This window comes from Harpia harpyja, chromosome Z (assembly GCF_026419915.1).
Source record: "Harpia harpyja isolate bHarHar1 chromosome Z, bHarHar1 primary haplotype, whole genome shotgun sequence".
NCBI lineage: Eukaryota > Metazoa > Chordata > Aves > Accipitriformes > Accipitridae > Harpia > Harpia harpyja.
Window position 1 is genome coordinate 98,260,579 of NC_068969.1, and position 144,179 is coordinate 98,404,757.

Sequence of the window (144,179 nt, forward strand, 5' to 3'; positions counted from 1 at the left end):
AAGCTAAAGTCTTGATCCACTGGCAACAGGCAGTTTGATGATGTAACTGAGTTGTTAATATTAATTTCATCCAAACCTACAAATTTAGTTGTGTTCTTACTCTAAGATAAGTTATAGTATGTTTAGCTGCATGATTAAGGGAATATGCTTTCAATGAAAGCTTACACTTTTTATAATAAACACTTCTTTCTTCAGTCTTTAAATAAGGAACAGAATAGTAAAGCTATCAAAGAAATATCTTAACACATTGCCTTTCCTAAACAATTTGGGCTTAGCAAATCAGCATTTGTTTCAACAGTTGCAATCCTGATATACATTGACCACTGTCACATTGCAGTTCACAATCTTGATGAATAACTTCCCTTTCTCCTTCATCTATCTTATTTGTGACTGCACACAAATAATCACCAGGTTAGCAAGCTGTGTTGCAAATGGAAGGTAAATACTAGTAGTGCAATCACCACCATGGGCACTGTCATGCTAGTAAGAAAACATCTCCCATTTGTTATTTGTTGACTATATTCAGCTGACTTTTATCTTGTTGTTTTAAAGTTTATAAGACAAAGTTTGCAGAGAGAGGTGATAACATTTTTAGGCCAACTGACGACACAATTTTCTCGAAAAAAACTACCAAATCAGCAAAGAAAGTGAAAATGGAGATCTATCCTCAGTACCTTTAATGCTCTAAATATCTCTCTGTTTTAAGATAAATATCTTATTTTCGTATTTAGTCTAATCTAGGTCCATGGAAATGTCTCCATATTGAAATAAAATTTCTGAAACCAAAGTATTTCAGTGCCATCAGAAGGCAGTTAAAAACTACTGGCTTAATCAATTCCATGTTTGATTGCAACTTGTTAATGAGTTAGAAGTTATATCCTTGAAAACAACAACAAAAATCAGAACAGTAATTTCTTTTTCCCAGTGCTTATCTGAAAATTTTCAGTGTCTCCATTCAATAGATTGACTAGACTGGTATTCCAGACTCCTTAAAACCCAAGTTCAGAATCTGATTTGTAAGTCATTGCCAACTTTCAGACATTTTTACTTCTGAGAAAATTCTTAGGCTGTGACGTTTCATAAATTATCAAATGCTGGTTTGGGTTAACTGCACTTTGTGGCAGAAACACATTTCTTCCTTTTCCAGAGCATCATCAGCTCTAATGACAACAAGCCAACTTCTATTCCCCTTCTGAATGTTTTGGCTTTGCATTGGGCATGATTTATGGATGAAAGGAAACTGGCTGAATAGAAACCTTCAGGTAAGCCTTCCCTTTTGTCTTCATGCTGAAGCGTACTTTGAGTATAGGAAGAGGCTCATTCTTTATGTATGGCCCTGCAAAACAAAAAAGTGTTTTATAGATACATTTATCTTCTAACATTGCCTGGAGATAAAGCTATACAGAAAACTCTCGTCAAAAGAAAAAAGTGCCGGTAGCTAAAATTGTGTATGCTCAACTTGGCGGTGCTTGTCTTGCTGTCTAGTAGACTAGCTGGTCTTAATAATATTGAAGAAAACTATCCTCTGCTATGAGATTATTAGTGTTCTGAAAGTGAACGGCATCCAAAGCCCTTACCACTTATTTTACAAAAAGAATAATTTAACACAGCAATGGTTGCTAAAATGATTTGGGAAATGGAAAACCATTGGTATGAGAAGACATTAAAGAACGAGTTTGATGTGTTTAGTTTAGTAATCAAAGGCTAAAAAGGAATTTGATTAGGTATTCTAATTCAGAAAGCACTTACCAGAGAGGGAATATTGGTTAAATAAGTGGAAAGGTGTATGAACTGGTTATAAATAAAACTAGTATGGAAATTAGGAAAAAACAGTATTTCAGAGATGAGCCATTCTGGACTGGTCTCTGAAATGCAGGAAGGACCACAAGGAATAGAGTGTTTCACGCTAGCAACTCACAACTGGGTAACTGGGATTTGATGACAGGATAGAAGTGATCCTGCTGTTGAAAATTAAAACTTGTGATTTGTATCTTTGGGTGGTTAACTTCTTGTATCTGTAACAGAGGCTTGAAAGGAGACTGCATTTCCATATATCTTTTTTGCACCATATTTTAAATACTTTAATCCTGCCAGCTGTTTACCTGCAGGGGCCAGAGAAATTTACATTTGCCCTCAGTGCATAATTTGGCTTTTGGGGAATGAAGGTAGGCAGGGTTACTTTCTTTTGAAGCATCAGACAATGGCCACAGAAAGTGATGGGATACTGGGGCAGAATTTACTGGTATTTTCTTGATACTTAAAATCTTTCCTGCCTCTGCTTAGTTGTTTAGGAAGACCCTGATTGTCAGGCTGGAGTCATGTGGATTCCTCTCCCCAAAATTCAGTGTGTTGACAGAGTCTGTTAACAGTCTTTTCTGTTTTCTGCCTTTCTATGTGGTGTTAGGCAGTGCTTACTTTCTAGGATCCCCTAGGCATTTTCTCTTCACAAATGCCCTGCTATCGCTAAGGCCACAGTTGGGACATAGGTGAAATGTTTAATTTTTCCTATTTTGTTCTTGTGTATTATCTTCCATGATGATTTCTGTCTTTATACTGAATGTTTTGGGCTAGTTATAGACTGACAGAAACTTTTATACAAGGTTTTGAGGTTTCATGGTTGCATACTTAGGGCAGTCAGAGCAGAAATTTTTGTAGACAGCTGTGGAGTATCTTTTCATGGTTGGCTGTGATCCCTCCAAAGACCTATGTTTCTTAGTATTTAAGTTCACCAAACAGTTGTTGAATCTCTGTGACTGTGACTAGTTGGAGTATGTTTGATGCCCTGAAGAACATTAAACATATGGAGAAGTTCCCTATGTCCTTTATCTGAACATACTGAGAATATGCAGTTTGCAGTGGAGACATAATTTTTTTTTTTTTTTTTTAAATGTAGGTACTACTATGGTCTTTTAGTAAAACCTCCTAGGCTCTGCTTCACCAGGTCATCACCTAAAAGAGTAAGTTCTAGCTTCTGGGGATGCAGGAATATAAGAGTCACTTCATCTAGGTTTCCATTCTAACTCCATCATGTAGACAGGCTGGTAACATAGCAGGATTTGGTCTTTGGATAGTGATGCTGAAGATATGATGTTAGAGTCATAGCCTTCTATGCCAGATGGCATAAATAACATCTCTGCAACTCAACTATCATTATTTTTTGGTACCATTCCAAAAGCAGTGTAAAAGATTGGACAACCTACAGTAGGGACCTCGCTCAGCTTTGTAAGATGTCATTTGCCACCTCCTATCCTCAGTCTTGACACTTGAAGACTATAGGCCACTTTGTTTATTGCTTCCAGATGTAAAAAGTCAAACTCTAGTTCTGTAAGTAGATTTATGATGAGTAAGCTATTTTTTGGAGGAAGAACAGTAACTTCTACTAACCCAGCTCATTCTATGTGTTCATCTGCACCTTGATGGTGCTGCCATGCACATGGCAACAGGAAATCCTGTTCTTCCTCGAACATAAGAAATTCCGGATAGGGCTAAGAGTGCTTTTCCAATGTATTATGAATTCTGTTAAACATACTGACTGACCAGAACAGACCTGTTATTCAAGAAAGGATCAGTCTTTGAAAATCACCATGAACCACCCTGCTGGAGCTAATATGATATCCATTCACTGAGCAGAATTGTGAAGATCCCTTAGAGAAAAAGCATCTATGTATTCTTATTTGTTATTGAGCAAGTAGCATCTATTTGGAATTACAGCTCAGCTGTGGATAAAATGGGATGGGATGTGGAGAGAATACCCAATGCTGATTAACAGTATGCAGACATCAAACCAGTTGGATACCCTTAGGGAAACATTTGAACATAAGCTTATTTGGTTAGGCAGCATTTAAATCTTTTTTTTAAGCCGGATGGTAAGCATCTCTTCCTATCACTGGATTAGCATTTGTGAGGTACCAGAGAAATACATAAACACTTAGTCAAAGGAGATCAAACTGTTGCTTCTCCTATGGTTGCTGTTTTATAAAATCTATTTGTGCAATAAATCTTCACCTGTTGTACACGTACTATACATGCACAACCAGAATACTTAATCCTGAGCCATTAGATGGTCTTTAGTGGAGTCCCAGATACTCCCTTGACTTATAAATCTGTTAAAAGCTTTATAGTAGCAGAGTACTGAATACATGTATACGCTACAATGAACAGTTAATTTGTGGAAATAATTCAAAGGAGACAGAAAAGGTATCATGTATTTTACTCTTGGACGTGACTTCAGTGGCAGGAGGTAATTGCTTAGTGTCTGAAGATTAAAGTACCACTTTATCAAAATAAGCCTACAACCCAGATTTGTCCCACAGGGAGCAGTGTTTCATAAATGCATAAACAGGTGTCAGAGTGCATACTCCAAAGATGGGAATATTTCCAAAAGATGTTGCAGAAGCCTTTATGGAGTAAATCTTTATCTGATTTGGGAGAAGGCTCTCATTTAGCTATCTGTTAATGTAGAGTATTTGAGTGAGCAATCCATATGGATTCATTTTGGGATAAAATCTGCAGCACTGCTTGCAAAATGGTTTGTTCTTTTTACTCTTTCAACAAAGCCAGTCACCTTGGTCAGGTTGTGAATGTTTTGGTAAGACGCAAGTCATCAAAAAGTGTTCTAACATACACAGTATATGAAGACTTTTTTTCTAGTAATTAAGTGACTGACATGGAAAGCTATAGCAATTTTAGGGAGATATTTTGCTTGGGGATTAAGGTAAGGTGGACTTCTATTGGTTCTCAAGAAGCAGAATTAAAATGCTCATCAAAGGTCCCATATTCACACAAAGATAATTTAAGAAACAATGAGTCAAAAACCAGTCCCCGTTCATTTCACCTATGATGCTAGAAAGGAAGGGCTCAATAACTGCAGAGTGCACACACAACAATTTTTTTTGAAACTGTAACAAGCTGGATGGATTGCTGCTAAGTTAAGTACAAAGAAAGCTTGATACTTGATCAGACTCCCCAGGTCTCAGGGAAACAGGAGGAGAGCTTATTTGGATGAAGGTAAGATCACAAATTTTTTTTATCAGTGACACTGCAGGTGAAGGTTGTGAGAACAGCCTTATATATACTGTAACAGGATCCTTCCACCAGACATGCTAGAATGTTTTAGTCTCTGAACCAGGGTGACAGGCCAGAAATTCTTGCATATAACAGTGTCAAGATCCAGCTTCAAGAGAAATGGATGTGCCCAATGGCACATGACTAAGTATTCCCAGATTCAGGCTTATTACTGCCCAGGGATTTCTCTAAAACTGAAATGAGCTTTACTGATTCCTGTTGATGCTCTGAAATCCAAAGTTTGCAAATTCTATTCTGCAAGATGGCATTAGAAATTTTATTTCTTTTTCATTCTAAGCCAAAATTCAGCAGAGATTTGAGAGGCAGCATATTTGTCTGTGATCTGGCAAGGATGATACTCTAAATTAACTAGAAATGGGCAGGGAAATATTATCCCTGAGGACCTGGAGCTTTTGAAGTTCCTTGAAAAAAAAAAAAAAACCAAAACCAAAACCAAAACCAAAACCCACAAAACCAGAAAAGAGCAACAGAGAAATAAACCAGAACAAATAACAGTCACAGCAGCTACGTAGGAGACACAAGATCCTGACTGAAGTTCTGGCTCCAAATCAGTCAGACATTAGGGCCTGGGTCATTCGCATACAAGACAAGTACCCTAACAGTGTCTAGAGTCCTTCCTTCAGTCACTTCTTTGCAGCAGTCCTATTTTGTGCATATAACTGGGTATTAGTTGGGTCAGCAAAAAGGAGAGGAACTCCTTAGCCCAACAGTTAGGGAATTCACCTGGGATGTAGCAGCAGCAGGTGCCAGTCCCTCAAACTGTGCCTTCCCAGACACTGTACTTTCCTGCTATTGGCTACTCTCATGAAAGTTCAGTGGTTTTGATCTGAAGTTATGCCTGGCTGCAAAATATTTCAAAACTAATGTTTACTTAAGACAGAATTTTCCCACAAATCACAATGATTTCAACAACTCAACATTTCCCAATATTACTTAATTTTTTACAGAATATTTCCAAGCTGCCAAGATTCAGAAAACTTCTTGTGTTGCTGACAATTCAAACAGCAGAACTCTAATAGGTTAAAAAAATTCAAAATGAAGCCTAAAAATAAAACATTTTTGATCTAGCCTAGTACTAGATTAATGATATGCCACAGACAAAAAGAGTTAAGCACCTAGACATAACTAGCAATTCTAATCACAGATGACACAGCTGGCTACACTCTGCCATTTTATGCCCTCAGGAGATGGTGAAGGTCATTTAAGTGCACAGATGATGGGATGCTGAGCCTACTGGCCCCAAAAGAAATTCCAAACTCCAGAAAATGTAGCACCAGCATGGAGAATACATAACCACATCACTCAAAGACTGACTGTGAATCTTTAAGGCAATGCCTATGGAAAAGAATAAAAGGCCCAACAGGCACCAGTAAGAACTGGATTTTTGTTTCTGTGACACCATTTGTTTTCTATTACGGATACTTGCGTCTTAGGTTAACATTCCTCTAAGATAAGACCTCATACCTGGTAACATTCATCCCCAGGCCAGGCCACAGATCTATGTCCCTGGCACTATACAACTATTTCTGTCTGGAATCCAAAATACTCCCAAGAACCACATCACTTTGTGTTTAAGTTGGTTTTTTGTATAGAGACCTGGTCAGAAAAATTGTCTGGGAAAAGAAAAATGAATCGTGATCCTGGAAAGAGACCCTAAGCACGTATGAAAGAGCATATGGTAATGATCAAAGTTGAGGAAAAACAAAAAGCTGCCTTCCACCTGCAAAACAGAATTGTCTGAAGATAGTGAAATGGGAATGCTTTGAAGATAAGCCATCATGTAGTGTGGGAAAAGGAGGCAAGAAGCAAAACCTGGTATTGAGACAATTTCCTAAGGTGCACTCTGTGATTGGTGGGTGGGGGAGCCAGGTGCTGATTATTTTCTACCCTGTTCTAACATGTAAAAATCAGCAGAAGTGCTAATTGTATTTGTTACCTGCTTTTCCTCATACCCTGCCTTCCAGTGGATAGAAAGCAGGCAGGGGAAGAACTGAAAATGATCTCAGCTCTTTCTTTCAAAATATTTCAGGTAGTAAGTCATCTGCCCTTCCTGAAATGGGATTCCTCTATTGTCTTCCATGGTCTTCTCCTGGCTCTCTTCAGGAAGATAAAGGCTTAAGTTCAAACACAGGCTCTGCAATTTCTCTCTCCTGTGCTTCTTAATCAGTCTGAAATCCGAAGGTAGGCACTGATGGGAAGTGAGGATGCTATTTTTGAGGTCACATCAAGAGAAGTGAGTATACGTAACTCTCTCCACTCCCCTATTGCACTCACTGGTAGCATCTATGTGTCCTTCAGAAAGCAAATGGAATCTTAAGACGTAGGCAGGACTCCGATATTGAACCAAACCACTGGTCTGGAGGCAAAAAAAAGTTAAAAATGCATTTCCTAGCCATCCTTTGTAGCAGAGGTGGGTGCTTCAGCCATCATTTTTAAAGGCGGCAGAAAAAAACCCGACCTGAAGGAACGTGAGATAATATGACAAAATAAAAATACATAATTCAAGCTTAAGCTGTGCAAAGCAACAACATTCAGGTATAGAGATACAAATTCAACAGTTTCAATATCCCTCAGTTAGATGATACTTTACTGATCAGAAATTAATCCCCTCTCAGACATGAAGAGTGGTATTGATGATTGAACTTGATGTGTTTACAGTGGAGACAGCAGAGGCTTAATTAGTCTCTGTTTACAGTCATGTAAGTGGTTCTAAGAACATGAAGGTGGTTACAGTGGCTTCATCTAGCCCAGGTCCTGTTTCTGATAAGGGGAGAATGTAGACAGCCATCTAACTCTGTAGGGATGCCTGCCAAGTTGCATAGCTTTGAGTATTCTCACAGCCTCCAGCCATTTGTGCTTTAGGAACTTCTATGCTGGAGGTGGCTTCTATGTCTTTAATAACCCTTACTGATATTTTTTTCCCCAATAACTTGTTTAGTCTCTCTTTTGAGACATGAACATTTAGCATTCACATCACACCCGTGGCAAGAGACAAAAAGGTACTTCTAAAGCTCAGTGCATCTCACGTCTTCAGGTTTCTACAGTAGCTAAATGAATCAAAATCCACCAGCTATTAAAGGAATCTAGTTTAAGTGTGGATATCCACATTGTGGACAAGTGAGTAGTTCTCACATCACCTCACTTAAAACCAGATATTGTAAGATGCTGGCATTTGCAGTTTTATACCAAGTTACAGTGATTGGCTGCAGCAAAGTTGTTTCCAATTTCGTTATTTTTAAAATTTGGATTATATTCACAGTGGCATTTTTGCTTTTTTATAGCCTACTTAAAGTAATCTTGTTTAAATCATTTTACTTACATAGTTATTACACCTGTGCAAGTGCAGCTTGTGGAATCTAGCTACTGCACATTCTCAGTGCTGTGGTTCAGTAGCCCCTGTTAAGGCAAATGTACCTTTTGCTCCCAGGTTCTCTTTTATGTATAGCTGCAAAGAGCAGTTGCAAAGTAAGGATTGTGAAAGTGAAAATTAAAGAAAACTTATTTAGTTGAAGTGGTAAAATATTTAGTAGTTTCTTTTACAGTGTCTCAGTGAGGCTTCTTTGTTTGTTATAAATTACATTTTATGTCTGTTCTAGTTATTGGGTATTTTATATGTTTGAAGGCTGCACTTTAGGATGTCGACTGGTAAAGGAACATTGCTAGCAGTACCTCAATAATAAACTGGAAATCTCTCTTGCTAGAGAGAGATAAAAAAAAGCACCATCAGAAAGCTAAAACTTGAATGACCCATGCAATAGATTAATGAATAAGACAAGTCTGCAATGTGAAGGGCACTGTAACTGTAGCATCTCCCCAGCCACGCACATCACTCAAAAATATTTTCTCAAGCACTGTGCAGACATCCCAAGTGAAGCAATAAAAGTGGTCAGGTGCAGGAAAGGGGAAGAAAGCAAAAATATATTTCATTTCTGAGCAGCTTTGTAATTTTGACAAAACACCCATTTGGCAACACCACCAGATCATATGTAAACCAAAATCCAAATACTGATCAGAAAAGGTGCTGTAATAAGCAGAGAATTTATTGCTTGTAATAAGCAGTATCTTCTGGTCTTAAATCTATGGTATTTCTCAGTTTGATGTTTTACTTTCCTTAGCTGGTTAAGGCAGAAGACAGCAATGACAAGCTTGCATTCGATTATAAAAATCATCTCAGTAGACTGACTATAACTTTGCATACATATTCCTCCAAGAGACAACCAAGGCATGCTAAAAGACAACGGCTTTACTTGATAGACATGCTAAGAATTTTCTCATCTTCTCCACCTAATAGAAATTAAAATATCTTTCAGTATTTATAGGCACAATACCAGAATAAACAAGTTTTCTTCGCTGCTTCTGACTTAGAGATATGTTTTTAAGAATAATTGTACTTATCAAGTCAAGCCATTGTTTTACCGGGATGTTTTAGGAGGATGAACTGTACATATAATACAAAAATACTTAATCTTCACTTAAGTATTTCTGCAATCTTAGGTAATAATTTTGAATCTGTGGAATTTAGCCACACATAGGTGTCTGAGTATGATAACCTGTTTTAAAAAAATCTGATGATCACTGAAGATCATGATGGTCAGTAGTGTATCTCCATCAGCTTCAAAGTGGAAATTGTTTGCGGTAATTTCTTCATTCAAAAGGTGGTCTTTAATTAATCACAAAACATTGACAAACACAACAGCATTAAATGTTTGAATGCCATACTGGCAAATAGTACTAAGAACAGCCATTCTGTGCCAGGTCAGGGTACCCACCTGAACAAACCTAGCTTTGGCAGTGGCTAATACTGACTGCCAAAGAAAGAACATAAAAACAGGGCTACTCCAAGGATACTCTTCCCCAGCTGTCAGCAGCCTTTAGCTCAGGGATTTTTCTGAACAGGATTGTATTTTAGGTTTAATGCAAACTTTTATTGCATGCATTTCTTGTGTTGAATTTGAGCTAGCGTATAGTTTTGGTAGTCAAAAAGCTGCCAATGGATTTCAAAACCTGCTATGTGAAAATGCACTCATTTATTTTTAAGCTGCATCCTCATGAATTTGTTGATCTGCCTCTGTATGAAAAACAGCGAATAATTATACACTATCCTCTGTACCACTTGTGATTTTAGAGGCCACTACCACACTTGCCATCAGTTCTCTCTCCTGTAGACTAAAGAGCTAACTCCACCCTATAGATTTGCTCCTCAAACAGAAGATACTTAAGTATGCTGTTGCCTCTCTCTGTAACTTGATAAGGGACCTTTTTGAAAGCCCTCTGTAAATCCAAATGGACTACTTGAATCACCTTGTCCCCATATTCACCAACTCCTCTGAAGAACACAAAAGTGAATTACATCTAAAATTGCCAAATTGATGCATCGTTTTTATATCAGATCTGTTTACAGCACTATTTATAGGGACTTTTGGGGGGGGGGAGAAAAAAAAAAACAAACCAAACCCAATAAACCCAAACCCAAACCTGTCAGCTGTTATTCAGAGGGAATTTTAAGCAAAATATTTAAGCCACAGGTAACAGTTACAGTTTCAAATTTGAATTCCTTCAGGACTCTCACGAGATTACTGTCCGACCTTTGTATTTATTCTAATCAACTTGTCCAAAAAGGTTTTCATTCACGTTTTCTGTGCAGAAAGGGTTCAAGACAGGGACCTTTCTACCTTCCCTCATGATAAATGTGGATGTGAAAAACCAGTATTTTAGATCCAACTGAAATCCACATTTTAACACCATTTCAAAATAATTTGCCTTTTTTTGTTCTATTCAGGTTGCTTTAGGCACATTCATTTCAGCAGTCTTGTGATGTTTGTGGTATACTCCAGCATTAATCAAGTACCTATTAAAAACAAATCCCTCAGAATGTAAGAATAAGAACAAGGACTTATCAAAGCAAGCTGCCTTACCAGACATACCATAACTTACTATACAACTGTCTAAAAAATATATATATTTTTTTAAAGTTATTTCAGGTTTATTTGCACTTTTCTTCTTTTTGGAATAACAAAATTATGTTGGCATGCCCAGTAACCAAACATAAGGTCAGATAACTGTATCACTGGCAAAACCAAACTACACAAGTTCCTGGTGTGAAATTACAGGCAAAAGCTAAAATTAGCCCAAATGAGCTTCTCCTTTTCTACCACATGACAAAACTTTGCAGATAAGGGTAATTAAATTTTCCATTTCATAGTATCACTTAATAGTCTGATTTGTTTTAAATTATCCATCAAACTGCACAGTTAAGGAATACACTTCTAGAAATCTGAAGCTGTGCTTTTAGTTTCCTGACAGTCTCTAGGTTCCATTACAACATCATGATTTAGAGAGTTGTAGGGCATTTCTTGTAACAAAAAAATTGTCTGTTGGAATTATGAATGCTGCCAATCTTCAAAATAACTTAGTATCCTACAAATGTCATTTTATCACAACAGAAGTATGCAAAATATATCGAAGTATTTGCAGGTATGCCACCCACATTTTGTAGGGAGTCCTATACTGCAAAGTAGATATTGTTATCTGTAGTCAGCAATAGAACGGGAAGCATTTACTTCCACCATTTCAATTTGGCTTAGGTAAAAGAAATGCCATAAAATGTAAAGATTAGGACCATTCTGAGCATTCAGAAGACAGCTAAACAGGGTTGGCTTGGGTTTTGTTTTTCTGTGGCTCATCACTGAATTGATGTAAACAGGCATATATTTAACAGCATGGAATTCATTGCAAAGAACTTGGAGAAAGTGGCAGGAAGGGGGAAATGCCAGTGTGGGGTAAAATAAAAAAAAAGGGGGGTTACTAGTAAAGGTAAAATTTCACCAAAGCATTCCTGGTTTTAAACAGAAATTATAGGACTGGAGTGACCAACCTTTCACAACTCACATATGAAAATTTTCACGTGGTCAAGAGATATTTAAAAAAAAAAAAAAAAGTGCCACATACCATACAGCTGATGGGAGTAAAAGTAGTAGCATACGGGAGGAAAAAGATTATGATGTTGCTTGCTTCTTAAAAGAAGGAACTTTCACCCAGACTTGACAGGAATAATCCAAATCTAGTTGTGACATTTAGCTGGCTGACAGCAATGACAAATAGTAAGTCTTTTACAAAAAACAGGTGATACTATGGACCAATCTGTTAGAACTAGGAAAGGACTTCATCCAGTAGCAGAGTTCTGCCTCCAGAACTTCACACAATAATATATCTACACAAGTCCAAATGTAAACTACTTCAGACCAGCCTGTTAATTTTTTGTGTGACTTTCCACAATAATGGAAGCTACAAAACTGTAAAGAAAACCTCTCATATCTACACAGCTCAATAAAAGAATGTAAACATAACATCTATGTAAGGCTCCTCTGCAATGCTGACATGCAATTGTCTTGTAATTTTTTAATACTCTTTTGATTGTTATTGCCGTGTAAGGTGGTACAATACCTCAGATGCATGCAAATCCCACTGGGTAAAGAACATGTTCTATTTGTTTGGGAGCTTTAAACTTCTTTCCCCATTAATGATTTTGATACTTGCAGAGGTTTGAAATATTACTGCCATGAAAAGCTTTGATTAGTTGGATGCAGCACAGCTACACCTACCACCAAGATGAATCTCTAATCTCATTCTGCATTTGTATCAGCTTTGAGTCCTCAAAATCTCTTCAGATTTCCATTTTCAGATCAATGGTTGAGGATACTAGTAGATTTTTGGATCTCTAAAATATATTCCTGTTGGCACTGGTCCTCTGCAAGCTCTTGCAGTCAATTTCACTTCTAGTGTTTGAAGACTTCAGCGACGATAATCAACTCTCTTCCATTGTCAGCATGGTCATTCTTAAAAGCCATCCAACACGAAAAAAAAAATCCAAGTCCTAGGAAAGTGATCAGACGAAAAGAAGGTCTGGCCTCAAACACAACTTAAAGACTTCAAGGTGGGGTGCACAGTATAGAATCATAATGAACATACGCATTTAAAAAAAAAAAGAAAAAGCTTTCTTTCTCTGGAAGGGAAGGGGACTTAACAAATTCTCCTTTGAATATTTCCATTCTCTTAGCAGGAGAAACAAAAAAAAATCCCCTGTGCCCTATGTGAAACTGATTGTAGTTACAAGAAGCATAGATTAACATACAGCAATTTCATGTATCAGATGTCCAAAGATAATGTTAGGTATCTAACATTTATCAGTCGTTTCCCTGGACTACATAATTTCAAAAACCAAGGTGTGCATCTACTGCATTAGGTATCTAGGCACTTTTCCATTTTAATGTTGACAATCTTATAAAGCTTGAAGACTATTAAATTAAGATCTTGCTGCTCTTCACTTGTAAAAGACAGGAAAAAAACAACGAATGGCTTTTCTTATTACTGTCTCCTTAGTAAGATCAGCATATTAAGCTTTGCCAGAAAACAAAGAGATGCAGTAGATTCTGGACTGTTAAGATTCCAGTTTGGTACACTTTGGCGTTCCTGGAGGACTTCAGGCTCCACTGCACAATGCAGCATTCAAAATTCAATAGGAAAATGAACTGGAGTTACAGTTCCTGTCTGTGATAGGAAAATAGCGATATCAGCCAACTGGTTGATTACACTGAAACTGGGTCAAAAACAATGCTTTAAACAAATGTTAGCCAGCATATAGGGCAGCTGGTTAAAGCTGAAACATGAATATAATCAAATGTGGACAACACAAGCTAGTTTTATGCCTTCTTTTACCTAGAATTCAGTGCATAGCACTTACACCATTCTTTAGATCTATGTGGACAGAGCTGTCTCAACTGTTCTTTTGTGACAGTTGGGATAAAACTCTCAGATGCATATGAAAAAGGTACAGCTTTTCCCAATTTGTAATAGATTTCACTGATCACGTGTCGATATCTCAATTTGTTAAGTAAAAGTTAAAGTGAATAAATCAAAAGCCATAGATATGTAACCAAGGATTCCAAACATAATATTGTGCGTTATTAAAATTAATGATTTAATGTCACGTAAGACAAACTGAGTTTAGGCTATATATTCAATGTTAAGGCTGAGATGCTATCACCACATCTCTTGTCAGGCAACAGGAAACCTCAGTGCAGATAAACATGTAACTAGCAATAAAAAAATAGAACCATAATTATATAATTAGTATATGCTAATGCTGTGTGAGGCACCCGACACTCTTCTGACTTAATTTGTGAATATATAACTGGCTTAGTTTCACTGTTGAAGAACATCACAGAGAAACAATTGCAATCTCAATCTTTTGGACTAAACCTCCCCCATATCCAACACAAAAAACAGTGCTTTCTATTCCAGTCATGAATGCTACTGGAATAATGACAACATTAATTTGGGCAGAAAGGAGGTTATATAATATACACTTATATACAATAGTCTAAGTTATACTCAAATGTTAAGTTTTACATATCATACTTCGCTCTTCAGTTGAAAAACTTCTCTTGTATAGAAGAAAACCCCAGCTTCTATTGAGAGAATTTGTATATGCAAGGCTGATAAGTTTGAACAAGATAGTCAATATAAAATTACCATGAAAGATAAACCATAATCTTTAAAGTTGCAGCTGATTTCAAACATTCCTTTTGATAGATTCCTAGTACAGCAATTTTTTAGAAGTATGAACACTCCAAATCTCATCTATTTATAGGCAAGTTTGTAACAGGTTCAATTGGAGACATCAAAAACATTTTAAATAGACATAACACAATGCATCTGTAGTTTAAAGGTCAAATTTATTAGGAGATTAAGAGATGTATTATACATGGACTATAAATATAGCACAGCTGACTTTATTCAGTCAGACAGCCAATGCCAACCTATTTTGTAGACACCCTCGTTCTTTTGTTCCAAGAAAAGTTTGCACCATAAGACTTGGATTTAGGTTTTGGAATCTTCTTCTCTTCAACGTCATAGCTCCAGCCTGGAGGTTACAGGGGAGATGGTGGGGGGGAGAGAAGAAACAAAGAGAATTCTAAATTTTCTTAGCATATAGAGCAAATGCAACTTAAACCTTTTAACTTTAACATCTTTTTCTCCACGTAGGCATCCACTAGTTTATTCCTTTGTAGTTGGCAGGAGAGAATACTGAAATGCCATAGAAGTGACATATGCCCATTCTCTCAGTTGATAAGACTTCACCATATTATGCACCTGAATTTTCTTTACTCCTGCAAAAAACTTGACATTCATCAGTGAAAAGCTCAACAGGGAACACTGACTGTCCTGCAAGTTCATGGCTCCACAGCTCCATAGCATCACAGAAGCACTAAGGCTCTGTGTATGCTGGGACAGGAAATGAAAATAAAGATAAGGAAACGTGGGAAAAAAAAGCATACAGAATATCAAACCCAAAGGTTGGGAGAGAATGGAGACCTTGGAAAGCTAGACGAAAAAGAAGGGTGGGAGCACCAAAGAAAGGAATAGCAAAGAAAAAACTTCAGCATTAGAAAGGAGTTTAATACTTAACATTTTTATAAGAATATAAAAGATTAGGAGTAAAAGGGAATGAAGTGATAGAAGACAAGTAAATTATGTGATAGTTAAGCAAGAGAAATGCTAAAAAATGTCAGAAAAGAGGAGGTGGAGACATTAGTGTTTATGTAAATCAAAATGCAAATTGGTTGCAGCCTCCAGGTGCCTGGAAAGTTGCCAGGGCAGCACTCAGTATTCCAAAGTTTGGTCTCTTTAGCTGCAACATTTCACTCAAAGTTGAGATACTTGAGTTGAAGCTAGCAGTAGTTAAGTACGCAGTTTTAATTGATACTAGTAAGATGATACTCTTCTTCCTTAGTTTTAAAACAAAAAACTTGGTAAGTCCTAAAATGTTTAACATATATCTGAATTTCTACATTTAAGGTGTTCACAGAAAACACTCAAGATACATCTATAAAGCAAAACACATTTCGTAAGATACACAAGTTATCATGTCACTATGCCTCAATTCTGTGTATCACAAATGTCACACAAACATTTTGTTCATGTTTATTAGGCTGAACCAATGTTAATTTCCAAGTTAACTATTCTCCATAAAAAAATACTGGAATAGAGGATTTAAAAACACATTATTTCCATCTGTGAGAACACTAGCTTTTGCCTCCTGTTCTGATTAAAAGTATAAGCTTGAATAAACATCCAGAAGTAGATCCAGAGACAGACTTTGGTATTGCACCATTCAGCATTAGAACACCTAACTGTGAGGCACTTGGCTGCTAGAATGGAATTCACAGTCCCAAGTTACTGCTTCATCTCTTTATATACCAGAGAGGAGCCGAGAGCCTCCAAAAGAGATTCGCAACTGCCAGCACAATGACTTGAGCTGTCATAGCCATCCAAGATCCACAAAGTTAGTTACATCTAACTTTGGATTGCAAGAGGCCACCATATGTGATAAGGCTCCACACTTTGGAACAGTCTGCTTAAGTTAGGCACCTTCAGTTCATGACAGAGAGCAGAGGCCACTTTTATAAAAATACCACAATGGTGAGGGAGGTTAATCTTGCCCAGAACCCTGCCATACAAGCCAAGCAGATAGACAGCAGATTTCATCGTCTCTGGAAGAACACTCTCATCACCTGACTAAAGGTTATTGGGGAGTAGAAAAACTCTCCATCCTTGTTACTAAAGCTGTATGTTTTTAAGCAACGACCTCGGTGATGTCCGACAGGACAAAAAAAGAATTTAGGTCAACAGACTAAACTTTTAATTTCATCCAGTTACAAGTGTTTCCTCCTTGCTTTGACTTCAGACCGTCATCAGCTGTTGTATTTTGGACAGAAATTTCTTCCGTTACTGTATTCAGTGCTGTTATTCCTACATTAGAAAACACATCAGATAGGGCAGGCAGAAAGATAGCTTGCCTAAGGTTCCTGAAATTCTTAGGTGAGAGAGAACTCTTAGGTTTCCCAATCATATAAAAACACCTGCAATATCTAGGATTTGCAGAAATTAAACTTGAGGTTCTTCAGGAATTTTGTAATGGGAAACTTGGGTGGTTCATACAGGAAGGACAAAGAGGTAAATACTTGTGTTCCTAGACTTAGATATACTTCAGTAACAACCCAGGTTAGAAGTTCCATTGTAAAGGTGTGCCTAAGTTTCTCATTTCTCTCTAAAAGCAAAACTAAATATTGTAAAATTTATATTTCCAGCTATACCTGATACTGAAGCTATTACTACAGAAAATACTATGCACATATCATATGCATAAAACTAAGCCACCTTAAATAAAAATGGAGTAACAATTTAGGTAAGCCAGTATCCACAGAAAAGTCTGGTACATCTCAATTATGGTAAAATTAAGGGTGCAAGACAAGCGAGTATTGAACTAATAATATTAATACTAAGTCACAGCCTTAGTTTAGTTGGTAGAATGTCTTTGTAGTTTTCCCATACAATGGAGATTCATTACCAATTCAGTGAAGGCGTAAACTTTCTACACTGAACAAATCAAGTATTTTACGTGAATCTGCATTTTGAAAGGGCAAAATATAACAAGTCCAAAGAGATGACATAAGTAGCTCATTAAAATAGTGATATATAGGCCAGGATTCATTTTTTTTCTCAAATAGACTGAACTTTCCAAGAAATAGAAGGAGCATGAACAATACAGAAGCATAAGTAAGGCAGCACCAGATTCTCCCAAATTTCATATTTGTTCATAGAACATTACAAAATACTATTAAAATTGCACAGTAATTGCTATATCCAATGCAAATATGATGACCCTCTTAATTTCTTTGTCTATACGATTTACTTTTTTAGTAAAATTAAGACTATTAAGTTAAAAAAAAAAAAGATCCATTCAAAGAGGAATAGAGGAATTAAATACTAGCCTTTACCATTAAAAAGTTCAAATAAATTGCACATTAAATGGTTTAGCTTCTTAGTTGTATATGTTAATGGACTTACCCTGGGTTTTGGGTGTACAACATAAGCCATCTAACAAATTTGCATAATTTGGTCTGACCAAGAAACTTCACTATCTGTTTACCCCAGACTAAATACAGTTGAAAGCTGTAGACCACAGGGAAGACTTCTGAAGCAGGTTACACTCCATGTGCATTATTCCTGGCTTTAACTCAGTGCAGTTAATCTTCCTCACATCCATGAGCACTAAGCATTAAGCCTAGCTCTTCAAGGAAAATGAAATTCATTTTTAAAAAAAAGGCAGCAAAAAATTCATACCAACACATAAAACGACTGCTGAATATTCAAAAGGCTGAGATTATGGATACTCCTTGCGGTACCATAATTCTTTGAGAAAAATACAAGCCTAAATAACCAAGTAAGTTTACAGACACACTCCTTCTGATACATCATTAGCATTAAAAATATTAAGTAACGATATTGGTTTTTCTACTATCTTTTTCTCAAATATGAACAATCATCAAGTATAAGAGTTTAGACTTTAGTACTCTCCTTGGGAAGAGTTAGCTATAACTTCCTCAATCTACAGCTTCCTCACAGGGGGCAGTGGAGGGGGAGGTGCTGATCATCTCTCTGGTGACCAGCAACAGGACACAGGAAATGGAATGAAGCTGCATCAGGGGCAGTTCAGGTTGGGCATTAGGAACAGGTTCTTCACTGAGAGGGTGGTTGGTCCCTGGAACAGGCTCCCCAGGGAAGTGGTCACGGCGCCAAGCCTGTCAGAGTTCAAGGAGCATTTGGACGATGCTCTTAGTCATATGGTTTAGTTTTAGGTAGTCCTGCGAGGAGCAGGGAGTTGGACTCGATGACCCTTATGGGTCCCTTCCAACTTCAGATGTTTTATGATTCTACGATAAATCCATTCTGCAACATGGCCAAAACTGAAGTCCAACATCCTTACTTGGTAGTTACTTAATTTAGTTTTTCTGATTATCAACATTCACAAGGGTTCTGACAGTCTTTCCTTAACTACAATTCAGATGCCCACATCAAGCCTTCAGGGCAAAAATCCCACTGCCATGTAGCTGGGACCCTCAGCCTTGGATACTCTTAAAGATAAACTATTAATATTAATTTTCCTCCAAGACCTGAGCAAGACTCAGTTCTCATTCAAGACACAGACACACGCAAAAGCATTGTAATAGTAATGCTAAGAGGCCGGGACATTTTTCCAGAAAGTGGAAGGCCTAGATTCAATGCCTTCAGCACCCTCAGAAGTATTCCCCCGTCTTCCTCCTCCTCAAGTAGAGAACTAATGGTCTACCAATCTTGTGGAATAGAGGGAAGATACTTTACCCTGTACTTTTTCTGTTGTTAATACTTTGAGATCAAGATTGCCTATAGAAAGCTGAATCCCTCATACCCAGTACGTATAATACATACCATTTTTTTCAGCAAAGGCAATGGCATCTTCTTTAGTAGAGAAAGTAAGAACCATGTTGGATAAAGGATCAGCTCTGTAAGAAATCAGATGACAAATTTTAAGCACATTTGAAATATAAAATAATTATATCTGTATCTCAAAAGCTAGTCAAATGCTGTACTACGTAACTTTTTGTAGTACACAACCTCACAAGCCATTCAAAGTCCCCTTTTCTTGAATTATTTCCAGGATTCACTCTTACTTTCTGCAGAGTATTGTTTCACTCTTTCAGTCTGTTAAACTTCCCTCCCAACTCCTTGCAGAAATTAATGTTTTAAGTTTTTTATTAGACAAACATGTCTAATGACCTCCTGAGGTTATAAGAAGTGCTCTACAACAATCTTTTTAATTTTAAAGCTGTGTAGTCCCTCTCTGTTTGGAAGATCAGGAGGCTTAAGGTAATTTTGAACATTTCAAGGAGACCAGGACCCTGCAGTGCAGCTAGTTGGAAGAATAATCTTATACAGAAAAGAGCAGAATATGAAAGTGAGCAGAACAGGAATTAATCAGAGACTGAAAAGTACATAAAAAACCTCAAGAGTTCAGCTTTGGCTGAGATGTCACATGACCTCCACAAATTATTCCAGGACAGCAAGCAGATCACAGGCCACCACTGAAAACGAAGCCCAGAAACACAAACTGTTAGCTAACTACATACACAGTGGTTAGTTTTAGATTATCAGCTATTCCTCAACTGCATTTCTGAAAGGAATCAAACAGCAAAAAGCTTTTTGAAACAAATTAAAATCTCAGTTAAAAAACCAAACTGCCTTATTTGTTGCTATAAAAGCTCAACTTAAGACCAATGACAAAGGATGAAAAAAAAAAGCGTTCTAAAAATTAATCTACAAAACCTTCAGGGAAATAAACATACTGGTTGTAGCAGCATAATGACTAGATAATGCTTCCCTGAGACGACACTGCACATGAGCCTGGGAGACAACCGGGAAGACAAGACCAAATTGCAACAAACTATTGAAGAAGCTGCCTCTCAACTGTTCTCTCTTTGAAGCTAGAAGGGTAAATGAAGAGAAAAAGCAACCAAAGATACACTGAACTCTCTACAATAAAGACAAAGCCTATGACTGGCAGAGGGGGAGGGTAAGAGGGGGAATCTAGCTTCCAGCAAAGACAACAATGTAATTTTATCTGATGTACCCATGGAAAATGGAGTTCACTACATATCCAATATATTCCCCAATAAAAAAAAAAAAAAAAGACAAGAATAAAGGCAGAAATTACACTTTCACAAGGCACTAAGATAGGACCTCTTAAAGACATTTAAAGATTTCTCTTATAAAGGTGGTAAGGAGAATTAGGAACTAAGAATTGGTCCATGACATGATCAGTGGAGAATCAAGTGATCCAAATGTATCGTAGCATTGTGAAAACTTTTGCTTATGGTTCTTCTTTTCCACTATTGGGGTTGGAAAAATCTTCTGAACACGACTACGTGGGAACAAAGAAGTTTAAGTTTGAAGTGCAGTGAAACATTGTTCAGTACAGCAAGTTTGGTGAAAACCTTCCAGGACAGAGGGAGTTTGGAAATGAGGATTATGCAGAAATTATTTGTTCTGTTTTCATGTGGGATCACCTTTCATCCAATCTAAACACAGTTTTTTTATTTCTTCCCATAAATGAGCTAATTGTGTGTTTAAATTTGTGATAATCTGTGAGCAAACTGCAGTTCAGGATGGCCAGCATGATGTCCAGATAATGTCAGCAATAGCAGTGCTGCAGGATTTCCTATGCCTGCCTAAACTGTTTTATCAGTCACTACTAACTGGGATTCCACATTTTCTTCTCTTCTGAGATCTTGTACAATGGAAACCACACATTTCTCATGTTTCTTTGTTTACAACTTTATATTAAAAGATGTACTCAAGAACTATCCATAAGCATTCCTGTAATGAAAACTCCTAATTAAAAAAAAAACGCCATGGGTCCATTTTATTTAGATCTACAACTGGATAATTTTCACTGAAAAAAACTATATCAAGGAAAACAACAAATGCAACCAAAAAAAAGCAAACAAGACTATAAAATGACAGAAATACAGCAAAGACCTACAGGTAAATAAGTATATTGAGTTCAGAGGAAAAGGGCGCTAATCCCTAGACCCTAAAGGGCTCTAATCCACTAATCCCGTTACATTATTCAAAAGTAAATGGGAAAATTTCTAAGAACTGTTCTCTGCAGAAATTAAATCTGAAGAGAAGAAACTCTTCTTAGGCATTTTTGGGTGTTGAATGGTAATCTGAAATAACCAGAATGTTCACTAATAGCTTTTGTGAGAATTTCTTAAAAAAAAAGAACAGATACAAACTAGTTTACAGAGCCCTTAACCTAGCAGTGTAAATTCTCAACACAGCACTTGCTTTTGGCTTACGTGGAGCTTGCTCACACAGGCAATATTCCTTTCCCTACCCCAAAATAAAAACGCATGCAAATTCCCACAATAAACTCACTCCAGGACAATTTAACATACAGGTAAGCCCTTAATACCATGGCTCATTTTTCTAGGTGGTTTATTTAGCACAAATGGTTATAACTGTTAGAAAGGTTAAAAGCCATTGTTTTGGCTGAAATCATGCAAAAACCCACCCAGAAAATAATTTGTCTGGGGAGGTTAAAGTCAGCTGAAAAGCACAGGGGGATTAGAAGAAAAGTTCAATTCAACCTGAACTAAAGCAGGTGTTGCTGGCACCTGCTACAGTGTCATAATCTGTGCGGTGGTATAAATAGACCATACTTCATGGCTAGACACTTGCGGAGCACACAAGAAAGGAGGGAAAGGTGTACTGCTGGTCAACAGTGTATCACTTAATTAATTTAGGCCCCATGAGACAACCTGGTCATAACTTGCTAAATGTAGTAGCTACTTGCAGTAGTCAAGTCATCCAAGGCATACCTGTATTAAATCACTGAAATCCTATCCTCTTAAACAGCAATTTAAATATGCTTAAGATGAAATGGTAAAAAACCCCAGGACATGCTTAAGAGGCGGTCATTGTTATACACAGGCTTAAAGTTTTAAAACGGGTATTTTAACAGACTATTTTAATACAATTAATATTTTAATTCATATTCAGTATTTTTTCTCATCTAATGATAGTTGAGCTTTGCTTCCCTAATGCTTTGCAATACCAAAACAACACAGACGTTACAGGTTTTGAGCCTCCTCAATTTTTTATGGGAAACCAACATAACAGGAAGACTTGACTTCAGAGTTATTTTGAACTAATATTTCTGGATACATTTATTTTATAAATAAGACAAACAAACAAACAAAATCATTCTGTGACCGGATTTAGAATGTTAATAAACCTAAAAAAATGCATCCTCAAAATATTTAATACTTAAAGTGTTAATTTTTTTTCCACAGAATTTTGTGTTCTTTGATTGTAAGTGCTAATATGATTGCAGCCAGACATTTTCAATACACATTGTATCCTTTGTGAAGTTTGAAAAATAATCTCTAGTGGTTGACTTTTTTTTATGTAGAATCATTAACTTTTCTGAATATGCCTCAAACAAGACAGCTTTAAATCAAAATTACAATATTGTCAGGAGAATTGCTGGCATAGTCCTCACAGTTCACATGAATCCTAACCACACTGTAAAATGTAGGTAGTATATTTATATAGGGAAAAAGAATGAAAAACTAGTTGCATCCGAGTTATACTTACATGTCAAAATTATAGCAAGTTTAGCTAAGATGAGTAGTTTTCTGGATCTTGGCGTATTTAACAGTTTTTACTACCAATATTAGCAACATTGAAACAAGCAGTGTAATATTTTAAATAGGTTTATGGTTTTTTTTAAATTAGTTATGGGTCCTCATTTCAGATCTTCAGGATATTTATAAAACTTTGTAAAAAAAAAAAAAAGAAATCCAGAAGCTAAGCATTGTTATTTTAAGTTTAACTGAATTTAAAAGATGCAACTGAGAGCTGATAAGGATTTACTGCTTCAGGTAACCAATAACCTTCTTTCCCTGATGCTGCCATACAGTAACATCACCACAAACGTAGTTGTTGAAATTTCTGGTTGTTAACACTATTTTCAAACTCTTCCAGATGATGTTGTGAGCTAAAATCTGCTTTTAAACATAACAGATCATTAATTATATGACTAACAAACCCAACCACTTACTAGAAGTACTGTTAAAAACACAAGCAGATTTACAGGTAGAAAGGACATTTCAAACTTAAAATTTACATGACTCATAAGAGCCAAATACAGAGGAAAAGTATTTCCAAATTCAGTGACTACTCACGTAGATGCCCAGCCCATTAAAGGGTTCTCCCAGCGCTCCCTGTTATCAAACTCCATCTTCCATTTCTTTGTATTGTTAACTCCTGCCTGCATTGCATTACGTGCTGGAACAAAAATGTGAACTTTTCTGGGTTTGATGTGCTCATCTGGAACACCAGTTAAAGCAGTGATATCCTATGAAAAACACAATGGAACTTGTTAAAAAAGGGTTCACATAAAAGGCTTGTAAAATAATACTACTTGTGCTTTTTACATTATTTCATGCTTTATTTTTTAAGTTACAAAAAAAGAAAAACAACGCAGAAAAGTATGTTATGAGTCCAGCTGTATAAATTGAAGTTGATACACGTTGGAACTGCTATCATCCTTCTTCCCCTGGCTGAATTAGATTTTGCATGGATCAGCTAGCTACCTGAACCTGCTCATCTCCCAGCTACACAACTGCTAGTGCCAGAGGAGGGACAGGACATTCCCTCCCATCCTCTGACCACAGCTGCAAAGTCAGGACTGCTCCAATATGCACCACCTAAAGCAAATGTGGAAATATATAAACTCTTCTTTCTCCCTTAAAGAAAACATTGAAGCACAGACTGAAACATCGACAAATCCCGAAATTTTACACTGCCATTAGGAGTTTAAACTTCCTATGAACAGGACTATTCACCAAAATCCTAGCCAGCCAACTATGTGCTGCAGTGTAAGTGCTTTCACTTGGGCTTAAGTCTGTATATAATTAAGAGGCACCAACATCCACACTGACTCAAGAAGCTATGCTTAGCATGAAGCAAGAGACAGGAGGTTATCTTTCACACAATAATCTATTGATTGTTTGAGACTGCAGAGCAGGTAGTAGAATTCAGCTCTCTTATTTCTCTAACCACTAGTTATTACATAAAACTGACCGCCTCATCATGTTTCAAGCTATGAACATCAGCTTCTGAGAGTCAATTCTTCTGTTGATGTTCAAGATTAAGATAGGACTGGCAACATTGTTCAGTATTTCTGTGAGGACAAAAGGATTCAGGATATTCCAACCTTCGAAGAAAAAAAGGCTTGTAACATTGTATATAGTCAGTAGTAGGATGCCCTCCTCTAGGAAGGGCAACAACTAAATAAACAAATAAACCTAACAAAGATAAAAATTGGAAGATCACAAAAGCAACCTAAAAATATTAACTGACTTTAACAAAGAGTAAGATAGGGAAAAACCTCACAAGAATTGCTGTGAAAAATTACCCTCAGCAGCATCCGATATAATCAAAGTGAACCTTCTCGCTAAAAACTAAACAGTAATTACATAAAATTAACCTGTCAGTTCACCCTAGTAAAGAGTGAAATCAAACATCAAATCCATCTCCAAGGATGCTAAACTACTCCTGTTCCTTACATACTTAAAAGGCCAGTGGGAGCTCCTTGGTCTCCCCCCCTGCCCTTCCCTCTCCTCCCCTCCCCTCCCTTCCCTTCCCTTCCTCTCTGCAGGAACAAATAATAAACCAGTACAAAAGTGCAGCAAAACTTTGGGCATATTGAACTCATCTTGCCAGTACTGCCATGATTTGAATTAAAAGGCAAACAAGTTTAAATAAAACACTGTGGCTTTACATGTCTGTAGCTACTAACTTTGTGGGATTTTGTTTTGTGGCAAACTTAAAAGCTCTTGGTGCTGTCACCAGATCATCCTTTGAAGTGAGGCAAGTCTCATTTTTCATTTTACTTCAGAAAACAAATTTGGGGAGATCAGCCCCTCAAAACTACACAAGGGAGCAAGCTTAAAGCATCTGACTTGCATTTCCAATTAGAACAGCAGGGGAAACAAACAAGCATGTACACTAATTTTCCAACTTCTGACATTTCTACACAGACTACCAAAAGAAATCATCAAAATAACTTAACAATTCCATTACAGATGCTTTCATTAGGACCAAGTAATGTTTATTTTTAATATGAATCTAGCACTGATATGAAAAAGAAACACTACCAGTCACTGGAATGTTGCAACACATATGTGAAACACCTCCTGACAGCCTGGCATTTCTGACTGCTGAAGCTTAAACCACAGTTTTAGAAGGAAATACCTTTCAGTTTTCTTATTTGAATTGGCAAAGTGCTTTGTTTAACAAAAAGGGTTTTTTTACCTGCAGTAAAGTCTGGTGGGGCTTCAACATTTACCTTGCCTGTTTATAGGAACAGGCTACTGTATTAGCCTTTATTTCTGTATTTAACAGACATGCCTATTGAGAAAATGTAAGAATATTCACAAAAAAATTTCTCTTTTCCCTCTGAAATAATCTGCTGCGTGCAAAAATTCTGGATTTGTTATCATCAAATACCTCCAAATATGCAACCTTCAAAATAGCTCGAAATTATGACTTTTTTTCCTATTATTATTCTCCACAACTCATATGTGCATTATGATTTTTATGCTTCATATTTAGAGGGTTTTGAATTGTGCCAGAATTATCTGGAATTATTAAAATAAGACAGTATGTTAAATAACATTATGGGCATATACAATTTCCTCTTTTGAAGCCTCCACACCAGAGAACCATAAACATACTACATATTGGTGCATACAGAACACAATCTAAAAAGAGTATAAAAACCAGCAAATGCTATATTTATGAGGTAACCGTAGTATAGAAATGCCTAGACTTGTTCATCTGGATGAAAATAAAACCAAAACCCCAGACAAACCGCAAGTCCCTTCAAGCCACGTTTTTTCGGGCACTCATTTGACTCCAAATCAAAGTTATTTCACTAATAATACAGGATTCATCCCATAAAAATCTTTTCAAGGTGAAAACTAAAACCTGCCTACTTTCCAAAACTCAAATACCTACATGGTGTTGCTAGATCTTCATACTTTGATTCATTATAGCTAAAGTTTCCATGCCTTCTGGGAATCTAGCAATTGTTTATTGATATCTTCCCCATTTTAAAGCTGGCAATTGAACAGACAGTTGTTAGGACAACGAGTTTCTGGTTTCTGAAGCCCAAGTTGTCCTGACATAGAATCACTGTTTTTGCTTCCTGTAGACATGTAAGGTACTGTAGCATAGCTGAGCTGTTGCCAAAGATATGGAATAAAAAGGCTTGGCATCTATCACATACTTGACACCTAAAGAGCACAGAAGCTCTAAAATTCCTATTCCCTGTAGGCGCACTCTTAGTCTAGACAAACTGATTTCTCACACTTTTAAAATGCATTACAACACTCTATTGTGATCATTTCATCCACACAGCTCCAGCTAGTGACAGAAGAACCTGTCCTTTAAGCGACATTTCAATGGGCTAAAGCTCCCGCTCCAAGATGCCATTAAAACAATATAATACTTGAAAAGAACTATGCTGCACTGGGTTGAACTCTTTACTGTGTCTTCAGTGCTTTGTTCTGAGTTCAAGTTCTCACTGAAACTACCTGTGAACCAACTTTCCAAAACAAAGATGTTTTTGACAGCTGGTTTCACATTACTATCTTTTTTTTTTTTTTTAAGTGTTCCTTACTGATTTTTGCTATATTAGCATATTAAAATATTAGTGAGGTGTTCGACATTCAAATTCTAAATAATAAGGTGACAATATAAAAGACGAGATTTGAACTGTATAGGTTTGCTTTACTAAAAATTGACAACACTGCTTCACATTTTTAACACAGGCTATCATCTGAAAGGTACATTCTGACATTCTGTTTTTCTTAATATATATAGGGGAGGTTTTTTTTAATAGCAACCTCTGAGTTTTTTTTTAATTAAAAAAAATACTCAATTTTGAGTCATTTTGGCTCTTGGAATAAGCTGAGAGGGACAAAACACTCATTTTTTTTAAACAGCATATATCACATCAAATTGCTTACAAATTAAGAGGAGGTTTTGTCTTTATTATAACTTACACTATTTAAGAACACTTTTCATGGTGGAAAGTCTGGTAAAGCTGTTCTCAAAGAGTAATAAGAAACGATAAATGTGCTATACAGCAGGGAGAAAAACTGGTTCACAGAGGCAGTGTCAGTGAAAGCAGTATTCAGCATGAAGATGACTTTAAAGGAAATGAGAATTTTCTTCTTTTAAATACTCCACTAATGGCACAAATTCCAAAGGGGACAAGAAATGGAACTCTGTAATTCAAGGTAAGAGACAAAATTCAAGGTAAGAGACAAAATGATTGAAAGTATCTCTGAAAACAAGTGGTTTTGAATAGATGGGTCAGGTGTACATAAAGGTGTCATGTTTCTCTTATGACATTTCTTTCCATGCATAGACAAAAACTGTACATAACCACTATTAACTATCTACTGTTTAGCACCCCCCCTTCTTTTTTCTTTAATAAAGGAAACAGGGAACAAGCAATGGGAAGTTGATGTCAAAACACAGAAAAACCTCCCAGCAAGCTTCCAGCAACCACCCAGGATTTAGAGTCTTGCTAGCTGCTCTCTTTTCAATACCAGAATTTCACACATTTCAATGACCATTATGACTTCAAAGAATCAAATTTTCATCATTGTCTGTCATCTGCCGGTTGATTTGTATAAAGGAGTTCTTCTGCATGCACTCCAGACAAAGGCCTCCTTACTTTCGTGGCTATATATCAAGTTTAAAAGTTCTGTTTGTGACAGTTGTGTCTGTGGTAAATCAGGGTAACACTGAAGGAGTGCAGCTGCTCTGCAGGAACCTCCTTTTTGGCATCATTTCACTTAAATAAAAACTGAATAATTAGCTTCTGCCTTTATTAAACCACAAAAATGCCACTGGCCTTAGTAATTACTTCCGGTTGCCCCACCTACTTAACCTCAATAGTTTACACTTGTTAGAAAGGAGGGAAAGTAGAAGTTTTCTGTACTTCACAGGAGTTTACAACAGCTTGCTCTCTTCCCCACCCCCAACTTGTTTTACCAGACTAAGTGCATAAAGTTTTGCTATACATTCATGTTGCAATACACTTTCTGCACAGAACATCTTGCATAATACTCACAAAATAGCTGCTGTGAAAGGAGCTTTTTATTTAGTGTGCTCAGCTGCTTAGGCTGTAAGTCAGGATGAGAACATTTACGTTTTTATGCTTCAATACGGACGGTATTTTTGAAACAAATGTAAGAGAACAGAATCTATTATGCAAATTGTAAGTGGAAAAATGGAGCAGAATGAACTAAATGTGGTCAGACAACACTTACCTAACAGCTACAGACATAACAAAGGGAAAAAAGCATATTTGCCCTTAGGAAACTCTGTATCACACAGAATACAGTTTTCTCTCAGGCTTCACAATCCTTTTGCATTATCACAGTAATCTGTGTACAACATGGTGTTACTGGTAACATGTTCTCCCATCTAACCATCCTGCAGAACGATTAATAAAGAAGTTGAGAAAAGAAGTGAAAGAACCATATTTTAAAAAAGAAAACCGAACGTTGTAAAGAGGAAACAGTATTCAGTAACAATAATGATTGCATGAAAGCTTCTACTTGAAGAAAATCTCTTTCCATAGGCAGTTTTGCAGAAAATGCTAAAGAGAAACTGGGTGTGGAGAAAAGGATATGCTGAGAAGTGAGTCTAACAGAAGCAGAAATTGTCACATTACTGGAATCAACGTAAGTCTATTACAATACTTTTTAGACTATTGACTGCCATTATGCAAAGGAGGTGTCAGCATCCAAAACAGTCCAACATTTGCAAGCGCTGTTAGCTTCAGCAAACCCTATTCATCAGTTTATATTTCACAGCCGAGGAGATGGCTAAGCATTCATTGTTTTTGCAAAACCTCCTTGAGAACTTCCATCATCCCACTGCACAAAGGCTCACTCCACTTTCCCAATATTCTGCATGCTCAATATTATTCTATGCTGCTTGCATGAGATACTACCAACATAATGGCATAACACATCCTACACACGATTAAACCAACATCACTTGGATTTGTTCAGAGAGAACAGGATGAAAGAGTAAACAGGAATACTTGACTGGATTTCTAAAAATCCCAGGTGCTTTCTACAAACTGGAACACGACTTCACACTAGTAAGTAGAAAACTTGCCCCACGCCAACCCTTCTTTCACATCTTAAAACACTTCACTTAGTCTGCATTGCATTCCCAAATTTTGTATTCACTTTTGTCTCCTGCAGAAGTCATAAAAAGATTCTATTTATAAAAGTGATCAATGGTAAAAGTTACGGCAAAAGCTGCTGACTTGTGCTTTTGTTAGTTTGAAGCATAATACTAAAAATAAAAACAAAAATCCCAGATTTTGCACCTCTCAGTGCCCTGACAAGCCTCAAAACAGAGGCATTTTTCTTGACAAACATGCAAAAAATACCTATCATTCAGCCTGCATTCTTGATGGACAGGTAAACAACATTTTAGAAATTTAAAAATGAAACATTCGAAACACGTAAGTCCCACTTCCAGCACAGACGGATATTTCATGCGTAGTATAGTTTTTCTGCCAAGAAAGAATGAAAGAGAAAGACAAAATGATTATTTAATTATTCACAATGTATTTTTTTTCCTGTAACAGTATGTCTTAGTTTTGTAAATGTTGTCTGGGTAAGTATCATGAAATTAAATAGAAGGGGGATCAAAAATGTGGGTTTACACTTTGCAGTTTCTCCATATGAATGAAATTAAGAAAATCATTATTAAATGGAGGAAAGTAGGGGAGGTCAGGGGAGAATATAGTTCATAAAAATAGATTGATGTTGCTACTAGTAGTCATCAGAGACTTCAGTGTGGTCATGACATTCTTCAAATTGAGGAAATGATAAACAGCATGCTTATCTCAAACAAGGTGGGAAAAAAGCCTCAATTACTTCCAGCAGATCTTGTAAACTACTTTTTCTTGTAACACAGCAAGATTTAGAGAGAACATACTTTCTAGAACTCATTCAAAGCGTATGTAAGCAAATCTTTTGCTTCCACACACACAAGTGGCTGGTGGTTTTTTATTACCTGCAAGGCATTTAAAAATACAGAGTTTTCTACAGTGCACAACTTTCAAGCATTCTACAAGAACTTCACAATCCTCAGATTAAAAAACATGCAAAAAAAATCAATTAGTTAAGAATAAGACTGCAATAAAGTTTTTAGACTGTGACCTTTCAAATAAAAGGAGAGGCAGTCTTAGTTTACTTGTATTTAGAAAAAGGATAATTGAACAACTGAAATTATCTAATTCCCCTCAAGACTAATTTACAGTTACAGCAACACTCTATTGCTTTAATACCATAACCAACTGTTCTTCCAGATACCGTTCCTCAGTTGGAAAACAAAAAAAAAAAAACAGGCAGGAAGGAGCTCTAAAGGAAAGAAGACAGAAGTATTAGTAGCTAGGGCCCACCTAGAACAGACAGCTTTGTATTAATACCCCTGATTAGTTCAATTTTGTATATAATATTGAATATATACTATATTGTAGTTCACTTGTAGTTCAGTGATGGTATATTCTTTCAAATAAAATTTATTCAATTTGCAGTTCTGATTATTAGCATAATAAGTCTTAGCATAAGTCACAATAAGCAGACTGGCTTGCAAAGCTAAATATAATATTTCAAGAATATCTTGGTGAGTTATTCACTAAAGATGACACATGAGCTTACAGTCTATAAAATGTAGTTTTTATCATGGACATCCAAAGCCCCAACCAGCAGCTCAGGGTGGGGTCTTCCACATTTTAAGTGAGAGTCAAAATTCAGGCTACTCTTGCACATTAGGAATAATTTCTGTATTTTTTGTGTGTTTCTGATTCCATTTTAGTGAAGTCTTTATTTTTAACATCCATTAAAAGTTACCTGTATTTACAAAATAAATAACAAGCATATGACTTAAGTGAATTTTATAAAGTTATTGTTTTTCAGGAATTCTGTCAGGAACAAGAAAATGAGCAGTTCTGATCTGCTCTATGCCCATTTCAAAACCTTACAAAGCTTTCTTTAAAGTACTCATTAAGAAATTTTCCACTTGTTTCATCATCTTCAGCCTTTGGAGGGGAAGGGGTCTAATCTGTGTTAAACGTGTGGCTGGGCTTCCTTTTCTCCCTTTTGTGGAAAGCTCCCTTACCAGTTCAGGCTGCAAGACCCAAGGGAGCATGATGTTCAGAGCCTAGCAGTGAACTGGGACACTACTTACACATTAAGCAGTGCAATTGCTCCTGTGAAGCAGGAACACCTTGGCCAATTCATACTCTAATCTGGACAGCAAATATCCTAAGGTCTGAGCTGTTGAGTTCAAATTTCATTGTACAGCAAAGTCTTAAGACTTGATAACTCTAGGACGATTTCCTATGATGAAGTCGCAGGAAAGATTATCACTACAGTATATGAAACATCCATTGTGGATTCAGTTTCAACTAGCTAACAATCTCCCTGGGCTGGCAGCTAGAGCAAATAATAATTTTTTTTTTTTTATTTCATTATCATACATTCTGGTGTTCTTTTAATTCCCTATTTAATGGTAGCTGTGGAACACCATTTAACTTTAAGGGTTAAAATTTAACAAACTATTTAAGCTTTTGTTTATTAAAAAAAGACATTTACTGAAGGTGGGGGTGAAAAAAAAGCAAAAAGCAGTGTTTTAAAGTTTAACTTGACAATACTGTCACACTAGTGCATGGTCTGCTACTAAGAACAATCTTGAGAAATCTTGAGTTCATGTAAACCAATGCCTGCCTTCATTGTGATGCACATTCTCTATCCTTTACATCTTGTTTATAAAGAAAGTGATTTCTGTAACAGATCTTTGCACATAGTAACAAGTGGTGTGAGACATAAGGAAGAAAACCAGAAGCAAATCCCCAATCAAGAAATGCAAATTAAGAGCAAAATCCCTGTTGGTGCATGCTTTTTAGAAGAAAAGTTGCATTTAAGAAATTACAAGGAAGCCAGACCTGTTAAAAGCTGTCCCTTACCCTAATGCAAGATGTAATGCTTCTATGTAATATGCATGGACTTTAAAAGTTGAAAGCAAGTACTAAATAGTGTACATAATTTCCATACACAGCAGGTAGTGAAGCAAGAAAAGAACTGACACAGTTACCCTAGTTAAAGAGATGCACAATAGAGAACTGTTACGCAGTGTTAGCATACTGAAGGTCTATGCATCAGGGATGTTGCGGCTATTAACAGCTTAAATGTTCACTGCATTTTGTTAATTAGTGCATACAGCTTTTAAGCCTTAAATGTGTTTTAGAAGGTTCTTTTCTAACAGTAACACAGTCATTATTCCCTGGCAGGGATGGGAAGGGTTGATGGGGCTTCAACTGTTTCAACATCATCAATAAAATACACAGCTTAATACCACTGGACAAAACCGGTTTCTTTAAATTTATCTATATGGTTAGTTAGAATGGAAGCTTTCTACAGTCTCTCTCTAAACAGCTGAATCATAACTAGAATGTATTAGTGTTACTTCACAAACTGTTTTTAGCTTGCTCTATCTAGAAGTCTGTACCTGTAATTTGTGCTTTCATATGCTTGGCCTTTAAGGTTATTTATAGGACAGAAATCATGCTCTTATACTTCCTGATAAAATAGAGAGAAACCCGTCACCAATTAAATTCAGTAATTCAATTTGATACACTACATCTTTCCATTCAGTTTTCTATTACTGTGGGGAAAACCAGCAAAGAAGTGTACAATGTACAATTGTGCTTACTAAACAGTGATAAAAAAGTAAGAATTTGTATTGGAAACAGACATTACAGAAGAAGATATTCAACTTCTGCCTTATCAGAGAAACAGAATTAGTTGACCCAACAATGCTTTGAAATGGAGTGGACACGGCAACAAAAATGTGGTCCTAAGAAAATGTACCTAAGACAAAAATACAAAACAGAAGAACGAAGAATAAAATTTTAGTGCAAACTACAATTTTAATCTTAAAAAAGCTTCTGCCTGGTTAACATGCTACTCAGTGAAAACTTTAAAATATATGATTTATGATGATGATGTTCGCCTATATAGAAAAACACTGTTATTTATTTTTATACATGAATATATGTTCACATCTACAAAATGAATCTGAAAGGAAAAACTATCCACTTCTTCAGATGTTTGTAATCACAATTACTCATGATAGTCTTAGTTTTTTAAAAACTTTTGCAATGTAATTATAACATTTTTAAAAAATACTGTATTTGGTATGTCTTACTGACATTTTGTAGAAATTCTTTATAGCTCAGCTTCTTTCCACTTGTTAACCCAGTTTTCAGGCTAATAAGATAAAAGTTATTTCCCCATCAAGCAAAGATCTTCTTTTGCACTAAATGTAAGCCAATGGGCTTTATGGAGTGAATAGAACTGAGTAGGCTAAAAAGATACATAAGAGATTGCTCAATTTCCATGCAGTGCATGCTTCACAACACAAGAACTAAATTGCATATTAAAACTCTGGATCTGAAATCAGATGCTTTCTCTATGGTCCATGTCCCCACTTAACACAGGTTAACATTCCTAATTTGAGAAAGCAGCCATTAAAAGTAGTTCAAAGATACCTCATAAACAAGCCATCAAGAACTGGAAGAGCATCTGGTTCCATTCCATCATTGATCTTCTGAGTAGAAAGAGGTAGTACTGAAGAAGCACCAAGCTCTCTTGCAGCATGACCAAGATATTCAAGGATTCCCACAGGATTACTGGGCTTTCCAAAGAAGGAAAGCTTTTCCCTTCTGACTTGATAAAATGATTCAGCTAGAACTCTATGACGAGAAACAGCATTCAAGTCTGTACATAGAACTTTCTTAGTTAGGCTAGGATTTGTGTCTTAAATCTAAAATTTAGACATACTGCAAAAATGCAGAAAGACACATTTGATTGAACAGAAAGGCAAGCACTCTACAAGGAATTGATTATTCACTATTCCTGACAGGACAAGAAGAATTCATGTCATCTACAGAAATACTTCATAACAGGAGATACTAACTTAGGTGTTCTAGAAGAGGTTCAGATAATGGTATTGTTTTATAAGAACATGAAAATACTATCTAGTCTTTAAAAAGCAAATCTACTCAACAAAACAGCTCCAAAAATGAAGTTACTTCTTACTCCTGTCGATTACTAGACTATATCAATGGCTTACTTTTATTCTTTCTAGCAGATTAGAAACGTTGCTTTCATATTTAGACTTACAAAACCAAACAAGTATTTGCAATAACTCTTTGGAAGCCAGACAAACCAAACATGGCACAATGACACTCTTTTTATTTGTTCTGAGCAGCCATCATAGCAAGCTCTTCAAAACCAGTGTTCTTTGATAGAAAAAGAAATACTATGTAATGAAACAAACAAACAAAATCACCTGCATACCCTTCAGAGAGACATGTTCTTTGACCCAGACTAAAGCCTTGAATTTTTTCTACATGAATGCTGCACGAAGGAAGCCCAGACAAAACAGACACTTGAAATTTTAGAAGGTTGTGTAACCTCAGACACTCCTCCTTCCAATACCCAGCAGAGATGGCACTACCATGCACCAAAAGAAAAGGCTCTCAGACAAGGAAACCCAAATCCTTTACCCTACCCCAAAACCAAAATAAACCTACAGAGGGATGAGAGTGTGATTTCTCTCACTGATACAACTATGTATCACTTTATGCGAGGTTCTGGGCTACTTGCAAAATGTGTCGTTTTCTAAACTGAAAAACAAAATTATCTCAAGCTGAAATTTAGTAATATAGCAATATTTATTGCTCTTAAAAGACACCTAAAAGTGATAGCGATTTCTTTACTGGGACTGTCAGACTTATATATAGAAAGCTTCTTTACCACAGGGAGTAAGTAACTTGTTGCCTGCAGACATTCTTACAGAAACCTCTTTTTTGGTATCCAGCCAACCGGGTTTTCTAAACCACTGCAAGCTTCATCAAACTACAATTGCTTACAAAAACAAGTCGTAGCAAGCAGTATAGGTTGAATTGAGCTAGAATATTCCAACTGAAGAGGGATTTAATTACCAAACAGCAAAATATAGTAAACTTGCAGTACTGCAAACGTGTACATAGCTAGATAATCTGGTAACTACACACAAAACTACACCTGAGCATGTACTGTATTTAACACCAAATGCAACTACCAGCCAAAACTATAGAGAAGGAACTGCCAAATTATTTAAATAAAAAACAAAAAAATCACTGTTTAGCAATAAATATATGCTCTGGCAGAAGAGCATGGTGTACATGAAGTGAGAAGGATTATCACCATCCCCAAAACCATTAAAACCTTTAAAATATTGAATTTCACATTAGCTGCTTGACAAAGTTATCCAAGACAGTTTTTTCCTTCCCAGAGCAGAACTTCTTAGTCTTCACTGGGGGGGAGGGGGGGGGGGAGAAATAGAAAAAGAACTTTTTAAAAGATTATGTTGTGCAGCAAAAATGCAGATTCACAAATAAACTATCAGTGACCACAAGAAGTAAAGGTCTAAGTTTTTAACTCTGTGCACATCCACTCTTAAATTAGGCACTTTTATTAAAGTAGATGTATATGTATTTTTACTTGCAAACAGTTTTCTCTTTTGAATATTTAACTTCTATTGAAAGAACACATTTAGTTTTGAAATAATTCTAGAATGTGGTTTCACACCTTAAACACCTTCTATGCTGGAAACTAGTATCATTCAAGCGTCAAGCATCACAACTGCAGATGACTGAATGCAAACCAAACACTAAGTACTGCATATGAAGTGTAATGAGAGGACAAGACACACGGTATTAAATATTTTATAAACCACCAGCAAACAACTTTTCTTTTAGCTTGAATCCCAAGTACAACACAGTTCAAATAAGCTGGTCACCTGCTTACTTGACACAACTGTGATGGAAGAAAAGTACTTCTTCAAACCACAGGCTTCATATACAAGGCCATTTCGGCCAAATCTAGAAACTATTTCTCAAAATATACCTGCAAAATGAAGCGTGGAAAACCCACCTTTATTAACCTCATTCTACATAACAAGTTTATTCATTCTTACTCATTTTTCATTATTCTGAAGCAAAATCCAAGCTGCTGATCTAATTGAGAGGAAAAAATAAATAGAAGGAATACAACCTACAAGAGAGAAATGTGGGGCTAGAGGGAGGGAATGGGTAACTCCGTCTGAACCCCCCCCACAGATCTCCATCCTGGTGCCTTGTACCCTTTGAATATGACAACTCCCTATCAGAGAGTTATACATATAAGGCACACAAAAATTTGTAAGTTACGTTCCTCATCTAAAGAGGAATGCTGTCCTGAACTGAATACTTTATGGTAACCAGTTGAATAAATACTGCAGCTAGAGTGGATTAAACGAAGAAAAGATTATTCCAAATTCTTTTATCCCATTAAATTACTTTAGGAACAGCCTGAACTCACCCTCAAGGAATAACCCACAAGGGGTTAACAGCATTTTGAAAAACCAAAACATAGTACATCCACTATATCCTTATTATCTAACACAGTGGTAATGCTTGGAGAATTCTTGGCTGAATAGTAGTTTCAAGAAAAGGAAATCTAGTAAGCCTGTCTTTAATAAATGCATACTTTGCCAAGTGTTTCTCTTCACCAAGTTGCAAAAACAGCTCCTATACAGTCTTCAAATGCAATGTCACACTGTCTCGCACGTAATTTTATGACACATTACTCTGAAAACCAAAGCAGTAAAGTATATTACATACTCTCGGTTCTTGGGAAAGGCTGCTAGCAATGATCACACTTTAAAAAGCATGTTAAAGCTTGATTTGCTATGTCCTTTGTTTCACAGCACTGCAAACCATCAGATTGAGATTTGAAGTAGTTTTACCACTCCAGGCTATTTTTCACTTGTTTGTATATTTTATTTTAAGCTGCAATATTATCACTGTTTATTATAGTAAAGTCTATGCTTCTCTAATCAAACAAAAATTATACAATTTCACTAATTTCTAAGCCTAGCCAAAGTTGGGATTTGGATGGTGAACAAACTATGACTCAATCCTGAAAACACTGTGTGATGTTTGCTAATAATGCAGTCTTCTAGAAAAAATGGACTGGAGTGTTTCCACAACTTTATTGCTGAAGAGATTCATGTTCTGAGAATCCTATCAATACTGTGCTACTCCTGGATTATGCAGTAGTAAACACTTAGAACAGACACTAACTGCTACCTCTGGACAGCCAAGAGGAAGCTGCTGAGATTCTTGATACTGATTTCACAATAGTTATTAGAATCATTTAGGTTGGAAAAGACCCTTAAGATCGAGTCTAACCATAAAGCTAACACTACCAAGTCCACCACTAAACCATGTCGCTAAGCGCCGCGCCTATGTGTCTTTTAAATACCTCCAGGGATGGTGACTCCACCACTTCCCTGGCCAGCCTGTTCCAATGCTTGATAACCCTTTCAGTGAAGAAATTCCTCCTAATATCCAATGCATTTCCTCTTGTCCTATCACTTGTTACTTGGGAAAATGTCTTTCCTGTAGCGAGGGGCCCAAAACTCAACACAGTACTCAAGGTGCAGCCTCACCAGTGCCGAGTACAGGGGGACGATCACTTCCCTGCTCCTGCTGGCCACACTATTTCTGATGCAGGCCAGGATGCCGTTGGCCGCCTTGGCCACCTGGGCACACTGCTGGCTCATATTCAGCCGGCTGTCAACCACCACACCCAGGTCTTTCTCTGCCGGGCAGCTTTCCAGCCACTCTTCCCCAAAACTGTAGCGCTCCATGGGGTTTCTGTGACCCAAGTGCAGGACCCGGCACTTGGCCTTGTTGAACTTCATACAATTGGCCTCGGCCCATCGATCCAGCTTGTCCAGATCCCTCTGTAGAGCCTTCCTGCCCTTGAGCAGATCAACACTCCCTCCCAACTTGGTGTCATCTGCAAACTTACTGAGGGTGGACTCGATGCCCTCGTCTAGATCATTGATAAAGACATTAAACAGAACTGGCCTGATACCGAGCCCTGGGGAACACCACTTGTGACCTGTCGCCAACTGGATTTAACTCCATTCACCACCACTCTTTCGGCCCAGCCACCCAGCCAGTTTTTCACCCAGCACAGAACACACCCATCCAAGCCATGAGCAGCCAGGTTCTCCAGGAGAATGCTGTGGGAAATGGTGTTAAAGGCTTTACTAAAGTCCAGGTAAACAACATCCACAGCCTTTCCCTCATCCATTAAGTCCCCTTATTAATCTGCTTTGGCCTAGGCTGCTGCAATATACAGCATTTACTGCTCCTCTTGAACATCATCTGAAAAGCATGAACTGCTCATCCTCAAAAAGGGGTTCAGATTTTCTGCTCCCAATTTGGCATATGCAAATTATCTTTACTGAGTTATGTATAGAGTTTGTCTACAATCAGAAGGAAACTGGCCCTCTGTTGAGGTTCAGTACTGAGACTTCTGAACCATTACTGAAAAAAAGGTTAATTAACAGTATAGACAAACCAAAACAATTTCAGGACAAGTGCTGAAATGTCAATAGCATCACTGTAGTTAGCCTGTCATGCTTGTAATAGAGTCTGTCCCTACATGTTCTCACAATGCTGCAAAAACTACTTCAGTACCATTTCAATTGCACTCGATAGCACTGCTCTTGAATGCTTAGCTCTGTGTAGCAACTCATCCTATTTTATCTTGGCCTGATACAGAATAAAAACACCTGTGACATGGCTGCAACTAATAGCTGATCTTTAACCACAGTTCCACAATGTTGCTAGGGTCTCCCCAGTGACCAAACCCTACAATTGTTCTTGCAATAATTTTTGCTTTGAGCTACAGCATATACATTAGCAGTGGAATATTCTGCTTTAGAGATGCAAAGGATATTTTCTGGCAGTTGTTTAATGTTGAAACGTTCTTGCAATATTGGTATCGTTTAATTTTTCATATTAGAAAAAAGTGGGACTCTTAAATGCTCAGCAAGAACAGGACAGAAGTCCTTTTATTGGCATATATTTGGGGGTACCTTCTAACTGCAGACAGCAGCTTTCACAAAAGTGCCTAGCCTGTAGAACTCCAGGCTAGACACCCCCAATGCAGCACTACCAGCACTGACTGGGAAGCCTGCTTAAAGCACACATGCTGACGTGGACAACTTTTAGCTACAACAAACAGTATTGATGCACCACACTTACAAGGACTGAAACAAATCACAGTAATTTAAAACAGTTCAAACCCCCATTTTAGGCAAAACCACTGAAGCTTTTTATAATGACGATGGAAGCTATGTTATTCCATACGCACAAACAGTTAAATCATTTGGAACATGACCTGAGGGAGATTTGCTGCCGACAGCCTTTGTCCTCTATAGCCCAAATTTCCTAATGCAAGCGGGGTCTTGAGAGACTACTTTTCACATAGCTATTTGTCCAGACTCTTGCAATATGACCTAATTGGTGGCCAGAGATTCAAAATGTGATGCAAGAACTATATTTCTGTTCAGCTTTGTTCATTTTGTATGTTATTTTCTTTGGATTTAACTGTTCGTTAGAAGTTATTTTATTCAATATTCACTGAAAACAGCTAGTAACTGAGATATCATTTCTTGGATGTGTTCTATACAGGCTGAGCATTTAACTTCTTTTACATTTGAGAGTCCCACTTTTTTCTAATATGAAAAATGAATGTGGTCTAAACTACTGTATTTTCTACTATTTCGTTAGGACTCATTTTTCTGTTGTATTCAACACGTGCTGGGCTGCACTAAGAAGGTGACTGACTACTGCATAATAATTCAAAGTCAGGACGCTCTTTCCCCTTCTATTTCACTTGTGTTTTCCAAGACAAGGAATATTTTAGTACTTACAGAACCAAATGGGACTCTGGATAATTCAAAGGAATCCCTGTTGATCAAGTTCTAGCATAGCATGTACACATAGGAACACAAGGTCTACAAAAGCACTGGAAATAGATTAATTCAACTACAATATGCAGTTAAAAGTTTTCAATAACCACAGAGTTACCCTACTAGCCTTGCAAACATCAACTCACGGAAGTGTTCAGTTTCAAAATAAGTTACAAGAGGAGTAAGGCAAACAAGGATAACCATATCCCATTTTTTGCCTGTTCTTGCTTCTTCTTTCTGAGAAGCATCTAAAAAACACCCATAAGGTGATGCCAGGCTTTAAAAAAAAAAAAAGTACGACAAAGCCAACAAATCCATCAAAATATGATATAATGATTTCTAACAATAAGATGCAAATATCTGGCAGTAACACAAGAGGAGGGGTCTTTTTTAATTAAAAGTTAAGCATCAACTTCTGGAATATAGTTTAATTACAACTTGCAGGGAAATAATTTATTATGCTTAGTAACATTATTTAAAAACCAGAAAATTAATATAACGTGTTAAATTAGTTTTAATGGGTTGTAATTAATCCTACTTAAAATTAGGAAATCTATTTCAACAACCTAAAATAAATTAATAAAACACTCTACTTTTCCATGAGGTTTAACAGGTGTCTAGAGAACTCCTCCTAATCCTTAAAGAGTTGAAAACCACATCAAACCTCTTTGTGAAAATTTTCCTTGCTAATGGGATATAAATTTTTGCCCATTAACGGAACATCAATCATTGGATATTTTATGGCATTATGGAAACTCCTCCAAAAACTTAACTAAATATACAAGTGAAAATTTTAAAATATTATTCTAATTTTCTATCACACTGTTTCAGGCCCTACAATAATCTGGAAAAAAAGAGATTTGTGCATCTAGAATGTACGCCTACATGCACAATGTTGCAGGAAAATACTATTGAGTCTGCCATTTAACCTAATACTTAAAGAACTGAGGATAAAATAATCATTTAGATACATTATATGTATCAAAATGAAACAAAATTATTCAATGGTTGCTGAGATCTGAAAAAAAAAAAACCCCAGCAGCTATGATATGAGGGTCTTCAACTTGATGAGAACATATGATGACACTAGAAACAACTACTTCACTTACAATACATTTACACTGACACTAAGAGAACAGAATAGTTACATTTCAAAATAGTATCACTTTAACTCAACTGGAAGTATAAACTCATAGCTAGACATAGGGTAATGTAAAACCCTTACTTAGGATAATGTACATTTAAATACAAAATGGAAGATAGAAGAGTATTTATTTTGTGGGTCTGTCTTTACACTGTAGTGTCTTCCAGATCTATGCATCACCCAAAGTCACAATATGGAAATGTGATAGATACTGTATAATTCAGGCATTATAAAAACTCTATTTATATATAAATACATTTTTTTTAATGTTAAAGAACAGTGCTACAACAATCAAACGCAATTCATAATTCATTTAGGGAAATGTAGGTCTACTGACTTGGTGAACCTTATTTACATAGTGACTCATGAACTCTTGTACATTAAATGAAATTTCCTGAATTCCAAGTTATGCAACTAGATTAACAAGATAATCATGTTCACTAGAATACAGTATTCATTTCTTCCCTAATTTTTAAACCAAAAATTATACTATTACTTTTTAAATTCAGAAAAAAGTTTACAAGAGAACTGAATTTTTTTACCCATAATTATTATTGCTACATCTATATTACAAAGCATGAGAAAAAAAAGCCCTAAAGAGTTGTTAAATTAGGTGCATTTTTTTCCAACAGCCTGTTAAACTTCAGCTGTCTCGACTTGTGGTTATCATTACAAATGTTTAATTTATAAATACAAATTCCAAATATTTCTTAAGTAGTTAATATAGCTTCAGGGATACAAGAATGTACATACAATATGAACTGTCTGGTACATACGATGGCAATTTTTTTTTCCTGAAGATTCAAAAGCGATATGAAAACCAATGAAAAGCATGCTTCTGCTGTGACGCATTCCCCCCAGAAGTCTTACAAAAATTATACTATTGAATAATGTAAACATAAGTGTCAGGTTGCATCTAGAGTAACAGACCACACATTATGGAAGAACTTACAAGAAAAGATTGCCAAATTTCTGATCTGCTACTGATTAGCAGAAGAATGTTATGCATTTGTTCCTAGTTGTAATCTAACCTTCATGCATATTCAAAAGCTAGAGTATATATGCACAGTAACAATAGTCTTGCATCATGCTTCTTTACACAGTTTCTTTAGTAATATGGGTCCTAATGAAGATAATTTCAGGAAACTGGCAAATTCTGTATAATTTCACTATACAGAAAATATACCCAAATTTCAAAAAGAACAAACTTGTTATAAATTACAGCTCATACTGGTTCTTGGCCATAATATAATAAACAAGGTACTCATAATTTTATATTGCTTAACACTTTGAATGCCACATTTCCTTCACATACCTATGTTTACTAATGTTCCCCTTTTAAAAATGTATGAAGGATTGTTGCTTTGTAGTTCACATTTAAACGCCTTTCCTAGAAGAACGCAGAATACCATACTGAATGCCTATTGTGCAGAAATAACCCTGAAGGCTGTATCATAGCAGTATGCAGTAGAAAACCCTTACCAATTTTTCATCAACTGTGATGAGTTGCGTGTCTCGAGTTTGGTCCTGTGCCAGCCGCCATGTGGAAGTGCTCAGTGACCTGCGGTGCAAGACTTGAAGTTAAAAAATGATTCATGCAATGAGAAAATAGAGGCAGACAAATCTTACATAAACAAGTTACTTTAACAATATCCGTCTTGTAAAAAAAATTGAAGAGGGAGAGATGAGGGCACAAAAATCCTTTTTCTCCCCAATTAGTTCTGTCTGCTGAGTTTTTGGCAGACTCCCACTTAGCAGTTCACAACAGGCTGCACTTTATGTCAGCCTACAGGCTCTCTGTCACAGAGGGACTGCCAGTGGCAAGGACTGTACTGCTCTATATGAATGTACAGTAGCTGATTTGTCACGAACAGACAGAAAAATACAAGGCTGCTGCAAGCATTCTGGAACTCTGATCCTTAAAAGGATAGCATCAGAGGAAAAAAATCCTAAATCTATTTGTAATGGTAAAGCTCCAGTTCTACACTTTAACAACTGAACATTAACAAATAAAAAAAACCCAAACCCCAAAACAACACAACAAACCCTAAGCTGATAATTGAAACAAAATTTTCTGGGTTTGAGTGGGCAAAGCTCACAACTGTTTTGCTTCATTTCTATATCAGTATGGATCACCTTATTTGTTTCCAAGAAATATGATTAATCTTCTTGCATAATTACTAAACCTGTAAGGTACAGACGAAAACACAGAACCCAATTCTACATCACTGAATTAAGAAGTAAAATTTGCCCTTAATTTGCATTATGTCACTAATGTCAGGATTGGGCCCTTTGAGTACAAATCATCTTTTGGCAAAATAATGCAACAGCAAGTGAAACAAGCCAAAAAGCCCAATTCTCTGAGCTAATGGTGCGCTTCACATTTAATTAAGGTCATTTTAAACAAATGAGGCACAAAAATGCAAGAATATAGACAACTGAACAGTAAGAGGGACTAAGCCACTTTCATTTCAACTGTTCTTCAGACTACCTGATTTCAGAAGCCAGACGTGCTTGCAGATGCAAATGAACTTCGAGATTTTGCCTATGGGATACTTATAATCATACTTCTAGTAATTTAATGCTATTGGTAATGTTTACCTAGTTTTTGAGGAGACTATCCATAGGTGCCTTTAAAAATACCACAGTTTTTAAAGCCAAATTCCAAGACTTTCAGAAAATCTGCAGTACTATCCAAACTAACCCTTCCCCACATAAACTATAAATGTTAAATAAATAGTCAGTAACACAAAAAGTGTCTCAGGAGCAGATAACTTGCACACAATCATTCAAAACCTGTAGAATTAAAAGAGCGTATCTTCTACTGCATTCTACTAAGCCATGGAAAAATGAAGACCTAACTGGAGGAACAGACCATAACACATGCATCTACCATGTCTTCTAATCTCAAATCCTTCCCTAATTTTTGCCAATTCTAGTGAGAACGCATTTGAAGATATGAACTTGAGCATTTAATTAATCTAGCTGCACCGGATTTAACACATTAACTAACAAGCATTCAATTTTCAGACAATATTAGCATAGTAAAGTTTTTAGGAGGTAAAACCTACACTAGAAAGGAATTTGAAATTAGTGACTATAAAGCCACAAGAATCTTATAAAACTAAGCAACTGGAACAAAGTTCAGTTCAGTAGTATTTCAAATGCAGATTCCCACAAATCTGTACTTCTAACACAGATTACACTCTACTAAATTACCTTCCATCTGCCAATAACAACTTCAAAAAATCTCTGCATCATGAAAAACAAACTCAAAGCACAAAGTTTACAGAATCACCCAACTTTGTGACATAGACAAACACATCTATTTCTATTTAAAATGACAAAATCTGTCTGGAAGGGTACTTTGAAGGACAAGATGAAGTTTTCAAGTGCAATGGAGCACAAGAATTTTATAAACATTGAAATGATAACCACACTGTTAGCTCAAAATCTCTGTCCCAGAGAGCTTTTGGCTCAACACAGCTGTCATTTTTTAATCTGTACATGTAAAGCAATACATCATAAAAACCGAACAGACAGATACTGCAGCACACCAAGAGAGAAGTTATTCTAAAAGCCTCCAGAACAGTAGCATTACACTTGAGTTCCAGTGGTAAGTAGCTGAAGCCACAAACTTTCCAACCTTAAACAAGGCAAAACCATTGTAATATGAAAATTAGTTTCTCCCCCACCCCAGTAATTTTAGTATCAAAGCAGTGTTCTGTGGGTATTCTAGAACTTCACATGACACACCGTTCGCTACACTACTTAATATATGGCCAAAGAAGGGCATTGGATTCTGCAATCAAATTGGTTATTTGTGGATAGAAAATAATCTAAAATATGTAGCAAGACGTTCTCTGAACTTTGTTTGGTGGAGAGGTCTGATGAATATGTAAAGATTTGAGTGTGTCAGGATTTAAGTAATAAGGCTGATCAGAATCACACTTTTTCTCGTAATATAAATGCAACTGGGAACAAAATTTAGCACAGTTCAGTTTGAATTTGGTTGTCTGTTTTTTTAATTTGGAAAAGCATTAATCAGCTTTGAAAAGAATAAATGCCATGCCCTTCAGCATTATGTCATTTGAATTTGTTTTTACACAGATGATTGCTCATTTTGGAAATTTCTGTATTTGCAGGAAAAAAAAAAATAAAAGAGATTTCATACCATTATAGTTAATAGGGAAGAGCAGGATAAAAATCCCACCAGATTAAAGGCGGGCACTCTCTCTGAGATGCCTCTACACTGCATACAGAGGGAGCTGATTTTTTTCCAGAAGATGTGTTTGTTAACTGAGATAAATTGCAAGGCATCACACCTTACAGCTCTCCATGATGTTATAGCTCTTCTTCTACAAAAGCACACAGACAGTTTACCAACCTCAGTCAACTTCTGCTCCTCTTCATCATTTTTCAAAGCCACTCCTCTTGACTACATCATTCTGGGAAAAGCCCAACTGTTACTGGAATTTGCAATCTTGTACATTTCTTAAATGCCCTGCGTTCTGTCCATCCTTGGATTGCAATGAGTTGGAAAGAACATACTTTCCTTAAGAACTTAGTATTTGAAAAGTGGTTGAAAACTGACGTTTGGACTAGACTAGGAATGTGAACCGTAAGTCCATGGAGGGGTCTCTGTGTAAAAACACATAGAACACCAGTTTTGCTTTAAAGATGACAGGCTGTTGATACTTCCATTTGTTGCATCTCTCACAGGAAAGTAATCTGGAGCTTAGAAATACCAGCAACTCTGAAATATCATGTGATCTGAAATACTACTATTTAAAAGTTAATAGAAAGTGTTACTTGATTCCCAGAGTGCTTGTTTAATTTTCAACAGGTTTCATTGCAAGTTTGTCCCTAATGTCAGGCACTTAACTGAGGAGATAACCAGGAAACAGACCTCTTTCACACAATCCTCTCTTTTCAAACTCCCACAATGACAAGTATCATTTCATCATTCAAGTTTCCCCTTAGAAATTGCATAAACTTTACAACATTTATTTTACCTTCAAATTAAATTAATCTACAACCTAAATCACTTAAATGACCACTGAATTTAAACCTTTTATTCTGTCCTCAGCAGTAAAGTAATTCTCACAAAATTCCCAATTAATACTTGCCTCTGCCCACACCCACCTTGACCTTTAGGTAGCTTTTGTGACTGATAAACTTGCAGAAGCATAAAACATACTTTTTACAGTTCCATTCTCACAAGGTTCTCCTCCTTCTTCTACTACTGACTTCCGGAAAGGTAATCTGCTTTCTTCCTTTCTCTTTGTAAGCAATATGGGTCCACGTTATCCCGTTCTGCCTTTTTTTGACTGCTTATGCATTTTTTTTTTCCTGTCAAAACATCTTGGGATGAGGCCTTAAGAGCAGGAAGTTCCATTTCTTACCCTGTTCCAAGACTAATCAAACTCTTGATTTAAAATTACTGTACAGACTACTTTAAATAATAATAAATAGACCAGCAATATAATTCTAAAGTTCAGAAACTATACAGAAAGTTTTACACATAATACCTAGCAACAATAAACCCTGCTATCTTCTAGGCTCATTAATGTCTCATTCAAAACACAGATCAGACAAACTTCCTTCACAGTTACTATCTAATAAACAAAGCATAACAAGACTCCAAGCTGGCCACAGCTCCATTGTGGATCTGCCCAAACATTTTTCTTATAGTGAGCTCCCTTGTGATGAACAAACAAGCTTTTAAATGTAAGAGCCTGTGTTTATTATAATAGTTAGTCTTTTAAAACAAAAAAACCTTCAAAATTATGTATACAAAGTAAAATTAAGGTTTATAAAAAAAGGTCACTCATGTCCTTTATGATCTTGCAGATACATTAATGTGGGATACTATGGGAAAGTATGTGGCTAATCCAATCTGCAGGTTCTTGGATTATAACCAAGCCTTCACAAGGTTTTCTAGTCCCTAAAAAGTTTTTATTTCATCAAGGAGGCCTGGCCATATGGCTGGTGAAGATGCCACACTTCCACAGGGACTCATAGACAGCAAAATTCTCCTCTTGCTGAAGTCTGTCTTTCTGGGCCTCTTCCTTCATATGCATCTGGCATTACACTCCTCCTCCCCAATCCCTCTCTCAAATTTCTGGTCACTCTCTTAGTGGAAGATTCTTTCTTTGTTCTCTACATGTTAGTCTGTCACACAGATACAGAGGTGTCTTTGTGTTTCAACAAACATGGAAAACTTGGCACGAACATATAGCAGCTACAGAACTGGCTACAGAGACCACCACTCATATTGTTATTTGGTTTGCAATTATGAAAGTGGTATTTTCTCCCCAACCCGTGCCATTGTGTTGGGCATTTAAATTCCTTGAACTTCACTTACATGATCCCGTATCATCATTTTACACTTATCATTTAATAATTTCTATCATTTATTGTAATTTCATTATAGTCATTTCTACAGTTCACTTAAAATGTAACTTTGTGTAATACAATTTTCTCTTTACCATCAATCTGATCCTGGTCCTGCTTCAGCATGAACTCCGCTTTAATATCTGCTATTAAACAATACACTTCAATGATATTTCTAGGTTTCAGTGTGAGGAATTTAAAAAAGGTTAAGGTCACTTTTCTTCCACAAGGCACAGATCGTTAGAGAGGCACTATAGACCTGAACATTGCATCTAGACTGGGTTATGGCTACAATTAGTTATTTTAAAGTCTTACAGAAAATCTAAATGTCTTTTATACTGTGTAGAGATAGGAGTAGAAATTTGGTAAAGACTACATTACACGGTCTTCTTATTAAATACTTGTAAAAATACTCCTACATCAGTTCAGTAAAACAGAACAAATTAATGATGACTACTAGTGAAAATATGAATTTGCAGAGTTCAAAAATTTCTACAGGTAGTGCATATCCTGGAAGAACAAATGCTATGATCATCTAACCACGTGTCTTCCATGAGAAGCGTGTGCTCCCCTTTCACCACCATCTGCTGTTCCAGCAAAATCACAAATGGGTTCCACTTCTCTGCTACACAAATGGAGAGGTCCACTGAGAAGCCATTGGAAGTTCTCCAGTCTTCACTACAGTATTTACACCAGCATCAGGTCTCTCGACCACCTTATCCAACTGTGGAATAAGCATATAGCAGAGTTCCTTGTTGCAGGGAACATACGTCTCTTATTCCCTTCTTACATTAGAGGCCCCAGCTCTGTTGATGCCATTAACCAGTTCTGTTGAACTGGAAAAACCAAACAGTGAAAAAATGGGCAGTGAAAGTCTTTTGTGATATCAGGATGAAGGACATTAAGGCATGTGACTTGAACATTTATCTTGGTAGTTTTGGATATCTGTATTCAATCTTTAAAATTCAACCAATTTGAACTTCTTAAATATCTGCTGAATAACCTATGTCTAACCCCTATATGCTTTTGTTTTTTTAACCGCATAAATGGAAAAATAAATGGAAGTCTTATAAAAGAGAATGCCTGCCACAAAGCCTCTGGAAATGTCACGAAGAATCCCCCACAAGCCTAGTGGAAGGTGAGAAGCAGCCATATTTACAAGGCATGAATTTGCCTTCCACGAAGAGCAATGCTGTGACCGGCATGTTACACAACACCAAGATGTGAAAATTTGTATTTACCTGATCTAATTCAGTAGCTGAGATTTAATTCATTGCACAAAAAAAAAGGCTCCTTAACCTCTTTATGCAACACATCTGACTGTTTGATCTATTAGCACCCCCTTTTGGTCAACTGTTGGACATATGCTAAAGAAAACCAGATATCACAGCACAGGTAATCAGATCACAACATAGAGACGAAACAAAGTCTTGAAGAAAACCTCATGTGCCTCATGCAAAATGAAGGCAGTCATTAAGAGGTAAGCCTAAATGGTGTTTTAAGTATTCTGATACTGAATGACCAGGGCACCAATAGGTGTGAATATACATATATGCAGAAGCCATGAAAAAAAACATTCAACACATTGAGCAGATAATCATTCTTAGAAAACCAACCTTTTTTAATATTACGGCATTTATCAGGAATAATAGAAGCTTCACAGTGTACAGCCACTATAAAGACGTTAAATTCTGAACAAAAAGAACATGGAAACACTGCTGGCTCAGAACTTCCATAGCATCCAACCTAGTCACACACTGCACTTAAGTAGACTAAAACCAAATCAGTATAATGTTCTCTCATATAATATACAGACATTAGTGATTGCCTGTTATATGATGTCAAATACAGTACAGATCACAGTATTCAGCCCCAATATAATGCATTTTTATAAAGACAGCTTGTAAAGTTGAACTTGTGAGAAATGAACTTAAACAGAGTGGGATAACACTTCATTGGTATTAGATTCACTATTATAATTAAAGCGGTAAAGACTTAACAGAGTCAATGGTATTTTATTTTTACCAGGACACATTTAGTATTCTTATTATATCCCAACATAAACAAAATATGGAATATAATGCCAAACACTGCCTGTGGAGACCATGCAGTTCTATTTTGTAGTATGAACTGCATGAGTAACTTTCAGGTTTGGAGGAAAAGCAAGTTCCCCATTTATAAATAATTACATTCTCAGACAATATTGGCACATCGTAATTTTTCCTTTGCCCACAAAATGATGTTAAATTATAAACACACTAAATCATGTTTCTGAATGGATGAAAGGAATACCAATTTATTTAATCTAAACTACTGAAACTTCTGTATTAAGTGGCAAAAAAAGATCAAAATTGAAACAGAAATATATAAACACTGCTTCTACTTGCTAAGAAGTTCATATGCAAAACATTTATATTTATTTTCCAGGTGAGTGTTTGGAAAACAGGACAGGAACTGATTGTGTTTTTCTGTTATGCAAATCTGCATTATGAAAAGGAGCAATGGTCATACAAATGTACTGAATAAACATGAAAATACTTCAAGCATTTGATTTGTGGCTTGTAACTTAGGGTGTATCTTCAAAGCTAAATGTGAAGTTCACCTGCCTTTAGAAATACTAAATCAGTTAAATTTTCAAGTAGTAAACACTTTATTAAGTAGAAAACAATCAAATTTTAGTTAAGTTCTACTTTAATTATCCTACAAATAGGAGAATGCTATTAATGTATCTAGACAACCAAGGTATCAGCTGAACCACAGCACTATGCAAACACAGCCATAGTCCTTCCAGAACTACCATAAGACCAGAACACTGTAGACACTCCTGGCACTCCAGTTAAGTCCCCAGGACAAAAGTCAGCTCTGTTAAGACACGGCTTGAGTTGCCCACTATCAGTTTCCCTCATTCAACCAGCTTTCTCAGGGTCAACAAGGAATGAAGAAGGTTAGCTCTGACATAGTGCCAAGCCTGCACTACCCCTGACTCAAACAGGGCCCATTGGAGCTGCTCTCTAACCAGCTAATAGAGCTAACACCACCAGGTACACAACAAAGACCAGCACAACCCTTCAAAAGGCTCTGCAACACCAAGACAGTAAGCACAGGCAGGCTCAACCTACTCCTGCAGAGCTACACCGGCCTCCACCATGCTTTTGAGCACTATGCCTTGTAGGAGCATTAATTAGGTGCGTACATGCATGGCACAAGCATACACACAATGAAAACAGCTTAAGCTGAGGAATAGTTGAGGCAAAAATCCACAGAGCTAGCTTGTGTTCAAGTCAGCACGCTAGCAAGTGAGGGCTTCACATCCTGAAACAGTTCTCTGCAAGTCCCAGGCTGATACCAGACTGTTTCTTGGTGTGCTTGGACATAAACTCAGTCATTATTTGCAACTAAACTTCTGAACAAAGTCATGCCAGTGCTTCTAGACCCCCATATGCACGTGACTCAGAGTATGCCAGTGGCCTCTCCAGATTACAGCAAACAGACTAGAAATGCTTTTGAGAAAGGGTCTTAAAGTGTTAAGAATAAAATTACCCAAAATTATTTAAATATTTTTGCAGTAGAAATCATAAAACTCATTATGAAAGAAGAGCTGGTGTAATACTTTTACAGCAACAGAATACATAATTTGTAAGACGTTCAACTGCTGTCAGGCAACAGGAGCTCTGAACTAATGTCAGTCACCTGTACAGTTGCTGACCAGCAATTTCATTACACGCTAGTGTCCAAACCAGAAGACCTAGTCTTAGAAATTACCCTCAGATCACAATCTGAGAACAGCAGGTTCCCCGTGAACCAGTGGAAGCCTCTTGTAGGCAAGTTAGCTGAAAGGCAAATAATACTAGAAATGCTGCATAACCCATATCAACTGCCAACTGAGTTTTACATTATCCAGTTAGAAAGCCTAAAAAAGTTAAAAAGGAAGAGGGAAAAGTTATGTAGGGAGTAAAGACAAAATACACAGGTGACCTATTAGCTCTGTTTGTGGTTTCTAAATGTCAAACTTCTCCCCCCCACACACACATTCAGGCATTCATACAACTAGATAGTAACTAAAAACTGTGCTCTCTTTATAGTAAGAACAACAAAAGTCAAAGGGTTTAATTCCAAAACTGTGAGGAATGAAACTAATGTGCCACAACCCACCTCTGTCTTAGGGAAGTTTATGCACTTTGAACAAGAGCCTTTGAATCATGTAAAACTAAACAAAAAAATGAGTAAAGATTCCTCTGTGTTTGCAAACTAGTTTATGGCATAGTATGGTCCTGTATTTTACCCCTATCTCTTCCTCTTGATTTAGCCTTTCTACTTGACTGCACTTACAGTCTTAAGTAATACTTACTCTAATGATCTAAGGTAATAGCGAGGTCTGTAAAACATGGCATATAAACAAAGGCAACTTCTTTCTTATTTAATGCCATCAAACACCTGAACTGTAAACTACTGAACTAAACTATAGTACAAAAAAGAGACCTTTAAAGTGTTACTGGAAAACTACATCTTGGTTTATAACGGTTCATGAAAGTCAATGCAGTATTTGGCTAGTAAGCCTCAGTTGTTGGGAAGCTATGAAAAAATGTATTTAAGAGCCATCAATTACTTTATGTTTGTAGTACTTCATCAAAGCCACTTAGAGACAGTCAAATGCCTCACAAATGGAATGTGACATACAGAAGCAGGTCACTTTTCAGAACTGTATGGTCTCAGAAGTTTTTCTAGATGAGAATGGGATAATCTAGCTAATATTATTGCATATGGTTTTATTTCAACCTTGCTTTGTCAACTTTGCCTTGCCTCAGCCACCTTACTCTTCGATTTCCTTCCTGACATCAAGCTTTCATCCTCAACTCCTCTTTGAACTGTTGCCATTCCACAGTTACCAGGTACCTTAGCTGCTCTCCATTTTATCACAGCCCTTAATCACACCGCAGCTGATTTTTTAATTCTTCTGCCTGTCCACATCATTCCTTTGCTGACGTATTTCCACCTTCCTTTTCACACACCTCTGAGTAGAACAACCCCCATAATATTTCAGTAAATCTTTGCCTACTGAGTTACATGCAGAGAAGATACACCAATGCTGTTATCTTACATGCAAGAACACAATTTGAGTTTTCAAGTCAGCTTGTGCTCTAATATTAACAGTCTGAAGACAAACTCTGTCAGACCATGCATCAGTACCCTAAGGGTGCTAACAGGTATTAATGGCCATGACCAGCCTCACCCAGAGCCTCCACGAACACCCCCTGCCTGTGGCCCTGGAGCTCCATTTAAGCTCAGCTCTGGGTCTTCAGCCCTTGCCTGAGTGACATCATTAAGTGTACCTGCCTCCAGCCCTGGCTCTGGCTTCTGTCTCTGAGCCTGGCTAGACCCCTCACCCAAGCTGCAGTACAACTCCAGTCCTGTTCAGACCCAACTTCAGACACGTGTTGCAGCTTGTCTCCAAACCTGTCTCTGGCTCCTTTTGCTCCTGAGTGGACTCCCCAGACAGACCCTGGACCTCACTCATTACTTCACTGTGTCTGACACTGTTGATGGACCCTATTACCAGCACCCAGCTCTCCTCATGTATAGATGCTGTGGGACTGTGCCCTTGTCAGTGAGGGCACTGTGCCTGCTGGGATCACCCTCAGCTTCCTCAGCCTTACCTTCAGAAGCAGCCAGCCCTTGCTGCTCCCTGACACTTCGCTAGTCATTAATTCTTATCAAATTCAGTTTTCTTCCAGTGTATGCGATACATTTGCACGTTTTTCAGCCTCATTACTTTGCAACCAAAGCAGAGGACTTAATTTGTATGTAGTCTCTCTATAATGACCAATTTTAAATCTTACCTCTTTAAATAAGCACAGAGGTTTTTTGTTGTGGGTAGCAGTGTGATTAATCAGCTTCTACAATACACATCTGTCTTTAGCTTAAAACAAATGGTTGGCTGCAATGTAAGCAACCTACGCAAGTGTCTCCAACAGAAGTTTTAAAAAAATTAGCACATCAAACCTTTAACTGCTATTCTACATGCAAGTGCAAGAAACAATTACATGGCACCAGTTTAGGAAAAAAAAAAAAAAAAAAGTCCTTTCTTCTAGAGAGTACCGTATCGGCATCTGCAATCTTGGGACAGCAACTCTTTAAATTGATGAAGGATAAATTATTGTGGATTATAAGAGTAATATAATGAAACTGCCAAGCTACTTAAATGAAGTCTACTTTCCTGTTGTTCCACAATTATCTTCATTTTCTTTCAATTTACCGCTATTTATTAATATAACCACACCTTACAAGCATTTTTGGAGAATTCACCTTTGAGAATAAAAATAACCTCATCAGCTACCCTATTTGTGTGTTCTCTTGTACTCATAAACTGACCCCCTCCCCCTCCACTGGTACTATTCTTTCCTTTTGCTAGTCTCTTTTCATATTCTTACTATCTGAACAGCTATTAGGTCTCTGAAAGGAGACTGCTAGCCTTGCTATTGCTCACTCTTTTCTAAAGTGGAATAAACCCTTAAGGCAAAACTGGTGCTTCAAATGCAAACCTTATTCTTGAATTCCAGTTCAGACAATAACTTTCAGATTATTTGTCTCTTTCTCTAGTAGGCACAATCAACACTAACATATGACAAAACATCACTGCTGCAGAATCTCCCTTCAGATAACTTACACAGCACATATAAATACTCCCTGAATACATGACAGAACAGTCAAAGTTACTGCATGAAGAGCTCTGCATTTTTTTCATTTAAAATGCAATATTTTATATAAAATACATGAAATCTGATTTTTAAAAAATAACGAATAGAAGCTGTTTATAAAATCTTCCATGTTAAGACTCCAAGAATAAGCTGCTGCAAGAATTGTTTGCCCACACACATTCTGGAGCTGCCTACAGTCTGTCTAGTTGAGTCAAAAGTTAATTTACTTCCTCAACATCAGTCACAGGTCAAGGGAAGATTAAGACAGACAGAAATTATTGCAGTTAGAAAGCAGCTTGTTAACAAAATGGTACCTAAACATACTGTTATACTGCCAGGAGGGAACAACTGCACTTTGAAACTCAGTCAGAAATATGCCATTCACTTCTTAGGAAATATGGAAATATGCATTATAAAGAAGGTAATGTTAACTGTTCAGCTTGCCTCCTGCTAGTTTAACAATACCTTTTATTAGGAACAATAAAGGATGTGATCTGAAGATCTTACTTTGTAACACACTCAGAATCATATTCTTACAAAAGAATTTTAAAAGCTTATCAAAATCTACTATATTGTCATGAGAACTAAAACACGTATACAGATAAAACGTGTAAAACAATAAGGTCTTAAGGATTATACAAATTTACTGAAACATAAAAGTATAAAAGAAGATTTTTTTTTTAATTTGGGATTTTTTTAAACCATCTGTGAGCAGATTCAAGCTTCCCTGCTAACTACATAAGCCTCTCAGCATTTCAGTCTCTCACAACGGACAATTTCATCTATAACAATTTGGCCCACAGCAGAAAAATCAATAGCTGCCTGGTGGGGTGGGATCTTTAATTTCTAGTTTTTTTCAAAATACGAAAAAGTTAATTTCAGGCCCTACAGTAACAAAACGAAACAAACAAACAAACAAAAAAAGCAAGCAGACATGGTTCACTCACAAAGAACCAAAAATGCACAAGTTTAAGAACAGATATTTTCCTGCATCACAAAGAATCGCATGAAACATAGCAACTATGAACAAGACTCTGTTAGTCCCAGACGGAACATTGCCTCTGTATCTCCAGAAATTTACCTTATGCCTAACACTGTTTTCAAGCATGCTTAAAAGTTCACAAATTCCTCTACAAAAAAAAAAAAAAGGACAGAAACAGTCACAAGGTTGGGGATGATGAGAAATTATTACCATACTAAGTAGATGATTTGTTCATAGAATAAGTTATACAAAGACGTCAGCAAAAGCAACATTCAAAATTTAGAATGCAGACAAAAGCTAAAAATATTAACTGTATTAACTACAATTAGTTTCCATTCTCACTATTCATCAGTGTGTGCTTAACAATAGGCAAGATTTCCCACAGTGCCACAGGGAAGACTTATTACATTGGTCTAATACACTGAGAGCTGTACATTGGTCTAATAATTCCTACTGTTTATTTGATTTGCATTTATTTCCTCCCCAAGAAAGAACTATCAGATACTTATTTTGCTTGTCTAGTTGAGTCAAAGGCCAAAGCAGCATGTTATTAAGGTAGATGGTATCAATTAAATTCTCAAATTACCTTGGGTTTTGGAACTTAACTTCTTCTGAATCTCACTGGCGCACTCTGATAGTGCCTGTTTTTGTGAAGAATAGCTTTGAAAGTGACAGTTCCTATCAGTCAGAAATACAACTCAACCCAACTGTCTTCTGGGCTTTTCCAATCATATATAAATATTGCATCAAGCTGAGATGTATAATGGAATAACAAGATTAATTGAGTCATAATGCTCAAACCTACAGTAAGGCAACATCAAGGTCATTTTTGCAACCCAAAAAGTAGTATTCTTCCAGTATGAGTTAAACCTGCTGAACAGTATATATTAAACCACCACCGCTAAAGCAAATTTTATTATTTTGTTAAGATAGATTTGAAATTCTATCTGTTGACAGCTGGCATTCGAATTCCCCTTCTCCATGTATCCATATGGCATTTCATAATCTATCAATTTATTTATTTATTTGACAAAAAAAAGGTGCTTGAAGTCATTGTAACAAGTTCTACAAATACATTTCTCTCAAACTTTGAGATACCAAATATTTGGTATTAGGAAATACCAACATGAAAGTCTTTTCCATAAAAAAAGTCTGGTGTTTTGTTTTGAAAACAAAGCAAGTGTCATTTTCAAACACAGTGTCAGAACCTATTTTAAATTGTTTAGTCCCTGAAGGAAAGTATTATGTCCTTCTGTTTTAGGATACTAGTGCCAACAAACTTTACATCTATCCTCCAAGGCTTTTTTGTTTGGGGTTTTGTTTTGTTTTGTTGGGGTTTGGGGTTTCTATTCCTACCTCCACTCCTCTTCAAATCTTCAAAGTAGAGAGATTATTAGGTCCTCAGATCAGTAGATTTACTGAAGAAGTTATTCTAGCATATAATAATGCTTTTTTTAAAGATATGCCAAACTCTAGGTAGGTGACCTGCAGTTCTGAGCCGACAATGACTAGTTACCACAGAGCTGGTAAGAAGAGATTTCAGCTGTTCTACTGCAGAAGCAAACACATCACTTAATTTACTAGTTACCTTTCAACACAAACATACCTTAAACGTCTGTCTGCCTGTCTCTACTAAACCTCCTCTTGCTGAAAAGGCTGTCACTCCTCCCCTTTTCAGTTTCTAATTCCAAAAGTGAACGAACCAAATGTAATTAAAATAAGCCATTCCACACTATATGCCCCAATAATGAACAGCTATTTAAGAAGCCTCATCAGGAACATTTTGCTGTTGTAACACGTGCTCTACTTACTTCTCCATAATTACATTAGAAAACCAGCCATTTCCAGAACAACACATCTCTCCCTTGCCCCCATTCTCAAACTTTGGCTCTCCCAACCTCTTTTCCCTTCTGCCACTCTTACTTTCACATCTTTCTACCCATCCTCTTCCTCACCTAGACCAATACTGAAAGTACTTGAACTTTAAGAAACATTATGGGAATCCCATACAACTTTAAGAACAAGAATGATCTTGATCTTAGCTCACTAGGAGCCAAGTTGTGCATTAGAAGAAGGCTAAACTAAATGATACATGGTATTTGTCACTTTTTCATTTCCCTAATCTGTGACAGAATTCTTCACTTTGACAGCAACATCCTACTGCTCTAATGTTTCATTATATCCAACATCTTTGTTCCTTCAAGGGGGCTTTCCAAAGCTTTCTCTTTCCATTTTAAAGGAAACAGGGAGCACTCCTACACCCTACTTCCCCTAACACCAAACAGACAAGCCAAAAAAGGAAATCTAAAACACCATTCTGGTTCACCAGAGCCACTCTCACCTCATAATAAAGGTGCATATCCACAAACAATGCACCAATCATGAATAAGGCAGTATGTTGTTGTGCCACCAACTCTCACAGGACAGAAGCAAGGAGTGGTGGATTAGCAACTTTGAGATCCTATGTAAAGTACTGCAAAAGGACTCAAGTCATCCTACTTGCCCAAAATCCACTCTCTCCCTCAAAGCATGCAAAACTGATGGGGAAAGAGGACCTTCCTTCACAAGAGCCAGACACCAGATCATCATAAAACGACATGTGACATAAAAAATAAACACTGGTGACACTTTCAGCCAGTGAATATGCAAGATTTGGCTGCTAGACCCTCTCTTATCCACACAATCATTATTTGAACAGTGTGGACAGAGTCAAAGGGATTGGGTTTTAAATGAATTATACACTTAGATATATGGAACATATACTGGTCCCAAACTACTGCTTCAGGCTGTCTGCAAGATCAGATGAACACTCAGTGCTGCCTGGAGTCTTGTTTTTAAACTTACGCTCATTAAGTGTACAAACTGCAACAGTTTTCATCTTTTTCTCCCCTCACTATGTCCATTTGTCTCTCCACATCTTTCACCTTGAGTCTGCTCCAAGCCTCCACGTCACCACAATCTTATGACCAAAAAACTCCCTGGAGTTTTTATTCTGCATTTCAGTTTACTATGCATTAAAAACAAAATAGACATTCAAGATAAAATCATAAAATTCAAGTTAAATATATATTTTATAAGGTCTTTTCCCCCTATGAATAACCCAAATGAAACTATGTACAAACACCACTTAGACAGCAAGGGCAAGACCTCAAAAAAATTTTTCCCCTGGTCTTATCTTGAAATTTTATTCCAGGTACTGTTTGCAGATGCAGTTAGCCATTAGAATTAATTCTGACAAAGTTAAATGCTGCAGAACTATTTTTTTAATTAATGCAAACCAAAGCTTCTGATGTGTCTGAACCTGACACCACCACACATACATTATCCTGCACAGTATATGAGAGTAAGTAGCAGACATGCATTACAGCTGGATGAAATAATAAGTAATACAACTGCTGCAACATGCCACTTATTCCAAACTTGACAAAAATGTCACACTGGCTAGCACTAACACTGGCTAAATAGCACTTCTATTAACCAAACGCAGTCAGAGCTTTGTGTATCTTTGTGTAGCTCTCTGGTCTACCCAGGTCTAGATCTGGGAAGCCTACTAAGCCCTGTTTTAACATATGACTTAGTATGAACACGCAACAAAAACGCCAACGCTATTTTGAAGAAAGAAAAAAACACAACAAAACAAACAATAACACAAAAGAGTAAGCTAATTATCTTGCGGGAAAAAACCCCAAACTTTTCTTGAAAAGTTAGTATTTTCTCTATTATTCATGAAAAAGCAAGATAGGAATTAAAACAGGTTTGTTTTATACTTTCTAAGTTCTTTATTTTCCCACAAAAATGGCTTTCCTCTCTTTTTACTGAGGGGGAAGCTTTCTTATGTATACGATAATTGCAGAGTAAGATTTAAACGGCATCCCACATTGCCTCATTCTCTTGAGCATATAGCATGAATTGAGTAACAGGCTTTCTACTACACAAATGTCCATAACTCTTTGCTTTCCTAACCTCAGGTATCCATTTACGATGAACTAGCAAACCATTTGCTATCATGTACAGAGTCTTTACAACAGAATTACAAGAGTAAGGTAATACGTTTTGAAGAACCATCATCTATCACTGAGAATTGACACAAACAATCCATTATCATGAAATGTAGGGACTGTGTGGCCAGGTATTACACCTGCACACACAAAATACTCTGCTTCTGCAACAGAAATTAGTATGTTTGTATCCTGACTGTAATACCTTGTGAAATAAAGGGACTCTCTGAAATACTAAGTGGTTTTGGAACAAATAGCCGATTCCCAGTTCAGTAGAAATTTGTTGGAAGTTTTCTTTTCTCAGGTCTACCTACCCATACCTTCTAATGCAAGAAGAGACTGCAATCTTTCCCAAGACAAGATATTTAGAAGTCCCTCCTCTGCTTTCCTCCAATTCACATGAAACTTAAAGAAATGTAACTGTATTATTTAAATTATACCCCTTAATCAAATCTTGGCTGCAGATAACTAAGAGGTAACACTTGAAGTAATTAGGTAAGACAGACAAACAAGGTACAACTTTCCTCCTGAAGAGGTCAAACTCAGAAGAGCACGTTCAACATAATTTCAAGCCCCTGAAACCTTGACAAATCTTACAGCATGAAAGCTTCAAAACTGTGATCTAAGCAAAAGAGGCACTACTACTTTCTGTATCAGCTCAAGCCATCTGCTCATGGTCTATTAGGCTTACCATCAGACAGAATAATGATGGACTCAGTAAGCACTGCTTCAGTGATTTAAACTAGGCATACAGAACTTCATAAAGATATGAGGAATGTTGCTGCATGTTCTCTTAACTTTGGACTGAACACTTATTTACTTGTTGTGTTACCAGTAGTCAGTTCAGAATCATCAAGCAGCTTGGGCATGCATATTTTGAAGTGCTTAAACATGTATTGGTAAATTAAATCTTTGTGTTAGAGGATGTCATAATATTTGTAAGAACCAAATATAACTCATGGAAATCAGAACAGAATCTCTCTTGTGACTATTGGAAAGTGATCTTGGGAATTGTTTTCAAAATCAGAGGGCAGCTATATTACTCTGTATTTCTGAAAACTGGAGAACTACCAGAAGTTCACATGCAAAAACCTGCAAAAAACACTGCAAATAAAACTACTGCTTGAAGGTTTTAACTTTAATCCTACAGTGCTCAAAAAATAAGTTGTATTACTCTCACAACCTAATTAAGGCAAATAACATGAAACTGTAATTTAACCAAGTTGTACCAAACTTGACCAAACTTTACTCTGAATCTGAGTAAACAAAAGCATAGTGCTGAAGCGATGGAAGAATCATTCAAATGCCCCCAGAGTTGACAATTCCAGCATCTTCTTCAGCCATCTCCTAAGAACAGTGTTAACTTTCATTGTTAGTAATTCTAACACCTGCATTTATTTTGAGACACACATCTAGCTAGCATACTGGTATAGTACATTCTTTCTACAGATTGACAAATACACAGATTACTCCAATAATAAATTAACACAGACAAAGACTTCAAATATCCTCTGAATTTGTTGTAACAAAGCAGCTACTTGCACCAAACAGTATCTGCCAAAATACTTTTCTGAAAGGAAAACAGTATCACAGGATCTGTATATCCAATTGCAATATATGCTGCAAACCACTGGCTTCTCAAAGAAGCAGGCTTTTGGATAGTTGCTGATCATTAAAACTGGAAAATAAGCTTAAGTGGTTCATATTGCAAGACCATTCACAATTCTGTGACGTAGGGAAATTCCTTTATCCCCTTTTTACAAAATGAGATGTGAGATACTAAAGCTAGAAATGGGACTTTGAGCCATCTACCTGTCTACTGAAATTTATGATACTGCAGTCATCTAGATTTCTGGTAAAATACAAAGGATTATATGGTATACAAGAAAGGTATCCACAAAGGAAAACAAAACAAACAGCTGCTTTCAAGCAGCATAGACAGTACAGAAACAAAAGCTACACTTTCTCCCATGCATCTCTATAATTTTATTACCTCACTATGAGCTGCAGGAGGACATCTTGAATTTAAAATCTAGAGCTCTGAATCCTTTTCTGTAATTATGTACCTTGATTGTCCCTTTCAAGTAGGGAGACTACAAAGGCTGTTTAACAATACTTTTCATATAAAGCAGTGACTGAGAAGAGGAAAGATGTAAGTTTCAGTGCCTACTTAATCAAGAAAATAATTAATTACTTTACAAAAATTATGCAGTGGATTACAGCCTCAACCACTGCTTCATACTGCCCAAACTGTCTTATTCTGAAACATCTTTTCCTTGTTCCAAGGAAAATTTTATTCTCACTCTTCCAACATGCAATGATTGCAAAGATGTATAAAACTAAATAATTAGAGAGACTCATAGTGCTCTTCCCTGCCTCTTCTCCAAGAAACCTGCAGATTTATGATCAGGCCACTCTCCTACAGAATGTGAGGCGTAAGTTCCAGTCCCTCTCAGGCAAGTATCTTCAACCTCCCTCTTATTGAAAATATCCAGGGACACTAATGCTTCAGCCTCTCTCTGTGGCAGGGAAGGAACCTAAGGCACTATTTCAAAGAAGAAATTTCCCGGAAGACATGTCAGCTTAAGAGTCCCTACCTCATGAACAGCTCCCATGCTGTTCATTCCCATCCCTGCTACGTCCTACTATTTGTTCTGGAGTAACTGCTTAAAAGGTAGAGTGGCAAAACTTTAAAACAAACAAAATTATTTTCAACCTGAATCAGTTGACTGATCCAATTTAGTACATGGCACAGGCAACAGTTGTGTCAACACCACATAGGACTAAAAGAAGGAGAGAAACAAGCAGTCAAACATGAACAGTGAGTTTCTGCATTAGCATAGAGAAATTCCTCAATTCATATTCACAGATTCCAAAGCATTTTTATGAGACCGAGGGTTAATCTTTAGCACTGTAAAAGAGGTGCCATTTTAAGAGGGAGGAAGCAGCCATAACTGATGGGACAGTCAGAACATAAAAAGTGGGAAAAAATAGTATGGCCATAGTCCTTTCTCTCTGTATGTGTGTATATATAGCTTTCTGTGTTTTATACATATATGTATAAAGATCCCACAGATTTAAAAAAATTATTGAAACTATCTTGTATGTGTATTTATATGTAAAGATTTAAGTAGCATGGAAAAGCAAACCCTCCAAATCATAGTTAATTGCACTGAACTATATTTTTTCTCCTGACTAGAAGGAGTCTTACAAAAATCCTAGTCCTGTGACATGCACAGAAGTAAACACATGCACACATCTTCAACTAGAGCCTGGGTCATGTACTGGACTTTCAATACAGGTCTCTGCATTAAAGAGACAAACAGCAAAGTCCCACCAAAAATTATAAACTGACTTCCCACATTATTTCGAGGAATTGGTGAAAGAGGAATTGGTGAAAGAGTAGCTAAGCACCTCCTGAAAAAATCAAGAGATCTCGGGGAGGCGATGGAGAGGAAAAGCTACAGGGTACGGAATAGGGCAAAGGGGTGCAAATCTGTCGGAAGACCGTGCCGGCGATGGAAGGAGCCATCGTCCTCTCCGGCTCCCTGCCCGCCACTCCGGGCACGGCGGGGCTCCTCTGCCGCTTCCACCAGCTCCCGACCTCCGGGCGCCGCAAGGACACCGGGAGGGCGGTCACAGCGAGGCAAACAGCGAGGCAAACAGCAAGGACGGAGACGGACAGACACGCACAGCCCCTCAGGAAGGCCTCGGCCAAGGGCCGGCCGCCAGCCCGGCCGCCCCCCGCTCGCGGCGGGGCCCTGCGCGCCCCCCCCCCCCCCCCGGCCTAGCACCCGAGGCGGCCGCGGCGAAGCCCTAGGCCCGGGTCAGCCTCCTCGGGAGCGCGGCCGCCCCCACGGGCCGCCGCCGTGCCCCTGGCAGCGGCGGGGCCGGCCGGCCGGCGGAGCGCCCGCGGTGCCCGTTACCTGGCCGGCGACAGGCGGGCCGCGGCGGCCCCGCTCCTCGCGACAAGGTGCCTCAGAGCTGCTGACATTGAGAGAGCCGCCGCCATGACGCTTGCCGCAGCCACTGGGAGACGGCAGCGTCGCAGGGCCAAACCTCCTCCGCCCAGACAGGAAACGCGAAGGCGAGGGCGGAAAGAGGGGAGGGGAGGGGAGGGGAGGGGAGGGGAGGGGAGGGGAGGGGAGAGGCAGCGGCGGGCAGGGAGGGAGTTAGGGTGCGATGGCGAGGGGGCTGGGGAAGGGGAGAAGGTAAAGCGTGGGGGGCTGCTGACACCCCATCGCCAGCACTGAGGAGGGCCAGGCCTGATGACCACAGGCCCGTGGAGGAGCCATGCACGCGTTTGGGGTGCAGTTGCCCCCTTCCGCCAGCTACACATTCGGCCCAGAAACGTCTTCTGGCACCTTCGGGCGTGACGCCATCTTCTCGACGGCAGGGGACGAGCCCCCGGGAGGGATGGTGCAGGCCTGCGGGCTCTGCGGCCTCACCACCCCCCGGCAGGGTGGCTGGGCTGGCCGATGTGTGGTCTCTGGGGCGGGCCAGCAAGGCAGGGAGGGAGGATGGGCATGGCGGCCTCCGAGCCCTGGGGACCCCAGCAACTGGAGCCCTTCCTGCTTGGGCACAGAAGTTGTGGACGGATATTGTTGGCCCCATTTTTCTCTGTTACGTTTCTCAGACAGAATGGTGCACTCCGTACAAAGATGTCAAAGCTTTGATACATTTTTTTGCACCTGTTTTTTAACATATTTCTTAGTTTCACTATATAAAATGGATCCATATTATTGGTTCACTAAGATAAGCAAGTCTTTAACATAACTGTGGTACTTTCAGGAACTCTGTTTTGGTTTTAAACCAATTCCAGCCTTATTTCCTATATTCAAGCAAGGAAGACTGGCAAGACTCCTGTTCTCTTAAAGTGGAGTCATGCTTTTAATATGTTAACTGTAAAAGAGAAGTAAATAACAGTACTTATGCCCTGGAAGTATTAATGGTGCTGTGTTCAGGGTTAAAGAAGACAGATTGCTGTAAATCAGGAGTCAAATATGATCATGTTCAGTGCCAAAACCTCCAATGACATAAAGTTTCCAAAAAGGCACGGTGCAACAGCACAGTGTTATAGTAGGATCTGTAACACAGTGAAGGACTGACAAGTTTTTGGGTTGGGGGGGGGGGGGGGCAGTATTCTTAAAATTATTCAGATTTATGTTATGTTCAGATTTTATGTTAAAAATCTGCTGACATTTTGAAAAAAGCTTAGGTAAAGTTTCAGCTTCAATTTTACTGAAAAAGTATTTAGAAGTTTCTTAAACGAAAAAGTGATGAAATTCCTATAGGAGGAGATGTTTGTTTTGACTGTTTCTGCTTTCCTCCAGGAGAAGCTGGCCTTGTTCTCGATTTTGACAGCACAGTTTGACACTGTCAGATACAAAAATTCTGCATAAGCAAGTATATTCAGCATCTTCCTGCCCCAAATAAAGGAAGATGGAAGAAGAATAGTTCTAATGAAAAGTTAAACTTTCAACAAATGTCATCTGTAGTTATCAGATCAACAGAGCATTAATTTCGGATGAGAGCAAACAAGCAACACCCTTGTATTATATAATCCTAATTAAATGTCAGACTTAGAGCCATTGTTTCATAGTCTTTGTATTAGGCAAAGGTTGCAAAATACTTTCTGTTGTAAATCATCCTATTAGAACTTTCCACTCTCAAATATGTAATTTCCTATGCTTTCTTCCCATCAAATATTTCTGAATTGTGGGGAACAGAAAATATATACTGTTTTTCCTTTCAAAACAGCAACAATGCTGCAGAAAAAGAAGAAAAGGGAAAAATCTTTCTGGGCAGCATAACGCAGAGACATAGTAAGGACAGTGATTTGCAAGTTTGGTGGTTTTACAGATAGGAGTATTTAAAATTAATTTTTCAATCATTAGTGAATATGTTCAAAGTCAGATGTAGTAAGACAGCAGGAGTGATTTTGTAGCAATGATGAATTGAAATGGCTTATATGGGGAGGTGATATCCTTTGTTAAATGCAGGTGGGAAAATACCCCCAACTTTTGAACTTTTCAGGATTTTGAGAGAAAGACTTCAAAAACTCTGTTCCCTGAAGTTTTTTGTAATTTTAACTATCAGTTATCAGCCTAATAATGCATGTTATCTCTCGCACTGAACCTTCAGTCACATGCAGATAGACATAGTAAGAATATTTGCATCTCAGGAAATGAATTAATTTTTTTCTCTCTCTTCCAAAATCTTTTTCTAGTGCATGAGTGATGGTAGGTTAGAGGCGGCATTCACACCAACTCGGATTTACTTCAGCTAATCTAAGCTTGGTCCTTTTGTGGTGCTTCAGCTAGGAGAAATGGTCTTGTAATTTCTGGAAGCAGAGGAAGATTTTACAGGTGTTCAGAGGCACCAGTGGTTCGGTGATGGCAGTTGCCTGAGGGCTCCATTGTAAACTGAGACAAGTTGTTTGAGTCTGCCTACTTTGCATCAGCTGGCAGATCGTCATAGCTCAGCCGAAGACCTTTGGGGTAGATCCAGCTTCATATCTGGTGTCTTCTTTCACTGTCAGAGATGGAGCCAGTGGTTTGGTGAGCATGCGGTGGCGCCTGTGCTTCATGTGGCTCAGTTCAAAGAACTCCTGCTCTCCCTGCTACCTCTTCTTTGGGTGGCGGAAGGACAGAGGTAAGTACATGGCAGCTGGAATTTGGAGCTGCCACCTTATTAACTGAATCTGTCAAAGGAGGGTGCCAAATTCAGGAGCTGCCTGAGACAGGACCCTCTTGTGCTAGATTACAGTGACCGATGGGCTTGAGTATGGGCACAAGTGAACATGGTGCTAATTGCTAGCACAGTCCCTGGAACTGTTTTGGCCCTGGCCAATTAGCACCATCCCAAACAATGTCTGAGCACAGCCTGGGAACTAGCGTGGGCCTGGGACTGTTCCTAATAAGCCGTGTGGATGAGGCCATTCTGGGTTTTGGACTCAGTTTTTGGAGCAGGGGAGAAGAGGGGAAAGAGTTTAGCTCCATGGATATGAGCCATGCCACGTAAGCTGAGCTGCATCAGGGGTACAAAAGGGTCCTTGGACTGTTTATTTACTAATATTAATGTAACCATAGCATTTGTTGCTGAAGTATTGTGTAGTAGTCACAAACACGAGAGACTATTTCAAGACAAATAACCATAGCTCTCCAGAGACAGCATGTGTGGCAATTCCAAGTACACAGTTTACCATGAAATTAATATGCACCAACAGTCCCTTGCAGTCTGGTGCCTGAGAAAGGGAGAGATATGAATTTTTCTGTCTCCCACTATTTCATCCAGTTTAGAAGTAGACCTGTAAGATACTCCTACACAGGTTTAAGTTACCTGTATACTGTTTTATCTGATTGGCTTAAGTTTCTGTAACTGTATTCACACATATTACACAACACCTTTTTAAATCATCATGTCTTAGGTTAAACTAATAAATTTGTGTGTGTAACAGTCTTAGAAAATGAACTGTTAAATGCTGTGTTCCCCAAAATAATTCAATGCATCAGTTTTTGAGGTGACTGCAGAAGAATCATTCTAAGTCCATGCTTATAAGAAGGCTTAAACTTTTCATTCATAATTCTGGCTGCAAGCTGGTCTTCTGTCACTGATATACTGTGAAACACTGTCCCTCAAGACTGAAACAGTTCATGTGCCAGCACTAATTGTGCTGTACAGTATGCTCACAGTTCCTATTGTCTCATTCTATGAGAAAGCTTATCAGCTTAACTATGCAGAGTTAGAGTCATATTTTCTCTTCCCATATGTGAGCTGCACACATTGTGACAATTGGAGAGGAAAATTTAACCTTTTACTTTTTTCGTGCAAGGCTGAGGTTGCACAGCTTTACTCCATGCCCAAGCAAATCAATTCTGGTACAAATAATTTCATAGTCTCAAATAACCACAGTTAGCAGGGAGAAGCAGAATTCTAGAGCTATTCCTTAATGTATTGTTGCTTTGAATTGGTTTGTTTTCTTCTGGGTGGCATAGAGGAACTATGTAGGAAACAATAGCATCAGCCTCAAAGATGTCGACAGTCTAATGCGGCAAACTGGTAGAAAAGAGGTACAACATAGAAGCAAACTGATTATACTGGCTATAGCTGTTTGTATTCCCAGTTCCATTTTGTTTGTTGGTTGTATTGCTTTTACATACAGAATTTATGATTTCAGTGTTGGATAACTCTCAGATTGTGACCCTTCAGACATCTAGGCATGACAACTTAATATGCACTAAGTAATTCATATTAATTAACTTTTATAGGACTGGAACTTAGTTTTTAAAATACTAATTTTTAGTTTGAAAATTCTACTTTTAAAATTTTATCTTTGTAAAATCATACTCTGTAACTAATGACTCTTTTGGCTCTGTTCTGTCCAAAATAATTTTTTTTGCTGACAAAATATCAGCTGCAGTTACGCTTGCAGGTTTTTTGAGTATTTGCAGTGGGACAAAGACTATAGCTCTTATATAGTCTTTTGCAAACCATACCATGCTTTAGGTGTCAGGATAAATTTAATGGGAGAATTTGTCCCAAATGTCAATTTCTGCTTTAGAAGATGAGTTAGCATAAGAACATGATGTTTGGGAATTTTAGTATTTATTTACATTCTCTGTATGGCAGACAGGTTGGTAAGGAAGCTGACAATATTCTCAAAGTCTGTTTGAGTGCATATGAAATTTAAAGTGCAGTTGGAGCTGTCTGGATTTAATTTTTCCCCCCCTTTGGTATGGGGGAATAAAACATCTCAGCTCATACGGGAGAAAAAAATTAAAACCAGGCAGAGCCAGCACCATTGTAAGCTTCACATGCAATCAAACGGCCTCGCAGGGAAACTCCCCTTCCTGGCTGCACTGCTGCCACTGGTGAACCACAATTAAAAAAAAAAAAATCACTTTTTATACTCCCTGCTTTCAAGCTAGACATTGACATGTGAACCAAAATCTTCTTTTTAACTATTGCCCGGGAGGCCACCAAAGAATCCCAGCTGACCCCCTGCCATCAGAGTGAGTGATGGTCGGCTGCTGGTGTTGCAGCTCACTTCCCCCAGGCTGCCACCCTGAGAGATCCCACCATCCACCGTCCGTGTGAGTGACATTAGCCCACTGGGCTTTGAAAACACTTTTCAGGTCGGTCATCGCGGAGAGATAGCTTCCTTCACACACACCATCAGGGTGAGTGACGTCAGGCCACTGGGGTTTAAAATACAGACCCTCGGGCTTGCTAAGCTGACACTGCTGAGAAAACTACTTTTATTGTTTTACATCAGCAGGGACCTCTTTGTCTTTTTTTGCATTGTTTACTTAGAAGCGAGCCTCCCCCTTCCCTGACTCCCACCCCAGACAATTATTAACATCTGTAGGGTAATTTCTACTTCTTTTTTTTTTTTTTTTTTAAACTGGAGGTAAAACAGATTTTAGTCTTTGAATTTTTATAGCCATCTGCTTTCTCATATGATTTTTGAAAGATCCTGTGTGTGTCTGACTATTTGTTAGTGGGAGAGCCATAGAATAATAAAAGGAGAGCAATTCTTAGAGATTCTAGTCCTTTTAGCTGTCCAGGTCGGACACTCCTTGATCGATAATGCTAATGGTAGTCATTCTTCCCTCTTAGCTTTTCCTGAGGTTCCTGGAAAATTAACACTTCAGGAATGTTTCTCTCCAGTCTTGACAAAGTATGACTCTGGCTGATGCTTAGTCTTCCAATTCATGCAGCAAAAATTAAAAGGCTCCTCTCTAGCCAACCATTATAGAAATCTATACCTGACATTTTGGATAGTTTTTGAACCCTAAATTCAGATGATGAGATTTTAGGAGCTTTGTGAAATAATATGTGGAATTTAGGATAAAAAACCCTGAACTGGTTAATATGGAATAAAAAGATTTAACATTGTCATTCTATAATATTGCTGAAAACACTATATCATATAATAATATGTAGTGCAGTAGAAGTACCATTTTTCTGAACTGTATTTCCCTTTCATTCAAGATTAGGAAATGTTTCTTGCTATATTACTGAAAATATTTTTTTCAAATATTTATATCTAAAGGATTCTAATTCCTTATGAAAACAGCAAACGTAGGTAAGCTAAAATAAATACATGCATTTGAGAAGTTAGGAAAATAAATTCTGAGAAAGATTACTTGGTTAATTGTTTATTTAAAGGTATAGAATAGTATTGAAACTAACATTTTTTTGTCTGACTTGTGACTTGATTGGGGGGGGGGCTGCTCTGTGCAATTTGAAGCTCTTCTCTCACTGATCTGATCTTCATTTGGATGCATAACTCATTTTGGAGTCGGATTTCACAATAGGTACTGTGCAGAGTACCATTGCTCTTTAAGACAAATTTGATTGCTTAAAATAGTCTCTCACTTCTTCAGCTTGCCTGTTTTTTGAATGGCATCAACTACAGATAGATACTGAATGGCACCAGTTTCATTGAAGGAAGAGGCTTTTTAATGTTTTTGAGAAATTAGCAGGAAGTTGTTGAAAATATGTAATAAAAATGTATTTTGATTAAGCAACTGGGCTGTCCACTAAAATACATTTGAAAAGAATTTACTTTAGCTTTATGAGAGCTGAAATACAGAACACAACTATATTAACAGTGCAACACTAGATCAGACTGAGTTCCTTTCATGTTAGCATGAAAGTAGCCCCTGGTAGTTACCACTATGAGATGCTTCTGAGTACGCTGCGGGCAAGGATGACACTGAGTCTTCCACACCGAAGTTCTCATCCTAAGTGATATCCTGAAACATTAAGGTTTTTGCTACTCATAGAAGTTTTTTTAAAGATGCAGTTTTAATGAGCTTGATAATATTCTGTGGTAGTAAACAGCACAAGCCAGTTACGTATTGAGGGGGGTTTAAAATTACTGCCCTAAGTTTTGAATAAGCCCCACCTCCCTTTCATATAAATGAGACTTTCAAGGCCAACTGCTTGTTTCTGCCACATACAAACTGAAGCAAGAACTGGACGCTGGACTTCTGCAGTTCAGAACCACAGACAAGACTGGGAATCTAACTGCTGTGGTATAAAATTTGCAAGAGGTTTTAAGGAGTGGTTTTGCTTTTTCTCCTGGCTGCAGCAATCTGTATGTGATTTGCCACCGTGCTCCTCTTTTCTTGACCAGACTGAAGAAAGAGCTACTTCTAGCTCTCTTTCTGCTGTTTGCAGGAGTTCATGTGTTGCTCAGAGCACACTGATGTTTAGGCTCTCATACTAGCAGCACACCCCAACCAGCTCCCCTGTCTAGCATGATCTGGGACAGGGCAGTGTATATTCAGCGCTGTGCAGTTTTGGGATTCCCCTGCCATGGAAATCCCCAGGTCTCCATCTGGTCAACCATAGTATACCTTGTGTGAAGTTTCATTCATTTGTCACAGACCTAGCATTGCAGAACTGTTCAGAAATGAGAAGTTGGCCCCAAATGTCATGAGTTTGTTAAAAAAATAAAAACATGGGTTGCCTCCAGACATTAGGGTTTTTTAGGTTTACTCAGTTTGCATATTCAACGTGTCCTGCAGAACCATGAACATTATTTTGGATCTTTGCTGTAAAATGAAAATTAAGTTTTCTTTTAAGTGCACAGCTTGAGAGTCTAAGATTCACGAGAGCTGCCAAAAAGTCTGCAGTATCTGTGGCTGTCCATATAAAAATGAAAGATGGATGTCCCTATAGCAACTGGAATCTGAAATCAAGAGATTGCAAAAAGGAAGGCAACAACCCAGTTGGGTTATGCTTGCCTTGGCTCTGAGTACTTTGGATAAGGAATTACAAGTTCTGTATCTGTCTGCCTTATGCACTGGCAGGCTGGATCTGGAAGAGACCACACATGTATTTCTGCACCTTCTGTATTTAGATGGAAGATATCAAAATCTTCTACTAAAATGCAGCATGCTATGTAGTACTTTAAATTTTGACTGTGACCATCACTGTATTAACTGCACCACGAGTGGTGGTTTTGGAGACACAATTAGTTCCTGCAAAAAAGAATGTGGTGCCAGGAAAATAATACAATTTCTGTAAAGCAGCTGTTGGAATTCTTAAGGATTAGTGATTCTGTTTCCATGGAAGTAAATTACCGAAATATATATTGGCAGAATATTTTCTAAATAGAATATTTAGAAAATGTCCAGAAAAAAAAAATCTGTTGTTTATAAGCGATGTTGAAGAATGTGCTGGTTTTACTCAATGTACTGGTGAAGGAACACCATGCCCTTCTCAAAATAACCCCCGGTCAAGTTACGTGCTGTAGGAATAATTTTTTTTAATATAGATGCTTGGCAATGGAAGCTTTAGCTTGCCCACCACACCTTTCCGAAAATGTCCTGTTATTTTTATGAATTAAGGCACCCAATTGCTTATTCACAATAATTCTCTCTTTTATCTTCTTCTCTAAATGGCTTTTTATAAATTCTTTTTTCACTGGTTAAATCACAGTGACAGCAGTGATGCACATTGTTTTTCTGCTTGCTGAGATACTATAGCCTGTATAAATCTAATCACGTACCTATGTTTCTCAGTATAGTTTTGTTCTACAGGCCTGAGCTCTGCTTTGTCATTAGTAGTGTAAACAGTTAATTAAGAGATTATCATTGTGGTAGTCATGCAATTTCTATTGCATACCATAATTTGTCTGGACAATTTTAAAAAGTGCTATAAATTAGTAATTTCACTCCATTTGCATTGTCTAATTAAATTAATTTTGGAGAGTATAGCTTGATGTGTTACCAAGTCAAACGTCAGAGTCTTAAAATTAAATTGTAAGTTGTAGGCCTGTTCCAACATCTGGGGAGAATGGGATGGTTCCGCCCTATGCCACTAAAAGGCTTAGCATATTAGTATGCTTGCCACTATCAGCCATTCAGCTGCAGGACAGTGTCATACTGAGGAACAGATGACTTACATCCAACAGGAAAGTGGCAAAGCAAAAGTGACATTAATTCCCTGTCAAATGAAAATGAACTATTATTTTGCAATAAATCATTTAAATTAAAACAATTCCCTAAACATATAATTAACACATAATGATAATAGAAAATAGTTCATGCAGTCCTTTTCTAATTTGGGGTCACTTTTTATTCCATTTTCTGTGACATTTTCTTGACTAAATTGTTGTTGTTTTGGTTTTGTATCAGATTTAGTTTTCACCAAAGGCAGTTGTATTGCAACACAACAAAAAACCACAGAAATAAATTTATATTTCATCTGAAACAGAAACTGTTAGACACAAATAGGTCTTTTCCACCCAGTTCAGTATTCCTAGTGAGTTTAATTTTAGCTAATACAAATAGCGAAGTTATTCATACTTGTGCCTTTTGACTTGGATATTAACATGTCAAGATTAAATTGGGGAGGATCTAACTCATCCATGTGTTGTGAAAGCAAGGCTCTTTCATACAAAAGGCTATATGATCATTACTTTTTCTCTTCCTGCTCTTCAGTGAAACAGTTAAGCATTTGCTAGATTAATTGGCTTGTGAAATTACCTCATCTTGGTCCTTTTCTAATTTTATCTACATATTTATTATTCCTTTCCTTACCTCTCTTCCCACATTTGTTCTGACCTCTAAGCCTTACATTAGCAATGACCTTTCTTTGAGTCATTTTTTTCAAAAAAATATTCATTTTGGAGAGATTATCTCATTCCATGAAGAAAGCAGAAACAACTTAAAATAAGAGAGACTTCATCAAAGAGACTTGTAATCCCTGTTGTGTCTGTGTATTCTTCTTGTCAATTTGGAAAGTATCATAAAAAAACCCTTCTTTGAGACTACTTTTCTCATATATTTTCCATTTTATACCCTTGAAGTGCAGTGGAAAAACAGACAGAAATAATACTGTAATTTAAATTACATCACACCCCCCCTTTCATAAACAACAGGCTAAATACTACTATAGCTCTCATATTTCTTTCTTTGTACTTTATTTGCCATGTGAGACTTCAGAGACCCTTCCTCTTTCTCATTTTCTATTTTCCTTGCAAGAAAGTGAAGGGTAGTGATATTACAACAGGGTAATAAATTCCCTGTACACATGTACATGTCAGTGGTCACAGAAATTGTGACTAAAATGACAGATGCAATAAGTATTCTTCAGAGTCTTTTGTTAGTTTAGATTTAGGTCACAAAGTGTATTTCCCAGGCTGTCATTCTAAGATGAGCCAGTCTGACAACATAAATGTTGTTTTAGCTTTTCCAGAGCATTGGCTTTGTAGCAGCATTGAATTAAGAGTTTTCAGAACTTCTGCAGTGTTCCAAACAATCCACATTAAGCCATAAAGATTAATTTTTAAACACTACTTTTCCTGCTCAGATCCTCTGCCTGTGTTTCCATATGGTTTCATTTTAATGCCCGTGAATCCATACTTATATTATTGCTTGCCCCCTTTTACTGGAATTCACTGGAGAAAAGTGCTATTAGGGTTTTCCTTTTTGCAGAAGGTGGTAGTTGTTCTGAAAAGAGAGCACAAGATGAAATAAAAGGATACGTTTATGAACAAAATGGACATAATGATCAAGGTTTTCTATTGAATCTTTGTGGTCTAGAGAGGATCACTGTCATTCTGAATGAGAACAAAGGGTCTCAGAAAAATATTAAGAAATTAGCAACATTTTCTGGAAGCTTAAATTTCCTCTTATGCCTCATGTCTCTTTTTAATTCTGATAAGTCTTAGAAATGGAAAAATAATTTATATCTATTCACAAAGATTATTTTTTGTTAGGGTGTGTAACAACTGTATAAGTAACATCTGACAGGTTCAGACAATTTAAAGGGAACTGTTTATCCTCATGTTTAGATATTCGATGTATTGCTAATTTATATTACCTGCTTAGAAATGCATTTTCAAAAACAAATGCACTTTGAGCATATTTTAACCTAAAATACTTTATAACGTCTGCTCAGATGTGTTTAAAACGCAGCTCTATTTCTCACATTCATGTAGTGTAGAGTCCTTCATGCATTCAGTGGTGATATTCATGGCCCCAAAGAAATTTGGAACATGCTAATATACTTCGCTGAATTGAGGCCTCCAATTCCAATGAACTGAAAAAAACGCCTGAAATAACTAGGAAGCAACTGCAAAGAAAGTACAGCTTTCAGAAGAAGCTTTTAAAAAAGCTTGTCATATTTTTCTTCTTGGATAAAAAAAAAAGGCAGAATTTTGCAGTGACTTGAAATACCCTCTTTATTCACAACTTGGGATTTGCACTTCAGAAGCACAACTAGAATCATAAAGTATAGTAAACATAGAGAAGGAATTTTCCCTTTTGTTAGTTTTCTGTCTTTCAGAACACAGACAACAGTGTTGAAACTTGTTTTTACATGTTTCTGAATTTCAATTTCTGGGGATATTTCTTGAAAAATGTCCAAGTTATGAAGTCCATACACAACATCCACAATTTTTGTAGTTAAATAATGAGCAATGTTTGATTTGCCAGCAGGAAAATTATATATCCAGCAAAACCCCAGAATTTTCAACATTGATATTAAACTTTGTTTAATTGCTACTGATTTGCTACAAAATGAACGGGAATTTCATGAATGCTTATTGAAGTTATTTTCAACTTTGCCTTGAATAATTATCTTCATGACCTTCTCCAACACCACAGACTTCAGTCTTAAAGGTCTCTCTACAATGGCAAAGCCCATGGTTTCTTTCCTATATTTATTATGGTTTGACTGTTGTCTTATCAGGTTAAAAGCTTTCCGTCACAACTTGGATTTCTGTATTCAGATTCTTGTCTTGAATGCTTAAAGGGTTTTGCAGTAATAGCTTCACAACATAAAGAACTGGAACAAGAAAATAAATTTTAATAGAAAATTGTTGAATGCAGGTTTATGCTCATAAATCACATTTCTAGAAATAGTGGCAAGGTGTTTTGGTCTTTTTAACCAAGAATATATAGGGACTGAAAGGGATCTGCTGGCTCATCCAGTCTCCTCCTATTTCAGGCAACCACATCATATAACCTTTTTAATAAGTTGATAAAGTTCCATCTTAAGAGGATTTGGGCTAATTTTGCCCCATTGCTCCTTCTGGAAGACTGTTCAAGAGCTTCATTGCTCTTTCTGTCCTGTCCTGGGATTGTGTTTGACTCATAGTATATCCATATTACACAATTATCTCATATCATTGTGAGTAGTCCTTCAGTGTGGGGTCTCATTCTTTTTTCTGTTGTAACTAACCAATTACCAATGTCATCCAGTTCTTTTCTGGGTGGTATCTGTGGCTTCATCTGTACTGACCATGTATCCTAACGTTTGTTATCAACATGTGTATACTTGGATTTTGTCTCAAGATTAAGTTAACAAATATATTCAACAAGATGTTCAAGGAACACTCTGGTCTGGTACTTCATTTCAAAGGAATACTTGTGATCATCTCTTTTTTCCTCTTTTGGGCCATTTTTTTTAACTGCCTTACCGTTCTTCCAGTAATCCCCATCTTGTTCTAACATAAGTAAGAATTTCCTTTATGGTGTTTGTCATGGTTTAACCCCAGCCAGCAACTAAACACCACGCAGCCACTCACTCACTCCCCCCCACCCAGTGGGATGGGGGAGAAAATCGGGAAAAGAAGCAAAACCCGTGGGTTGAGATAAGAACGGTTTAATAGGACAGAAAAGAAGAAACTAATAATGATAATGATAACACTAATAAAATGACAACAGCAATAATGAAAGGATTGGAATGTACAAATGATGCGCAGTGCAATTGCTCACCACCCGCCGACCAACACCCCGCCAGTCCCCGAGCGGCGAATCCCTGCCCCCACTTCCCCGTTTCTGTACCGGGTGGGACGTCCCATGGTATGGAATACACCGTTGGCCAGTTTGGGTCAGGTGCCCTGGCTGTGTCCTGTGCCAACTTCTTGTGGCCCTCCAGCTTTCTCACTGGCTGGTCATGAGAAGCTGAAAAATCCTTGACATTAGTCTAAACACTACTGAGCAACAACTGAAAACATCAGTGTTATCAACATTCTTCACATACTGAACTCAAAACATAGCACTGTACCAGCTACTAGGAAGACAGTTAACTCTATCCCAGCTGAAACCAGGACAGTGTTGTAACACAATTTTTGCTGATGCTGAGGTGAATGATCTCTATTGCATTTCCTTTGTCTGAAAATATGTTATCTGATCAAAGAATGTCAGCATCTGACCACACAATGTCGGTACGACAAAATTTATGTCTGGCATTTTACTCATCTCTTGTTGGCTTCCTTTTGGTTTTTTTTTACATTTACTCTTGCCTTCTGCTATGAACTTTTGCACATTCTTAGGGTCATTCTAGCAAGCCCATAGCTGCTTGTATCACTTTCCCAGCCCTTCTCAAACGTAGATGCAATGTTATGTATTCTCTGATCAGAGGGTGTAATTATAGATAATAATCTTATCTGTAGGGAAGCTTCCTGGAACCTGAAGCTTTTTCTGCCAGATCTTTAAGAACCAAGAACTATGAGCTAGAGATTTCCCTGAATGTCATTCACTTCTGCTGTTTGCTATGTCAACCAGCTGAAATATGTAAGACAGAAACTGAATTTTGCTTACTAATGGGAAAAGGCACCATTGGGATGTCTGCAACTGTAAATATCAGTGGAAGTTTAAATACTTTTATGCAAAAATAAGCTCCAAACTCAAGACTTCCTAGGGAGTGTTTTTATTGGAAGTTGCTTCTAGCCTAGTCAAATTTTATTTTTGTTTTTGTGTTACTCATTCCCTTTTTGACAACTCACCAGGTCATGCTTTTTCCTGACATAGGTCATCCTGTTTATAGCAGAAGTAGGTGGAGAGGAGTCAGTAAAAAGAAATCACAAAAGGTCCTTTATTTCCATATCATTCTACCTAGATATTTGGAGGAAGGTTGTATTTCTTTGTAGTATCCTAGGCACCTGATGGCCCTATCACCAGTTCCTGACAATAGGTTTCCAGAATTAGACTACAATTACCATGTAGCCTGTCCAAAGATGTCTTGAAGGCCTCTTGCAGACTTAATGACTTTTGTTTTCCAGAAGCTAAAACCCCATAGCTTTATGGATTTTGATTGCAAACTACTACAAAAAAAGATCCCTGGTAATTTGCAGGATGGTTGTAGTAATCTTTCAGAACTTCCATCTTTTTATTCTGATTTTTTTTTATAGAGAGAAAAAAAATCCCAGTTTTTTAAAATATGGGTGACATTTTATTTTATTTAAAGAGCATAATTTCTACGGATGGATGTGACTTCCCTGGTAAAGGACTTCTTGACCGTACCTTTTAAGGGTGTACAAGCAGTCTAGATACCTTGATGGAAGTAGAGTTGATGTCAAAAAAGGCAACTGGCTCACAAATCCTCATGTCAATAAAAAAATAGAACAGTCTTTTCTTCCTCCATGCATGGACCAAATAAGTTAGATCAAGACTTTATTTTCAGATGATAACAAGATAATTTTATGACAGATGTCTTTAGCTGCAATTAGGTCTGCTGGATTAATTAGTGAATCTTAGCAAATCACATTGCTAAAATTAGCCTCAGAAATGCAACAGTCACTATTTTGTAGTTTTCTTGTGCCTTTCTCACTGCTTACCTTTATGTTGCTAGAGCCTGGATTTCGCTTTTACCAAGTGTGATTGCCCATACCCTTTGCAGTGCAAATCTAAGCTAAAATCATCAAAGCGCTGGTGGCTGTCCGAGACCCTCAAACAAGTTCTACCCAAGACAGAAAGTTCTTCCAGTGGAAAAATTAGAGAACAGCTCATCTTATTGCAAGGGGGAAAAAAGTGGATCTTCCAAAGAACACCAAACTTTGCACACACAAAGTGAGTACAGCTCTCATGAGTCAGGAGTAATACTGCACTGAGCTCCTGGTCTGACCTGGATGCTCAAATAGGGTGCAGATTTCTTCAGCTGGCATTGCAGTGAAGTCTCAGAAGCTGTAGTTTCATTGCTTTCTTTTTTGCTTGTTTTTTTTTCCCCCGCAGTGGATCAACTAGTACTTGCTAACTAAGTCTGTAAAATCCTAATGGAGACAAGGCAGTTATCTTACTGGTCTGAAGTAAGAAGGTAATAGCGTTGACTCTGCTTATTTACTTCTGGAAAACTAGAGTGCTTTCTCTCCACTAGGATGCTACAAGCAGGTAGCTTTTAATTACCTGCTGTAAAATCAGCTTTCTGGAATAAAAACAAAGGCATATAAGGATCTGTGATTTAACTCCTCTTACTCGCTTGCTAAGACTAGTAGTCTGGCTATTTTAATATGATTTATTGTTGTGCATTCTTCCTTTTTTTCTGTCTTTTACTGATGTATTTTGGTATTTCCTTTAACCTTGTAAAAATTTCTGTGATCCTTTCTAAAACAGAGCTTCATGATTTATCTTTGTTTAGCAGGTCAGATAACTTGTTCTCATACAAACAGATCAGTGACATACAAGAAAGGAAATGTGAATTACCTGCCCACATCCCATGGTTTAGATAGCATCTCAGACTGAGCTATGCACCTGGGATATTCCTAGTGATATCAGGAACCCACGAGGTGTGTCCAATAGCGCTTCATTTCTTCTCATTCCTCGCTTCAGTCTGCCTAGCTATATTTGTGGAGACAGCAGCTCTTTAATTTAAGCATGAAAGAAACTATTCTAAGCAATTATTTACTGAGAATGTCTCAGCTCTTGAAGTAACATGTTGATTCCAGGTACCATTGAGACTGTATTATGTAGTTCATTACTCAGACTATCAAGACAGAATTGCCTAATAAGAGAAACATAAGACAAGATGATTTGCATAGCTCAGTTGAACTTCACAGTTTGCATTTCTGAGCAGGAGAAAACGCCAAGATTCCATAAGGCAACTACTTATTCCAAATCTGGCATTTCTCCTATTCAGAAACACAGATTGTAAAGTTCACTCAAGTTACTCAAATCAATCAATTTTTTTCCCCCAAGTATTTTAATAACAAGCACATTTTCAGTTATTAGTGTTTTACTTGTACACTATTTGCATATTAAGATATTAATTGAGTATATTCACTTACCTGCTGTCTCTCCTGATTCTCCAAGAAAAATCTCTGCAGTACATTTAAAGGAGTAAGGAACATAGGCAGGTTGATGCATGTGTGCTTTTGCTACAGAATTAAGATGAGTATCATGCACAGCTCATTTGTGGCTTTGTCTTATGTCATTCCATCACTTGCAAGTTATACAAGCAATTCCTAGACCACATAAATAAGGGGTTTCACACATACAGTGTGAAGGCTGTGTTTGTATTAGTTAATAAAATGCACTAAGGACTGTTCTTTGGTCCTGAAGCTAAGTGGGATGCCAAGCCCTGTGTCCATATGGCTAGATCTTTTGCCCTTCTGATATATTAACTGTATACTTATTGGGGATGATCCTTGGCCTGTACAAATCCCTGAAATACAACTTCAAAATGTGGGAGAGGAGTAGTTGGCCTGAGCTAAAACTATGCAAGGAACCTTGATAACAGTTTCGTGCTACACTCACACACCTGTGCTGTGGCCTTGGTGAGCTTTTCAGTGCAGCGTTATCAGAAGATTTTGTTGTATCCCTGCCTGCCTTATGATACTGTTCAGGGTCACTTTCTAGCTCAGTAACCTAAGCCCCAGAGCAGCTCTCTGTACCAAACACAGTGGCTTAGGGCTACTTGCCTTCAAAGAAGGGGTGGAAGGGCAAAAAACTCCACCTCCTTCCTCAGCCTAGGTTTATTTATGGGCAGCAGTGCTGCTCTGTAACTTGGGGAGAGGGGAGAAACAGTGCGTGTAATGGTTGGTCTGTCTAACCTCCCCCATGAAAATAAGCAACACTTGTTACACTCCCTCTACTCTGTTGAGCCACCATCCCCCCCATGGAGGCTTTAAACAAAGATACCATCTATGATCTGCAGTTTCTCTGAAACCCAAGGAAGCTTTGAGGATTCTGTGCACATGACGGTGCAGCCAATCTGCCCAACACAGACAGCACATCAAGTGATTGTAATGACATTTATTTGGTTATTGTCCAAATAGCATGTGCAAGCATTTTTCCATGAGTTGTTGAAAAATTGACCTAAATATTTTGCTTTTCATTAGAAAAGATGAGGATTTCACAATGACAGACATATTCAACGCTTACTGTTCTGTGGATCAGATATGTCAAAATATTATGGGTTTTTTTCTTTATTAGCATCTTCAGAACAAAGAGTGACAACATAGGTTCTGGGCTTGATACACGCTGTTGAATATTTTACAAGACTACAATAAAAGCTTATTTGATATGTTCTTGTATGATTTGCTACTGTAGTGAAAAACATAGCTATTAAAACTTTATAAGCAGCTGTGGCTACTTGCTCCTGTGAAACAGCAAATCGCAAATGTCAGCTTGGTTTCTGTGGTTCTTCAGAAAATAGTGTATTCAAGTCTAGGCTGTACTTAGTAAGTTTTACTGACATGATTATGTTTGCTAGCAGTGCAATTTTTTTCATCATCCTAACTGTGCTTCACACTGCTTTACCACAGGTGTAGGTATTCTGGCACTCTTGCTGAAGATGTGACTCTTGCTTTACTGACCAGAAGGAGGATATACCTTTAAAACATGATTAAGCTAGAATTACCATTTCTAGATGAGCGGTATGATTGCCCTATGTGGGGCAAATAAAAAGAGATGTTCTTAAGTGCAGACAAGGCTTCAGTTTCATAGACACAAACCAGCTCTGAATAAATGAAGTCCTCCCTGCTTGGCAGTCAGCCGTGCTGACTCTTATGACTTTACGATGTTTTTCAATATTTGTTTTTGTTTTGTTTCTTAAAATCCTCAAGTTCTTGTATAACGTGAATGCATAAAAGTTTGTGCTTCATATTAGACTATATTTCTAGCATTCGTAGTTGTGGAGAAAAAGCTTGAAAATACTCTTACAATCCCCACTTCTAACACAGCAAATAGAAGGATCTGAAATGTGCAGTATTTAAAAACATTGTAAGTTTTAAATAAAATTCCCTCTTTCTGTGACCTTCCCTCTTTATAGTTTTGATAATAATGACTTGTATAAATTTTATTTGCCTGAGTTGATTTGAAATGTGTTGAATCTCATGTACTGAAATGTTCAGGCAAAAATGCATAGGATGTACTTTTTAATAGGATTGCATACATTAGAAAAGTATGTTTTTTCAGATTCAGGGGCTTTTGCTCAAAATCGTGGCTGTTTTCTTTTTGGAAACGTGTTACAGTAGGTACACTGATCTTTTTTAGATGTGCTTTATGAACTAAAACTTAGACGTTGAGCTCTGTGCAGAGTACTGGTTATTAGCATTCCAAAATGAGTAGATTTGGAACAAATTTCACAAGCACAGGATATCCCATGATTTTCTTAAAATAAACAGTGCCCATGAGCCTCCTCAGACATAGTATCAAGAAGGAGCGTTCTGCCTGTATGTGACTGTACACATCTGTTAATTCAGAGGTCTAAATGTGAAATCCAGCACTCAGGGATACCAGGTGGATATCTGATACTCTCTGGGGAATTTGGGCTTCATAAACCATTGTATGGATTATTCACAGCCATGCATTTTTTCCCTGCTTGTGACAGAAAAAATATGGGTGAAATATCTGCATCAATAATTAATCCTGGTATAAATCAATACAAGTTACTAATAAATGAGAAACAGAGATATGTTGCTGCCAAAAATCAGCTGTTAATGCCTCTTCACTTACTGAAATGGCATGCTGCATATCACAAATGTTCTATTACTAACTACAAAATATTTAGGTGAAAGTCAGGAATATTCTCCAGCTCTACTGTGAAAGCTGCAGTCATAGCACAGTATAATTTGAGATTGGAATAAATGTGCGTAGAGCATGAGAAATAAAGAGATACAACTCTTTATGTCTACTTTTCATGACTATTCAGAAGTACTTAGATGATTTAGGAGCCTAAGAGCTCATTTCACTTGTCCACACATAGGGATCTTGTTCCATTTAAAACTCATTAGGGTATCACAAGCTTCCTTGTGGGGCTGTCAGATGTGACACAAGAGCTATGGAAGGACTGTCTCCTTTGGGAACAGCTACTGGAGACCAACAAGGATACCTTAGGGTGCCTGAAGTGGCACTAGATAAGTGTGTACTGGCAACTGAACCTTAAACCTTCAAAGTCCAGGCTGAATTCAAGCTTAGGATCTGTTCTTGAAGGTATCTGTGCCACTTCTGAAGAATGGAGTAAGACTTAGTCTTTTCTTCAGAATGGCTATCCCTTTCTATTCAGTATGCTTGCTCAACATACTGACTCCTTCCTTAACCAAACATACTTGCTCCTTGCCCAAAGATCGTGCAGGTGGTGAGAGACAACCCCCACCTCCCCTGGTAACCCATAACCTTGGCTCCATCCCACGATGATGGTGGTAAGATCACCCTCCTGAAAAATGGCAGAGGTGGGTGTGATTTCTTCAGGCTAAGGATTGTCAGGGAAGTGATCTAATCAGAAGACTGCAGATACCAATGGATATTTTAAAGAAAATGGTGAATATGTCTTCACTACATGATGGGCCTGATCTTTTCAAGATGTAGTACTCACAATTCTGAATTTAATTCTCAAATCTTTCTTTATGTACCTGAAACCTTTACTTGACTCTGGCTGTAAATTAGTCAGAAATGAGACTTAAGCCTCTGAGAAATATAGGCACTGTTAAAAACTTTATCCCTCAGCAGTGATTAAACTCACCATCCACGTAGGGGTCTCACCTAGTAGCACAACATCAGTGCTTCCCAAAGTTTTCCCTTAGCAACCCTACTTCCAGGGTCACAACCCCACTTTCATTTTCACTTCCAGGCTTGCAGGCCCCAAGTGGGGTCGTGACCCTAACTTGGGAACTGCTCTATAACACATTGAAAAAATTAACATACCAGCCAGTAAATACATCAGCAAAACAAACCCATCCAGTCTACCCAGGACCCTGTGCAGTCTGCCATCCCTAGAGGCCTTACCTATTAAACATGGGTTTTCAAAACCATGCATCTACTTGCAGGCTCACATACTGCTTTGGGTATATGTTACCATTGTCTTGTAGTCTTCCTTTGTGCTATTTAGCTAAGTTTAGTGTTGACAAATATGTGCTAACACTTCTGAAAATATGACCCTCTTTTTCTTGGTTATTCATATGTTGGAGGTGCTGCTTAGATTTATTATTTGCACATAATAGAGTTCACAGTTATTGTGTGTCAGAAACAAGATCTGAAGAGTCTGCTGTTCCCACAGCTGGAGCAACACATACACATCTGCTAAAACTGCAGTGTAAATTGTATTGTCCTTACCAATTAATCACTTACATTGCATTCTATCAACTCTCCTCCTCCTTAACTCCTACTGGTCTTTACCCTCTCCTCCCTTCTTCTTCCTCTGCTGTCCTCTGTTCTCCTTTTCTTCTGTGTCTCCCACTTCATTTTTTAACATCTCCTCCAGAAATGCCATGTTTGGATGTGGAGATACTGCTGCAGAAGTTCCTACTTCTCTTGCAGAAAGTTCTACCACTAGATCTCAAAGAGCTTTGCACAGGTTGTGAAAGCGCACAGGTTATGAAATCTTAGTATCTTCATTTTACAGTAGGGAGATTATAACACTGTTCTAGCAAGGTCTGTTACTCAGAGCCACCAAAAAGTCAGTGGCAGAGAAAAAGATGAATCTCACGTTTCATATGTCCCATGGTGGACTTCAAGCAACATGATTAGTTAGCACAAGATATACCAGTAGATGGCACTTCAGCGTTCATAGCCTTGCTTATGCATCTGAGGGGCTGATAAAAATGTTTTTCTTGTGTGTAGTTCTTCACACATGACTTCTAGCATAAGTTTATTTCTCTTTGGTCTTGCGCTGTTTTCCTGGGATCTTTACTCTGCCCTTCTCTTTTTTCATTTTCCTTGCTGTGACTCTTTTCTGTTCGTTCTCCATTTCTCCCATTTTTCCATATGCTGTGTCTTGTTTTGAAAAGAAAGAAGGAAAAAAAAAAAAAGAAAAAAGAGAAAGAAAAAAAAAGAAAAAGAAATCTTATAAAGTGGAAATCCCCTGCTGATTTTTTCAGAAGAGAGTTATCTAGATCCTGACTGATTCATTACTGAGGACAACTGTGGTGGTGGTAAGCAGGAGCAGCAAGATTTACTCCCAAATGTTCTTAAGGTCCCAAGTATGTATCTGAATGTGCGGCTCCGAAAGTGCACTGCAATGACCCACCTGCATGTACAGACAAAGGTTATTAATACCAAGAACAGACCATACTAAGCCTCATCATGTATTTTTTGCAGTGTGAGGTAAACAGCTATTTACTAACTTGCAGTGTATCTGTGAAACACATCCAAACAAAGACACCGTATGTCCTCAAGTCTGTATGTTACACTACCTTTACCGTACACAGGCTGCAGCTAAACACTTCAGGTTCCAGCCTTTCTTCCAGATAGGAATTGAGGGGTTTGATCGGGCTTTTGCTGTGGGCCCTGACTGGATTTCTCCCCGTCAGCGCATGTGGTGCTGCTTGCTAGGTTGCTGACAGTGGCAAGTGCCTTTCAATTAAGGCTGGAGTTCCATCAGAGACCATAAGTGGAGAATGCCGGGGAGATTAATAAACGAATTGTCACAGCTTCCAGGCATGCTGGGTTGGGAAGTGCAACTCCCGAGTTTGTGGGCTGTGTAAATTTGGAGCTCCGGGTCTGTATCCTTACAGAGATAGACTCAGTCCCTTTTTTCTTTCTCATAAAATGAATGAAAATTAATTTCTCTAAAGTTGAAGTCCAAATGTGGAAATACTAAATATTTGTATATCTTTTATGCCAAGCATTTTAGGCTTTTTGTAGTTTTGGTGGAGTCACCATTTGAAACAAGGATTTGAATTGCTCTGACTAAACCATCTGTATGTGGGAAAAGATTATGGGAAACATCCCTGCAGGGCTCTTTTTAGTTGCTCCAGTGGGCATTATCCATTATTTTTCCAAGTGTCTTGCCTTGGGGTTTTTTTTGCTTTCCTTGCTCTCTTGACCAATCTAGCTGGTACTAGTTATTGTCTCTTTGAGAATTACTGTCAGTCCTAAAAAAAAAATAAAAATTGCAAATCTGAACAATACCATAGTTTTAAACTGCATTTTAACTGCTTCACTCTTTCATCTTATTTGTTTTCACTTAAAAATAGACAGAAACTTTTGTGCATTTGCTTGCATTTTCTCCACTATGCATTCTACTCATCACAGAATGAATATTCTAGTGAATAGGTACTGCATTCCTTGAACAGCAAAAAGTTTCACTAAAATCAATGGGAAAATAGCATTTACAGGAAATTTTAGGATCACTTAAGGATCATGTAAGGGAAAGACATATTAAAGAAGGAACATTCTATATTCCTGCTGACAATTGCATACAACAGCTGTGGTGATATGGTTGTTCCTTGAATGTTTCTTGAGGGAATTGTTTCTTTTTAACTGGACATTCCTTTCTGATTTTGGAGTCTGTAAGACTTAAAACTGGGTGGACAATACCTCTTCATAGGATCATAGGATAATTCAGCTTGGAAGGGATGTCAGGAGATCATCTGCTAGATTGTCCTCTTGGGGGAAAAAGGTTTCCCTTATACCCAGTGTGAACTTCTCTTGTTTCACCTTATGCCTGTTGTAACTTGTCCTGCTACCATGCACTGCTACGAAGAGCCTGTTTCTGTCTACACAATGACCTGCTCATAGGTGGGAAAGGCTGCTCTGAGGTGCCCCCAAAGCCTTCCTTTCTCTGGGCAGAAGCAGCTCTGTCCCTCAAGGTCCCCTTGCAGTGCCGGTTCTCCAGCTGCCCTGAGCCTCTGCTGGGCTCACTTGTCATCAGTGCTGCCCGTCTACATTGTCCAAGGACGTGCATAACTACCTATCATCTGGCTTATCTACATGTCTTGCCCTGTGTCCTCTTTTACCAATGCTTCTAATTCAGAAATCAAATGGTAGCACATTTTAGTATCTACTAAGTGTTTCTAACAATGGCTGCCCACCAACAACACCCTTGTAGTTCCAGGTGCCTCTTAAAATATGAAGTGATTAAAACTTAAAATGAAGAGTACATGACATGAAGCGCAGCAGACGACCAATAGGGACACTGTTATCTGAATAAGAGCATTCCAAATTGCTAAGGGATCTTGGGAAATACATGAAAACTGTTCTTCTTATGTAAAACTGTATTTTTGCATATAACCATGCTATGCAGGGTAAGTGATTTTTTAAAAAATGCTGCTTTTTCTGTGAACTTCTAACGTGCTATGAAAAATAGTTCCAGCATTCATTTTTAAATACTTAAAAAGTCTTTAAAACCAGGTGACTAAAATTTAGTTCTTGAATATGAGTGCTGTGGTTTCATTTTGAGGAGTTCTGAGTATCTGTAGACCTCACTGAAGCACTAGAAGGTTCAGATGCTATTACTCAGTAGCACTAGTTGAAATTCAGGGGCCTTTACACATTCAAATCTACACCAGACCACCTTGGTAAACTCATTATCCTGTAGCATCTGGTAGGTCTGATTAGCTGTTATCAAAGTCCAGAGTTCCTTCTCAGTCTTCTGACACATTAGTGCTCTTCAATCCCATGGTGAAGTTGAACAAATCCATTCAAAGATTAAGCGATCAGTGGAACGTACCTGTAAATTACAGGAAAATGAGCCAAACGTGCGGTTTTAACTCCAAATCAGTCTCTGAGCTGAACATTATGGCTCGTACCTTGTTTTCATGTCATATTTCTCCACTGTGTGATAATTTCATTGGCCACATCATTTAGAAGTAATGAATGAATGTGAATTATACAGATGATCCCACATGACTATCAGCAAAATCCAGCCACTAGGGTCCACTACGTATTTATGTCTATGAGAAAAAAAAAAAAAAATTGAAGAGTTAGTTATCTTGTGTGTACTATCTTTCATATACTTCCTGCAAAATTCATGCTGCCATAATGGGTCAGGCAGGCCTTGGAATTACAGAAATATCAAACAAAAAACGTAATTGCCTTGTCTTCAGGGAGTTGTGAATTCAAAATCTGATACTTTGTGAACGGTTTGGTCTATGTACAAATGTTATGCTTCACCAGAAAGCATCGAATCCTAGTTCTTCAAAGGGATGAGATACAGATGTTTCTGTGCTGGTGATTCATTGTATAGTAAAATGTCACTGCCTAGAGAACAGCACTGCATACTGAAATTTAATTTCACCTGATTCCCATTTGGAGGGAAAGAAGGAAACATTTTTATGTCATTTTAAAAAAGAAATGGCAGCTGTTTGAAATTTGCTGAGAGGCTTGGAATGTATTTTTAGTTGAGGTGTATTAGCCGGCAGAAAGCAAGCAAAGAGGTAGAAGGTGCAAAAGAGGTCCATGGTACTGTTCTTAAGTCTGTCCTGTGAACACAGCTATCAGGAATGCATTCGAGTGTGATCAAAATTGTGTATACTTGCTTGCATGTATTGTGCCGACAAATACATTTGGGAACCAGGGCTTTAGAGGCAATATTCTTATCTTTCAAATGCCTCAAGCTGGGTCTCTTGGAATTAAGCTGATTTTACTTAAGTGCCAGAACATGGGTTTCTGTTTTCAAACATATGCGCTCCACTCTGCATTTGTGAATGGAGATCACAGGCCTGGGATTCAGTACCACAGTATACTCCATGGTGAACTAGGAGTTTCAGAAATGCGGTTTACAGCAAGGGGAATATGTATGCTAGATGATAGAAAACACTGAAGAGAAAGATATTTCTGAAAATTTATTTCTCTCTGGTTTTAGGAGCTTGTGCAAGATGGTTTCAGAGCTGGAAACCACCTTCTTGTCCTTAGACATCCAGACATCTCTGTTTCTTCATTTAAACAATATCCGGGATAGCCTGTGCATTAAGAGAGGAAGCAAAACAAAACCAAACCAAAGCACACCAAAAAAAAAGGACAAGAAGTAGAAAAAATGCATTCAGCACCTTCCTTAGACTGAGGGAATTAAGTTCACATTTCCACTTCCCAGGAAGCTCCCCACGTACAAGCCTAGCAGAGAGGATGAAAAAAGTAAAGCCTCTCCTGTCATAACTATGACTCAGTGTACAAAAAGACGTGAGATTCGTAATCTTGACTTAAGCAGAGACTTAAACATGATTTCATAGCTCAAGGATGGAGGCACTTCACTACTGGGGGAAGGAGGAGGGGAGGCAATCTGGATTCTGGCCCCTGCTTCAAGCACTATTTATGTATGTTACTCAATTACAAATGCAAAATGTGTAGGCAGTCCCTGGGGCAAGAACCCAGGACTTCCTCATCAAAAGGAGCACTTATTAGGGTTGCAAATTATCCTCTCTCAATGAATCTTGCTTCTTCTCCAGTACAGAAGTATGGCTTCAGCAGGTATGACAGACAGTTCTCCAGCCTGATCTTCACCTTGAGTTGGTGGTGGATGCACTCTTGGGAGATGTGGGAAAGATCTCTTCAGGAAGAGACTGGCAGTGAACCTGCATCTCCCACTTCATGAACAAGTGCCTTATCTAAAAGTATGCTATTATGTAAAATATTGGCAGTAGTGCTGCCACAACCTCTGGACGTGTTTCTGGGAGAAAGTCTCTGGGGCTGTTGTGCTTCATGAGGAGGTTGGTACATGTTAGGCATGCTCAGAAGATGCTTACCTCATGAAGCCTCTCAGGAGATGCCTCACCTGTATATCAGAGGCAGGCCTTGGTGCAAGGTAGGTTTCAAGATTTTCAGCTGTATAGAAATAGCAGTAGCAATGGGAAATGCAGTAGCAGAACTTTCAGATAATTTTATCAGCAAAAACCTGACGAAGATTTTTGTGGCCATTTTGCATACATGTATATGCGTAAATACAGCTTCCTGGCATTTTTGTTGCTTTTTTGAATTTGGCTGTCAGTGACTTTCTCAAAATTATTTTATGAACCAGCAGCAGGACATAAAATTAGAACCCAGAAATCCTGCTCTGCGACAGTGTCTCTGTAAGACATGTAAATATATTTACAATTAAAACCAGTCTTTTAATGTTGTTGATTTGTTGGAAATTAAGTAGCTGGCACCTACCTGAATTTGAGAAAAATCTCCTCTGATGCTCTCCACATCTATTAAACGTTTTGTCTCTATGTCATTGACATGTGTTTATTAGTTCCTTCAGAGATTTTCTGAGAGGTTGTTTTTCCATCCCTCTGTTCTCCCAACCCCTGTTCTCTTTTATTCTGGGTTATGTTCCCTCAGGAGACCAAAATCCTGCTCCCTTTGCTCTTCTTATCATGTACTTCCTTCCAAAGAGACTATTTGTCTAAATGAAGCAACAGGAGGATGAAGGGCAGAATTTTTTTTGCTATTAGTTTGAATACAAGATTATAAATGCACGCTTCTATTTTTTATGTTTACATAGACGAATAAGTTATATTTGCTTTGGATAATGCTAAACAATCCATAACAAATTAGAGTTTACTCTATACTAAAAAATATACAGACTATGGCACGATCAGCCTTCAAATATGATTTGTATTTAAACAAAATGGGTAAGTCAGTCAACTTCTGCCCTCAGACCTCAGTTCAGCAAAGTACCTAAAACACCATTGGATAAAGTGCTTAAATACATTTTTAACTTTCATGCAGTATGATAGAGAAATTTTGGTAAGTGGGGCCTTATCTGGGAGAACAGCATAACCCAAGTAGCATAAAACAGGATTTTGGTTCCTGCTGTACTTGTGGCTGTTACCTTTCCTCAGTTCACTGTATTAGTATCACCAAAAAGAACTTCTGAATTAACCTTCCTTTTGGGAGAAAATAATTTCCAAGTGATAATGTGCTCTTTGATGGTTTGTTGGTTTTTTTTTTGGGGGGGGGGGGTCTTCTGTGCTAGTTCTTACACATCTTGAATTTGGGCAAGTAGGCCATGTTTTGCATTTTCTCTTGGTCATCTAAAATGGTGATACAACTGCAACCCCATAATAAGGATCTGAAGCTTAGCAAAAGTTCAAATGCGTATTCAAAACCTCCTAGAAATATGGAAGTTAAAGGTGTTCAAGAAATGACAGACTCTTCATTTAGAGAATAGAGAGAGAAATAAAAACGCTGAAAGCTCTTCTCCTCTATCACTGTACTGGGATTTAAAATTAATTAACACCAACTGGAGACATTGCTCCTGTCTGAAAAAAGGGTTTCTTGAATCAGTGTCAGCTGAAAGCTTTGGCCTGAACCAGTGTGTGTTGCTGCTATGCCACACACAAGCCTCCTTCTCCCTAACCACCAGTATGTCTTCTCTGCACCAGAAGGCCAGAACCCAGAACCATTTAGAGCCAAAAACTGAGGACTGCCTCTAGGGAAAATTCCATTTTTTATTTTTTTCACTCATCATTTATTTACAAATACACATTATAACTTTTATATACATTGCACATTTACATGGTAGAAAAGTACAAAACTATATATTTAAATGAATTTATATTTAACTCGCCATGTTTGAAAATATAAAATTGCATCAGAAAAAAAGTATTATGAAAAGCAAGAAACTTGAACTGATAAAGCTTTGATATAACTTTTAGTGACACACTGATGAGAAAAAGAAAACTTTGAAAGTGGTACTGCAAGACCATCTTAAAGGAAACACCTGATAAAACACTTATGCATGTTACAAAAAATAAAACAATAAAAATAAAATAAAACCTTTATTCTTATTACAGTTAACCCTGTAGCTATTAACAACCTTCATAATCCGATTTCTTTGGGTCCGGAATTCATATAGTACAGTATACACGCTCAGCACACTGAGATCACTTCAGTACATGATGTGATCAGAAGCAGAGAAAAGTGAAGTGGAGGAAGTTTCCTTAAAGATCGCCTCACTGTACCCTGGAAGTATACTTAAGTCAGTTACAACACCTTTTGGTCAGTCAAGATTCCTTGTAAACAAAAACCCTAGGGATCTTCTATGTACAGAACCGGCAAGAAGAAAATCCAATAAATAAACATAACAGAAACCAACATGCAAGTTTGTTAAAGTGGAAAAGAGTTAACATCAGTGAAACAGAGAGATGAGATCATGTGGGTAAGCTCTAAGGAATGGACTTTTATAGTTTACAAGAAAAAAGAAAAGCTTTACTTTACAAGCAAGAGACCTCACAATAAATAACACTGCTCTTCCCGTAACGAATAAATTTCTTCAAAAAACAAGGTGTACAGTCAACCAGACATTTTATGTATAAATTATAAAACATGACACAGTATAAATAAATGTCTACGAGACTCAACTATATGTATACTTTTTTCCTCCCCAAAATAAATAAGCATACACTTATTTACAGTATGGACATTGATTTCGTGCCCAATGGCTGTTCCAACAGTGATGGAGGTTTTACCACTCTAGAATGGAAGATATAGGAAAGGTGTAGTCCTGGTCTTCATCTTCCTCTTCGTCCTCTGGGTCTTCATTAATGGCTAGATGGGGGAATACAGGGGAGCTGTTGTTTAAATAAGGACAACAACAGCGCAGAAGCAGCTCAGTGCATGTTTTCAAAGCCCTCTGAACAGCCATAATACAGCGTTGCATTTTATGCGACTTGTAGTGAGATGCTCTTTGGCATCTGCTGTTATGCAATAAGGTTTTTTATACATAATCTATGAAGTCATAACTGCAGAAAGTTCTGAAGAATCAATGGCTCAGGTTTTATTGGCAGATTCCTGAAATCAAATAAAAAGCGCTCTTGTGTTCTAGGTTTAACTGCTTTGTGTCCTTCATTCAGAGTTAGTAGAGGCAACTGTGCTAAACCAGATGCCCATGTGCTACCATTAAGCTTGTTCTTTTGGACTGAGTTAGAGTTTATGCAGATGTTAATAAAGCAATCAGCGAAGCACACGAGAGCAGACAAAGTAAGAAAAAATCACTAGAATTACACTCCTAGGGCAACCCCTTTCTAACAGAATGACTTGTCCTCAGAATAGCCCCAAACCCCAAACTTGAAGGCCAAATGGTTGTTGGAGATCTACTGCGTTTTATCAGTAACCAAAGCGTGTGCACGATAGCTACATACTTATATGGCACCTGTACCATATCTCGAATCTCTAAATCAAGCTTCTTACATTTAAAAGTGTAAGTCTTCATTACCTAGGGATTGCCTTCAGAAGCTTTAAGTGTCTGCAGAGTTAAAAATCTCACTTACAGTTGCAAGATCCGGAGTGCTTTACTTCTAGAAGCACACCCATGGAGCAGGCTGCCTCTTTCATGGCGCACTCGCTTGGGTAAGTCGTGTTATCACTGGCACAGACTGCCTCGTCTGACTTGCTTTCAGGGCATACCTCATCGCAGAGGGCGCACCGACCTCTGCCAACCTTAAAATCCCACAGGCATTTCTTCCCAGCACTGCACTGAATGTCTTCACAGGATTTGGCTTCTAAAAATATATACAGGATACTAGAGGTAAGTGAAAAGACAGAGAAAAAAGAAAAACAACAACAAACAACCCCAAACTCCCTTTCCCTTGTGAACTGTGAATAGACAGAGCTCAGATGCAGTAGATGTCATGATATTTGCTGATTTTGCTCAAGCAAGTAGTCCCTTGGACACCATTGCCTGTCTACGTGTGGGGGAGGAAAGACAGCTGTGCCAACAGAGCTTGGCCCTGGGAATACAGAATTACATTTGCCTATTGTACATGACTTTCCTGCTCCATTTGATGTCAGTGGAAATTCAGCTCCCCAAATTAGCAGTAAGTGCAGAATTTGTCAACACATTCAGCATTTCTAAATCAATTATTTTTAAACTAACCCACACAGAATAGTTGTTTACAAGACTGGAAAGGGAATTCACCTCAACCTATGCCAACTAAAAGCAGCCTGAAACTCCCCTGAATTCCCCCAGCAGTTTTGGGGAGCAGAGGCTGCCCTGAAGGTGCTTCCTCACAACACGCTTCACTATCAGTCCTTTCTGGAAATCACAATACAAAATGTCAGGATGCACAGAGATTATTTTCCTATCTTCACCCACCAACTGTCTCCAAACTCTGCAATATTTCTAAAGAGGAAAAAGTGATCAGATGTTTCCAATTAAGTTAACGCAAGCTTTGCCAAGACCACTTCAAGACGATTGTTTCCAGGAATCCAGATCCACTGAATTTTGAGACCTTGTTACACCGTAACCATGTCATCATCTATTTAATGGCGGGTATTTCTCCCTTGGATACTAATGTCAGCACCCACAGTGACAGCAAGAGAAGCAGGGTCAGGCCCTCTACTCCCTCATCCCTTCTGCAATCTTTTCTGGGGCAAAGCTCACCCTGGCTCTCATTTTCGCAGTGGGGAGCACTAACCCAGGCTGCTAGAAGTCTCTCCTCCTCTCCAGTGCTAACTACATCCACCTAATAGCACACGTGATGCTCTGAAACAGCTGATCGAGGAAGCTCCCCCCCACCCTTACCCTCCGACCGTGATACCTACTGATGCATTTTCCTTCGTAGGCTAATCCAATGGATCTGCCCAGTAGGCAGGTAGCTTTCCTCAGGTGGCAGGCACTGGCGTAAGTTATGCCATCATTCCCGCAGAGATACTGTTCAGGGGAGGTAGGCTCTGGGCAAATTCGATTACATGTCACACAGTAGGCGTTATTAGTTTGGTCAACTACACACGTGGAGCTGCCTGGGCATAAAACATCCCTACAGGTCTCTGAAATAAAGATGGAAACGCATAGTGATTAATAGGAGATCCCAGAGCCCCAGCGAGGAGTGACTGGGTGACACAATGAAACAAATGTTCAGACAAAAGCCTTCAGCAGCTCTCCTCATTTAAGGGCCGCTGGAGGAAACCTTCCCATCTCAGGGCAGCTGGTGGGACACAAATGCTGCTAGACTGTGGGGAACTCTCAATCCAGCTATGTCCTTGCCTGTTGAGCGTGGTTTAGTTACTGTCTCCCAGCATTTGGAACATCACTGTGGTTCCTGTGGGGAAGTATGTCCAACAGCTACTCCTCCCTACACTCAGACACACACCCTTTGGCATTTGAGGGAGATCAGATTAGATTTGCAAACCTACTTTTGCATTTGCCCTGATATTGGACTTCAAGTTCGGGCTGTTCTTTACATCTGGCTTTGAGAAGGGCACACTCGTTCCTGTAGGTTTTCCCATCTAAGCCACACACGGGGCCCTTCCAAGTGATATTAGAGCAATCCGGAGCACAAACACACCGAGGTTTGTTCTTCTTGTTCATTTTACATTTCTTCCCGGGTCCACAGTCCACGTTCTCGCACGTTTCTGGTGGAAGGAAAGAGGCACCACTTTAGTACTGAGTGTGCAGAACGGACCTGGTGTCAAAACTGCTTAAAGAAGACACCATGACCCCAGAGCACAGAGAGAAAACACCTTTCCCCCCCCTCCGGGAAACACCACTCCACTCGAGGGAAATCCCCCGCCCCCGCCAGTGCGGGCAGGGGGGAGAGGAGGTTGCTCCCCTCCTCCCCGCGATGTGCACGGCGGCCCAGCAGAAATGGGGGTCCCCTCACTGATCCCGGGGCTGCTACGAGATGCCCCCAAAGCCCCACCGAGCATGGAAGCAGGGGGACCGCGCTGACCCCCTCCAACTCCTTCCCTGCTCCTCCTCCCCCCGCCCAGTCCCTGCCCGAACCGCTCCTCAGCAAGGAGCGGCTCGCCAGCACCCCGCTCACCTTTGCACGGGATGCAGTTTGGGGCTCCCCCATTAAAAATCATCCACTTAAAAAGCGTGTTGTCGTTGACGTCCTCTTCCGTCCACGAAGTGGTCAGGCGGCCGGTCTTGCAGCACTCCTCCTTGCTGAGGTCGGTTTTGTAGAGGACCTGGCAGCGGCCGTTACGCGCCTGCCGGAGCCAGCAGTTCCCAGCTGCGGGGGGGGGGGAGCGGGGGGAGACACCCAGCCGGATCAGTGGCAGTCACCAGTGACCCAGACGCAACACGTGCGCCTTGCAATGACTTTTACTAGACTGTTTACTTTTATTTGTCCCATTTCATAACCCGCAGCTACTCCGGCCCATTTGGGAGAGCGGTTAAAAAAACCCCCACAACCCCCCCCCCCAAACAAAAAACCCCCCAACAAAACCCCCTAACAACGACAAAAAATCCACAAAAGAACCCCCCCCCCCAAAAAAAAACCAAACACCAAAACCCCGAAAGAAAGAAAAGACCCGATTAAAACAGGACGAGGCAGTTTTCGGAGGTATTTATTCCATATGTAGAGCAGAAGGAGCACTGCCGGCACGTGACAGAGGCTTGAAAAGGATGTGCATTTGAAAAGGAATAAAAAGAAAATCGCGCTTGCAAATTCCTTCCTCCTCCCCCTGCCCTCTCCTCCTCACCGCGGCTGCACGGCAGCATTGTTTTAGTGCCGCACAGTTTCAGTCCCAGCCCATTTTGCAATCTGCACGAATTGAGAACATTTGCTGTTAGCGAAGTCTTTCGAAATCTCCCCATTTTGCTGCTTCTATTAACAAATATGTTTCCTTCACTAAAATAAGTCTGCAGAGCTCCAAAAAAGTGAGCGGAGTATATAAAATACAGGGGCACATAGAGTAGGAAGTCCCTACAGAGTTTTAAAAATCGATCAAGCTGGAAAAGTTATAGGTGCTACCTCTCCCGCAAGCATTTCAGAGGAAAGTACACTGTCCTTAAACCGGATAGAGTGGGTTGGGGGGGGGGGGGGGGGGCTTTTTTTACTAGTATCCCTGTTATTTGTGGAGTCAAGCCAAGAACATTAGTCCAAGCAACTCCCCCTTTTTTAGCTGGAGAGTTTTGGTTGGGATGAGTCTCTCGTGAATAACCAATGTGACTTCCCCAGCAACTCAATACCAATTGATTCTGGTGCTAATCCAGCCAGGGCTCGATCCTGCCTCCTTACTCCGATGGGAATGTACCGCAGCGTGGGTTCAGGATCGGCCAGCCGAGATGTCGCTGGGCGCGGGGCAACCCTCCCTCCTCCTTTCCCCCCACTCCCCCGCTAAAAATCATTGAACAAACAACGCCCTTAAAAAAACGAAAAAAAAAAGTTTTGCGTCTTACAGTTGCCTACATTAGATTAATTTATGCTCTAGCTCGGTAGTGGGGGAGAAAAGGGGAAAAAAAAAGGGAAAAAATTATAAAGCAATGGTAAGACATCCAGGTTGTGGTTGTAACACGGTCAAGATAAGGGAAAAAAGCCCCAAAACTAAAAATCAATATTCTCTTGTGTCGAAAGAGGGCTCTTAAGAGTTGTCAATATCAGGTTCGTGTTTGTTTTGTTCGCATGGAAAAAAAAAAAACCCCAAAACAACAACCTACAACTTATTTAAGCATACTCTTCAGTGTAGGAGAATTTACAACACTAATATTTATACACACACACAAAAAAAGGGGGGTGGGGGGGTGGAGGAAATCCCAATGTTAAAGGAATGTCCGGAAAATGACCACTTATTGGCTTCTAAAAATGTCAGCTGTAATCGTGCGGCTCCCCATCACCACCTCTCCTTCCGTCAGGCAGGCGAGATAAAAATCTGAGCTAAATTACCAACAAACTTTGAGCACTCATTCGGGAGCCGAGACTGGGAAAGTTCCCTCGCGATGCTGCTCTTCATTCATGCTGCATAATAACAATAAATACCAAGAAACATCCTCATCTGTCCTCTGTGCCTATGCAGAGCAGCGCGAAGATCCGACCAAAAAGGGATCTAAATGACACCTCTGCACCTCGGTACAAAGCAATCCCATATGCCCACAGTTAACTTCTGTCCTGTTGGACCTTGGAGAGAGGCGTTGAACACCGCAAGCAAACTAACCCGTGCCCTAAAGACAGAAAACAATAGTAATAATAAAGAAACATATCTGCGAATAAACAATCTGGTCTTACCCTGCACTGTGTGATCTTCCATGAAGTGGCACAGAAACATCAGGAGTAAGAGCATGCCCGGGTGGATTCTCTGATTTAACATCCTCAGTATAGCAGAGAGTGAGAGACAGAAACAGCGCGAGGGGGAGTAGGGAGAGGGAGCGAGCACTAGCCAGCCTGCTTATGATCGCTCTATTGAATGAACGTCAGGCTCTGAATGCAGTCTCTCTTTAAATCTATACGGGGGTCCTAGCTGTCTGCGGTGGGCGGTCTCCTAATGTGTGTGTGTGTGTCTGCTCGGGGGTGGGGAGATTTAAAAAGTTCACTGTGAATCAGGTGACATTTTCCACCTTCTGGAAACCCTCTCCAATTATCTGCTCTAGGTGCACGCACGCACGGGCGCGCACCAACCCCTCCCCCCCGCCCCCGGGCGCGCACCCGCGCAGCCCCACGCCAGAGACGCCGGAGCCCTCGCCGCAGTAGCGGGAGGCAGCGCGAGCCCCGGCCGCCGCGCCCGCGGAGCCGGCCGCGCCCGCGCAAGCCGGGAGGCGCGCGGCGGACCGCGCCCGCGCCCGCGCCGCGGGGGCTGGAGGCCCGCGGGGCTCGCGGCCGCCCGAGGGGCGTCCCTTGTGTCCCGTCCCGTCCCCCCCCCCCCCCCCCCCCGCGACGGCGCGGGCGGGTGCGCGGAGGTGTGGAGGCTGCCGGGGCGCGGAGCGGCGCCTGCCCGCCCCGGGGCCGACTCCTGTCCGCCGGGGGTCGGCTCCGCGGCCGCGGGGCACTGCCGTCCCCGCGCGAAGGGGCTGCTGAGAATAAATCCCGCTGCCCGCACCTCCGACGGGCGGGAGGCGGCTGGCGCGCCCACAGCGCGCTCGGCGGGACTCGGCCCGACACCCGCGCCCCCCCCCCCAAACCCGAACCGACCAACCCCAGACCTAAAAAAAAACCAAACCAAAAACAAAACCGAAAGAACCAAATAAAAGTTTAATACCTAGGGCTGTGCCCAAGTGACAGCCTTTTTACTGGGAGCCCCGGGAGGACGAGACGGGAACGGGGGCGACGTAGGCGGTCTCCTTTCAGAATCAGAAAAGATTGCAACATCGATAATGAACTTCTAGGGCACTAGTTTATTAAGCACAGTCTGGCATTATTCTCCCCTTAGAAAAGTTGGCGGTCTCTCATTTATAACATTTTTTGGCACCGCTGAATGAAACTGAGTAGGCGATATTTCCTTTTATACAAAACGATTACTTAACGGAAAATGGTATTGTTTATTCAAAAGCTGCCTTTTTAATTTCGATTCTTTCGCTTTTCTGAGCCACCAAAGCACAACAGACTGCGAAGTATGCAGACAGGAATGCCCGGACAGTGCCGGGTCAGGGGCCGGTGCGCCGCGGCCGCCCGCGCCCTCCGCCCGGCCCTCCCCACACCCCTCCTCCCCGCTCCCGCCCTCCGGCTCCCCCCACCGCCCGCCCCCTCCCCACAACTGCAAATAACTCAGTGATAACAGATTTTTTTCCACCAACTGCAGGAGATAGTGCTAATCTTTTAATAAAAGATCCCATTACAATGGGATCTGTCTGGACAGACTATAATAGATCCAGAAATACAGCCGTGCTAATATTAGAAGACAGTTGTTTGGGTGCCTCAGACCGGGCCCTGGTCCTGCTTTGAAAGTGGGCATGAATCACAATGTCCCTCGGTACCACCTGCGGTCACACGCATTAAGAAGCAGACTGGTAAATGATTGACCTCGCTGCGTATTTTTTTTTTTTTTGTTATTATTATTATGATCATCGTCCTGAGCAGCGCCCGGGCATTTTGACCACTTCAGAAGCTCCAGGAGTCCACATCCTTTTTAATCTTTTCCCAAATTGGTGCCACTCTCTCTCTCCCCCCCCCCCGCCCCCCGCTCCCCCGCCTCTCCCTCCTCGCTCGCCGGAGCAGCGTTAATGCAGGGTTGCTTAGTGCCCTCTAATGGCAGACGATATCAACAATTAATAGCAAAACACCCCGTACCCGCGAGCCGCAAAGGAAGGGCCGGCTTCAAAACCTGCCTCTCCTCCCGGAAGGGACAGATCCCGGGCGCAGGGTGCCCCGAGGGGCCGCTGCCCCCGGCACCCCCCCCCCCGGGCACGGCCCAGGCGGGAGGCGCGGGGCAGCCCCCGCCGGCTGCGGGGGGCAGCGAGCCAGGCTCGGGCTCCCCTCCCCGACCCCCGGCGGGGCGCGCAGGAAAGGGCGCGGAGCCTGCCGAGGCGGGGGTCCGGCGGCCGGGCTGCCCTCGCCGCCCCCTCCCCGTCGCCCCTCTCCCGCCTCCCGCTCCGACTGGCCCCCGCGGGGCTGCGGCCAGGGCCGGGCGCAGCGTGGCACGGGCGCTGCACGCCTCGGAGAGGGGCATGGCCGCCCCGGGGGGCAGCGCCGGGGCCGAACCCCTTCTCACCCGAGCGCGGGTGGCCCGGGCGGGGGGTCCTGGGGGAGTCCCGGCGGCAGCGCGGGGAGCGCAGGCGGCTGCTCCCCAGCGAGGAGGCACCGCACGCCCGCGATACCGGGCGTGCTGCGGCGGCAGGCTCACCTTACTCGGTTTGTGTGTGTTTTTTAATAATTGGCCAACAACGGTGTTTATCCTGCTAGTGGTTTCAATCAGAGAGAGGCATTTTCAGGCCGTATTCCTGGAAATGAGATGCCGGATGGGTCGATAACGTTTGCACATGTGCTTCATGCGTGCATCATCAGGAGATCAATATGATTGTGCTGGTATGGAGATTTGTATCACACCTGTTCTCTGACATCACATGGAAACAGCTGCTGTTTCTTTTATTGTTTTTCTTTTTTTCCCCCTTCTTTTTTAAAGGCTAAATATTGGGTTTGTGTGTCACAACATGTCAGGGATATATTGTATAATCAGAAATGCTTTCTTCTTTCTCACTGTGTGCCTCCCCGTATGACTCCCCCACCCCTTTCTGCTTTGCCAACAATCACATTTAAATCACCAAAAAACAATAGGGTCGATCTGTAACTGAATTGTCAGGCAGCACACAAAAAGAGTGTTGTTCTCAGCCTGACAGGTTTTAAAACTTCTTTCTATCACAAAGTGTATGCATTTCAGTATATGGTTTTGGATGTGAATCCAATCTTTGCAGCTGGCCCTGATCTTGGAATAATAAAGCCTTTTAAAAAACCCATATATACTAACATCTCAAACTTTCAGAAAGTTCAGATTTAGCTCTCAATTTACATAAAATGTATGTCTTTTGTCCTATCTGTAATATAGCCGTAGCTGCAACCGACTCCATAATCCAAAATATTAAGTGGCTAGTCTCTGAGGAAAATTGCAGCAAAATACTGAGCAGGAGGAAAAATAATCCCCAAGTGTAACCTGGTGTGACATGTGCTATTAACATACATTCATACATATATATACACACGCACACATATACATACACATATGGGGAATATTTATTTTGTGATAAGTCAGTATTCATTGTACTACTATAATGTTTTTCCTTTTACTCTTTTTCCCCTCAATGTGCTGCCTCCCAACAGAGGAGCGGTTGCTTGTATCAAGAATGGACCACCTCAGGACCCTCTCTTCCATAAGGAACATGTCTGCATGAAGTTTTTTGAGGATGTGAATAGGACTCCATGCAAAAACTGATTATTGGAAGGGAACTGGATTTTGGGCGAGTGAAAATGGGAAGGCCTATCCTGGCAGTTCCCAACCTAACATTCAAGGGAGAGGAAAAAGATTCAAACACCCTCCTGTGGTCCTGGATGTATGCATCATCCTACGTGGTTTCTCACACAACTGGCTTCTCCCACGGAGCAAGTACTCAAATAAAGGTAGAACGTCCTCTTCTGGTAGGAAAGAAGACTTGTTAGCTTCCTTTGTTCCCATCTAATTGTCCTGATTATCACAAAAAGAAGGGCTTGTTTCTGGAAAACTGCACTTTTATGAAGGTTCCCCTCTTTTGCACCTCAGATATCAGACTTACAGACTTCTCTGAGCACCATTGCACTGTTCCATTTGAAAAGCTGCCCCCCCTCCCCACCCCCTTTAAATTATAGGGCAATACAAGCCTTCAACAGCCTTTTCTGTAGAAATGTCACGTGCTGTTTCTCGGTGTAAAGTAGCATAAAAATTTGGATTACAAAGGTTCATTTCTTGATTTGGCCAAGGCTTTTCCATGAAAAAGAAGCAAAACAATTCCTGATAAAAGTAAACCCCCAAATATATTAACTGTATTCTAATATTAGGTAGTGGATATGTGTGAAATTATTCCTACACATAAGTGAGACTGTTAAACATAGAACTTGCATTGTATGCTATTGGTGAGTGTTGTGCTTATTAGATGCATACAGGTATGTTGAGCATTTTTTTTTTTTCTTCTTTAAGTTGACCTAAAGGTTGATGTCTGTTTTCAGGTAGTGGGCAATGGACTGAATTAAGAGGTTATAGGGATCTTACCTAGTAAATACCACTGGTAAAGGAAATATGTTTGACCAATTGGCAAGTCACATCTGAAAAGCTGTTCTCCCTTTTGACCAAGACAGCTAGTAACAGGTATGCTATCTGAAACTTTTCTCTGTGGTTCAGTGGAAGGAAGGAATTGAGCATCGTCAAGCAGTCCTCTTGTAGGTGAGCAATTTGCAGTTTTAATAATCCACCCTGTGATAGATGCCCAGGGGACCCTAAAGGTTTAGCCTGGTTCGTTGTGGTTCACGGGAAGGGTAGGAGGACAGCATGACTCTGAGTACTCTGATCTTAACCATGGAAAGTTTCTGATAGCCCATGGAGGTTTAGCAACTATGTGTGTTTGTGGCTTTGTTCATACTGTAGAAAGGGCATGTAGACAGGTGGCATTCACATTTTTGGTAAGATAAAACTGACATATATGTGGTATGAGCCAAACTGACCCCTTTCCTACCTTTTATTGGTGATTCAGGGAGTAATAACAGGATTGTGCATCCCTCTACAGTTTGGTGGAGGCCACAACAGGACAAGTTGTCTTAGACACTCCGAAGACATTTTCTTGTCTTGCGTTGGCAGTACCATGAAGAACCAGCACTGAGGAAGTGCAAGAAGCCTTATTATTCTGTACCCATTGCAAATAGGATGTGATGGGATAAGACAAGGTTTAATGCGTGAATGGAATGAAAACAGGTTGCTAAACAAGTTACAAAAGCTTTCCAGGTTATTGAAAACTTGGACAAAGGTACAAAATTCCAGTAGAAAATAGGAGTCGAAAAAATTGTAAGGGAAGTATTAAAATCATTAACTGAGGAAGTTAAATGAAAAATTATAAAGGAGTATACTGATCTATTGCTTTACTGATCTGATTTATTGATCAGATACTTTTCTCTATATTTTGAGAGAACAGAAGTCAACTAGAAATGCACACAGATTATGGAATTTCTAGGGTAGAAAAAGTCTCTCCCCTTGTTGGGACTGCAATATTGTCAGCAGCAGCAAGAATTCTGATGTTGATTCTAAACGAAATTTTGAAAACTTAAAAAAAAAAAAAAGAAAATGTAGTTATTGCAGGAAACCTGCTCTAAACAGCCTTTTAGGATGCTACTACTGTAAAAGCACGCCTAAATGCCAGAAAGGCAGCACCACCAGCTCTAGACAACCCATTTCCACATAAAGGCTTAAGAAGTGGTATAGTGGAAGGGAGCATGGAAAGAACAAAGCTGTCAGATAGAACAGCCCCTGGAAGGCCATTTCAGCTTGGGCAGCATTAAGCTAAACTTTGGCTGTCTTAAGTCATGCACTAAGTGCAGAATGGCTCTTGCCCAGCTTCCTGACTGGCAAATTGCCTTTTCTACTTCCACAACTCTGCCAAGTGGAGCTATGTCATACTTGGTGATAAAACTTCGAATTTTTAAGTTAAAATTATAGATGAGGAGCATGGTGCTTTAGGAATGGAGGGGTTATGTGTGGTTATTGTACTTTTAAGGTCTGGAACATTTTGTGTGGCAGACTTCAAAAGACATGTCAGTTGGCAATCAGTTGCAGCTGGAACAGGATGGGAGACTAAACTCAAGATTAAAGTGAGGACGGACATAGTTTGTAAATAACTACTGTGAAAATTCAATTAATTTTTGCCATTACTTTATTTTTCTTCTCGTTAGTTTGATTCTATTAGAGTTAATGTGGAGGTCGGGTCTGATTCATTGGATATGTGGAGTCACATCATTTTCTAATCCAAAAAAGGCTTTGTTTGACTGTAGATCCTGGCTTGGAGCTTAAATGGAATAAAAATCCCTGTTAAGAGTGATACCCATAGCCAACTGTGACAAGCTGAATATAGCATGGCAAAAAGGGTAAGAAATGGACAATTTCCAGGTCAGTGCCTGTATCTGGTGACGTACTGGATCTTGTTTCTACACTGAGAGAGTAGGTGCTTGAATACGTCAAAGCTACAGCCTTGTTAGGGACAGATCATTAACTTCTTATTGTGAGGTTTGTATTTACTTTATTGCCCATCAAGGAAGAGGATCAGTTTTAACGGTTTACTTTCAAAGATTAATGGAACCAAATGGATTTTAGACTGCTGTTTAGTCAGTGGCAGTTTATTGGGACATTATCAAAATTGTCCTACATGGTACATGTTGATAAACTCCAAATGTCACCTTCTAGTACTGTGTTGCACATGTTGGTGAATGTGAGGAAACAAATGAACTAGACAGAGCCCTCAGCAAAAATAATGATCTAAATGAGACTAATTGTGGCAAAGAATTTTAAGGTCATGGCTACAATGGAAGCAAAGAAAAGCTTTTTTCCCAATTGTGATGAGCTGCTTTATTTTTATGAGCAGAAAAGGAATCTCATGATTATCCCCATTCTTTAAAATTTTTCTTTTGTAATGAAATATATTTCTAAAAAGCACTTAGTGCTTGAACGTTTTTATTTCAAGATCTGGTACAGCATCACACATGTATGACAACTCTTCATAGGTCATCAAAGTTTTCGGTCCATTAAAAAGCACATTTCTCCTATCACATAAACAACAGTGAATTTGCAAAATTATTTATTAGTAGAAATTGAAGGTATTATGCTATATTAAGTAAACAGCACTGCAAGTGACTCTGTAGACTTGTCTTACTGCAGTGCAAAATGGTGGTATCTGTAGACCTTCTAAAGTCTTATTTTGAAGCCAGGCTTTTATAATAAATATGACTATAAATATTAGCTAGTAGTATGGGAAGGAAGAAGAGCCCAGGGTAATTTACGCTTTCTTTTGGGACCTATTGCATACATTTTTTTGCAGTGGAGGCCCTGCATGGAATGCTCTGAGTTTGTTGGCTCCACAGTATGTACCGTGAGAACTGTCTCCCTCCAGGAGCAGAAAAACTGGCTTATGTCCTCCTAATACTCCCCCAAGAACGGGGTCTAGGAGAAGCCCTGTGGCTCCTGTTCTGTCCACTAACTTCGTTAGTTCACATATGCTTTCTTCACTTGATCAAGAGGTGACTTGAGCAGCCATAGGTCTTGAACGGAAGGATTGATATCCAGACTGCCAGTCCTTAGGGTATGGTAAGTTCCCTTCCTCCCTGGAAAAAGAGGAGATAGTGCATTTCTGTGCACAGGGTAGCAAGTTCAGTCACAGATTTGCAGGACAGTCCAGAACACATGGGTTCGAGCTTTTGCTTGCTTGTCTCTGCCCTGGCCCTTACCACTTCTAATCATCAACCAAGGCTTTGGTTTCCTCTGGTTATCAGAGTGAGGCAGATACCTGTGGGGTCTCCAACTCTGAGAACCTGCTAATCCTTAATAATTTCATTGTACAAGACTGCTGTGAGAGCAGGAAGAGTAAGCATGGGGATGATCTGCATCTCAGATGAGAGGGGTTGAGATAGATACAGGCAGGAAAAGGGCTTTAGCCATTTTCCCACACAATGCGCCTATCCTATGTGACTCCAGCTGCTGCTCCAGAAGTGTGTGGCATCACATCTGCTAGCCTTGTATGAATAACCTGGGTACAGCTGGACTTTACAAACAACATTAAATGTCCTTGCTTAAGCAACTGAATCAAGCACAAAAGTATGTGCACAAAGGCATATGGATAGCCTGTGGAATAGCAGGGACAACTCCCAAATATCAACTAAAACTGTGTCCACTGGCCATCCTTTCTTGCTGCTGTGTTCCTTTATCTCATTTACGTGTGCAAAATGCCATGGATTGGCCCAATGCTCTAAAATGTGAAATGATAAAGAAAAGTTGATTATTAAAAGAAAAATTGTTTCATGGATGCATCATAAAATCCCGATGTTCAGGATTTGGTCTGTATTATGTGGCTGTCCTTTGTCTTTATCTATGACATGTACTGTTGAATCACTTTTTTTGAAGACAAAAGAATTATCTGAGGTTTGCTCGTGAAGTTTGTGCCACTTTCTTTCATCATAGGCAGTAGAAGGTGACAGTGGTTTGACCCACGGTCCATGTATTCTTTATTTCTAGCCTCATAGTTCCACCTTAATTGCACAAGCTTGAAAGTCCCCATTTCCAAGACTAAACTCAGTCTGTTTCTAGTCCCTCATCACACTCATTGGCCATATGCTGCTGAGCTCCTTGAACTTTTTGAGCGTCCTTCATAGGATTCAAAAGGAAGATGAAATTCTGTGGTGGTAATGGTGAGAAGGCGGTGTAGTCTTCTTTCCAGCTTTGTATATAAAGAAGGCCATTGCTGCAAATGGGAAAAGTCACAGTGTAGTCCAAAATTGATTTGTCAGAGCATCCAAACACCTTCTAACCTGAATGCTGTAATAGTGCTATCCACGATGTAGGTGCAAACCCAGCAGATCTGAGAGATTCATGGCAGGCATCTGCTTCTCTATAGCGATGGCAGTAATGGTTAACTAGAGGGTGCCTTAGGTCTCACTCCTCTCACCAGAGGTTCTCATGAGCATTTGCTTTTAATGGCTCCTCGCCTCAGTGAGCTGCAGTATTGCCAAGGTCAAGTGTCCTGAATATACGTGTACCACGAGGTTTGACTCAAACAAGTCAGCTTAAATAACTAGTTTTTAATTGACTTCTCTTTCTTCCCTACTTTCTGGTTTCTGAGATGGCAATCATGTTTTCAGGTTTTTCCACAGAACAATGACATTTTGCAAACAATTTTTTAAAAAACAAAAGCTGAGATTCTGATACGATGTCTGGATTCCAGTAGCTAGTGTTTTAAGAACATCAGATAAGTTCTTGATAGGAACACTAGAATTTCCAGCTAGGAAACTTAGGCCTGCAAGGTATCGGGCTATGCTGGCCTTGAAAGATGTGAAAGCAGAATAGCAAAAGTGGCCTACATTATAGAAATATGATTGTCAGAGAAAGACACTTTTCTTCATAGTAATTTACAGAAACTCAAGAGCTTTTGGTGGAGCAGCAGGGGAGAGGGAAGGGAAAGGATAGTGTAAGGGTAAATAACGGAATAGTTAGAACCTCCAGAAAGGACTGTAAAGTAGAGAATCAAAACAAACTTGTGCTCTTAGATTTCCATTGGTGTTCCTGGTATTCTGACAGAGAAAAAAAAAATTAAAAGGGTTCTTAGCAGTAAGCAGATAGTAAGGGAGGTTTTGAGGAACAACTTGAAAATCTGAAAATACATTAACTTAAAACAATGTTCACTACTCCAAACTGACAAAGAATTTGTAAAATAAGAGAGACCTCTTGAGGACTAAAGATGAATTCCATTAGCTCCATTCTTCTTAGATGTCTTTTGTGTATAACTTGTTCACCTATTGGTAAAACAAAGGAAAACAGACTAAAAGAAGGCATTTCTGAGAAGACCTAAGTCAAAACTGATTTCACATCCCTTAGGTGGAAATGAAGTACATTCACAGCCAAGTGACTGCTTTATACACAAAGTTTTGAAGCATGCTTTAGTAACCTGCTGCTTATAAAACACAAGTCCTTAAAAGAATTAATTCTGAAGTATCTCAAAGATGAAGACATAACAAATCTAGAGAGTAAGAAAGTCATTTAAGCATCAGACTCTGTGTGCTATTTGGCTCAAACCACAATATCCCAAAATTCAATACTGCAAGTGAAGTAACTGAGTCTTTTGAGGAAAATAACAGCATACCAACAACGTAACTTGCAATGTCTGGAACCACTTACAAATGAAATAAAAGTGCTATTTTTACCCTGTCATGTTTAAAGATGCACATAATTTTTAAGATCTTCTTTAAGCCTCCTAAAAACTTTGTTAGCACATGCTCATCATTTTTATCCTGCAGCAGGACAGTTGCAGGTAATTTTTGTCTTTTTCTAGAATATTCTAATAAGACTGCAGTATGAGGGTGTTGATTGTATTAATCTTATTTTTTTAAAAAAGAGAAAAACTCCAAAAGGTACTTGGATCTTCTCAGAAATAAAATTGTTTTCTTTTACGGAAAAGGGAGGTCAAATCCTGGACAGGTTCCAACCCCAAGTTAAAAAAAGTAACAACTTGACACAAAGATGAATGGTCACAGATAAAAATATGTCTGGATGTGGGAAGAGAAGGTAGATAGTAGGGGTTTATTGGCAATTAATTTTTTTTCTTCAGTATTTTAGTATTTTGCTTGAAGTGATAGGATGTTTGTGATTCAATCACACCAATGTCCTTTAGATGCAGAATCAAGATTATCTTCAAATCTGATCTCTTTTTTTTGAGCATTCCCGTTCAGACAAGGTATACAGGTAGAGGTGATGACTGTTATCCAACCAAGACCCACCACTTTCTCAGTTACATGGTTATTATGCACGGCCTGTTATTTCAGCCAAACTCTTCTGTAAGAATTCCTTTTTTATGCTGTAAGCTTGCTTTATCCTTAAAAGAGTAGTTCTTTTATACGTTGGAGGAGAAGAGACATCGTTTAGCTTCTTTTGTCTTAATGGTTCACAATCAGGGAAGTTTTCTTGTTCCATAGGCAGCAAACTCTGGCTGAGAAGGAGTTGTTGGGGAGCTCTGAAGGCTCAGAGACACAGGAAGGGCAAAAAGACATTTAGGGGTTTTATGCTTCATAGATTGCTCCTGCAAGAAAACCTAGCGGTGGGAAGTAGAGGCTGTACGCCTGTGTTTGGACAATGAAAATTAGCACTACACTGAGGCAGAGCACACTGCCCTGCCTGTTACCGCCGCTGCTTAGGCTTGTCCTTTAGGCACAACCCTCTAGTGGAACAGGGTGGGATTTCAGTTGCGTGTGGGAAATGTCTCCAGTGCTGTTCGAACGGCGTGCCGCGGAGGATGCTCCCCCTGAGACCACTCTGGTCTCAAGAGAGCTCTGACTCCCTGAAAGGCTGTGCAGAAAGACAGATGTTTAGCATGCAGCTGTCCAGGGGAGCATTTCTCCTGTGTTCCTTGAGGAGCGTTCCCAGCAAGTCCATGGGAACCCCATGGTCTGAGGTCCGTGAGGTGTGCTGCCCTCTCAGTTGTCCTGCTTCTGCCCAGTAACTCATATCACATCGAGGATTACACATACTTGCCCTAGATTCCCTCATGAGGCCCCACCTGCTTTGCTGTTGGTTTCTGAGCTTTGGTGGCCATTCTCCTTTTGTGGAGAAAACAGAAAATAGCAAACTTTTGTTAATCTGAATTCCTTGTAAGGTAAGTAAATAAAAATCAACTGCAGAGATTCCAAGGTAAAAGAAAAATAGAAACTCTAGGGGTTTTTTTAGGGAGATGGGTGGAGGGACGTCTTCAGGATCATGAAACTGGTTCCTTTTAAATTCAGATTGTCAGCAGCTACTTCTTTTGACTCCCTTCTCCACAAATTTCACCAGATGACCTTTTCACACTATGATGACATCTTATTTTGTTCCTGGAGTGGCTTCCTTTCCCCAGGTATTGGCTCTAAGGAAACATGGAATTTGATGTACACAGATCAGTTGCTTTCAGGAAATAATTGTTACCACTGACTAGGTGTATTAGCTGCTGCCAGATTTAAAGGGATTATTCATCCCATTAGAAATAGTTGGGAACTAAAGAAAGAGGTTTTATTTCTCCCAGGCCTTAGGCAGTTAAGCATTTTGCAAGATTACCCTCAGGAATCCATTGCTAAGCAATCAGGTATTGGATATAAATGGACTGACATTGTACACGTAAGGTTAATTTGCAAAGCAGAAAGATGGATTTGGGGTTAAAATAGAACATAGCAGTTGGAAAATCCCTACTGGTCTTTCTTCTGTCATTCTGAGAAACTAATTTCATTTGTTTTGTCCTAGGTCACTGTAAATTTACAGTAATGATAATATACCTGCATGTTGTAATCTGAGTGCAATTATGAATGAAATATTTGGTCCTGGGCTAATTTGAAGCTCTGCTGCCAAATACAGAATGTGCACCAGGTAGCTGCAGGGAAAATGCAGTCACTGGCGCTGGGATTGCCTGTCTGATAACCCAGATGAGAGAGGACCCACCCGTGCACTGTGCTGGAGGTAGAAAGGGAGCCTGCTGCTAGGGAGGGGGGAACGTGCGGCCCCTCGACAGTGTACCCTCTCTGCTGTCACATCCTAGCAGTTCTGGTGGCACATGCTGAAAAAGGGCACAAATGGCTTCTGCCTCGTGACTGTTTCCGTCTGATACTTGCCAACTGTGGGGCAGAAGGGAAGGGGAGAAGGTTGGGTATCTGTGCAGGTGGGGGTACAAACCAAGTAAGTGCAGGCGTGGAGTAACTTTCCTTGCTGGCCCTGAAATCAAGATAGACTGTGGCTGTGCAAGCAGCTGCACCTCTGCTGTTGATACTTTTACTCCTGAACAGATCAGTGCTAGCACCAGTTGTTATCTGTCCCAAGCCTCTGTTTGATGCTCTTTTTCCCGCAGCTCTTTTTCCTCTTCAGGTGGGATACTCAGTCCAGGGTTCTGGAGGGCTTTGCCTCTCAGTCTAACTTAAGTCAGTATTTTTAGATTTCAAGGAAACCTTGCAAAGTAGCTACACAGTTTGTTCTTATCACTCAGGTGATGAAGAATAACAGACTCTGAGTACCTATGCTGTCATCCATAGAAATTTAACAGTGAAGCTTCTGACATAAGTCACCCCTTTTACAGGTAGGTCAGCAATTAAAAAAATGCAAGAAGCTTGGTCAATGAACAGACTTTACAAATGCAATGCACAGTCAGGCATGACAGTTAAAATTAACATTTCAGCATGACCCAGCCACCTATATATTTCATTAAGCAGAACTTGTAAAGGGCCTTGATGAAGCACCATCTGCTGATTTCCAATAAAACTGCAAATGCTGTGGAAACTTTCTGCTGTTTGTTCTGTGTTGAAATGGGCTCAGTGCTAAATGCTAAACCCAAAGCGCTTCCAGCTTGGATCCAGATTTGAATCAGAATGAGTTGTTTATGATGCTCTGTAGTTTATGGAGTGCTTTTCTTTCCTATGCAAGTTAGTGGAGAAAAACTACTACAACCTGAACTTCTCCTCTGCACTTTCCAGACCATGTGACGTATCATTTACAGGATTGTTCCTGGTACTTTTAATAATGACTGTTCGTGATATTTATAAACATCCTAGGAGATTTCACTTCCTGATTACTTACATGATAATTATACAAAAACAAACCACCTAGGTCTAGTACAGGGCCAAGATACAGTATGCCAGCTGAATACACTAGAGTCAAAAAGCAATGACTCATTTACAGACCTGTTCTCCACAGTCATTTATAAACAAAAGGAAGAAACATTTGCAAGGAAATAGTGGTTGAATGGATTTTCATAATCCTTTCTAGGTAGAATGACATGGAATACATTAAACTCAGAAATCGTGAAGGGGATATGATATTTTACTATACTGAATCATATGTGAGAAGAACCAGGGCATCCTATTGCAGTATCAGATTTCTTTTTATATGTGGAGAACTCTCCTTCATCTTACAGGATTTGGGCTGAAGAACTCAAGAGCAGGACATGCCTTATGCTTCAGAGTTAATGAGAATACTGTAAGTAATGGTGAGAGCTGCCTTATAACTGCAGAATAATTTTACAGAGAAGGTAAAGCATGACTGTCTTCCTCAGACTAGTTGTATAAATAAAGTTTGCAGGACTACTCACATGAGTAGAGTGAGAAATATTTGACCCATGATCTTACATATCAAATATCTATATATATTATTAACAATCTATGAAGTTGGACATAAAACTGTGACTTGTTAATGCCAAACTTATGTCATGTGGAACAGGAAGAGAAAGAACAGAGTCTTTCCTGTATCATTTTTCAAGACCTTTTTCAATAAACTTGTAAGTAGTCCATGGCCATAGGTGCAGATTATAAATTAGCTTGGAGGCAGGTGTTTCCGTGGCTGCAGGGAAACTAGTGCCAAGATGTATTCACAGACCATATCCACAATATCCACACTAAAAGTATGTGCCAGTGCTTGCAATAGACAACAAATGGAAGTAAGCTTATGATGCTGGAACAAATTTCCTATCTACTGAAACTAAAAGTGGAACCATAAATTCTACAGCTGGAAGATTATTTTTGATCTCTGCCACCGTTAAGATTCCCATCTCAGATGTTTTGCTTGTAATAGTTCTGTTTCGATATGTAAAAACATGAAAGATAGTGATTTTTTCCTCTCTTTTATTTGTTCCTCTCTCTGTCTCTCACAGACATGAGGATAAAGGGTAAAAAAAAGGAAAGAAGTTTCAGTTCTTTATCTGGGACACAGAAATGACAATGCTGAGTGAGCTGGTGCCTGAGTGCAGTAGGCTATCTCTGACAGAGATCACCAGTGCCAGAAGCCTCTGAAAAGGACCGAGAAACCCCAGAGCAGACAAATATGGAATAATGTGACCACAGGGAAGATTCTTCATTGTGGTAGTCAGTTAGCAGTCAGCTCTGTGTCTGAAACATGCATCGATCCTCTCACTCTTATGGAGAGGGGGTCTGTCTGCCATATGTAACTGTGGTGGTTTTGACCTGTCACAGAGTCTAAGCCTTTTGAATCCCCCTAAATTCTTTGCCTGGGATTTTATATTGTAGCAATGAGTTTGACACTTAAATAAGCAGGTCTTTTCATCACTCCTAAAAATAACTCCTATTTTGATGGAAATGTGTATTAGAAACATGTAATTTGGGACCACAGCCATTTAGATTCTTATCTCTGATAATTTCCAGCATTGAATTCTCCAGAAAGGATTGTGGAGAAAGATATGATGTATGGCACAAAGTGTTCAGAGTATTAGTAGGAAACATTTGGAGCTCTGTGCCTTGGTGCTGCTTTTTTGTCACCGTGTGCTGCCCGGGGTGGCTGTGTGCCAAGGGAGGGTGGCAGTGATGGAGGGAGGGAGCAGGGGAACTTCAGCCCCACTTTCTGTACTGGCAGTCCCTTGCAGTGTCCCTAGCACTCCAATGGCAAGTAAAAAAGGTCCTTTCCAAAGACAAGTATGCTGTCCTCCTTGCCAGCTTATGTTTGTGTCGGGGCAGTGTCTGAAGGTGGTCAGAGGCTGGGCTGCAGCGGGGTTGGGTGACACACCTGTGGGAGGGCAGCTTGCTCCTGGATCTGTTGCCCTCCTCGGTGAGCAGAGGATGTTTCCCAGGGGTGCATGAGCCACCAAAATGCCACACTTGGGGCTATGTTATAGGAGTGTTTCCTTTTTAATATTTAAAATGGGTTGCCTTTTAAAGTTAATTATCTCCTTGTTGTTGTATGAGGACAAAGGGTAAATAAGATTATTTTTGTTTGTTATGGGATTGCCTAGTGACCATCTGTGGGCCTCATTGTGGTAGCCATGGTTGAATTTTAGAGTAATAGACAGTTCCTAATTCTCATATCTCAACATCTAAATAGACCAGACAGATGAAGGGTAAGAAAAGTGGCAGAAAATGCAAGCAAAATAGGAGTATTCAATTTACATCCTTCATACCGTTTTGTTTTATGGTGTATGCTTGCACTGTGGCTGCTGGTTTTATTTATTTCCAGGCTAAATAGTCCTAACATTTTAAGACTATGGAATCCTTCTCGTGGCTGTAACATGTTTATCAGCTGTCTCCAGTCACTTTCTATTTCTGTTAAATCCTTGCTTAGGTGGAGTAATCAGAACAGAACATAATATGCAACATGAGGGCATACCACTGATTTGCATAACAACATTCAGATATTTCCAGTATTATTCCTTATTACTTGCTGACCAAGGCAGCTGGAACAGATGTTTCCCCTGAGCTGTACACAATGACATCTAGCTGTTTTTCTTGAGTGTATAAGCAATGCAGAAGTGGTTCAAATTATGCTTGCCATTGTACATTGCTTCCTGAATTAGTGTAGTAATATTATTTATTATCTGCTCATGCTCTGCCAAAAAACCCTGCTTTTCACAATGGGCTATGTAAATGGGGATGGTGGAAAGCTTCCTCTCTGTAAGATTGCAAAAATCATGCCTTTTTGATGAATATATTATTAAAACTTTTATTTGCTGAATTTTTGGACATGGAGAAGTTTCGAATAGCTAGGAATGGCTGTAGAGAGCCAAGGCTTGGGAGGTTGTGTAATTACAAAATACTCCTCATCTTTCATAAGACAGGCTTCTCTACAGGCTGCAATTCTGCATGAGCTGAACACTTAGGATTGGTAACCAACTTCTGCCGCTTCCCTTTCTCTTTTCTGGAGCTCTGCTTGGAGGATAGTCAGCCACACTTTCTGTGGTGACTGCTAAGGGTGACTTTCTTACGACCCTTTTTAAACAGACACTTCGGGTAGTTTTAAATCTAAATAATTTAATAGACTCTAGCTAGCAGTTCCTAAGGCTAATGCAACCTTAGCGTCTTGTTTGTAAAATAACAAGCAAGCCAAATGCATTCAGTCCTGAGGCTTTTGCCATGATGTACACATATGATTTAACCCCCCCCCGAATTGTGCATAACAAAATAATAGCTAACATGTACTGGTGAGATAGTTATATCTACAGAAATCTAGAATACAGTGTTTCCCAAGTAGTATAGCAGAGATAACAGTTGTCACAATATTTGTGCTTTTAATTTTTTTTAGAGTAATTTTGTGTTTGAAAAGGATTTATCAAGAAAGTGAATATTGTTGTGTTGTGTTTTATGCCTTATTGTCAAGTAACAGAATCAAATGTTGACTACTGCACCTGCACATAGCCTTTATTTTATGTTTTGAGGCATGAAAAGGAACAATTCTGCAGTATCCCGTACTGGGACGTATGGAGCTGGCTTCAAGGCGGTACAGACCTGTATGAAATGAGAAAGTTTGAGGGCTTTGTGAACTTTTATAGAGGATCAGAAGAAAGCTGTTTGGCACAGGTGTTTCTGTAATTGTGATACACTGGAAAAATTCAGAGTGTTCAAGGGCATTTATGCTGTGGCTACAGCTGTTCTAACTCATACTTCTGCATGGACGATGTGGTGTTTTAGTGTTAGCATACTTGGTTGTGTAATATAAAACAAGTAGGAAAGGGAATATTAGTTAGACCAAGGTGGTGCTCTTTCTTTTTTTTGTTGTTTTATGAGTTTTTATCCCTTCTCATAGAAATGCCACTGGCAAAAACTGTCATGACAAAGTGACTGGGGTGGAGAATGGCCAGATATCTCCTAACACCTTTGCTTCTCCCTGCTGTTCATCTTCATGTGCCACTTGGTTTCTCTGCACTAGGAAGCATAAAGCACAAATGCAGAGGGAGAGACCAAGGTGGGTATGTTTTGAATGTCTCCTACAGCACTGAAGTATGGCAGTGTAAGTCATTCTTTTGCTCCCTGTCTTGCAGTTTTTCCTGTGTATTTAAAAGAAAAGAGGTCTTGAACTCCAAGGTGATTGGGTTGCACAGAACTGGTTTCAAATCTATCAAGGTTGTACTGTGTGCATCTGGTGATCAGAATTAATTTCAAAACAGGCACTGGCATTATCATTGCTGCTGTTATCTAACCTTTCTGTATAAGGCAACAGGTTTATTTGATACAGAGAATGAGGATATGGTCCTTGCTTACAGGAGAGTCCAGTCTGTGCTGGAAAAGGCATTTATGCAGTCTACACTCTGAGCTTGCAGTCTGCTGCTGCTGGGATGGGTGCTGGCTCAGGAAGACCTGTCTGAGTGGCCAGTCTGATCCTCTACCTAGCTGGCTTCTCTGGATGATAGCGAGGTTATTCTGCAGTGTATTAATCCTAAAATAAGATTATGCATCTGTAGCCACTTAGGCATTTCCACAGCAGTTCAAGAGAAATTTAACAGTGGGTGGTAGACTTTATTTCTAGTAGGTCTATGAAGAGTGAAGCTACTGAAATACACTTTCCTACAGAGCAGTATTTTGTGGTTAGATTCCCTAGTGTCTAACAAGTTACAGACTCGCATCACAGCTTTTCCAGGGACACTGATAGGAGCTATTTTCTCATTCTGGCTATCTGTTTTCATGAAGCTCAAAGAAACTTAACATCTCTGAGAGTAACTCCCCTCTGCTGTGTTGGTTAATTAAACTGGGTCATGGCTTCAAAAGCTTTGAAACATGGCCAGAGTCGGTGAGAGAGAAATACACAGATGCATAAGCATGTGCACAGACACACACATACACAGAAGGCTCACCATAATTGGGCTAGTAAGCTTAATTTTGCTAGAAAAAGAGGCTCAAAATATAAAAACAGAATGAGGAACAAAGTTGGTAAAACTAATCGGGGAAATTCTGTAACATAAACAAAAACTTAGCTTTAGTTAGATCTGATTTCCTTGATGCTTCTGGTTCTTTTTTCATTAATCCTGATGTGTCTATAATAATTTCAGTGTCATTCATTGTCTTATTTCCAGTGGTATAAGTGAACAGTGAATCAAACCCAGCGGGATGAACAGAATGTCTCTTGATAAGGGATTCTGCTGTAAACATCAGCCATGAGACAGACAGGAAGGGTTACATTTTTGGACAGTTTTAATATAAAATCCACCTTCATTTTGGAGGCCAAGCCTTTTGCAGGAACTTCAGTGGAGTGATGCCAGTTTATGCCAGACACCAAGCAAATGAAGAGCATTAGCTTACTGATTCTAACATTCACTCCACTTGTTTATAATTTCACTATACCTAGAGTGACACTTGACAGACTTCATATGGTGGTTGGAATTAATATCACCTGACTGGTAAAAAGTTAGATGTTTAGTATGCATTAGATGGCTAACCTCCTGAGGGAGAGAAGGAAGAAGAGGGCGGTCATTTTAGTGATAATTTCGGGATGGAAGAAATTGCACTTTGGAGGTACCTTTGTAGGCAGCCTAGACTAGTAACTCAAACTAGATACACTGTATTTGAATTGCTAATGTGAGGTAAGATGAATATTACCTAGACTCTCTGCTGACACACATGGACTATGTTGAAAAGGTCTTACCCAGAGATTGCCATGCTTAATATGGCTTGAAACTTATTACCACTTATGAATTATCTACCTATTATCACGTGCTTGGAGATTTTATTCCTTTTCAAAGATTTGCAAGTTGTTGATGATGGAAGAATTCCTGTTGTTTGTGTTGGTTTCACTAGGAAAAGTTTCATGGCACTAAGATGTTCTGCTTCTCATGTATCTACATGGTAAATTGAGTGATCACCCTTCACAAGATATTCATGGTACCCAAATGTTTCTAGAGTTCAATTACATGTTATGGGCATGAATTACTGTGTATTACTTTTCCCAAAGAACAGTTCTGAAGTGAGGAAACTTTGAGAAACTGTTTTTTGTCACAGTATTGTCTCTTCTTTAAACAATGTTTCTCATTAGATGGCTCCATCAATCTTATAGAAGGGTGATAATATCTTATCACAACACACAGAAGGTAACATCCATCTTCCATTTCTGTCTCATGATTCATACCATTTGTATTTGCAGTTTCACTGTGGTTAGAGGTTGACAGATATACAACTGGACCTTTTCTAAAAAGGTACTGAGTTTTATTATTTACTTAAATAGGACAGACCGATATTGTGTTTATTTAATAGGCATTTCTTTTATCAAATCTCCTGTATTTTCTCTTAAAGGATCATATGGATAATCAGGTAAAATTTTAAGACCACTTATACACAACTTAAAATAACTTAACAAAAGTTAACAATAATAGCATATTGCTTATTAAGCCTGTAAAAACCACACCAGACTGGTAATCTTACTGCTGATGATAAATCGAACTTTTTCATTTCTACTACTACACTAATAAAGAGGAAGAGTTAAAGACCAGCCACTCTACATGGGTTGAATATTTCACTCTTTCCTGGACTGGAAATATGTTATTTTCTGTTCTTATTCCTTTAGCAGACATGCATATAAAAAGGCTGCCTCTTATTTTATGAATGTATGGTTGGTGCACACATCTGTTCATTTAACTGTACTGTACTGCTGTCCTACAGCTGTCTTCGGGGCATTACATTAAAGCAAAATCAGTCCTGCAAAACTAACTTACTCCATTTGCTTCTTTGCTCTCTCTGAGTTTTCCTCATCTCCTGTATCTATCTGCTAGACTTACTGGACTATTTAAGTTCATTCAGAGTTGAACTTCATTGTCAGATGTTTTTCGGGTGCCCCACAATAAAAGTATTGTGGTGTATTTTACATCCAGATGAATATGACAAATTAGCATTTTATTTAGCCCAGTAAAGTTAGGTATCACTTTGCCTATAATGATCTTTTCCTAAAAAAAAGAAGAAAAAAATGAGAAATTGAACTTAGTATCTTATCAGACAGTAAAATCAAAGCTAACTGCTCTGTAAGCGGGTTCATGATGATTCAGAGATCTATGTTGTAAGATCCCAATCTAGTAAACAGTTACAATAATACTGAGATATTTGCCCATGGGCCTTTAAAAGAGTTGCAGATGTGGGTGACCTTCCTGTCTCCTCTTGTGGGACCTGACATACAAGGAATATTCTGGAAGAATCAATGAAGTGAACAGTAGTAAAGCCAGAGAGCAGAAACCTGACCTCAGAGATGATAAGCATGCTATGAATGCTTTGATAGAAAGGCAGGGAGGCAGACAGAGTTCAGATATAAAGAGTTTCATGGAAGGAAGGCTGCAGGCAAAACTGAAAAGATAATCCAGAGACGACAATTAGGAAGAAATGTTGTCAGCATTGACACTGAAGCAGGAGAGAAGGGAGAAGGAGAGAAGCTATATCTATAGGGAATGGAAGGGATATGAAATCCTGATGCTGTGTGTGAGATGGTCAAATTAGGCTGTGAACCATGAGTAGAGTATAAGATAGAGCTTGGGTTATCTGAAGTCCTAGCAGTGTAACTACAGCAGTAGTAGATGTTGGCAGGTATTTTTTTTTTTTTCCTCCCCAGGTGCACTATTGACAAAACACAAGACTACAAGACATTCAAACAGCAATTACTGTTTTGACACTGCTGGAGAAAGAGAAGATGAAGATGTTATAGTTCAAAAAGCCAGGCGGTGGGAGGGCGAGTGATGTATATTATGAACATCTTACTGAGCCAGCAAAGAGCAAAGGTGGAGAGAAATCCAGAAGAAACAAGGCCAGGCTGAAAACAATGTTTCTAAAATAATAGTGAAGAGGGAAATAACTGATGCTTTGCCTTTATAAAAGAACATATTGAAGTAAAGGCTTATGGTATGAATTGGGGTCTGAGGAGGAACATTGTCTACGAGGCTGCAAATTTCCTTCCATGCATGAGTTTCTTTTCACGCATGTTGTGTCTCAAGTTGTACTCAGAAGCCCTGATTCATCTTGCCTAAACATGGGTAGGAAGTATTTGTGCCAAACTGAGGTTCTAAGTCAGGAATCCCATCACCTTGCATTCTTTTTTCAGTCTAACTAAATGAGAGGTTACAGTTAATGGCCATGGCAATGCATTAGGGCCAAGGTGTCAGTCCTGCATGGAGGGGCATGGACAAGACTTGGGACTGTGCATCTGCCTGTCATTTATGGACAAATCTTGAGATCATGCATCTGCCTGTCATACTTTATTTAAGGGAGATCTGGATGTTTAAATGTATCTTGTAGTGTAGTTTCACTGTAATAATTTAATTATATGCTTTACTGTCACTAATTTTGAATCTATAATTAATTAGAAATGACCAAAAGACAATATGTCACTTCCCAAGTTCATAAAGGCTGGAAAATATTTTAAATTGAAATCAGCAGAAAAGGGTGAGGGGGAGCACAGAGAAAATATGGAGAAATATTTCATGAAGGGGTAAGAAATCAACTACCAGCCACATAGCCGCAAAAAAAAATATCTGTCCATAGCAAATTACCAGAGTCCTGTGTTATTGTTGAAGGCAAGGAAGAATAACTCTAATATTACACAACACATTTGTTTTCACATGTTTAATTAGATTTTGTAGAAATGGAAAAATAATTTGTTTTTATGGAACTACTATCAGTCTGTAACCCAAAACCTCTTTCAATATTTAAATGTTTTAATATAAACCATTCATACTCGACTAAGTAAAAAAATATGTCCAAAATGGAAATAATCCAGATAATATGCTCTGCTTTCTTTTACAAGCCTCAAATAGCTTCCATTTTACTAACAGTTTTATATCTGTATAAATGTAGGTAGGAAATGTTTGTAACATAAAGATGTATGGCCACTTTTTACATTACTGAATGGGTTGTATGCCAGCAGTATGTTAGGCACATTATACCTCAGTCTGACTGACTGTGGTGTTGATTTCTTTGTAGAGTCATCAGAGAGTTACAGAAAGCCATCTTCTGAAAGCCATCGAGGATTACTTTGTCATCAGACCAGTTGGATCTCATCTGGACTGCTTGTCATCAGCTCACTGCAATCATTTATTGTGTTGTCAGAAGCATAGGCAACCTTTTCTGAGGTTTGGCCTTTAGCTGATTGTGTAGCATTCTCTGTTAATCCAGGGGAGGATTGCAAGTGTGCCGATCTGAACTGGCAAGCAAGTAGAGATTTGTGTTGAGGGGAACATCAAAAGTTAAGGACGCGCTAGGCACAATTTTGCAAAACTTTGAAATGTCTTTCTTTGGAACCTCTCAAATCACAGGTCAAAATTTTTTTAAAAATTAATTTAATTAATTCACCCCACATTGAACATTATCTCATACTTAACGTAGTTCCATGGAAACAAGTGATGCTGTTTGTAGGGCCAAATGCAAGTGTTGTAGAGCTGGTTGGTGGGAACTATGTAATCACCTAGACAGTGTTTTATAAGGCCTTTGAATTGGGCCTTACAGCTCTTGAGGGTGACACAATTGTATCTGAATCCACAGCATGCATGCAGATTCATGCTGAAAACCATGCTTGGAGTCCTGAGCAATGTTTCAGAAAGAGGACTTCCTTCTCCTGAGTGCAAACAGTATTATTGTATTTTAAGTCACGTACCTGACTTTCTGGCAGAGGTCAGACTCAGTGAACCTACCAAATGAATAGCTAGAATAGATATTTTTTTTTTAGAAGTACAGCTACTGTCTAATTGTCATCCATTCCTTGGGCACATGCAAGGCCCAACAGTGCTGTCCCAAAATACCATTTTCTTGTCAGTTTGGATTGTCTTGATTATCCTTATCCCTACACTGGATACTAAGATTAACTTCACAAAAACTTAATAGTGTAAACCTGAGGCATTGTTCTGAGATTGTAGGAGTCAATGATTCTCCATACTGCAAAATATCACACTATATGAAGAACTGTAGGTGAAAAAACCCCATGTTGTTAGGTAGGAGAAACCAAAGGAGGTGTTTGGGAACATGCGAAGAAAAAGATGCTTAAAAAAACTCTCCATAGAAAGAGCCTTCTGACTGCAGCCTTGGCTGACTCTGGAGTCTCAGATAGTGATCACCAGCAGAAAGGCTCTCCACCACGTGGCTCGGCCCAGGAGGACCGCAGTAGTCCATGCAAGTCACACACACCGAGAATGGGAGGGCCATCACAACCACGTCAAGGACTGTGACAAATGCTTCTTAGGGATGCTAAATAACTCAGATCTTTTTATGTCCAGATATTAGTACTGTCTTCCATCCTTCTTCTTTGTCCTTCAAACATTTTTTTCCCCAAATCCAAATGCACCTAATAGCAAATGTTAAACAACCTTCTCTTTAGTTAAAGGTGGGGAAAGGGTAGTTTCCTCATTTATCTGATTAGAACAGAGTGGGTAGGAAGAACAGGCAAGCTGGAAGGATATAGTTTACATTCTACTCAACAATGTTGTTAAAATCAGTTTGGACGCAAAACTTACAGAGCCCTACAGGAAACAATTTTCTACTATTTAACTTACATTTGCAACATCTTTTGAGATCTTTGGCAAAAAATCTCTACTATAAATCATTTGAAGTGTAAATAATGATATTACGTTATTACTACATTTGAAATACCCCAGTTGTTTAGGGACATCAGTTTAGAAACACTTTTTTTCTTTCAAGTGCAAGATACGATTTTGTGGCACATATTTCTTTAACTGCTGTATTATCTTCAGAAGCTTTTATTTGTCCTTGTCAGTGAGGGAGATATGATTCATATCATTTTGGGATGTGCTGCTTTCTCTGATGATGTCTGATTGCAAAGCTGGACCCACTTGTTAGCAAGAAGATCACAGCGGATGTTTTCAGCTCCATCCTCTTATTAATCACTTCTTAGTTCTTGTAAATAATCTACGCAAGTATATCCTTAATACGTCATAGACACTCTAATGAATAACTGGCAGTTCAGCTTTGAGAAATGTAGCCCAGAAATTTTTATATGTATTTTCTCACCATTGTGGCCCTTTTCTTTCCATTCTATTTAATTTGTCTGAGGCAATTGTTTTGAATTTTAGAGCCTTGAATCCAAACACTTATTTTTTTCCAGTTATTTTAAAATATATTTCCACCCCCAAACGAGGGGCTTATTCAGAGAAGCAGGCTTTTAAAAATCAGGAAACATGTAAAAAAGAAATCTATTAAACAATGTTTGTCTGGGTTCCCATTGATATTTTTACTGCAATTTTTAGAAACTGTTGGTATTTTAATGAGTTTCTTTTCCATCCATCTGCTTCTTCAGCTTGATTTTTGCAGGAAAGATATAAATCCTGCATTTATGACATCACAGTTTGTTGCCATGGAATTTACTGTGCTATCACAAACACACTGTTATGATTACATGACAGTTTGAAATCAGATGATAAAATACATTCCAAGTGAGAAAACATGTCTTTAAGTCAAGAAAACATAAATGGGAGAAATAAATTGCTCTTCTTAAGTGCTGAGCACCAGCATGATGCTACACGGACACAGAATGAGGCATATGTTTACTTCACAGAGTTCCCAACCTGATGCAGACAAAAGGCATTACAAAGGAGGCTTGCAATATGCCTGGCAGGAATATAGGCTTGAACCAGTTTTGAGACTGACAGTTGTTCCAGGTGTGTTAGAGGAAGGAGCTGGTGAAAAAAGGCAAAAACAGATTGGAGAGCCACTGGAGTTAGAGGTACTCCATGGACTTCAGAAGCAAGATGAGCTAGGGAAAAATAGAGTGAGTTTGTATGTATAAAGGCAAAGCTGCTCCATCAGCGTGAGCAAGTGACTGGAGGGTGGGATGTACTTCCAGGGAGTTGGACAGGGCAGCAAAGCAGTCAGAGGAGTCTGGGCAGGGCAGAAGAAGCACAGAGAGAGAGTCAGTGGATATTAGGGCAGAGGTGTAATCGCAGCTCTGTTGTGCAAACTTTGAAGGGCTGACTGCACCCTGGCACAGAAGGGGTAGTGAGGAATTCAAAGGGATGATCACTGCGTTCTTGAATAGTGAGAATAGGAAACGAGTCTGGGCAAATGAAAACAAAGAGAAAGAGGGTAAGGGAGAAAGATTGTGGAAGTTGCTATAAAGAGTGACTAAGGCACAAATAATGCTTTTAGTGGCAGAAATGAGAAAGAAAGGATAAATGCTGGAAGAACATGAAGGAAAAACAACAGGACTACAAAACAATGGCCATGAAGGGAATTCAGGTAGAGATACAGAGAACATGAAACTCTTATGCAGATATAAACAGAGCTAAAAAGATACAAGCTTACTGAAGGCTTGGGATCCTGTCTGAGAATCCAAGAGAGGAAAAATAAGATACTGATTAAAATACTGAGAAGTGTGAAAGCAGTGGATGGAAAACAAAGGCCAGCTGCATTTGTGATGGTAACCAGGAAATAGTCAGGGAGGTATCAGTGTGACAGTGGAGAGAATTGCAAGTGCTGGGAAACTAGGGAAGGAGGTGCCTGCATAACTGGAAGAGGAGCTATGGGACCAGCCACCCTCCCACGGATATAGTGTGATGTCTGTGATGTTTTCTACCCTGTGCTATTACTGTTGCGGTGAGTCCTGCAATTCCCTTGGGGAACAGAGCTCCCAACTAGCAAGTTAAAAATCTACTGAGCATTGACACAATTGAAAATAGGAGTGGCTGAACAGGACTGTACATACACATTGCATATACATTACATGCACACACACATGCCAGGGAACAGGGTCTTTCTTCCCTCCTGTTCATAAGTGGGTTTATAACAAGGCTTCTTTCTCTGTGGCAGAAATGTTCCACCTTGGTGCTAGACGACTTTTAGCAGTGCACAATGTTGAAACTATTTGCTAATACTTTTTATGTAGCCAGTGCAGAAAGCTGTAGCCATTTAGGATGAATAAACCAGGCTATTCTTGCTTAAAACCTCTGCGTTGGTTCAAAGCATACAGCCCACTTTTACAGTGTTAGCCTTTCCCCAGCTTTGTGTGGTAGTGGCACTGCCACAGCTGCTTAGCTGCTGTGAACTATTGGTTCACCAACTTTAGCTACAGCTGTGCCAAGTCAAAACAGGGAAGAATCAGATCTGCTGTAACTATAGATTTATGGATTTCTGTGGCGGGACACTGCACGCTGCCTCCAGCTAGGAGTTCTCGCAGTGGGAAGTGGATCTGCAGAGACAGTGTTCAGTTCTTGTAATGCAGCCTCAAAGAGTTACCCTTAAAATTCACTGGACAAGATACACAAACTTGCCTGTCCTTTTCCCCAAGGATGGTAATACATGAAAAAGAGTTATGTGCTTTATCAATAACAAAATGCAGACATAAATTTTTGCAGGGCTATTGAAATACCTCTGTAATACCCTTTTTTTTAAAAAAAAAGCTTTCATTATACTTGGTCTCATGTTAGCAACACATTCAAATGCTGGCACAAATTGTTATTAATTCCTTTGGTGTTTTTGTAACAATGTTAACCATGATGAATTCATTTGGTACCAGTATGGATGTCATAAGTACTTTATCAGATTTCCAGCTCAATTCATGACTAATTACCTTTACCATTATTTTAAGGAGTTACCCAGATGTGCTCATGATAGCATTAAGGTAAACAATGACTGATGCTCACAGGTTATGATTAGAGCAGATCTACACAATTTGACAAAACTTCATGTGCCTTTCAATATAAAGCACCTGCCAAGCCATATGTGCACCAGATTTCTCAAATTCCTTGTCACTCATTAATGCAGATGTAGCCCATATTTTAAAAGTCAATGTGTAGAAAGGAGATTTTTTTCAAAAAACCAGGCAGGCTTCCTCTTCAAAACCCACAAACTCTGTAACTGAAATTTTTAGTGACCCGCTTGTTTGCTGGTTGAAATACTGTTGTCATATGATTTACAGGTTTTTTCCAACCACTTCAGTATACCACTTCAACACAGAAATAGCATGCCTAAAAATGTATTTTCACAAAATGGTACAGTTTAGGTATGAGAAAGGCCTATCACCTCAAACTATCCAACTTCTGCTTTGTCAGGTTGTTTCCTACTTTAAAGTAAGTAGGGTTTAGTAGGGTTAGTTGACTCCAGTTTTGAAACTCTCCAAATGCCCTAACCACTTCCTCCGGGGAACTATTCAAAAATCTAATATGTCACAATGTCAGTACATAATTCAACCTAATTACTGCATATTTGGTGTTTACATCCTTTGGATATTTGAAGATGTTTACCATGGGTGTTGTGCTGCTTATTTCTGCGGGCAAGTGGGTGCAAATTTTAATAAATTATTTAATAAATATTGGACAACTTTGTTTACAAACTATCTGCGGAACATCTGATACCTTTTGCTAACTATGTGTTTGGGTTATGCAGTGGAAGACAGTGGGGGGGCGGGCTTAGGAGGGGGTGGGGAGAGCCTACTGGGGGGGTGGGGGAATGACTGGTTTGCTACGTTTAAAAGGGTGTATCCAGCTCATCAAAGAGTGAAGAGGAGAAAAAGCTTCTTTGTTTACCTTGGCCTTTAGTCCTTGATTTCAAAGGTGCAGGAAGCCTAGACTTTACAGGCTGTTTGACTTGACAGGACGGTGAACACAGCCCATCTAGGAACCTGGCCGTCATCCTCATTTTGTGCTGCCATGCAGCTTCTGTTATGAGGAGCCAGTCAGTGTTTTTTGAGCAATAAATGTTCATCGTGTGAGATAGGAAAAAATTCCTCTGACTAGTAAAGACTGCAGTCCCGATCAATAGTCAGTGGTAGCTCATGGTGATCCAGGACTTCAGCTGCATTTTAACATGTATTATTTCTGCTCACAAAATTAGAATTACATAATTTCTTGCACCTAAAGTCTTTAGATGATCTTTTATCCATGCTCAGAATACCTGGAAGGTAACCTGTACAGAACCATGAAATCACATAACTGTTTAGTATAATGTTGGGCAAGTGTATAGGGTGGTGAGTGCTGGATGTGAGTACTAAAAATAAAGGCCATATTTACTTCAGTGCTCTATTGTATTCTTTCAATAATATCCAGGACTTATGTGGCACCCAGTTGGGCTTACATGCTTTGATGCTTTGGAAAATCCTTTGTCTGCACTTTTAAATGCTTATAAAATTTAAAAAAAAAAATCACGCCTTAATTAACTTCACTAGTGCTTTTGACATACTAATCTGTTTTGATTTCTTTCTCTTCTCAGATGAATTTTTCCTTTTTCCCTTTCTGTTTACAGTGTTTACATAGGTAAAGGTAAACTGGAATAAGCACATCCCACAGGAAACAAGACTGTGCTGATGTTTCTGCTTCATGTGTTCTTTCCTATTAATGTGCTGCAGTATTTAATACTGTATTGAATGAAGCAGATAAATATTTATGGAGACTTAAGCGATCCATAAATTACTTATTCATATTTTAGCTTTTAAATGTAACAATTTAGCTTCTAAAAATGTAAAAATACTGTGAATACTTTGAAAAGACAGTATTTTTCAAATATTGTGTTACAATACCATGGCAAGGCAATCATAGTTCAATGCTTCTACACAATTTTCATGAACAGTATGTTACCAAAACTATTCCCAAACAATGACCCTTCCAGCAAATTGCCCCCAAAGACAGACTTCTTTGGGCTGATTGGAAATGGAAACATAAAACTGACAACATTAGAGCACTCCAGGAACTGGACTGTCTACTTTATAAGAAATTTTGTGACCTAGAAAGAACCTTGCCCTAAAAAAACCCCAGCCAACCAAATGTCCTGAAAAATGAAATCCTGCCTCACTGTGAGTGCTGGCAGAAAGGAACTGAGCGTTTATTTTTGATTTATCATGTCTTTTATTCAACCACTTAATGTATAACAGATAAGGAAATGCTGTCACTAAAGTTATGTCAATGTTGTGCCTTCTGGACTCAATGTCCCTCTCACGGTCTTACATATTTTACTTCTGTGTAACCACTGCTTGAGACTTTTACCAGACTAACCGTGAAGAGAATTAGGCTGTTTGCTTTCAGTGATTTTCAGTAGTTGTACAAAATAATCTAGTTTCTTCAGTACTCTCAAACCTTTTTTTTTAATGGATAGATGTGGGAGCAGCTCGGAACACCTGGCATTTGTTTTCAAGAGTGAACTGTTAGAATTTGTTGTGCTGCATGTTTGCCAAGCCTTTGAAGAACTAGTTTTACAAGGTCAGGTCAGAGGATGGCCTGGTGTATGCCTAGGAAGATGTGGCTGAAGACAGTCATGAATATGTGTATGGAATGTTTTTATCTGTAACTGTTCTGAGGACTGGCAAACATCCCAGCTGAGCCAGATATGCGCTCCTGTGTTAGTAGTATTGGCTGTATGCCGTTAGTTCTTTCTAGATCTTTGTTGAAACATACATAAGTTTGATCCTTTTGTGAAATAAACGGAATCTTGTACAGATAGCTTGAGAGCTTAACTCAGTTGCTGCAGATAGATTTAGCAAATATGTCATCCTGAGACTTTGCAAATATAGAGCATTGAATTTTGAATCTTGTATTAATCTCTGGTGTTAGATTGTGGTCCTGGTGAATTATTATCTCCTTGCTCCTTTCTCAGTCAGTTCTGTGGGTGATGTTAGATTATGTCCCTGGACTGAATTGTTAAAATGTGGTTTGAGGTCTAGAGTGGTGCCTGCTGCCTGGTCGGCCACCAGTAGCTCCCTCAGCTCCTCTTGATCCTGGTGCCCACTTTGCCTACGGACTTCTGAGCAATTGTAGTGCCTGGATATGCAATACTCAAAGGACTAGTGGGATCTAGCTATATGCTTGCTACTGCTTTTCTGGGCAGTATTACACAAACCTCATACTTATGTAGCTTGGTTTCTAAAACCCCCGCTGCTGCCCCAGGGGAACAGGCCAGGTGGCCTTGTTTTATAGCTTGTATCTTGCTCTCTTCTCAGTCATTTTCTTAGTCTGTCCTTACTTTGTATTTAGCAAATGCTGTAAACTTTTTAAAATTGGAGATTGTACATTTCTGAACAATACAAATGGTCTAAATGCAATTTTTCCACTCCAGCAGTTTCCACTTCAGCTGTTCCTTAGCTTATAACCAAGGTTTGGAAGGGTTAGGGTATGTTGTGTGCCCTGATGGAATGTGGTGCTAATAAACCACCAAGGAATGGGATGTGCTGGGACTTGCCCCACTACTGATGTTTTAAGAGCTAGCCAGCTGTTGAACCTATTCACTGTCCCATCAGACTCAGAGTTGGGCTTGGGGAATTTTATTGATCCCTTGACTCTTCAAAAACCTGCTTAGTTGAAATTAAAAAAAGAGAATCCTTCCTAGATTTCTGGGTAATACTTTTAAAACCTTAGATCTGGTCACTTGTTAGGAATTATGCTACTATTATATCTTCTTGGTTTCTCATTGGGCACCTTTCAAACCAGTTCAGGAGAGAGGGCCATCATGATGTAGTGTTAAAAGATCATCTCTACAGTTTGTGAAGAAGTGTGGGAAGTTAAGGCAAATGGAAGCATCTGACAATCCAAACTCTCCCTTCTGAGGGTTACAGATGTACTAGAGAAATACTGTGATTACTCTTACTACAGTTCTCTGGCTGGCTCAGCGCCGTTCAAAGTGGCTGACTGCCAGTGAGGTCTGTGATCTTTTGATTTTCTCCTCAGTGTGAACCATCTGGTCCTTGAGTCCTTGCTGCAACTCAACTTTTTTAGCAAGTTCAAAGTTGGCTACACCTTTCTCAGCCTCCCTTATTTTCCAGGAAACACTCTGATCCACGGCACCCACAATGCTGATTACCCTTCTGATTTCTTTTTATTACTGAATGATGGGAACATTGTTATTGCTCTTCCTAATGAATCCAGACAATTTGTCACTCATAGACTGAGGTCCTTCTTTTCAGTTTTTCTCCAAGCCCTTCCTGGGAAGTTTCCAGATGCTGTTTCAATTCCTTTTGCAAAGTTTCAGCCTCTGACTGGAAAGCATCTTTGGCTATCTTGGACTTTAGCATGCTCAACAGGAATCTCAGCTCACAATTTCTTCCCCTGGGGAAATCTTTGGTTTGCTCTTCAAAAAGGATTTCACTACTAACACCATTGTTACTGTTTATAGAGTAGGTAGCCAACATTCATGGTTTTGCAGGCTGTTTCTTTTATGGCACAAGATATATAATATAGCTATATATTTTTTGTTGTGATCCTGTTTATTCACAAGGTGTAGAAAGTAGCATTCAAATTCCAGGATCTGAATAAAGATCATACAAAAGAAAACATTTTCTTTGCTCACAGATACAAGCATTTTTTCAGCCAATGCTCTGTCCCCCAAATTCCATGAATGAAGGAAAGCTGGCTTTCTTTCAAACACCCAAGTATTTATCTTGCTGGCTTTTTGGCTTCTTTGCTTACATCTGGCTGCTCCTGCCCATAAAAGCGCACACTTTTACCAAAGAGTATGTAGTTTAGATGAATTTATAGACATCTCCCAGCAAAAGTCCTTCACCACCTACCTTAGCTTCTGATTCAGCTTGCATATGGCCAGAGTGCTGGGTAGTGACTCACTTGTTTCAGCTGTCTTATGTGCCTTACACTAAAAAGGAGTGGAATTGCTTCTTCTCTTTGCCCTATATGAGGATGCCTGTTAACAGCATCCATGATGTCTCACTCAACCTTCACCATGAAACTAAATCTGTGCTTCAGGAGGACTGGATTATCCTGCAACAGATCACAGCTGCATAGCCTGCCATAAAAGTGCAACACAGTTTAATTTATGCCCTTATCCATTTTCATCCCACTGGTTTTCTCAGAGCAGTCCTCAGAAAAGAAATTCTGTGGCATCAGGTGAACAGGAGGGACTATCTCTGAGTTAAAGTCCACCTTTTATTCAGACTATCTCTGAGTTAAAGTTCACCTTTTATTTGTTCTGCAAGGCATGGGTTAATGGTCACAACTGTTTCTTGTTCAATCAATTGCTTGATCAGTCAATGAGATGTGAGATTACCAATAAATGTGGCTTCATGCTGTTTTATTTCATCACTTCCCATGTCAGTAAGGTATTGTATTGGCTGTAGGCGGCAAGGTGTTGGCAGTGGGGGGCTGCAGGGTGGCCTGTGTGGGAGGAAACCAGGGGCTGCCCTGTATCCAGCTGGCTCCAATGGATCTATGGCAGGACACAGCTGAGCCCATCAGCCAAGCTGGTGCCATGTCTGGGAAACGTGTTTAAGAAAGGGCAAAACCACTGTATGGGCAAAGGAGGAGGGAATAAAAAGTGAGAAACAGCAGAGGGAACACCGTGTTCTTGAGCCTAGATTTATCAGATCAAATCACACCTATACTCCTGTACTAGGGACATCCTGTTGTCTAGAAAGTCTTCTGTATAATAAGGCATGGCTGGGGTGCTGAGGGGTGAGCTGCCTGCTGCCACGCACTTGGAAACAAAAACCAAAGGCTTTTAGGCAGAATCAGAACAGCTGAGTCTCCAGCCATAGCTCTGCATGGTTTACTTCCTGCAGTTCTTTTGGATTTGTACTGGTGAAAGGTAGAAGATAATTAAATTTTCCCTGTATGTATGCTACAGAGACATAATTTTTCAGTAGGTGCTGAAAACACATTTTCTCCTGTATGTGCAGACAAATAATTTCTGTAGGAGGGCCTTGGGCAGGACGCAGGATCTTAGTGCTTTCAGACTGTGCTAATACAGCTCTATAAATCTACTTATCTTTTTCTAACTTACATTGTAGTTATAACCAGTAAAAAAGAGGTCAGAATGTCAGGTGCAAAAGGTTTAGATATGACACAGAATAGACTGAATTGAACACCTATGCTTTAAGTTAAAAATAAAATTCATGTTATATATTCATCAGCAATCATATGAAACAAAACCTGCCTCCCAATAAGATGGCATTTTTGTTGGTTATTATTTGAAAACAGTTATATAATTGTTAGTTATGAAAATATACACATTCTTTTTCAAGGAATCCGTGCAGAGCATCCTTGAAGCTTTGCTGAAACTGCTTTCCTTCTTTCTCTTCCTGAACACACAGATTTATTTGTGATGCTTACCTCCAACCTGATATGACTTGGCTATCACTATGAAGAATTCAATTGCACCAGTTCAGTGGGAACCTAAATGAACTCTCCCTGCAGATGAAATAGTTCTGAGAATGCCTTTATCCCTTGAGCTGGGACATTGGCCTATGTAATTTTTTGAATTAAGTCTGTTTATTTTTGCCTTAACAATTCTGGAACTTTTGTTCAGGCCAAAACCAAATCAACGCCATTCAGGCCTTTTTTTGTTTCTTTTTCTGATGGTCCTGTAATAAAACAGAAAAGGCTTTTCAAAAATCTGTTTGTTATTATAACTTCACCCTAATTCCTCCCATACAGGAGATGGATCTCAGTGTCTCAAAACACAGAAGGTTCCTACATATCTCAGGGATTTAAAGGAATTAACACTGCTGTTTAAAATACCTAGCCAGCCTTTCTAGACAAAGAAAACAAAAATAAACAAAGTGCTTTAAGAAGTCTATAATAATAAGAACCTTTTCTTTTATTTGTTCTTCCTTCATCCAGACTTTATCCTATTTCTTCTTTCTTAAAAAGAGCTGAAAGAACAGCATGGAAAATGTTTGTGTGTTACCTTAGCAAACTCCAAGCAACATACCCAATCCAGTTCTACAGCGTAACACAATGTGAGGCATGGGACAGCAGTTCAGTTTTGCTATCCTTTTTGTTGCTGCTAAAGCTGCTTCCTGAATCTATTTCCCTCACCTCACTTTTTTTGTTCTGAGCACTAGTAAAGAGTTGTTTGTAAAATTAAGAGACACACCAAATAAAAAATCAGAAATTCTAGTATCACTGGGCATCCATGGTACCACAATTGTTTGGTTATTCACTTAGCACACCTATCTAGATAAAATACTGTTCAGTCATCACGGTACGTAAGACGAACACAATTAAATGATGGCAGATAATTTAGGGAGCCACTTTAGTGATAAGACATAAATAAGCTCCTATTTCTTCTATCATCAAGACCTGTGGGTAGAGCAGTGATAAATCTGCCAGTTTTTCAGTTTCATGATGGATTGATCTAAACATTTTCACTTGTATTATACAAGTTTTGAGTTAAAGTGACAGCCTAATGCAAAATAAATGTTGAATTTTGTTAATATTTCTTAACTAAAATCCATACAACAGACTCATTTTAAGACAGTTTCTAGGTAAAATCAAGAACAGTGATCAGGGGAACTGAACTGAAAGACTTTGTGATTTTTGTGGTAGAGCTCCTCCGAATTCTGTGCTTGTAGTTCAGAAAATCATATCCTTGCTGCCTGCAGGTTTTGTGAACATTTTACAGGTCCAGTGGTTTTAACAAGAAAATCACAACTGCACAACTTGATTTGGTGGGATAATTTTAAACATAGTTTCTATCTAAGTTACACCAAGAGTTGTCAAGGTCTTTGAATATTCATGGTCTGGTCTATCCTTACATAGTACTGTTGTATGGTCCTCAGGTAATTTCATGGTAGCTGTCTGGTTTTCATGTTAATTTAAAAATTTTAGGGTAGAATTTTGATATTTCCTGTATTTAGTTGTGCATCACTCCTAAAATATCTCTATTGGTCATGGAGTAATGTGACATCCAACACAAGTAATGGCAAAAGAATCAGCCCTGAGCATTGAAAACAGTAATAACGATATAGACCTAATTAATGGAACTCTAGAGATACATGGACACAGTATTGGGTGTCATTGGGGAGGAAAACCCTACCATTTTATTCAAGAGAGAGTAAGAAGTATGAAAGACTATAAACTTCCAATGTGTCCCGGTGTCGTGGTTTAACCCCAGCCAGCAACTAAGCACCACGCAGCTGCTCACTCCCCCCCCCCCCCCCCCCCCCAGTGGGATGGGGGAGAAAATTGGGAAAAAGAAGCAAAACCCGTGGGTTGAGATAAGAACGATTTAATAGAACAGAAAAGAAGAAACTAATAATGATAATGATAACACTAATAAAATGACAACAGCAATAATGAAAGGATTGGAATGTACAAATGATGCGCAGTGCAATTGCTCACCACCCGCCGACCGACACCCAGCCAGTCCCCCGAGCAGCGATTCCCCGCCCCCACTTCCCAGTTCCTAAACTAGATGTGGCGTCACATGGTATGGAATACACCGTTGGCCAGGTTGGGTCAGCTGCCCTGGCTCTGTCCTGTGCCAACTTCTCGTGCCCCTCCAGCTTTCTCGCTGGCTGGGCATGAGAAGCTGAAAAATCCTTGACTTTAGTCTAAACACTACTGAGCAACAACTGAAGACATCAGTGTTATCAACATTCTTCACATACTGAACTCAAAACATAGCACTGTACCAGCTACTAGGAAGACAGTTAACTCTATCCCAGCTGAAACTAGGACACCCAGTTAAGCGGCTCATACTGAAGACCTTATGTGTACAAGGATAAGTAAATAGAATGTTCAAAATTCTAAAAGAATTTAAGGATAATTCACGCTAAAATTAGCCAAAAAACTTTACCCCAAAGTAGGTAATGCTATTTGTGCAGTGTTTACCAAGATAGTATCTTCATCTCTGCTGTTGTTGGAAATGCAATCAATTAATAGCAATATATAAATTAATTAAATGTTATTTTCACATAAACAATAACAAGAAGGTAGCACACAAATCCCATTCAAACGGGGACACATAGATAAAATCTGCCTGTGTTGCAGGTAATATAACAATCACTGTGTTTTTTTCCATCACTGTCAAGGTGCATTAATCTAATAAATTTCTTCCTGACTGGCCTGCAAGTTTCCTAGATCCCTAACTTCAGTTGTCCACATCTGCTCACAGATACACTAAGGACATAAATGCGCATGTCTTGCTCTAACTTCACTGCTGTATAGGCTCCAGTGGGGAAGGCTGCCTATGCTTTTCCTAAGTAACTGAAGAAGTCTGGTAATTTGTGTTGGCTTTGTGGTTGATTTCAAAAAGTATCCTCATAAAGTGACCTCTTGCTTAGGAGGTTTTTCTCATGCTCTCCCGATCCTGAGAAGATGTGAACGATTTGAATACATAGTAATTTGGGTGCAATGCTCTTTTGTCAAAATTGAAAATGCACACATGGGACCAGAAGAAGATCACGCTATAAGGCTCTAATTCAAACTTAAGAACGGAGCAAGGCTTTTGATATTTACTTCTAGCTGGATTCTTCTATTTTATTTTTGTGCATATCCAGTCTCCCCTCTGAGGGGAGAGCCGTTTGTCCTTTTAACCTATTTACTTTTGCATTTTTTGAAAGGTGGGGAGTGCATGCTTGAACCTGCTGTGTAAGTGATTTGCCTGAGCCATGGGAAATGTGACTCAAACCTCTCAGACTGACATGGGCCCAGGACCTTCGCGACGGCCCTTCCTCTGGCTGGAAACAGCTTCACATGCTTATGGTCTCTACAAGATCAGTGGAGACGCAGACAGATCACTTTTAGTTGGGCTGAATCTCTTACAAGACGCCTTCAAGACGCCAACTTTTCTCCATTGACTTTATGGGAATGTAGGCAGCTATTTTAGAAGGACAGGATCACCCCTTCTGGAACTGGGTGGCTCAGATACAGGCAATTTCTAAGCCAGGCCCTTGTCACTGAATCCTACCCTGTGCTAACAACATTAATAGATCTGGGAGCAAACACTACTTTTGTGGTATTTCGGTGTGACACATTGTATCATTATCACTGAGTCACAAATGGCAAATTTTTAATGGTACCTTTAAAAAATCTGCTTTCCAGTTTACTAGTATTGGTTTATGATAATTTTCCAAATTATTTATTTTATTATTTATTGCTTTATTTTCTTAATGCAGAAAACAGAGGTGAAAATCCCTCAGCTGAGTTCAGCAGTGCCATTTTATGAGCTGATGAGGTTAAAAGCTATAATGCATGCGCTTCAAATGACATAGCTTTTTCAACCCCTCTCTTGGAGATAAAGGTAGTGACTGAGCAATGGGCACAACACCAAGAGCTGTCTGATGGCAAGAGCCCTTCCCTGTGCTGTACCGCATGCAATGCGTCATGTTGTCATACTGTCTGCTGCCTTTGATCCGCCCTGGAACGTGAACTCCCTTGTGGAGAACACCCAGATATCATCATCCAGCCTCCAGATTTGGATCTGGAAAACTCTTAATTAGGGCAAAATATTCCTGTGTGTCCACCCTGTATGATGCAGCTCTCACTGACGTAGATAGGTATTGCATATTTTAAATGCCTGTAGCCAGTGAGTAAGAAATGAAGGCCAAGCCCCTTTTCTCTGGCTACTTTCTTTAGCAGGTACACGGGCTGCTGTGTCACATGAATGGACTGACTCAGCTATAGCTTGACCTTGTATTTACCCTGTAGTTCTCAGTCTGAATGAAATAGTTAAGTAGTAACTAAAACACATGCAAAGTGTATATCTCCTTACTGTATTATTATTTACAGTACTTAGGAGCCATCAAGTATTTTACTTTAACAGAGGAATACAATTATAGTATTAAAATTAGTAGTGAGGGATCCTTCTTTTACAACCTGTATATGCTTTTTCCCTGCTGTTGACTGAAATGGAGACCAGAGGAACAGTCATTGCTCGGCTGCAGTTTTTCTTTAGGTTTGTTATGGGGATTTTTGTAGTTTCTTTCCTGTAGGAATTAAGCACATTGCATTGAGAGACCCAGGGCATCAGGTCCCTGCTCTGTTGCCTACATGGAAGTGGAGGTGGCAGGCAAGAGCATCCAGCACCATCAGGCAGCACATGGAGGGGAATGGAGGGAACTGGTCTTGTCAAACAACTAGGCAGGAGGGTAGTTATCATATGAGGGAAATGATATGCTCTTAGCATCAATGAGTAGCACATAACTTCTCCTGGAGCAAGAACTGCCCACACCTGTAAGATTATGGACTTTCCTTTAGCAAAGGCCAAACACACAGTGACCCTGAAAGGTAGTGGAGCTGCCTTTCCCCGAGTAAAGATCTACCTCACCGAAACCAATGCTGATATTTGCCTCTATGCAGTCTCCAGCTGACTGACTGTTAAGGGGCTTATGGCTGCTGCTCTGGGCACTTGATGGAAAATACATTTCTATGGATTCACACACTTACAAACTGTAACCCTGCAAATCTTTCTATACTTTCCTCACAAGTAGGTGTGAGCATTGACTTGAAGGAGCTGGATTTAGGGGTTACTTCATTCACCCTATGCCCGCATGAGTCTGTGGTATGGCCTCTCCACTGAAATCACCAACAAGAAAACAACTAGCTATACGAATCATAATGACGTGACTGAAAAGGGTGAATTCTCACCGTATCAGCAAACGTTACGGATGGCTTTGTAGTATGGTCTTATGTAAAATGGGCTGAGATTGCCCATTTATTTCATAAAAAGCAGCAATGATTTATATTCATTATCCAAAATCTGCAGAAGCCTGAGTGAAAGCACTGATGGAAATGCTGCTACCAAGCCGCTAAGCCATTAGTCCCTGCGGCTGTCTGGACTGCTGTACAGGTCACTGTGAACCACTTGATAGCAGCTGGCACCCCACAGCATGTATGACACAGAGGCAGCCTTGGTGGGGCATGGAAAGGTACAGGGGGCCACATCTTAGCGAATGAAAAGGATTGTTTTTAATACCATTTGGGCACCTACCTACTTGGCTAAGCACTTCTCCCTTATTGGTTTCAGTAGAAATTAGGCAGTTAGGCATCTGTTTGTGTTTTAGCAGCTGAAATATTGAAGAAGGCGGCAAAAACTTCTTATCCTGCAGTGATGAGCAGGTTGCCTGGCTTCCTGGGGAGGATCCTCTGATATCAGTAAAGCTTCACATAGAGGAAAGGACCTGCTTGCTAAGTATGTCTATAGAATCAGGGCCTCTGAGAGGGGAAAGCTGAAGGAAAGGACTGGACACAGTACAGACAGGGAATCCTACTCCCAGCTGCCAAAACTGCAAATCTGGAAGCATTATTCGTGACTCAGAATTACTCATTATCCAGACGTTCTTCACATGTGCTGTATGTACTCCTAGGGTGGAGGTTTTAAAACCGGGAGAGGGAAACCTGAACATTTCCTGGGGTTCATTGGAAAGAAAAGGTTATTACAGTTTTTATTTATTACTCTTGAATAATGCACCTTTAGTGAAAAGTTATCCCTGAAAACACATTAAATACAAACAGAAGACGAAAAAAAAAAAAAGGAGAGGGAACAGCTGAAAAAAGTGTGGGTCATTGCAGCTGTGTTGAAATCAGAATGGTTCTGTGATAGACTAATGAAAGATATGTGAATAATTCATTTCATATTTATCCACTTTAAGGTCATGTACAACATCTATTATCATAACATTTGAGCTCCTCACAGTCTCTGTTGTATCTTCACATTTCCCTTGTCAGATCCTATTATTTCCATTGTATCGCTAAGCAATCAAATCAGCCATCAACCCAGGGAGGATTTACCCTGTTTTTATGCCATTTATAGCACCTAGGTCAGAAACTCAGCCCTTGTGAGCGTGGCCAGTACTGAGGGTAAGTCAGGCATTGCCAGAAGGTGCTTGAGACATACCTGGGCTTTATCACTATCCAGGTCAGCCCGTCTCTCTACACCTCTGAGGGTTGTAGGGCAGCTGGACTCCAGGGAAGACTCTGTTAAGTGCTGTGAGTTGGATGAGATGAAAGTGAATCTCAGGGATTTGCCCACAGTCAGACAAGATGCTTGAAGCAGGCCACGAAAACAGTGCACCCTCCTAGTTTCATATTGCTAACCTAGCTGCTTCTGCTAGCTGTTTTCTGAGAGAAACGTCCTTTCATAAAGCTCAGCACAATCTATATGTTTTGTCAGCTTGCCCAGACGCCTTTGAATTGGCACTGATACAGAGACAGGAGAAAATAATAAGCTGTTCTCCAGCTAACAGACTATATGCTGTTGTCAATATATGTTATTCAGTACAATTCAGCATCTCGGTATGACTGGAAGTCTGGTACTGGCTTGCACGCAGTGTGTGTCTTTTTAAAGGCAGATAAACTGTAGGCTGCTCAGATTTTATAAACATGTTTTCTTCTTCCCAGCTGAAATAAAAGCTGGCCGAAATTCAGGCTTACAGAGACACCAATTTAAGTCCTAAATAAGTCTTTAAGTTACGTTATTTCAGATTTACATGCATATAATCAGGAGCAGAATTTAGATTATTATGTTTAATCTAGCTCGACTCTTTCTAATTCTTTCCTGGTGGGAGGACATTAAAGCTTTCAAGAGTCAGTCTTTGTTCCAGTTTTTTGGTGTACCCATGGCTGGTTTATAATTTTTATGTTTCATCCAATTGGAATGACAACCACATGCTGTAGGATTTTTCCCCTCATTACACAAACCTTCACTATGTACTCTGCTGAGCAAATATCTGATCTTGTATCAGGTGAGTAAAACTTAATGAGTTAAAGTATAAGTCCCAACCTGCTTAGACTGATTCAAAACCCCCTTTTCCAATTCATGTACTCTGGCTTTGTCGTTGCTTGTGACTTCCCAAAATTCCTTACAGGTCTTGCAAGGCTGGACTACTTCTCTTTACTGCTTGTGCTGATGGCTTTTGACAGATTAGGTTTTTGAAAATAAAAATATTTTGCATGAATATAGTTCCTAAATTTTTGATGTTCTTAGCTTAGGATTTAAGTGACTTGCCCAAGGCAACAGAAGGAGTTAGAGACAAAACTGGATGAGACACAAAGTGTTTCTGGCTCATTGACTTGGGCTCACACCTCTAGACAAGTTTTTTCTTTCCAGAACAGTAAAATTGCTCAGTCAGTATTAGAAAAGAAGTCCAGTAGGTAAACTTCCCAAAACTGAGCTGACCTCATTCAGATTTGACTTAGAATTTCCCAGGTGGTGATATATAATAGCACCATTTTTCCCTGCCCAGCACTTAGCTCTTATTTAATTTGTGTCTTTTCCTGTTTTCCTTGTTTTATGTAATGCAGAAAGACATGATGTTAATTTTTGATCAATTTTGCTAAACTGTTGCCATTTTAATTAACTTCACTGTTAAAAGCGTGCTACTTATTTCTGTTCTGAATTTCTTTTCTGTCTTCCAATGCAGCCTTTTACACTGGTATCTATTAAACTGAAGAGCTAATGGTTGGTGGTATGTTATGGATTTAGGGAATATGATCAGATTGGCTCTTAATTTACTCTTGGTTAAGCAGAACAGTGTGGGCTCCTACACTCCCTCAGTATAAACTTCCCAATTACCTATTCATTCCCATGGTTCTTTCTGCAATCTTCTGTGAAATATCCACCTTTTTTCAGAATTGTGTATGCTGGAAAAGACTACACTGGAAAAAACACAGTGGGTGGGAGCAAACTGACCAAATGTGGACTACTCACTCTAGAGTCCCTATATGTCACTGAAGAGAGACTGTCACTTTCAGGATGGAATTCATCTGGTAGATTTCAGAAGTCTGCCCTAAATGAATCACACCATAAAAGTGCCTATTTCTCACTCATTATTGTAAAGAAACCCAAGGTGAATAATTCTATGCGGATGACCTAATTTAGGTGATACAAGTCCTACTTAATATTCCAAAAGCCAGGCACACTCATTTCAGAAGGAATAAAATAACTTCCTGCTGGAGATGACTTTAGTAATAGATGGAAGGGTTAAAATACTACTTTTGGTATTGCGGGAGGGCTCAGCCCTTGGTTTGTGGGATGTTTGCAACCTTGGGGGATAACTTCAGTTTGTGGCCCTCCAGTGCTTTCTCTGGAGCAACTTCAGAGATAATTGCAGGCTGGGCAAGTTGCACTGGCAGGAGGGCAGTATGTTGCCCAGTGCCACCTCTCCAGGTGGCCCTGAAGCCATGCAGCTGTTTGGTACAGGGCACACAGCCAGAGCTCAGCCAGGGAGCCACACGGGGAGCAGAAGCTTAATGCCACCAGGTGCAGGTGCATCCCAGCTCTGCTGCGTGCACAGCTCCCCAGCTGTACCCAGGGAGCACCCAGCCCTCACCCGAATCTCCAGTTCTCGTGTCTGCTTGTCTCAGCCTACTCACTGTGCACGTGCACACTCGTCCCAGCCATTTGGCAGGTAATGCTGCTGTAGTAGTGGTTCTTTTCTGTCATTCACAAAAGGTATGCAGCCTGCCCAGGCAGATAACTTGGATGCTGCTGTCTCTCCCAACAGCTGATTTTCTTCCCAGATCACATAGCATCTTTTTTAAGCTGTTGCTTACCAAACTGGAGTCTCCCTCTCCTTTAAATATGGCCTCTGTTCTCTTCTCATACATGCATGATTTTGTATTTGGCTGTATACATATGGTTTTCTAGCCCATGCAGCACCAAATAATTTAGAATTTATTTGCATCAGTGACTTCTCTCCTTTTGTCATTTATCACTGCTCCAGTATTTACATGGACTATAAATTTTAATGGTAGGAGGAATTTTATGTTTCACCTCAGGTTAATGATAGAAGATGTCTAATGAGAGAAGAACAAAGACCAAACAGTAGAGTGACTTCAGAAGGAACACTGATTCTCTGATTACAGTTGTAAGTTAATGCTTATCAGTCAATCCATTTTAATCTGTGGAGGCAACACTTGTTTATTTTCTCAATCACAGGTTTATGTAGCAGCGTATGAAATGTCTTCCAGAATTACCACATAGAGCTTCTATGTTTTAAAAAATTGCTTATGAAAGGAAAGCAGGCAGACACACAAAATATTCACATTTTCCTATAATTACTTTGATTTGGAGGGAAAAAATGTTCAGTGATTTTTAATAGACAAATTACCATTTTTTTTACAACCAACTTAATAGCATCCAATTATTTAAAACAAAAACCAAACAAAACCCTCTGTGGTGTAGACAAAATCCAGATAATGGAACTGCTGGTTGGATTTCCACAGTCTGGCTGGTACAGTCATCATGAAGAAGCAAGGAGTAAAATTGTAGCGATAAACATAACTTTATTTCATATGCAATAACTTGTGTCCTCTGGTTTACTGAGATTATACAATATATTTGAACCCTTTCATCTGTACTATTTTACCTTCTGATTGCATTAATAGAGCTGCTGAATTCAATTAACATCTGAAAGTTCTTGGCTAGCCAGACATTACACAAATACTTTTAGTGAGAATCTGAAGTCTTCAGACAAATTGTAGTTCAGAGTTGTTCTTCCTAAAATGCAACAAACTGTGTTCCATGCATCTAATTTCCATTCGCTACAGTGTAAGTAAATCGAAGTCCTCATAGCCTTTCAGCTAGTGCTTAAACTTTCTGGAACTGTGTCGTGTAAGTCTGTCTCCCATCTGGGCTGGAAACTGAGCAGCTGAGTTGAGGACTCACAGACATCTTTATTTTTCTAGAGGTTAAAATCTTTATAAACATTCTTCCCCAGACTCTTGCCTTCCCTACTGATGTTGTAGTTGGTCATTTATAAAAGTCTCTGCATCTGGAAAAGTTATATATTCTACATGTAAAAGCATAGCCCTACCATTCCTAATGATATTGGAACTAATCAGAGCTATTTCCCAAAAATCTCTGAGCATGATTAAACAGAGTACACTGGGGAATTTTTCATACAGATTGGGAGACAGTTCAAAGCACTGTCAAAGTAAAGCTACTGCTTCAAAAAGAACAGATGGGAAATGTATATTTGATTTCCACACGGAATGGAATGAGGAACTGAGCTGTCCCTGGACCAGCCCTAAGCTGGAGGCAGGATCAATAGCACTGCACTTCCAGGTATGTCTGTCTGATCCACTCATGCTTCCCCTATCTCTCCTCCATCTGTAGTGAGAGCGCTAAGGAGTCTGGTATTATTTACAGTGTGTTTGCTACACCTGTCATAGATTCAATGGAGATTTAGTTCTTATACATGCTAGCACAGGTAGAATGTAAACAGGAGAGAAACATTACAACTGCTTCTTGTTGACAGACAGCCTCCAAGTGAATTTGGATAGCTGTCGTAACTCTAGCCTGATCCATTCAGTGCAGAAGCTCTGTAGGGACACACTAGTAACATGTTGTTTAAGGAATAAAGAAAACAACAGAAGCAAAATCTGGCATTTTTGTCACTGTGCTCATTAGACCAATGAACATTACTGGGCAATTGTTAATCAACTCAAAACTGGCTGTGTGCAAACTGGTAGCGCTTCCTTAAGGTTGGTGCATGGTTTCTCTGTGCAAAGGCTTTGCAGAATCAAAATCTCTTAGTGCAGGAGATGGGTTTAAAGATGGTTTAGACTTTTGGTCATTTGGGCAGTGACAACTCCCTCTCTCCTCTTATTCCTCATTCCCTAATTGTCCTTCCCTGGAGGTTGCACAAGTATATCCATCGCAGTGCTAATTTTGCATCTTTTGGCAGGATCTTGTATGATGCAGTCTACATTCCAGAAAAAGAAAAACAGTGGTATTTATAATTGCAATTTTGATGAGCTGTGTGGCAGCTAAAATCATTATGGGTGAAATCTGATCTCAGCTTCCAGACCACAGAAATAATGTGTCTACATTTAAGTAGGGAGGGGAACACTGATTCATGTAAAATACGGCTTGAATCATACAAGAATGAATGTCTCTTGAAGGCTTACAAAGTTAGGTTAATTATTCGCTTTTAGTGTGCATTTTGATTTCCCGCGGGGCTAGGAAAATGTAGAAATACTGTCCTAACCACAATAATACTTATCTTCACCATGTTTCTAGCCCACAGAAACTCAAGCGCTCTCCTTGAGAATCCTTATCCCACCAGACTTCCAGCCTTGTTTCCAGAGAGTAGAGGGCAGGTAAGTCCAGATAACTTTCAAAGTTTGTATGAATATCGAAACCAGCTGCAAAATCTGTAGATGATGTAAATCAGCATAGTCCCACTGATTTAAACAGAGCTGCATCAACATTCACCAGCTGAGCATCTGGCTCCTCATCCCAACTCTTATCCCAAACATGTGTGCACTAAATATTTCACTGTATCTTTCTGACATTAATAAAGTTTTTCCTCTTACCCTGTCTCTCACTATACTTTTAAAAGCAACTCTCTTACATGTGTTTGTACTTTGCAACTATTATTTCCATCTAATACCCATTATTTGTATTTTAACTATCATGCTGTTTTTAAGGGTACATAAGAGTCATTTAACCGGGGGGGCGGGGAAGTGCCATACCAGATTGTGTTGTTGCTTTTGACATTGATCTACAGCTTCAAGTTATATTGCTGCTAAGCTTTCATAAAAAAAGAAGTAGGTAGTTTTTTTCCTCCATGATACATGAGTGTTTTCTTAAAATGTATATAACTGCAGCCTAATACAATTACATTTACCAGCTGGCCAGACTTTGACATAACAATAAGCAACTTTCCTTTAAAATATCTTCGGAGTTTTGAAACACACTTTTTCTCAGCTGGTCTTACCCCTGTGGAAGACTAACTCATCTCATTTCATACCCTAGTTACAATATGATTTGGATGTTGTTCAGGAACAGATCTCCCATTCTTAAGATCTGTATCCCAGAGCAGCACTCTCACATTAATGTGAAGCATGTGGCTAAATCCCTTGAATGACTCTGAAAACTTCAATGATCCTCTTTTTTTCTTTTTTTTTTCCTGTGGCTCAACTCCTACTGTTAATGAGAAAATATGTTATTTCTTTTTAAAGTATCTTTTCAGAAAGTAAATAATAATGTGAAATTTAGATGAATGGGATTTCTCTGAAAGTGTTCAGATTCTGTTCTTCCCTTCTGTACCCAACTCCATACTACTGTTGCATTGCTAACAGTACATAAGCTAACTCAGTTAAAGTCAGTTCAGTTGGGCTGACAAGCTTTAATATCCCACTTTGACTGCAGTGTAGGCACACCCACAATGTGGGAGAGGAAACAGAAGTAAAGCAATATGCCCAAGATTATAGAGGGAGCCTGCAGCTGAGCCAGCAAGGAACTCTAGACTTGTGGCTTCAGGACCAGTGCCTTTTCTTCCCTTCCAGGAATCTGTAGGATGTATTGTACCTTCCAAATTTCAGGCATAATGGGATTTATAATTTTGGAATTTATGATA

General features: G+C 39.1%; 2 protein-coding genes across 3 annotated transcripts; both read right to left on the reverse strand.

Moving 5' to 3' along the window:
• Nucleotides 1-14,800: 14,800 nt before the first annotated feature.
• On the reverse strand, nt 14,801-63,801 carry NDUFS4 (NADH:ubiquinone oxidoreductase subunit S4). Its single transcript, XM_052777987.1, has 5 exons — nt 63,642-63,801; nt 43,127-43,205; nt 23,715-23,887; nt 19,396-19,469; nt 14,801-15,007 (listed from the first exon to the last, which is right to left on the reverse strand). The coding sequence occupies exons 1-5, from the start codon at nt 63,725-63,727 to the stop codon at nt 14,904-14,906; spliced, it is 516 nt and encodes a 171-aa protein (XP_052633947.1). The 5' UTR covers nt 63,728-63,801; the 3' UTR covers nt 14,801-14,903.
• A 27,297-nt stretch (nt 63,802-91,098) lies between these two features.
• On the reverse strand, nt 91,099-97,922 carry FST (follistatin). 2 transcript variants are annotated; one of them, XM_052778767.1, is made up of 6 exons: nt 97,550-97,920; nt 95,363-95,554; nt 94,734-94,952; nt 94,143-94,367; nt 92,870-93,100; nt 91,099-92,147 (listed from the first exon to the last, which is right to left on the reverse strand). In XM_052778767.1, the coding sequence occupies exons 1-6, from the start codon at nt 97,629-97,631 to the stop codon at nt 92,065-92,067; spliced, it is 1,032 nt and encodes a 343-aa protein (XP_052634727.1). In that variant the 5' UTR covers nt 97,632-97,920; the 3' UTR covers nt 91,099-92,064. The 2 variants fall into 2 exon arrangements, with proteins under 2 accessions (XP_052634727.1, XP_052634728.1); XM_052778768.1 differs by lacking the exon at nt 91,099-92,147 and adding an exon at nt 92,156-92,390 and having other exon boundaries at nt 97,550-97,922.
• Between the last annotated feature and the right edge of the window lie 46,257 nt (nt 97,923-144,179).

Bases quoted from the DNA above. Each gene is read 5' to 3' on its own strand.
- NDUFS4 (XM_052777987.1), bottom strand. From the start codon at position 63,727: ATGGCGGCGGCTCTCTCAATGTCAGCAGCTCTGAGGCACCTTGTCGCG. The intron at 19,470-23,714 runs GTGAGTAGTCAC...GATTTCTTACAG, and splicing joins TTAATGGGCTGGGCATCTAC to AGCTGATCCTTTATCCAACA. The intron at 15,008-19,395 runs GTATGTATTATA...TGTAACCTCCAG, and splicing joins TGCCTTTGCTGAAAAAAATG to GCTGGAGCTATGACGTTGAA.
- FST (XM_052778767.1), bottom strand. From the start codon at position 97,631: ATGTTAAATCAGAGAATCCACCCGGGCATGCTCTTACTCCTGATGTTT. The intron at 94,953-95,362 runs GTGAGCGGGGTG...TCCTTCCACCAG, and splicing joins AAACTGCATCCCGTGCAAAG to AAACGTGCGAGAACGTGGAC. The intron at 93,101-94,142 runs GTAGGTATCACG...ATATATTTTTAG, and splicing joins CTACGAAGGAAAATGCATCA to AAGCCAAATCCTGTGAAGAC.